Raw genomic sequence first — 144,179 nt, 5'->3', positions numbered from 1 at the left:
CGTCTGTTCAGAAGAGGATTGGTCTTTTTGACACTAATGTATGGGACTGAATGAGACTTTTCATTAATTTCATGTAATAACTTAAAGTCATAAAGAATAGAATCATTTATGTTGGCAAAGACCTCTCAAGGTCACCTCATCCAGACTCAGACTCAAAGCAAAGGTAACTTAAAAATTAGCCTGGGCTTCTCAAGGCCACATCCAGTTAGGCACAAGGCAAATGCTCCAGCCCAGGTCCATGGTGGGGACTCCCTGCTGAACTCACTCCTACAGGAACACTCTTCTCCCAAAGTGCCTTTCCAAGAGTTGTGTAGGGGAAAAAAAACATTTTCCATCTAGCTGCTGGTTGTTCTTTTGCCAATACAGCCCATCATACTGTTAGCCTCCCTGGCTGCAAGGACTCACCACTAATTCATGTCCAGGTGTTTATTTATGAGAGCTTCCAGGCCCTTTTGGCAGAGCTGCCAATTGGACAGTCATTTCCCAGCCTGGACTGCTGCATGGAGTTCTTCCATTCCAGGTTCAGGGCCTTCAGGTGCTCTTTGTGGGACTTGATGAATTTTCTAATTCTCCTCCTGGCTGATATCCCTTTTCTGTACTATCACCTCATCTCCCTATTTTGATGCCAGTTGAAAACTTTGTTTGAGTTATGCTTTGTCCCATTGTCCAGGTCATTGGTAAAAATGTTAAGCAGTGTTATGTGCTACAGGGAATACACCGCAATTTTCTTGTCCAGGCTCTGTCTCACCTCAACTCCTAACTGCCCTCACACAATCTGTCATGGAGGAAAAAAAAAAAAAAAATTGGCAGTAGAAACTACAAAATCTCCCCATTTCACACGAGAGCAGCACCACATGAACTATGCTATGGAAACAACACACATAAGTAAGATAACTCAGCCAAACAAGGACAGCCCAAAGTCAACATTAAATAGGTGAGAATATAGCTTTTCACAACTTGATTTTTAATTTCTTACTGTGTTTTTGTACAGTGTTCCCAATAGCAAAAGATGTAGGTGAAACTGTAAAGCCAGTAATAATAATAGAAGGAGAGGAGCTCAGCCAAAAAAGCAAGTTGTCCTTAAAAGGAGGTTAAATTCATAAATACAGACCATGTGTTAAGCGGTAAAACAAATTTAATACTTACTGAATAGTGTCACTGATATAAAAATAGAGCATGTTGCCTCATGCCTAATGGACCATATCAGATCCAGAAAAAAGATTTTAGATATTTTTATTAGTTCAAAATAGCCACGTGACAGAATGTTCACACTGCCCCATGTTGGTAAACAATCAGCAAAACCAGGCAGCTTTTGGAGAAAAGTTGAAAAGTGCAAAGTGCAATAAATGAGTTTTTAATATTGGGATGGTGATGAGCTCAGTCCATTTGATCTTCTCTCAAACCATGTGATATATTCTGATATGTTCTATGTGGCACAAAAGAAAGTGGTACTTTCCTAGAAAGAACACAGAATCATAGAAAAGTTTGGATTGGAAGGGACTTTAAAGATCCTCTGTTTTCAAACCCCCTTCCATGTGCAGGAACACCTTTCACTGTACCAGGTTACTCAGATCCCTATCCAACCTGACTCTGAACACTTTCAGGAATAGGATATGCACACCATCTCCGGGCAACTTGTGCCTACCACCCTCACAGTAAAGAATTTCTTCCATATATCTAACCTAAACCTACTCTCTATATTTTGAAGGGATTGCCCCCTTGTCCAGTCACAAAATGCCCTTGTAGTATCTTTAGGTACTGGAAGATGCTATAAGGTCTTCCTGGAGCCTTCTCCAGGCTGAACAACCCCAACTGTCTCAGCCTGTCTTCACAGGAGAGGTGCTCCAATCCTCTGATCATTTTTGTGGTCTCCTCTGGACCTGCCCTAGCACATCAAAGGCTTTCTTATGTTGGGAGCACCAGAACTGTAAATAGCACTGCAGATGGGAGCTCACCAGAGCAGGACAGAGGGGAAGTGCCTTCCTCAACCAGTTGGCCACAGAGTGATGCCAAACTCAGAATATCTAAACCCCTCTCATAGTATCTAACTCCCTCTCCTCCAGGAGTGTTTAGTGAAAACCCTATGACTTCCAGAAAATGCTGACATTACAAACCCTCATGTAGGGCAATATAGGAAGGATTATTTAGGTGATGGGCAGCATAATAACCCACTGATAGACTTCAGAGGCTACAGTAATTTACATGAATACTGATGTTGTCTAAAATGTGGCCACTGATTATTTTTACTCAGGATTTCTATAAGAAGTGCTGGGTAGCTTGAACCTGGAAACCTTGCAGATTGTGAGTGATCATTCTCTATTTTCTAAGGAAAAGCAAGGTCCAGAAGAAAATCATAGAATATCCTGAGCTGAAAGGGACCAACAAGGATCATCACAGCACAATCTGCCCCTGCTCCTACCCCTGCGTGGGACAACCCCAAGAATCACCATGTGCCTGAGAGCATTGTTCAAATGCTTCTTGAACTCTTTAGGCTTGGTGCCGTGACCACTTCCCTGCGGAGCCTGTTTCAGTGCCCAAACACCCTCTGCGTGAATAAATAAATAAATATTCAGAACCACAGAGTGTTCAGCATTGGAAGGGACCCACAAGGATGATCAAGTCCAAATGTGAATGCTGTCAGGTGTGAGAGGCATTGGAGACTCAGATTTCTCTAACACTGCCCTGTGGCTGCTAACACTAGAGCCAACAGGAGGCAAAGAAAACTTTTCCTTTGTCTTAGGCTTTGGAAGGGATGGCAGAGGAGCATCTACTTGAGCAGTCACAACATCTTGTGAAGGAAGAAGGACTTGATAAACTCAAGAGTATCCCAGATTTGCTGTCTTAATTCTGTTCTTCATTATCAGCTAAATCTCCTTCATTTCCCTTTTGAAATAGATTGTAAATCTCGATAGATATTCTCGAGGTTCAAAGCACCTCTGAATTTTCAGCTGAGATATTTTTTTCAAGAAACACTAATACAAGTTGTAACCATTCATGCTGGTTTTGTGCCAGGTTACTTGGCAAATGCATAGAATTAGGCGGTTCCTTTAATCTAATTTGATGCTTTGCCAAGGTGGGTTATTTTTATTATTAACCTTCTGTCATGCCTGCTGTACAACAATCCAGAAACCTCTCGAGTCTTTGGCAGAGCAACAAGGGAGACTCTCTGGCAAAGGAATAAGAAGGACTCAAAACCAATGGAATTTAAATGATTATGAAGAACAGTAAAAAACTAGAGTGCCTAGATTGCTTAAAAATATCTTGAGGACCCTGCTGCATCCAACAGTGGGAGTTAGAGCTTGCTAACAAAGTATTTTTATTATTGTCAGGGTGGCCACCCAGAGGTGAATTTGGTGATCAGTTCATACAAAACCAGGTATCTCTACTGAAACAACTGTGTTCACAGTTATATTATATCCTCTTTTTTGATGTTTCAGTAGATGTCAACAACTGACTGAACATAAAATAAATGTGCTTTCATTTAGATGAGAAATGTCCCAGTCCTCCAAATCAGGAATTTTCTGGGCTTCAAGAAATCATGATCTTGTTTTCAAATACTTGTGCTCTGTTTTCACAACAGGAGGGTTGGTATTATTCTCTACTCCAATTCCAATTTCTCTTTCTATTTTATTTATGTCTAGCCTCTTCTACAGTAAATCTGCTCATCTAAAGACACATAAACAGCTCATAGCTTTAGCCTAAAATGCTGTGATTCATTTGTGACCCACTGCTTTGTTTGGAATTACATAAAGAATACCCCTTTTTTTTTTACAAAAAATGTTGACAATATTTTGGATAAAATATGATTCCTTTGAGGAAATTGAGGCAATCAATCTTTTGTAGCAAAACTTCACGAGGATGCATGTTAGGAACTTTCTTCTCAAGCATAGCTCTGCAGAGGTAGGTGACTTCCAGTTCAGAATTTGCTTTATAGCTTCAAATATTCTTCGTGTTGGCTTCCTACCCTTTAAAACAGGCTGTTCTTTTTGGCCTTTGAAACTTGAAGTCAATAGAATGATATACATGAGAAGATCAGGCTGCATACAGTGTTTCTGAGGCACAGAAATATAATCTGACTAGCACTTCGCCTCTTAACAGTCGGATTTATGTTTTATTTAAATAGAAAAATCAGCACAGAAAGATCTCCAAACTGGAGAACTGCATTGGCCCTCAGGAATTCAAAGTCCAGATATTTTTATTCCACATGAACTCTCTGGTAAGCTGTATAAAGGGCGAGTATTTCAAGAGGTATTAGTCAACTAATGCCAAGTTAGGTGTCTCATTAATTTTTAAAGGATCTCCCCTGTTAACTTTTTATCAAAGTATCTGCTCTACCATATTAAGCTTTGTCTGTCTCAGGTTATATTTAAAATAAGGAAAATAAAATGGGAAATGGCTTACTAACAAAAACTGAAAGAGTCTCTCAAAGTTCACAGATTCAAAAAGTTAAAGGGAATTTACACAGGATCCCGCTGATATTTTTTGTGTGGTCTTCCTAATATTTCTGTCAAAAATCCCAGTCTTTATAGGAAGTGGTTCCCTCATACACATTTCTCACTCTCATAGTCCCTGCAAGATTCAGTCAGCCCTTGTAACACCACTTGGCAAATGCACTGACTGACACGACAGCAGATTAAGACCATTAATAAAATCCACTGCACAACCAACCTTCCAATGAGAATGTGCCCTGTGGTAATGGGGAAACTGTCAGTAGTAACTAAAAAGGAACAGCAAATCTACAAAAAGAAACTCATAACCATCTAACCTACGTAGCCTGCAGTAATGACCCAACTAAACTGATTTAACTAAATAATACAATGTTTAACTTTCCTCAATGAGAAGAGAAAAGAAGAAAGGCAGACATGCTAAAGAATTTAATTTTAGGAAGCTTGCTAAAGGGAACATGAATGTTATTGATATTTATTTCTTATTCTTAGAAATACCTATGGGATTGGTAATTTGCCCTTTAACACTTTTACCATTTCACACATCAAGATATTTGATCAGAGGGGGAAAGAAATAAATGTGGGATAGGAATATGGACCTCCTTATTTTTATATTTGTTTAGTAACAGCATGGTCCTCTCATGCTGTGTATGCAGCCAGAACAGATATTTCACTTTCTATCAGGCAAATAGGAATGGAAAGATGGAACCTTCGTGACATTAGTTTCTGTCAGGGTCATTTAATGGACATCAGGCTAAGAAAACTTTTAAGGAGAGATTTATAAGAAGGAGGTTGAACTAGAGAGGAGGAAGCAGAAAGGTTTATTTGCCATACAGCCCTTATTACATTAGCACTGGAAAGCCTGGACTACAAAAGCTTGAGCAACCAAAATAAAATCAATAGGGCCATTTGTATAAATTAAACTTACATTATGTGGCACAGCTACTGTACACAGCTGTACATTCTTCATGTAAACAATCTTCTTCCTTGGTTTAAATTAATGTTTGAGGAATAAGGGATACTCAGTTACTAGCAAGATGGAGATAGTCTCAGTGGCTACTATCATGGAAAACAGAGGATGTGGTGGTAGGAAGGAAAAAGAAGGAAAAGGAGCTGGGAAACAAACATTATTTTAGATCCCAATTTTCAGTCACACGACAACAGTCTTTTCCCATTGACCTTAGCATCAAATCAGGCTGAAGGATGACTGAAGGATGAGGAGGGACAGGGGAGGGGTAAATGGGCCTCCTTCTCAGAATAATGTTGATTTCTGCACATGGGGTTTTTGACCATCATTATTTTACCCGACTGGAGCAAAGTGAAAGGACACGGGTAAAACAAGAATTTATTCAGTATGATACTCTATCTTCCTTTTCCTGTGACAAAGGACAGCTCTGTGGCATGCAGAAAGCTCCCTGCACAGAAGGTGTTAACCTTTTGCAGTGACCCAAAATGGGGAAATCACTAAGAAAGGCAACAGATCTTCTCCAAAATTATAAATGTCACTCTTTATTACGTATAAAGAATCTCTTTTTCTTTACCTTATTTTGCCTTTCATGATCCATTTTAGCAGTGGGTGATACTGAATTTTCTGGAAAGCAAAGGACTCCAGGGAGAGAGATGTAACAGTAAGAGAAGCTGCAGATAAGCCTGTGAGTCACATTTTCTGTTGATCTAAATCACTGTCATTCCAGCTGTCTTCATTAGAGATACACTGATTTACACAGACTGAGGACCTTGCCCTGTATTTCCAGGAATTAACAAACAGTGTATGATCCAAAAATTTGTATTATAGTTCTTATGTTATAACTCCATTTTCTAAGAAGAAGGAGGAGGATGCTTTTATGTACAGTAACTATGTTGATCCATGGTTATCATTAATCGTCTTTTGGTACATGACACCTCTCTTATTAATAGATGAACTTCCCAGCAGTAAATGACAAGATAAATTGATTGACCAGCTGGTAGTTGGGAGATGCAGTATTTCTCCAAAGTATCCAAAGCTTGAAGTGGGGGAAGGGATTCATTTTGTTTTAACCAGAATTCAGCATTTCTTCATACAAACAGGACTAAAAGAACAAATCTGAGGAACACATCTAGGTTACGAAGAAAAAAAAAAGAGGCATTTTCCTTTAATTGTATATTCTGACTTGCAAAACATTTCCTCTCCTCCTCCCCCCAGCACACACAGAGTAGATGTACCTTTGGTTTACTTTCGCATATTTTATGAAAAATGCATGATGAGGAGCAGCAGCGGGCAGCTGCCATCTGCCGGCAATTCCTCAGCCTGGGAGAGGGGGCTGTGCGCTGACATTGATCCAGACATTTCAGAGATTACTATTGCAAATCAAAGTACATTTGGAAAAAACAGAACAATAAATCAAAATTATCAGAATCTAATCTGGTAACGGTCTTTAGGATACACCCCTATTGAAACTGCAATTCCCTGTCACACTGACAGTAATCACTGTGATCCTGATCAAAGAACTTTGTTTTCTGAGCAGAAAAACAGAGAACCGAACCTGACACCATGCGCCCCGAGCAGGAATCCTTCTAAAAACTGTTTGTTTTATTTTATTTAGAAGGTGGGAGGAGAACTTAAGGGGGAAGGAGAGAGGCTGCATTTCTGAAATTCTTTCTTTGTGAATCAGCAGATAGTGCTTCTGGAGCTGGGAATGTTTCCTCTTGGACCGACTCCATCTCCTTTTTTGGTCTGCAAACGCTTGAGGTTAATGGTTGGGGTTGAAGAAGTTGAAGCACATGGTAGTGCTTTGAATATGAAAAGAAGAATTTGCACAATATGGGTGCATTAGTCATTTGCAGTTCACTAATTATCTGTTTTATGCTAATGCTAATGCTCTATGTAAGTAAAGTAAATTAACACGATAACATAAAAGAAGCAATTAATGGGATATATAACATTTGTAGCTTTAATAAAACCGATTTCATTCCACACACAGAGAAAGCGGCTATTTAGGTCTCTGAAATAAATGAGGAGCTTGCTGAAACCTTGCTGCTCTAAGTAACACCAAGGACAGACTCACATGACATAATATTGTTGCCATGGTAACAGGGATGTGCACCAGTGGAATCATGCCCATATATCATTAATTTAGTGCTCTGCTAAACACAAAATAATACCTCTTCTAATTATATTGTGTCTTTGATTCTTAAGAATGTAACATCATTATTACCTAGAGTCAACAGTAGGACATTTGAGGCACAATGGCTACCAGTACATATAACTTAACCAGAACATATAGCTTGTTGTACACTCTCTTGGATACAAAAAAAAATTAAAAACCTAAAAAAAAAAGAAAAATAAAAAAAATTCCAAAGAATCCACATCCACAAGTCTCCCATATCCACAAGTCTCCCCTAATTCTCCTATATATGCCACAGAGGAAGCTAATTGGATGTGTGCCATTTGGCAACATCCTTCTTTACAGTCTTCCTGAGGCTCTGTGATATCAACCACTTCCCAAAGCCTGGAGGCTCAGCTTGATTTAGAACCGCATCTGGTGCTTTTGGGAAGCGCGCTTGATATCAGCAATCACACTGCACACACACAACTTCCCGAATATCACATCCATACCCAGAATACTCACAGCACCAGCCAAAAAAGGGGGAGGGAAAAAAAAAAAAAAACAACATAAAGAGCTGTGACTAAATTTACTGATGAGAAAATGCTGATGTTGGTGTAGCCACAGGATGACTTGAAATGTTAGTAATGTTATTAAGTCACCTTAGAGGAAATCACCCTGCAGACTAATGTAAAGAAAGGCTGTTTTCTGGCACAAAGTGTTTCATTCAGGTGAAGAATAGTTTCCAGAGGATCCATGAGTTTCAGGAGGTTGCAGGATCTCACACTCCTCTCAATCCTGTTACCTTACTTCTGTCACTCACTCTAATTCAGTCAGGTATTTCAGTGCATATAGTGGAAACACACCATGTGGTCTCGCTGAAAGCAAGAGCACAACTCATCTCCACAACTCGTCAGTGTGAAAATGCCTTCCGGATTTGGAGTCACAGTGCTTTATTTTCCTATACCTTGATCCTCCAGCACATCACACTGCTTCCTCCTAAGTGGGTTTGCATGATCAGCTTGCTCATTTTGAATCTCAGCTTCCCTCTGATTTGCAGAAGAAGGCCAGGGAACTCTGCTGAATGACAGGATAATTTCACATCTCATTTCTCTGGATGGAAGGGAAATCTCCAAGAACCTGCATCTCCTCAGTAACCCTTCTCACATTCCAGTCTGGCTGACCCATTTTGCAGGACAGCACTCGGGTGCATCTCTTCTGTAGACATCATCTGATAGTCCCCCCCTAAAGATAAACATATACTTTGATTCTCTGCTTCTTCCACCAGGAGAGATGGAAGGATTTTCCACATTTTCCTCACCACCCTTCCACATTAATCTCAAACATCTCCTACTTAAAAAAAAATAAATGAAATACAGCAGGGGGGGCTAGGGGGTGGTCTTTAATATTCTTTTACGCTAATTTAGTTTGTAACCTCAGTTAAATGCTTAGTTCTCTTGAGGTGAGACATAATAATCATCATGTTACTTGTATGTATTTGAGTTCCATTTTTAACACATTTTAAACTCATGGGGGATTTTTTTTTTTTCCTGAAAAGACAATGCAATTTGTATGCAGTTTTCCTAGCGATTATTCTGGGGGACATTTTTCTTCAAACGATGATTACAGTCCTAACAAGGTTCAATACATCCCATCACTTCACGGCGAGGATTCCGAGGACCACACTGTCACCTAGTGGAATGCTCCTGCAGCCAGCCCGGCACCCACTAAACCCCGGGGCTGCCCGGGAGCTCGAGTGCCTGCTGCCGTGCTGTGCTGGGTTATTCAAAAAAGCCTCCAATATAAATAAACAATTGTTTAAATAAACAAATAAAATCACAGACAAGCTGAAGAAAGCCAGTAGGCAAAGTCTGGGACTATCTGTTACTGTTGTTATCTCTAAGCAACAAAAAGCATCACTTGTATAGTTCTGTTTGGAAAAAAAATATGTTCTCTTACACAGGGACTTGTGTCATTCACAGCACTGTAAATAAGAGCTATATGCATGAATGGGTAGGAGTCTCTCTCTACATTGCTAAAAGAAAATCCACTCCAGGCAAATGCTAAATAAAATTTAATGCCATGTACTTCTACTTTCAGTGCCTGCTTCCATTGTACACAGTATAGAAACAGCATGTGACAGAGCTAAGTAACATGCTTTGCTTTCATCCTATTTTAAATTTGATTACTCCAGCTTTTATATTGCTGATGCATGGCAGGCACCTGATATATAATATGATATTAAAAGGGAAATTACTCCTACAAGTAGTCTTAAGTTGCACTTACTTCTAGCCTCTGCTTCTTCCAGACAGGAGCCTTCTGACAGACCCTGGATTACAAGATGGATTTGCCTAAAATAACCTCTGATTTAATAAATCAGCAACAAGAATAATCAGCAGCAAAATTAAGACATTAGGACACTGTACTTTGGACCAGACTGTCCAATACCTGGCTAGATCCAGTGCTGCCAATGGGTACATGAGGTTCCTTTGTCTAAGAATCTGGTTGAATATTTCTTGTTATTAATCTGTGCAATTTTTGGCAAGGGGAGAGCACAGGAACAGACTGCAGCTTTATTCTCATTACCTAAATGCAGGGGCTGTACAAGAACCCTCCCAGCTCTTAGTACAAGACAGATTTGCTTCCCTTGGTGCCCAAAGGGCACAGAAGAGTTGCATTATTCAGTGCTCAGAATGTTCCTGAAAAACCCTAAAATGTCCACTAGTGTTCAGCCAGGCTTTAAGACTGTTTGTGTCCAAGCTCTCATAAAGTACCCTCTGGAGACCACTTTTGCCTTCTTTAGAGCCCTTTTATACCTTAAGGAAGCACTATTATGATGGATTATCTGTCCTTTGTCAGTCTATGCTGAGGTCCTTTGGATGTGACCTGAACAGAAGAGCATTGGGTCACTGTGTTTTCTGGAGTCTGGTGGGTAAAATTTCTGTACAGCAAAGAATTTCAACCACTGAGGAAGAAAAATGTATTGCAAACAAAACAAAGTATACTTTTATAGACTCTTTTCCATGTTTTAGAAATGATTTATAATGTAGTAATTAATAATGGTGTTTATTGTGACTGTTTAGGCAAATGTGACAGAACTCTTAGCAGCAGCTTAGCCATAGCAAGGAGAAGCAGAACATATTCTTTTTCCAGAAGAATGAAACTAGGAAAAATGAGGGGATACAAAGGGACAAGTGCTGTAAATTTAAAAGCCTTCCAGTTACGCCATCTTGCAATAATTTCAGCTTGGTGTGTGCCACAGCCAAACTTTTCCTCTCATTCTTCCAGTATGCAACAAGAGCCTAATGGGGGGTCAGGAGGCAAAGATGGCTTTTATTCTGTCATTTAAAATTGCTTTCTGTGAAGTGCCTGGAAGAGAGATTCACCAAGTGAACCTCAGAGCAGACACTGGAGGACACCATCATCCACTTGCAAATATTTCTGTCAGCAGAAAGAAAAGCTCTATTTTTCAAATTGCATACTCTTTACAAATTACTCCCACAACTGTAATTAGGAACATGCCCCCAAGTACAAATAAAACACACTGTAAAAAGCAGAATTTCTCTCTGAGATTTGACAGGGGCACTTTGTGAGAGACTTACTAGGCTTCTTTGTACTTAAACTAAAAAATTGGATCCACACTATATGGACTTGCTGTAACAAATTAGTCACTGAGACCTGAAGGTTTCCTATCATAACCAGCTGAATTACACTATCATATGCATTATTTCATATGAAAATTAACAGTCCACCTCAGACAATATAGTGTAGGTAATTTTACTTCACTCTACCTTTAGCCCACCTACATCAAAACCTTTTAATTGCCATCAGAAACTGAGTATCACCATCCCAGGACTGGTTGTGCATCTCTGCTCTTTTGTGTAACATGGTGGTGCTGCATGAATTTCTCTTAATGGCTGTGGTTCTCAAATATTCCTTTTAGGCCAGTTCCAGCATCCTGCAAAATCAGTGGAAGTCCTTCCTTTGATTTCAGTGGGAGCTGGATGAGATCTGTAATTTATAAATTACTAAAGCAGCTGGAATTTGAGACAAGCCCTCGGATTGAAATCTACAGACATCTGAGAAAACTTACAATTACTGTATCTGAGGAAGGCTAACATGGGATTTTATTGCATAGCATTTTCCCTAGGCACTTACAGTGAATTATTGAAATAAGACATATGGTTTTGAACAGCATTACATTCAGCATTGCATATTCTGAACATTTCTGGGCTTCAAGTAAAACAGTGTGACATTAAACAGACATGATGTCTTTTACCAAAGGGTCTTACAATGCTTTAGAAGCAGCAATTAAGCTGGCAAGGTATTTAAGTGGTGCTACAGATGGTCACTACAGCACAAAGACATTTCCAAGGTCACTCAATAAATCAGTGACAGCAACAGAGCTAAACCCCAGGCATCCCCGTCTCCCCACTGCAGCCACATGTAGGGCCAGCCTGTACCTCTGTTCTGTGGTTTCACTGTCCCCCACAGTTTGTTTTTTTAAATTTCTTGGAGGTTTTTGTGAGTGCTGGATGTTTGGTTATACGAATTGAGCAAGCTAATCTGATGATGTAAATTGGCTGGATCTGACTGACTCCTGAGCAATGTATCATGTGCAATGCAGCATTTGCATTTAGCTTTGATACAGAATGATGTGAAATATGACTGTTTGATGCAGTTGGCCACCATCATGCTTGGGTCCTGCAGGTCTGACTTAAATACACTGTCACTGACTTCATTGGAGCTATGGCAGTTGAAACCAGCTGAGGATCTGACCCAGTAATCTCCTAAAACCTTTGAAAAATACAGAAGCAGCTAGAATTTCATACAACAAGAAAGACTGATATATCACAAATCATAGTTGGGCACTTTACACATTCAACAGACTCTTTAACTATTTACCTGCAGTTAAAGATTTCAAATGCAAATACACACACACAAAGAAAAAAAAAGATTGATGCCTTTAGTTTGGTGTAAATACATAAATAAACAGAGATTGAGACTCCTTGAACTCAAAGAAGCCAGGAGTAAATGAATACTTGATACTAAATGCTACATTTTGAATAAGAAAAGAACATTGAAACAATTCTCACAATGCCCTGCAATGAGACAATTTTAATTATACATAATAAATGCTTAGTTTAGATGACCAGAGAACATTTGCAAGGGGGAAATTGAGACTGAGAGTTGATGACTTTGCCTCTGGACACAGAACAGGTCAGTAGTGGAGGAGAGTTTAGATTTTACCATTTCTCAAACCCCCATCCTGTATCCATTCCTCCAGAGCCCAGGCTCCTAATTTAGGAGGCATGTATTTAGCGACACACTGTCAAAACAAGTCATCATTTTTCAGGAAGAGATAATGTGCCTGGAATTTACAAGCACCAGAACCTTTGCCATGTTTGATCGTCAGCATAAAACTCTGTGTGCATCCTACTGCCAGATTTCCTCAAACTTGGAACTTTTCCAGAAGCACAATTGCACAGCCCAGTTAAGTCACCATTCCCTAGGTCAGCTCTTCTGAGGTTAAACCCTCACCCACCTTCCACTTACAAGGAATAAAGGGAATCCCTTTGTAGGTTTTTTTTACAATTATTATTCAAACATACATGTTTATCTTTAAAATCAAACCAAATAATATATAAAGATTGCTTTAAAAAGAGAAGTACTGTGTAAAGATTATGGCCTTTCACATTAGCTATAAAAATACCTTTGGTTTCTGACTCATGACCAGTATACAATATGTGGCCATATTCTGAAGGGCAAGAGAGTGTCTGGATGATAACCAAATGTTATCTCATTGTCTGACTATTTTAAAATATTCATTAACATGAACCCAAGCTTGTAAAATGGAATAATTATTTTAGTACTTTTATCATCATTCATAACATAGCAATTGCATGCTAATGAGCAAGAAATAGTGTTATTGCAAGAAATAACTCAATTGCTGTAACATACCTGAGGAAAACTACAGGAAGTTGGAACTAACTCATTTCAATGGAACTGTACAAGACAGACTAGAGTAAATGAGAAGGCATGTGATGGTTATATTAAGAACCTTCCCTTATTGAAGATTTGTATTCTATTAAAGTCATAGTTATGTTCTTAGCTCCTTAGTCAGAGAAAAAAAGGTGAGTTCTTCCACTCCAAAGCCCCTCAGCCTCATTATGATAGGAAACTTTTTCATGTTAGAAAAATCATAAATATAATTTAACTAATCTGCTTCTAAGTACATATGAACTTAGGGCATCTATAGCTGTAAGGAAGTAGATTGCAACTAAATTTAGGAGTACATGCAGGGTTAAAAATGAAGAGGTCATCTGTCGCAGACATTTCTTTTATGAAAAATCCTTTCTTAGGATTTTTCCTGCTGAAGCTGAGAAGTTTGAGCAACGAGATGTAAACAATAATTATCTGCTGCTGTGGAATGCAACAGGTGGATCCATGATTGGTCTGGTGTGGATGTTTTGGTTCAGCGACCAGTCACGGCAGAACTGGCTCTCTCACTCTGTCCGAGAGCTGCCTTTGTTATCATTCTTTCATTTCTATTCTTAGCTTAGCTAGCTTCTGAAAAACCTTTCCTTCTATTTCTTTTTAGTATAGTTATAATGTAATATATATATATCATAAAATAATAAATCAAACCTTCTGAACATGGACTCAACGTTCTCGTCTCTTCCCCAAATCAAGAACCCTTGTGACCACTGTCACAGTCATCCACCAGAACAGGATTATTCTTATGCTTATTAACATTTTACTTGAAATGCATGTGTGGACATGGTAAATTTTCCCAGACATATCTTCTGAAACCAAATGCCCCTTTTAAATTCTTCTCTTAATTCAGGTTGTTGATTCTAGATGCTGTGGGAAAAGAATTCTAACAGTGATTTAAGCAAGCACCCAGCACCCATGTAAACATCTATCCTTCTACTAAGTGTGATGCTATTTTTTTGCAAACATTTCCGTCTCTTTTATGTTCCTTGGTGCTAGGCTGTTCAGTCCCATATGATTTTCCCCATTTTCTCAAAGGCTGCAGTCACTTTTTATTGCAGTCAGCAGTTTCATTTGATTTGTAGGACAAACGTTCTTAGCACTTGGGGTATCATTCTTGAATTTAAATTCCACAAAATATACACTGAAATAGGCTTATTTTATTGTCTCTGGTACAGAATTCCCCAGAGTCTTAAAGGACATAATTTATTAGAGCATCAAAACTCCACCCATGGAATTCTATCTGGAGACTTGATCTCCAAGAATTGATTAAACAAGGAGTTAATTTGTTTGAATAATTAAGGGAAATTCTCCACTTAAATACCAAAAACTGAACTGAGAGGCTCAGCAAGGGTTCTGCATATGCTTAGCATTCCACATATTAGTGTGGGAGAAATGAAATGTTTGAAGACTAATTTTGTTATTTGTGAGATATATGCCCTTCTGTAGGATGACTGTCATGCTAAAAGTGAAGAAGGCTTTTGCTAGGTTCTTAAGCTGAATGTTTGATCTGTGTCTCTTTGGTAGACAGCAACAGCTTTTGAAAATCAAGAAAAGTTGACAAAAATCATGAACACAGAGAACTGATGAAAGTTTTTAAATAATAATTATTCTATGTATAATGTCAGACCTGAACTCATTTGCTAGCAGGGTAGTCAAACAAAGGAGTAATAAATGACAACTAATCCATACTTATAAAGTGAACTGTGACCAATTGTGAGTTTGAAGAACCTCCCTATGTACAACTTGATACTGGGAATTTTTCACTATGCCATGATAAATGTGATGCTTGTTTACCATCACTGCTTCCTTTCACTCTATATTGACTTCACTCCACTGGAAGTAAATTTGCATCTGGCACATGGATTATAATGAATGGTCATTAAACCTTAATTATCATATGAATCTTAATTATCATCTGTTTATAATAAACGCTTTGGGACAAGGCAGTGCTTAAAGACCGGGATGTGCCAATATTTCAAGTCTGAAGACTTGGCTAAGATGAACAACTGGTAGTAAGAGCTGCTCTAGGAATTCACTGGAACAAAGTGAGTGAAACATTGTGGAATGGAAGTTTGCAGTTCAGTTTTTAGTAAAGAGGAAGGGACGAAGAAAGGGAGACAAAATTTTATCCTTTATAAGAAGAGGCATATTTTCAAGTAATTCCTGAGTTCCTGAAGCTCCCTATCTACTGTTAAAAAGCTTAAAGAAAATTCAGAGTAACAAGGCAAGAAAATTATTTGAAGTGTTTCTTTGCTCTGAGCAAAAGTTATGAATGAATGGTTTGGGAATGGTGCTTCTTCCTAGTGGAGAACTAGAAGACAATGAGCACTTGCCAAAACTGTCCATCAAAAAGGCCAGTGAGTATAGGAGCAGACTCTGAGGAGTTATGCCTCATGTCCTCTGCTTGTCAGCATCCAGACTGCTCATGTCCAAGGTAGATGCTTACAGCTACTCAGATGAATCCCATCCAAGGCACTTGCTGCATGTGAGCCAAGCATGTGAGACCCAAGCACAGCAGTCAGTCAAGTGCCCAGAGACAAAGGGAACATGGCCAGGGCTGGAATAACATAGACTGGGATTAAAGTTTCATCTAAGACATTTTAACTATAGACTGTCCATTTAAAATGTCATCTAAGTTTTAGTGCTCTTGCGAGAGTGAAATAATTCACCTGTTAATTAAAATAAAGAGGACCTGACTAATCCCTCTGTACTTTGTAAATACAACCCTCCAATTCCTCCCACTTTCAAATGTTCACAATTTTATAAATCTATAAATTTTGTTCCTTGAATATATGTTTTTTTTTATTTTAAACCCACAGAGGCTGGATTTCAAAAATTTGCTCTTATCCTTGAAAATGCATGATTCATAATCTGTGTGTTTCAGAATATTTCTATGTCTTACCCCAATTTACTCTACATTCTGTCTTTCTCCCTCAGAGATGCCCAAGTAAATCTATGCTGCAGCCCACAAGCCCCCATGATCTCAGCTGCACCACAAGACTCATGAGTCAGGTGTTATAAACTACAATCACCCCCTGGTAAGAGGGATGAGTGAAGGTGAAGGCTCAGCCCTTAGAAGCTCTGGTTCATCACCCCCCCAGCTCCTCAGTGGTGAGGAACAAACACTGGGCACAGATGTACCTCAGACTCTGAACCTGCCTGTATCCTCAGCCAGTGAGCTCTTTATATAACTCTGTATAAAACACAACATTTTTATAATAAGAGCCTCTAAGGAATACAAGGAAGCTCCTTGAATATCAGTATTGTCCAAAAAGACCATATTTTCTCATAGGAACATCAGTCTCACTTGCAGCCCTTTCCCAGGGAGTCACCAGAAGCAGGTGACCACATAACCCAAGAAACACAATGCCTGCCAGACAGAGCCCAGAGCTATCACAGATAAAGATTGCAACAAACCTGCGAGCATGAAGCTTATTACATCTTTCAGAATTTATATTATCATTCACTATTGTTGATGGGAACTACATAAACATCCAGCTACCTTTTAATCTTACTAAGTCTTCAGCCTTAAAAGCATTCTTTCTAAGAAGCTTTAATATTTACCAGCTCTGTGCAACAATATATTTCTTTTTATCTGTTTTGAATTTGCCACCTTTTAATTTCATAAAAGCCCCCATATTCTTGTGTTATGAGACAGGGAGAACAGATGCTCCTGATCTATTTCTTCTATACTTTTTATCATTTTGCATTTTTTATCACATTCCCTTATTCGTCTTTTTTATCCCAGTGCTTTCAATTTCTGTTATGAGTTTCTCCACTGCTCTATTCATTGTATAAAATAAGATTAAAAATGAAATAATTTTAAAATACTTACATCAGATAAAATGGCTGAAGAATACAAAATAATAAAGTTATAAACATTTGTGTTCTTGTGGTTTTTTTAAAAAAAAAGTCTCCAATGATACCAAAGGTGGAAAATATTAGCAAGAAAGTACTTTCAGACAATGGCCTCAATAAGGAAAATTAATCTTGTTGTTATTATGTATAACAATACAGATAAATGTACAAACCTACTTATTCATATACAGACATTTAAATATATAAATGTACACACATCCATACAATATGTTTGATTTACCTCCAGGTATTGTGAGTCCTATGGCCACAGGCAATTAAATGGTTGAATGAGAATTGTGGGTACAAAGATTTGACAGTTCATGAGACACCTCATCACGTTCCAGACACTGAAATTTATTTGCCAGACTGTTTTAATAGAACAGACATTAATATGACAGAATTCTAGTTAAAATACAAGATTCATGGAGTTATAGAGCAAGTAACAAGGTGCCTATAAACCTGTTTTGTTAGCAGGAAAATTAAGGATGGGTCTTACACCAGCTGCAGAACCCAATCTTGCAATCATCACAAATAAGTAACTTTACTCAAATGCATTTATCTTGGCCATGTTAGCTTTCTCATCTTTAATCTAGGCCCCTGCTTCATTTGATTTATTGCAATCATTACCCTCTTAAATCACAGCCTGGGACACCTTTTCAAGCTCAAATAGATAAATACTCTGCTTTCCTACAAGTAACCCCATATATTTATTTATTTTCTAACTCTGCAGTTGTCCTTTTATGTTACAAATGACAGTGGATGCACTGTATTTGAACAGTAAAACCGTTATTCAGTCTAGAATTTCAGCTTCCATATGAAACATGGATTATAATATGGTTTACAGCACAATCTGTGGCCACATTAATGTCTTAAATCACCACCAGATTCCATCTGTCTCTATTTGATCAACACACACAGAAAATAAGAGCCAAGATATAACAAGCATTTGCTGCAAGTTTTTATGAACATGTCCAGTTTATTTTGCACTTCAAATAGATAGAAGCAAAACCAGGAGTGAGGAACATAATCTCATGTGATTTAATCTCTCTTCCCATCACCATTCAGCAGCGTGCCCTGTGTCAGACTGTGCACCAGGTTCTTATTTGCTGAAGCAGAAATGAGCTCGGGAACCACGGTGAGCACACAGCCTGGCATCAATTCTGGCTCTTCCAACAACCCTGGGAGAGCTCAGGAGGAGCAAAGCTCCCTTAAAGAAGACAAGTGAAGACCATATTTGCATTTATTCACCATCCTGTCTCAACCAAAGGACAGATCAGTGGCTTCTGCTGTCCCTGCTCACTTATGAGTCATTGGGCATCCCCACCTTCACCTGGGCATCAACACTTGTGGAATCTGCTGAAGTCAGGGCATGATTTCCCAGAGAAGGAAAAATCTTTTTTGTCCTGCCCTGTTCACCTGCACCACAGCCAGCACAGTTGGATTAGTCAGCAGTGTCTATCCAGCATCAGCAGTACAATATCTTTGTGTCTTTGAGAAAAGACAAACACAATCTTTTCATGCAGTGCAGATAGGACCAATTCTTTAAAAGTGCAAACAAAGAACAGTGGAAAACTGAACCTTTTCTGTATTGCAGGAGCATCTCCTTGACACAGATTTTCCTGGTTTCAGCTGGTGCAATGTAATGCATGCTGAGTTTCACTCCATGATTATAGAATATCTAAGAAGTGAGAATGCTGAAAGGAAAATAATAAGTCAATACTATATGAATTCTAAAAATTTCCAAATGAGACCTGAAATTTTTTCTTTCTATTACAGAACAGAAAGCAAAATGCAGGCAATTTTTAAGAGTCAAGAAGATGCACAATTTTCATTCTCCACTGAAATATCTGAAATTTTTTTGCCAGATTGTTTTAATAGAACAGACATTAATATGACAGAGTTCTAGTTAAAATACATTTTAGTTCTATTTAGTTCTATCTAGTTCTACATTCTAGTTAAAATACAATTTTCATTTTGGTTTATAAATATTCACAGCAGGATGCTTTTATTTTTGAAAGTTCTTCAAAATGACATATACCCTAACAATGAGTCAGTTTTAATTCTTTTTTAAATACTGAAAAATTCAAACCCAGTTCTGGAGGTATGCAGACTGATTTATTCCTTACAGACAACAATGGCCATGCTATTGAAATCAATTTCAGTGTTTCAAATACACCTTTGTACCACATCAACTTTTATGGGTATGAATTCTTGAAATTACAGATCTAGTGTGTATTTACCTCACCCACATTTCTTATAAGAACAACTATTTCTGCTTGTGTGAGGGAGGCAGGTTTGTGTGCAAGGAAGCAGCATATGTTTCTACAAAGATCAGTTTTCTCTCAAAGCCACATTCTATCAATGTACTTCAGGACAGGAAAAGTTGAAGACAGGCAGATGTGTCCCTTGCTCGCAGATTTGGGGATGGCAAATGCAAATTCAAGTCCTGTTTGGATGCACTGGCAAGGGGCTTGCCAGCAGCAGCAGCAAGCAGAAAGCCTTTCCTTGCATATATGACATAAGGAAGAAATCTTGACTCTGAAGAGCCATTACTGGTGTAGCCATTGCAGATAATTTTTCCTTTCATGTGAACAACCTGCAGTAAAATTCCCCCATAGCAAGGAGTTAACTCTAATTCAAGTCACCCACTGCCTTCTCCAGATGCTCAGCAGAAGGGATATCTGAAAATCTGCTGGGAGCTCAGAGTCTGAGCCAAAGCCTAACAATGCCAGGAGGTGGCTGCCCCAAACCAGAATGAATCATCCACCCTGCAGCATTTTCACACTTATGGGTTAGCCCAGTTGGTATCAGCTGATCAAGTCAGGTGGCCAAATATTTATCACACCCCACTCCAGCCTGACTGCCTGGTTGCACAATGTGTCTGTGCCGCACAAAGGAAATGCTAAAGCCTGAGAAGTTATTCCCATTCAGGTTTCCGCTAACTCGGAACGAAAACTGCTGGCAACTGTTGTAATAAAACCTGACAAGCTGTCACTCTGCCTACAGCAAAGAGAGAAAAGCTGTGGTTTTACACAAGGACCTGTCCAATTGAAAGAAAACAAACATTGAAACTACACATTTAAGAGGTTGCAATGAAAACTGACTCGATAATTAAAAGAAACTTTTCAATTGAACAAATGATACCATTTAAAGCTTAGTTGCCAGCTATTAAAATTCCTCAGAGGGACATTTTTAACCATGAATTTTAGTGCTTCTCTAAGTGGCAGCTGGGTACACCAAGGCACGAGGCCAGCACAGGGGATATGGGAGATGGCTGCCTCTCGTGCCCTGCTCCCTCTTGACCAGGCACACAGCTGACCATTAGAAATGAGTGCCTCCAAGGCTGTCCCATCCTGGTCCCTCTGTCTGCTGACATTGCCAGAGGGTTGTTTTCAGATAGAGACAAGAGTGCATCACAAATGCATAAACATGTCAAAATGAGACTGTTTAAAACTCTGTTTTATTACACTGGAGCTTGCAGCAGAGATCAGGAATGACTGATGAGTCTGGGTTTCGGGTTTGAGGATGGCCAAGTTTTCATTAAGTTACATCATTTTTGGCCTTGACCATTTGCTTTTATGTTTTTAAACTTTTTTGCTGGCACAGGCCTTTTTGATCCCCATCCAATTACCCATCTCAAAATAGGTTTACCTCATGCTTTTCAAGAGAGGTTTTATTAGCATTGTCTAGTGGTGAGAGGAAAGCTCAAGGAGCCCAGTTTAGCATTTAGTCAGAAAATGCCGTGCCACAGATGTATCAAAAAATACTGCAGTAAGTCAGAAGAAGAAAAAACAGAGAAAAATAAGAAATAATAGTGATAAAAATGAGAAACGAAAGAGTATATTCTTCCTTAATTAATAGATCACAGAGCTCTTCACTATTAATATAAATTCAATTCAGCTACCTTTGTGTCCTGGACCTTCTTATTCTGTGTATGTAACTGTTTTTCATTATTAGCTGTCCCATCAAGTCTTTATATAAATGCTTTCTGTCACGAACCCATCTTACTCTGTCCTCTAGGAAACATTTGCTCATTCTAGGTGCAGAATGGATAATGAAGCCATCCATTACAGGCTCTGGTCTACTCTGTCATACCCAGTTTATTCAGCAGAGAGGTGTCTCATGGATACAGGCATGCTCTTGCAGTCCTTCCAGTAGGAGATACAGCTCTGGCTGACAGTATTTTTGTTGATAAACTCCACGAGCCACATTCCTGTCAGTGCCTTTGCATGCTGCCTGCAGGCCTGCTACCTGCCAGCTCAGGCAGAGGCACTCCAGGAATCAGCTCCCAGAACAGAATCCTCTGTATTTGCCCAGGCTGGATGGATGGCTCCTGGCTCCCCAGAGAGCTCAGGGTTAAGGGCTCTACCCTGCCAATCTCTTTGCAAGGTGTTTTTCCAGAGTGCTATGCCCCAAAAGCTTTCCCCTGTTCCTTGCCTCAATCCTGCTAAAGCTGATAGCTGGACATTTGTTTTGTAACAGAGGAAAGACAGTTACTCTCCAGAGCCCTTAAAAATTACACAATCTATGTTACAAGTCCAGACAGAAAGTCCAGCTGTGTGGGGAAATTGGAAAAAAGATTCCTGAAACCCTATAAATACTCTTCCTTCATTGGAAGATGAAGTTTAATGCTTAACATCAAGACAAAACTGAATGGACTTATTTTCACTTGGGAATGTCAATAATATTTATTTAGAAAATTTTTATTCTGTGGATCATTTTAATTCTAATAATGGCCAAAAAATCAGATTTTGAAAAAAGGACTGAAATGAAGGGGCTTCCCAGAATATGGAAGATCCAATTTTCATTTTGTTCTAATTCTAAAATTCACAATTAAATCCCAAGAGATTCCTATCTGACATAAAAGTCCCCACCAAGACTTAGTGCAAGATGATATATCATTGTTTTTAACTTGTTACAAGCATTCAAAATAGCTGACAAATTCAAAAAGCTTCATAACAGAAACAGTTTCTATCTCTGTATGTTGAGAAGACAATTGAAGAGAGCAATAAAATGCATTTGGAATTTCAATTCATGTTGAGAAAAACACTTAAGTATATGCTTAGCTTTCAGCAGGGCCAAGCTAAATAAAGTTAAGTTAAACGTGGTTAATATGCTTTCCTGAACAGAGATAATTTTCTGCATCAGGTTGTTAATGAACAAATGGTTAGTGAGGCTTTTTTTTCTGCTACACATACAAATGAATCACAGCAATTTCCAACCAGCAAGTAATAAAACTATATTGTGAGGAATACCTTGGTAAGAAAATCTACTATGAAATGTTATATAAAAATAACAGATTGTTCTGCATTTGATTTCTCCAAATGATCTCATTTAAATGTAAATTTTAACTAAGTTATGCTTCCCTTGGTGGTATTACTGTTTAAACTAATTGCTGGCTGTTAGAACTCAAAATCGTGTGTATGCAGCTGTGAATAATAAATTTCTATCATCTCACTAAACAGCTCAGGTTTGTCTCTTGATATCTCTTTGTCTTCATGGTATTATTAGAACTAGTTTTTACACCAAATAAAGTTCAAGAAAGGTAACATAGGAAATCTTAAAAATAGATTTTGTAAGAGATTAGGTCGGTCTCTTCCAAGAGAAACATCTGCAAGTTTGCACAATTTTACCTAGAAGTCACTCTAAGATCATTTACTCCTCTCAGCACAAAACAACCTCTTGTAAATCTGTGATGCTTTGCTTTTAGTTCCCATGCACCTCATCTTTTTGTTTTCTCTCATCAGAGCAGTTTGATTTTTGCCAAAATTTACAACATGAGGAGAAGAATCAACTGGACAGCTAATGGATAAATTGGTATTACTATGATATATCTCCTTTTTTCCTAACAGATTCCCTCCAGTTTGTTGCAGGGAATGCTGCACATTCACGGTGTGGTTCAGATCCCCAGGTCTGTTTGTGCCTTACAGAGGTGACCATGTGCAGAGACCAAGACATGTCCCAGCCAAATACACATCCAAAACCACTCCCTTTGCAGAACTGTGCATGTTCCCCCTGTCCCCAGTGCTTAGCTTGCTCTCCAAGAGAGCTACAGAGCAGCTCAGTGACTGCCATTTGTGCAGAAAAAAATAACCACAATATAGAAATGATTTGGCATAGGAACGATGCATGCAGGAAGTGGCAGATGATATAATCTTTTCTGAATTTATAGCTCTTGAAGGGGGATCTTGGAGAATTTCCATTTTGTATTGTGATAATTTATTTGCAAAATTACTCAAAAAAATCCTAACAGGAATGCTCCAAGTGTAAAAAACAAATCTTGTCAGGTGCATAGATAGTACAGCCACAAAAAAACCCCAAAGAAGCAATGTAAAATAAAAAAACCTTACAATGCACAAATTTTTAAAAAATCCACAAAAGGTGCATACAGATAAAACTTCAATGAGAGCACAGAGAGAAAACAAAGTGTGAATTCCAGCTACTTCTGAGAAAGCGGAGACCTTAAAAAAAAACCGTGTTACTTGAAAAACCAGGTGATCTGACTGGAACCCCAGTGTAGAGTTTACATGCATTATTTAAAAGCCAAACTACAGGTCTGGTCTTCCTTTATGCATCACTTGCCAGCAAAGCTGAAATATTTTACTTTGCGCATTTCTTTTTTCCCTGCCAATGCTACAAAATACATTAATTCATTCATCCTGCTGTCACTTTGCTTTAAATGAGGTTTCCAAATACTCATTTAACTTAAAATATGAGCTGAAGATGATAAGTTTTGACCAGAGGTGAGAGTTTTAATGATTTCAGAAACCAGCAACTGGACAGAATCTTTCTACTTTGATTACTAATTAAAACCTAATCAAAGTGTAACCTCTCAGGGGCTGCTTATGAAATTCATTGACACCTTGCACCTCATTCTTTGAACAGGAAACCATTTTGTAACTGGCACTTACTGGGTGACTTGTTGGCCATCCAAGAAGAACAAGATTTAAGAGATTTCTAAATTGAATCTTTTCCCAAGAGTTGAGGAATGTGCAGGTCCTTCTGCTGCTGTAGGTGATGGGGTGTGCTCCCAAGCTGGAATTGCTGGGATTCCTTCCACTTCTCACATGGACTTAAGTTCACAGCTTAAAGCCCAACTTTAACTTTTCTCGGCACTTTCTCTAGGCCTGTTAGCAATGACAGTGTCATTATTTTGTAACTCCAGCTCATTTGCTGGTGGTGGGTGCGTTTTTAGGCTCCTGCCCACAGTGCTAGGAAAACACTAACATAATGTGAAGAAATGGATCCTCCCACAAATGTCATAAACTTTATGGTTGCCAAACCTAACACCTATACTTTACACACCCATAGAAAAATTGCACCCCAATAGTTACCAAGTCACCATAGAGCTACAATAAAGTGCTGCACCCCTTTTTATGTAAGTTCATGATCACCCACATTTAGAGAAAAAAGGATAGTGTTTTACAGCAGCATCCAGAAAAGGTTGATTTTTCATGGCTGCTGCTGGAATATAAACTGTGATTATTGCAGTCAATCAAGTTACATTTTATTTCTACAGCGATTTTTTTTCTCAAAATAAATAAGAACACTTCTATAACCATAAATTTTGCTCTGCTTTCTAGTCACCTAAAACAAATGGAAATTACATGAAAGTGTATCCCAAACATACAATGATAGTTTGGAAATTAATCAGGGAATACAAAACTATGGTTCTGACAACAACCATTATATTTTCCACATTGTATAGTGTAGTTGCTGCAGAACTTGTTTTCCTCCCTTTAAATCAGAGTTAAGGCAGTTTAGATTGAAGTTTTATTAATGTTAACTTAAAAGATGCCCACTGAATCTTCAGTAGCCTCGGACAAACCTAAAAAAAGATTTTTATTTTATTTGTTCTTGTTCTTGGGAAGTGAAATTACATAATTCTGACAAAAAATATGTGTTTTCTCTTTGTCAAAGGAGACAGCATTTTTCACTTTGTAATACTGTCTTCATTGAATCAGATTTATCAGTAGAGTCAGCAAGTATTATATTACAAAATCAGAAAAACAGTGTAGAAAATCCCTTGGACAGCATAAAGCAGGATCTGTAGAGTGGAAACAGTAAACCTCAGCCCTCCTTTTGGAGAGCTGCTTGAACACTCTCCACAAATTCTACCTGAATATATTTTTATTTGCTTTTGTGGACTGCCTTTGCAGCTATGGAACAGTAGTTAAATTGAACCACTATAGATATATCATTTTGTACTATTGAGGGCAATTTTCTTTAATTAGCATAATAAGAGGGAAATTACACATCTTAGCAAGGGCCACTTGTGCCATTTCCCTGTGTAGGCAGGTCTTTCCAGCTGATTGTTTTCAATCAACCTGGAAAGCACCAGTGAACAGAGAAGAAGCTGCCTCTTCCACTGATCTTAGAGGAAGACTACACCTTTCTACAGGATCCCTGCTCCAACCACAACTGACATGCCAGGAGGGCTGCAGCCACAATTCCAATTGGACTGCGACCGTATCCTGACCAACAGGGTGTCAGGTTGTGTTCTGACTCAGTCAGTAATGTTTTGTATTACTGCATTGTTTATTTTTGTTTGTTTTATCTTTTTATTTTCTTCCCTAGTAAATAACTGTTATTCCTGCTCCCATATTTTTGCCTGAGGGCCCCTTAATTTCAAATTGATAACAATTCGGAAGAAAGGGGTTTACATTTTTCTATTTCCTGCCTTCCTTAGCAGACACATGTCTTTCCAAACCAAGACAGATTTTGGTGAAGCCGCTGCAGGGGAGCAGCCTCACTTCCAACGTGATCCATTTCATACATGACATTTGCAGACAGGGTTTCTGAGATCCACCCCACATGAAAGGATTTCTCCTGACTGTTCCAGAAAGTTTGCGGTCTATTTGTTCACTTACATCACCCTAGAAAGACTGACTCAATGCCTGCATGTTTTTAGTGGCTTGGATTTTTTTTTCCCCTTTTCTGTCTTGTGAGAGAAGATGAAAGAACCTAATTACTCCAGGATTAAACTTCTTTATATGAAGGACAGTTTGCTGTGACTTTGAACATTAATACCGCTAGAAAACACAGAGACAATAATTGTCATTTACCATGCAGGTTCAGATGATGCAATGCACTGAATGAAAGGATGTAAAACTATAATTATATATGTATATATACACACACCTATATGTCTTGTCAGAAAGTGAAAGGAATGTTATAATAGCTGCTAATTAACTTTTACAGCATGAGTAAAGTTGGTAAAGTATTTTGAATTATGAGAAGGTGAAAAGCCTTGCTGCTTCTGAACTGTGAAAAAAAAAAGTGATATGAGCACTTTTGCCCCCAGAAAGATCACTCAAAAACCAGATAAACTCATATTTGAAACTTGGCATGTGAAAAATGGCTAGTGATCCTGTTCTTTGATGCACTGTAAAAGACCTGATTGTCAAGTAACACAGGGCAACTAGCAGCTACAGAGGCACAGCTCTGAACTTCTAAAAATATGTTGTCATATATGCACATTAAAAGTAAATCTAAGGATCTGTCACTGGGAATGTCTTGTAGCAATACTGCTTTTCATTTATTATGGAGGTTTTTTTCATTTTCAGGAGATGGCTTCATTTTTGTTAAACATAAGGAAGAGAGCAATTTAAAGGAAATAAAATTAATTTTAAGAGATTCTAGAAATTGAAAAAATATAATTTTTTGTTGATTTTTTCACTAGACTATATTAATTTGTTTCATTTTTCCTAGTTCCCTTATTTTTGAGTAGATGAAAATATTACTTTTCTCAAACAAATGCAGTAGAAATATAAAGAAACTTTTGACACATACATTTATATATTATCCATGTAGCCATGATTCACAATCTTATAACAGTAGAAAACTAGGACATGCACACCAGGACAAGGAACTAAATTCTGTTTTTGGCTAAAGGTTCTCATGTAGATCAGTCCTAAATACTCATTTAGAACTTGCTTGATAACTTTATCTGGACTGAGCAATGCCCAGCTTCACCAGGAATTTTCTGAAGACACTGGAGGAATGCTCACTGAAAAGAAAAATATTAAAATCTGCCTTGCAATATGGATTCAATCAAAATTTCTATGTACCACAGCCTGCATTCATTTTGAAGAATCTAAGTTAGACAAAAACTGAAAGTCTTATTTGTGTCATAAAGTATTGCCCAGTACCTCTGAGCAAAATGCTGCATTTTATTTTTAAATGGCCTTTCCAAAAAAAAACCAAACCAAACATCCCCCACAACCCAAAACACCAACAAAACAAAACAAGGCAAAATAAAAATCACCAATAAAAAAATCCATTTACAGAGGATTTTTGCAGTGGAAGTTTTGTTCTAGACAACCCAAATTTCCAATTTTTTTTTCTTTTTGGAGCCTTCTTCCTACCTTCACATGAAGGACATCACTAATTGACAGTGGGATCATCCAATTTTCCACATTTCAAGTAAATCAATTTTCCTGGCACAAAGCATGCAGGATTTTGACAGTTTTGCCCAGTCAAAGCAGTCTTGCCATAGAGCCTTGTGTCACTCACACTGCTCATTGCCCACAATCCTGAGGTATGCTGGTGTGCACTCCACAAGCCTTTGAGCCAAACCTTTCTGTTATTCATTACCTGGCTTTCCATTCTCCCCAGTACATGTGCAAGACTGTAACATGGGAGGAAACATGCTATTTTCTTTTTATAATAATCAATATCAACATCCCCTCCAGGCTGCATCCTTCTCAAGTAAGAGACTTCCAAGGAACAAATAAATATCACTTTCTCCTCCATTAATTAGCATTCATTTTGCAATGGCCAAAGACAAGGTCATAGGGACTTGGAAAGGAGCTGCTTTTATAAAGTTCAACAAATTTAGTGCCCATGCTTCTCTGAGCAAATCAAAACCAAGCTGCTTTTTGCCTAGAATTTCAAAATGTGAATTACTCACAAAAAGCTCCTCTAGCTTTGATTCTCCATTTGGATTACCTGCAATTGCTTGCAAGCACTTAGATGCAAATAAGCACCATTTCCTTTCAAGATCAAAGACTTATTGGATGTCAGATTTTATCTCTGACAATCACAGCTCTACATGCATAAGCCTATTGCTGTATGTTCGTGCAGTCAGAGTTCTGCGTTTGCTGTGTTAAACAGAAAGTAGGTCATTGCCACACAGTAAGTGAATGAGCATAACAGTATAAGAAATCAATAATTCTCTCTTGAGGCTTCAACAAGAGAAGTAGGGAGAGAGATTGGATTAATTCTACTGAAACAGTGTGGTTGGTCATTATTCTTTATGTGGATCAATATGAATTGAGTCTGAGCTATTCTAAAACGTACTGTTACTTTCCAGAAGGCAGGGAGCTATTTTGGTGATGTGCTCAAACCATAATAGTTACATTTGTCAGATTATCCATTACACCTCACATCTCCATAGAAATTCTCAGTGCTCTGATGTGCTGATGGAATCATCTTGGGTACTTTTACTTGGAGGTGAGACAATATAGCTGGGGCTATTTTGGGCAATTTTTAAATGATCTTTATTATCTTAATGATTCTTTAAACAGTACTGAGGACAATTTGGTTGCAATTATCTCTAGCCATTTTGGCTATTTTAAAAATTCATTTACTGTCTAATCTGATTGTATCATAACATAACAGGATTAGACCTTCAAATATCAGATGCCACCTCAATATTAGCAACAAAGTACTTACTGCTCAGGTTTTTCTGCCTCTCTGAATTGTGCTTACTTTCTTAGCACCAGAATTCTGACAGACACCCAAGATGTATGAAATCCCAGCTGTCTCTTGGGAATATGCTTCATGGCGCTGTTGATGCCTGCTGATCTGATCCTGTAACAAATGAACAGCTTCTGGAACTGTTAAATTCCCTTTTCTAAGGACTGGGATTTTTGCTGGGGTAAACTATCACTGAAAGAAGGAGAGAGACTTGGATCAATGGATCTACAAGTATTTAAATCAGCTAACGTTTTGCCACCACTTTCATGATTTCAGAAGGAGTTGCAGCCTTTCAACACCACATTGAAGAATGAAGCCCTGAGGAATAAAAGTTAAAAATCCCCTTACAACCTCTATCATAGAGACTATGTGCTCAGAATGTACATTCAAGGAAGTGTTTAGTGCTGCATAATATATGCCATGAAAATGTCCTTCCTCCTTTTGACATTGATACAGATTGCCTCAACTCATGGCAGAATTCTTCCCTCTTACAGCTACCTTCTTTTCCATTTATTATCTTCCCTGTATCTAATGATAGTGGGTGCAATGTGCAGTCACTTGGACCAAAGCAGTGTTCTTGCATTCATATCCAGTAAATGGGACTGAAACAAGGATGTCCAGAAGCAAAGAAGGACTGCATGAAAGATATGGAGGGCACTGAACAGTCAGCTTTTTGAAGGGAATGAGTAAGGAGATTATTGTAATCATCTTTATATGAAGATAAAGCACTTGACCTTTATCTTCACTGCAGCATTTAAAGGATGGGTGAAGTGTTTTGGTTTTTAATTCAAAAGACAAGAAATCAAATCTGAAAAAAGCACCTATTTTCAATGTTAGCTATACAAAAAAGCAAAACCTATTTTCTCATATAATGCTTAGTAGACAGAGCTTCTCAGTAGATATCACTCAAAATGAATGAAAAGAGTTATGAACAGCGGCTAAAAATCCTTTCTTCTCTCATTTGCACAGATTTTAGTCTCTTTTCTCCTGAGATGTCATAATTTCATTGTATCTCCAGTTACTATAGTGTTTTTCACAATGGACCAGAGCTGAAAGCACATAAAAGAATAATAAATAACTAAGCAAATGGAAGAAAACCAATTTTTTTTTCTTTTTAAAACTTACTAATAAATGAGATTTTTGTTCCTGAGACAATAAATACAATGGATTAAATTAAAGCAATGCTGACATTGTGGCTGGAAAAGGCAAGGGCATTACACATTTATTACTTCCCACTGAGTCACAGAATTTAGAGAATGATCACTACCTCACAGTGTACTTGAAGTCCTTGATTCTGCTAACATGCACTTAAAACATGGGAGTCATTTCATGTGATTGCAATGGCAGAACTAGTATGCTTAAAGTTAAGAAGCTGAATATGTTTTTGTGGGCTGGAAACACAGATGGACAAGGCAGTCGTTATGAGTACAAAAATTAACCCAAATTTCTGCATCCCAGACATGGAGAAATAAATCTTAAGTTTAGTTCTGCTGAAAGTTACAAGTTAATTTTGCCTTTTAGATATCATTACACAACAGGAATATGAGGAGATTAAAACAATATATTAAATTTTCAAACTGAACCCTTTAAAGGACAGAAATTCCAGGAATAGCACTGCCTAAAGGTAACATCACACACTTTCTCTTCATATTTGCATTCAGACAACAGGGAGTGCAAACATGCAAAACTCCTAGGAATCAGGTCAGTGAGGCAAGTGACTAAATGTGGATTTGGGATTAGAATTTTCAAACAAGTTAGAACCCTCCTCTGCAACACTGTCCTCAAACCTAAGTGATTTAAATGACTTAAATGTCTGAGTCTTTCTGCCCTTTCCTTTGATCTGCTGAAACTCCCAGTCTAGCATTAAAATCCAGGTCCCATTAAAGTCCATAAAAACCCACTCATTTGATTTCAACAATGTTCCAGGATTTCACCTGGAATGTCTAACTTTGCCCACCCTAGGAGCTTGTTTCTTTACCCAGTAATGACTTAATTTAGCACTAGAATGAGCTGGAGTAATTACCTTGACTTCAATCAAACTTGAGGTGAACAATGCTTTAAGGACAACTATCACACAGTGACAATAAACCATGAACAAAATAGCCCCAATAAGAAACACAAATTTCTGCAAGGACACGGGGATTTATTATGCTTTCTATGGGCAGAAGGCAGTATTGTTGATCTGTGCTGCCACCCTGTGTCATTCAGCACTCTGCCTGCTGATTTCAGAATCTAACATATGGAGTACTCTCTGTGCAGCTTGAAATGCCTTTTGATATTGGCCTCTTTTCCATTTCCTTTCTGGTGATCTTCGCCCACGGAAAACACTCCTCACTAGATTCCATCAGTGAGTGGGATGTATATTCCAGCTGGACATATCTGATATCAGCCTACTTCCAAACACGTGAGTGCATCAACCCTTGAAAAGTAAAAGCTTTCATCATAGCAAACTCAAACTGATAATTTTTTTTACCAGTAGGGACAGACAGCATTGCCTGGTAATTGTCAAATAGGTTATGCTCTGATTTAATTGGAAAACTGCAATTGAAAATGATGAAAAATGTTTTTATTACATTTTTTTCAAGGTATTGCTTAATCATAGTTCATAATGGGGAAATATTCCAACTGGATTTCCCTCAGCCAGTCTGGGGACAAAAACTGTCCTTTCATTTTCATGTGAAGTCCTTTAGGCGAGAAGATTGCGATCTTTAATCATGGCCTTTAAACACAACCACAACTAATAAATGCACAGTTTACATATGTATGCATATTTAGTTGGACATTATAACTTTTAATGCTGTGCAGATGTGCAACAGCTTGAGTGGCCATGGGAAAACCGAGCTGGCTGTTTCCTCATGGACAATTAGTGTTTCCCTCTGTTCAAGGGTGCAAAGGGCAGAAACATTCATTCCTTTCAACCACAACCTTCCGGTTCTTTAAGAAAATATTGTATATAGAGAATGCTACAATCTATTGGCTAAAGTTAGCTGCCAGCAAAACTGCATGGTGTCCTCTGCCTTGGCAGACAGGAAGAGTTTTAATTAAAGAATGATGTTTTGCACAGGGCAGTATTCACTGATCAGTGAGTGCTCTAACTTTGTTTTCTTACATCTGAAGCTGAGAAGTCTTCACTCTTTTCTTGTTTGTGGTTCCCTTTGGAGCTGTAACAGCCATGAAGTTTTACAGAGACTCTGCAGTCTTGGCTTCAACTCTTCAGGCTGTTTCTTCATAATTCAGTTATTTTCCTTCTAGATTACTCCTGCCCTGACTGCTGAGTAGGACTTTTCTCATATGTCCTGTCTCCATTAGAGAAATACTCATGAGATACCAATCTTTGCATTTTATTTCACAAAACTGGGTTTATAAACTTTAACTGGCATAAAAAACCCAGCACACAGAAAACATAAGGCTGAAGATAGTTAACTAATTGTTAATTAATGAATACTGTCTTTGATCACGCACTGTTTTTTCCCACAATGTTATTTAGTGGTGATAATAGCTAGTACACCACAAACTGATATTCCTGGTAACTCTCAGGACACTCAACATTGGGGTCTTATTTACTGTGTGCTGTTTAGAGCCAAATGTGCACATAGGATGTTCCATCTCTTCATGGCCTTTTCATGCTATACCATAGCTCCATTCTTCATATAAATTCCAGGTATGTGTGCACCAAGCAGTGCAGGGATGGACAGGCCAGCCACGAAACTAAAAGCATTACAAACATACCAGTGTCACATTGCACCTTGTCTTAAGGAGATGTTTTTGCCATGGAATGAGAACCACACTGTTTCTGTAACTCAGATGAGTATGGGCATGGGCCCTTCAGCCACACCAAACAACTTGAAGCTGGCAGAGGGATCTGGAACATGGTGTTGTTTTGTATCACACAACCATGGCCTTATCTTCACTATGCTGTATAAAAGGAGATATTGTTCTTCTTCGTTTAGGAAAAACACTTTCTGCCTTTGCTCCTATTACAGAATACTTTCAGCTTGGTTTTTCAGTGATGGCAGCAGCTTTATGGCCTTTTAAAATACACTTCTTTTTTGCTCCATTTGCAAACCCAGATTTTGCGTTCAGTTTAAGCTTAAAATAATCACATTGCAAATTTCTGTCATGGCATGGACAGTTTTCTAGAAAGATAAACAACAGAAATTCAGCCTAGACCACATATCAAAAAATCTGTATAATTTCAGTGGAAAACCACATCTCCACTGAGATCTTTTAAGACAGCAAATCATAAATTGCACATGCAATAATTGCCTTCAATTTTCAGAGAAGGTTGTGAATAACATTGGAGGAGTTTTATCACTTTGCTGCAGTGTCAGATTTTAGCTTTAGAGTCTAATCCCACCCACCTAATGAGCTCTAAGTGCTCGGCTTGTCTCACTGCCAACTGTGTCAAACAAAAGCTCCTCCTGGAGGCAGCCCAATCGATAATGCAATTGGAGCAGCAAAAGCAGGGAAGCTAAAACCAGCAGGGTGACTGACAAGAAAGTGGAGGTTAAGCCAAGGCTTTGCCATAAAAAAGGGTGATGCCATCAGCTTTAAATAAGATTGGAGTAGAAGTAATGCTGCAAAACAGGACTCAATCCTATATCCAGGAGGTTTTAAGATATGAGGGGGAGCCTCATTCTCCAGAGGCTTGGTGACCAACAATAAACCCGGGCTCACAAATCTCTTGGGCTCACAAATCCTTCACTGCAGCTCCGGTGTGAAAAGGCTTAGATTGTGGAAATTCCTGGTCTGCAGGGGCGCTGGCAAGGCAGGGCTGTGTGCAGGCCTGGGAGCTGTCCATGCTGGCTCTGGCTAGGACAGTTAATTTTCTTCCCAATAGCTAGTATGGGTCTGTGCTCTGTATTTGAGCTGGAAACTGTTGCTAACACATGGATGTTCCAGCTATGGCTGAGCAGTGCTGACAGTCAAAGCCTTTTCTCCTTCTCACCCTGCCCCACCAGCAAGGAGGCTGGGGGGCAAGAGAAGGGGGACAGCTGGAGGGGACAGCTGACCCCAGCTGACCCAAGGGATGTCCCACACCATGAGACACCATGCTCAGGGCACAAAGCTGTGGGACGGAGGTGGTGGAGGGGACATTCAGAGTGGTGGTGTTTGTCATGCCAAGTCACCATGACACATGATGAAGCCCTGCTTTCCTGGGCATGGCTGAACAGCTGCCTGCACATGGGAAGCAGGGAACAAACTCCTTGTTTTCCTCTGCTTGCACTTGCAGGTTTTTTTCCCCCCTATTAAACTGTCTTTATCTTAACTCATGGGTTTCCTCACTTTTACTCTCCCAATTCTCTCTTCTATCCCACTGGGGAGGGTGTATGAGCAGCTGTGTGGGGCTTAGCAGTCTGAGGTTAAACCATGAAACCCACTGCAAAAATTGAACACTAAAGCTATCAGTCTGAACATAAAACGATCTGTAAGATGATTCAGGAGCTTCTGGAGCTACAAACTTGCAAATTGTGACCCTCCTGGAACAAATCAGAGCAGACGTATTCCAATACCATTTCTGGAGCATTAAGTCTGCCATGATCCTCGATTTCACCTAAAACTGATATCACCCCTTCCCAGGGCACAGCCTCAGTTTAGCTTTCCTCTCCTGCCCTGTTCTCTGGCCAGCTTTAATTACCCTATGTGCAGCACCAGCTTTGTCTTCCATTCTATTAGTTTTCCTTCTACCTTCTCCAATGTCTCCAAAGGTGTGGAAGATGGGAGAGTTTTATAACTTTTCACTAATCCAACACGTACTATCACACCAACCTAAAATTCTCCACTGTCAGTACTGGTTCCTTAAAAAAATGAACCATTAATATGTGTGAAAAAAGCAAAATTGTCATCCAAGGAACGGACTGCATGTAACAAAACCTGTTCGGTTGTGGAGGACAAAATTTTTTGACAGTTCCAAAGTCACCAAACTAAAAGAGTATTCTCAAGATAATTTAAGCAATGCTAAACGGATCATTTAGCAGAAAACTCTTAAATATGCATGGCATGTAATAGCATTTCGGAAGCAGTTTGTACTTTTATTTTTGAAAGATGTGTAAATTTGACCAGCGTTCCCTAAGGTGTAAATTTTAAGGCTCTGTTGAATTTTAATTGCTTACTAACAACATTATGTAATTCTCCAATTAATCTTCTCTCAAAACAAGCTTACCCATGAGATATTATTTCAAAGCCTATTTGTGCAAAATTGTTATTTTTGAAAATGAATATGTATTTGAATTCCTAGTTCGACTTTATATCTTCTATTTTTGAACAATGTGTTAAGCAGAAAATTTAACTGTTCAGTTTTGCAAATAAATGAAGCCCTTCTTGTAATTTAATTACATCAAACCTTTCTCTGGAAATTGTTGATGTACCAGAAGAAGGTTTGGGGCCAACATTAAGACAGCAGAATCTATAATCTATATTTGATATTCTATAATCTATAGTCTGTAATCTATAATCTCAAACTGGATGTATTCTTGGCATGTTTACTAATTTATTTAAATAGTTTGCATGTGTACCACATATATGGGTGCTTGATACATCACACAGCACACAGTTAAATAGTTTATTTTAGCCAAACACAGTTATCTGAAGGCAAAATGTGAGTTTGGTGAGCTCTACTTTTAATAGATAAATTACTGAAAGAAGTGTATCTGTAAGCAGGCCTGGGGCATGTATATTCAATGATTTTTCCACATATGGTGGGTGATTTTTCTAATGGTTGATGTTGTATCTGACATTCAGGATGTACATTATTGCATTTATTGAAAGTTCTGTTCATTCTGTTTTGAATGGCAAACTGTATGTGCTTGAGTTAAGCACAATAGAAGAGCTTATCATAATAATGGCACACAAACTGCAAGAGGGCAAAAGCTTTGGCCCAGAGCAGTGCTGTATGAGACATTGCCTCATCTGGATGCAATTGCACCCTAAGTTATGTTTAGGAGTTGAAAAAGTCAAAGTTATTATCATGTTCACTTTTGTGCCCAGTTGTCACTCTGGAGACATAGTGTACTGACACATGCTGCCTGGCCTTGATGTTTTTATTGGGTATTCATCTTATAGGGAAAATTAAAAAACAATATTTGATGCTCCAGAAACAGAGTGCCTTTTTCTGACTTGCTAAGTACAGAAATGTGACATATATAGAAGGGGTAAAGTGAAAAATATTATATATATTTTATTGTCAGTAAGATTTGGAGGCTCCAAGGATTCCATATTTCCAGCTGCACATTTTTTAATTAGAGTCTTCCAATCTCTTTTTAGTTCCCTTTTGTCATAGCCTCACAACTTCAGGCTGGAATTTTTCTGTTTGTGACTTCATACCCCATTAGTTCAGTCCAGTTTCTCCTGATAAAATGAAAGCACAAACCCATAACTGAAACCTTGCTGTGCTGACCCTATTTGCAGAGTGGTCCTTGATTTGATCAGCATTTTTTGACATCCACTTCATTCTCCATTTGTTTGTGAAAGACACGGGAGGTGACATTGCAAAGGGATAGAAAGCTGTGTGACATGTACATTCCCCATACATATGGATGAAATCCACACTGAAATGCTCCTCGTTTGTTTATTTGAACAATGCAGGAGGCTGTAGCTACAAGCTAACATCATGAGTTCTTTTAACACTGCTTTTGCTATGATTTTGGTCCAAATGAGCAAAAAGTAAGCTTTACAGAATTTGCTGCTCTTGAGAAAGATTCACTACTGAATTACTTTTCATGTTGCCAAGAAAACTATCACAAAAAACCCCGGAAGTTTTCAAAACTTATAAAATCACCACAGAGGTGACTTAGTCTGTGTTTAAACTAGATCCATTTGTGTAGGAAATCCATTTATGCAAAATAAATATTTCAGAAAACTGCCTCGTTTTGAAAGTCATAATGAAGGATTAAGAGCAACATATATTTGAATTTCAAATGTATACAAATAAATTTGCATTTCTGTAAAAAGTGCCAACTTTCCTGGAACTCCAGAAGTTTCACCTATATATGCCAACATATAGGTTTCTGACAAAGAAATTAATATTGTTCCTAAGTTCTACTGATCAATTAATGCAATCCTATTATATATAAAACAGATAAGAATAGCAAACTTAACTCATGAATCCTTTGAGAAATAATGAGACTGAGAGACTTGGTGACTGAGGTAGAGATTATAGTGATGCAGAAGTCACCATTAACCTTAGCAAGGTCAGGGCTTCTTTTTGTAAGTCAGTGGCAAAGTTAAGATTCCTGGAGTCATGACATACAGTCTTCAGTTTTAATAACTATTAAAGCCATCAAAAATACTAACTCAATTTTCATGTTATTGTTGCAGGCAGTCATCCAACACGAAGCTTCTGTAGTTGGTTGCCTTCAATTATTCAGCAGTAAAAGGTGGCAGGTCTTTATCAGGAACAGAGATGAAAGAGAATACTTTGCTTTAATACACGAAGGGAGAGACATGTTGCTGAACATAACGAACTATATACTGTGTGGAGTACATCATAATGGGCTCTTTATTTGGGTTACATGTGGAAGATGAAACAAATACGTTCATACATTTCAGAGACATCTTTTCAAAACTTCAAATCATCTCATTTCATTCACTTTGGATAATATTTTACATCTGACAAAGCATGAGATCATTCAGCAGATTAGGTCATGTTGCCTATTTGAAGACTTTATGGATTATTCAAAGGAGAGAGACTAACATGTCCTGAAAATTCTAAGTAGAAGTGAAATGTGCATGATAAAAACCATGCCTCAGTTCTGCAACCTTACCTAGGTGTAGCTCCCCAGGAGATTTACAGAAATGTCTGTATCCTGCCTGAAACTCAAGGATTGCAGAAGCTGCAGCTGTGTAAGAGGGATGCTTTTCTGGCGGTAGCAGTACTTGTGCAGCTCTCCTTCCAGTCAGCTGCCACTGTAACTGCAGCTGTGGAGAAAGCACCAGAAAGAACAAAAGCCATGGGACAATATTGCACTGGTTTGTACTTCATGAAATGCTGTTTATTTCAGTATATGACTTACTATGGCATATGTAAGTTAGCAGAAATAGTTTGACCCATGAGACTTGAGAATTAACTGAAAACAAGGGTTTTGAGCAAGTTAAAAAAATTAATGTGCAATCTTCAACATTTCTGAAGTGTTTTGACTCCAAATCTTCAGAAAAATGACCCGCATTTTAAAGTTTAATTGCAATGGTACAAAATGATGACACAAAAAAGACATTTAACAAGACTTGAAATTGTGTCTCATGTCTACAATGTGTTTATAAGAGCTGGCCAACTGCAGCACCATGTAGACACTAACAGTAGAAGATACAGATGGTTTCTGCTTAGCATTTGTTTACAATAATAAAGTGTAAGTCAAGTTGCATTTTGTGCTGCATTTTAAACAGCTGTTTAAGACCCAGTACAAAATCTAAAACCAAGTACTACTTAGAATATAACATGCCTTGTTTTTCAGAAAGAGGCAGTGAACTGGAGAATGTTTTGATTACTTTAACTGAATATCCTTTGTACATCTTGGTTTGCTAAGAAAATTAGACATGCAGCTCGTGCTTTTCCTGCCTATCACTGAGTTCCCCTCTCCTCTGCCAACTAATTGCAATGGAATCTGATGAGAGCAGAAGTCCCAGGGATATTAGAGTCCATGTTTTGTTTAAAGAGACAAGATGAGCAACAGAAGAGCTGAGTGCTCAGATGAGGGAAAAGCAGGAAGGGCCTATCCCTTACATGCTCAGTTTGCTGAGCAAGCAGCCCATGCATCACCCCAAATCAGCTGCAGCATGTGATTGCCCAGGCAGCCTACATGGTGCTCAGGTAGCCAAGATGGCCATGGCATCAAGGTTTGTGTTGTGGTTTTACCCCAGCCAATAACCAAGCCCCACACAGCCGCTCCCTCACTGTCCCACCAGTGGGATGGGGAAGCAAATCAAAAGGGTAAAACTTGAGAGTTGAGATAAAGACCCAGTGAAAGCAAAAACAAAGGAAAGAAAAACAAGGAATTAATTTGGTGGTTCCTATGGCAGGCTGGTGTTCAGCCATCTCCAGGAGAGCAGGGCCCCATCACACATAAAGGTGACTTGCAAAGACCCCATCACTCCAAACATGCCCCGTTTCTCCTTTTTCTCCCACTTTATATACTGAGCACAGTATATGTCACACAGTCTGGAATGTCCCTTTGGTCAGCTGGGGTCACCTGTCCTGGCTATGTTTCCTCCCACCCTCCCAGTCCCCCCCCAGCCTCCTGGCCACTGTGGGGGAATGAAAAGCAGAAAAGGCCTTGGCTCAGTGTAAGCCCTGCTCAACATCACTAAATTATCAACCCTGTGTTCAGCAAAATCCAAAATACAACCCCATACCCGCCCCTGTGAGGAAAATTAATTCTACCTCAGTCCAACCCAGCAGAACTTGTGTGGCCAGCAAGACTGAGGAAGGTATGGTTCCCCTGCACTGCACACGGGTGAGGCCGCACCTCGAACCCTGCGCTCAGCTTGGGCCTCTTCTGACAGGAGGAGCTGAGGTGCTGGATTGTGTCCAGAGAAGGGAACGGAGCTGGGGAAGGGTCTACAGCACAAGTTCCATAAGGAGAAGCTGAGGAACCTGGGGGCCTCAGCCTGGAGAAAAGGAGGCTCAGAGGAGACCTCATTGCTCTCTACAGCTCCATGAAAGGAGGGTGCAGCCAGGTGGGGATCAATCAACCTCTTCTCCCAGTGACAGGAGATGAGAGGAAATTGCCCTAAGCTGCATCAGGGGAAGTTTAGATTGGGTATTAGGAAAAAATATCTTAATGGAAACAGCTGCCAATCACTGGAACAGAGAAGTGGTTGAGTCACCAGTCCTGGAGGAATATAGAAGACATGTAGATGTCAGCTTTGGGACATGGTTTAGTGGTGGACTTGGCAATGTGACAGTAATGGTTGGACTTGATAATCTTAAAAGGCTTTTCCAAACTCAATGATTCTATGATTTTACACTGCTAGCACAGGAAATGAAAAATCAGAGTAGGGATGAGAGGCTTTGACAACGCTGCAATATGGGGACAGATAATGGGGAATGCCTTTACTTCAATGTAATGTACACAACTTATGTAAGCACCTGTCTCTTCACATAACAAACTTCTGTCACCTTAGGTAGTCACAGTTGAAAATATGGCATTTTTACTGTCACTGCTACTTCAGCATGTCTGAATTCACCAGTTGAGTACACTATGTGTTTAAACATAATAAGAAAAGCTGAATATCAGCAAGGAATTGCTCCTCTGGCTGTTGGAGTACAGACTCTGGCAATACCATCCCCTGGTGGTTCAGATCATATAAACATTAATTCACTCTCAGGCTTTTGAAGTGAATAACCTAGTCTTGAAATGAAACCTGGTAAAATTATGTAGATAAGTTGCTCAAAAACCTTTTCTAAAAGGCAACTAGAACAGGACTTTACAGGGTTAGGCTGCCATCACCCTATACAACTATTAACTTAATGCCAGGGCTTTGCACTTCAGATTCCTTCAAGGTCCTTTTTATACACACAGAAGGATGAAGCACAGTTTCATATTATAAAAGCACTCCCCCAGTAAGCTGTAGATTAACAGCTCTCACTATTTCATGTAATTTGAACTAAAATTCCCTCTCCTCAGTTATATGGTAGGGCCACATAGTGACCTGAGGAGACCATGGCCCAAGTGACTTAATTTATACAATCGTCTCTCTCTGGCTTTGCAGTTGAAGATGCTTTTCATCATGGGGACACCCTGTAACTTTGATACATAAGTGCAGGTACACAGCTTGTGGTGACTGGGAGCAGGGCTGTGGCTCAGCCCCATCCCCAATGGGCACAGCTGTGAGAAGCAGCAGGTGAGCAGCACTGACAGCAATGAGCCAGGGAGTGCCCAGGGGCACTGACCAACCACCAAAGGAACAGAGGGCACACGGGTGCAATGCATCAACATGAAGGTATAAAAGATTGGGATAAAGAACAAGAAGAGCCCATGCTTGCAGCCTTCTGATGTGATGTTACTCTATATGGGCAGACACCTGAAGTGGCAAGGTGTTACCGTGTATGGGTTGAAACTTTTTGGAAATTGTATGGTGTGTATTACGGCTGTGACACTTAAGTATGCAAAAATTGCTAGAAATGGAGGGTTAAATACTTTTTCTCTCTTTTCAGTCCTCCTCCCAAAATGCTGAAGTTTTGTCATTGAAGAAAATACACTTAAAGATAGACATAAGCATTCTTAAGGGGAGTCTACAAGAAATCTAGAAAGGGGCTCTTTGTAAGAGCATGTAGGGGTAGGACAAGGGGTAATGGCCATAAACTGAAAGATGGAAGTTTAGATTAGATTTTAGGAAAAAGGTCCTTGCTGTGAGGGTGGTGAGGCACCAGTGCAGCTGTGGAAGCCCCAGCCCTGGAAGTGTTTAAGGCTAGGTTGGATGGGGCTTTGGGAATAGTGCAAGGTGTCCCTGCCCTTGGCAGGGGGTGTTGGAATTAGATGATCATTAAAGTCCCTTCCAATACAAACTGTTGTATGCTTCTATAATAAATTCCAGAAACAAAATTGGTACAAAAGCAAAGGGTACTAGCAGGGTTCTGTGATGCTCAAGGTATAGCTGAAGCTGGGATCATGCTCCTATCCTCTCAAAGACTTATTATTAGCAGAACCTCTCTCAGGAAGGTGATGGGTGGTGATTGCAGGGAACTGGGGTAGAGAAGGGCTGGCATCTGGGATGCTAAAGGTCATTCTCAACCTACCAGCTAACACCATTGACCCCCATTAACTCATAAAGAAAACCTTTACTCATGGCCTTCAGGAAAGGGCTGGTAGACAGAGTATCTCTTTTTTTCAGATATTTTAACTTGGCAAACTTTGGGCCTCATTGTCTATGAATATAAGATGCATTTGTCAAGTGGGAGGGACAAACCTCTGTTGCAGACGATAAAGAATGGAACTTCTCGGTTAAACACGAAATAGCATTTCCATTCCTGAACAGATTATGTTGAATTTTTTTGAAGGAAACAGCTTCTGTAGGCATGGGACTTTTTAGACCAAATATCTAACTTAGATAAACATGTGATTGAAAACAAAATCTTTTGAAGGAAAATAATACTAAGCAAAAGTATCTCTTTACACAAACACTGAGAATTAAATTATCATCTCATTCTCACCATTGGAAAAGCTAATTTGATGCAATTCCAGTTACATAGAATTTGTCACTAAATAACTGAAAGCAAAATCTGGTCATGGTAATCAAGATGGTTTTATGTCATTTATCAAGACAAGTCAACAAAACTAATGTTAAATATGTTATGTTTTCCTGAATTACTCTTTTCTTAAGATGCAAAAGTCATGTTGCATATATGTGTGAATATAATATACTACTATAATATATATAAGAATATAATGTACTACTCCTACATTATCAACAGAGATCTTACACAGCAAGAAAATGGAAAAAAATACTGTAACACGCCAGTTTGTTTTGTTTAACAGAAGAAAAGCTTTGATGTACAAAGCATATCAGAGACAATAGCAGAAGAAAGAAAAAAATATTTTCAAGTTCTCTAAAGGATCATATAAAAGACTTCCATCTTGTGATTAAGTTTAGGAATGATGTTTGATGTATTTTGAAACTCTGCTTGCTCAGACTGGTGAAGTTTGTGAAAGGTTGCCTGTCAAACGCTATGTCAGTGATATGAAAACAGACAGCCAGAAAATCATCCTTCCAATATACACATCAACTAAAAGTAAATAAATGTCTGCAGCAGAATGCCAGCCTGATGTTCCATTAAGATGAATGTTATAAGCCATGAAGAAAACTAAATATTGATGACAAGAAATCTGTAAAGAGAGACAGCAGCTTATGGTCAGATTTGCAAACTGTTAGTAAAATGAAGGAACTGAACAGTCAACAGAAACAACAGTATATCCTTGAATACAAAAATTGCTACAAATTGACCTTGTTGCAACCAATAATAAACCATAAGCATATGAAAACATTTTAGAACTATTTGAAAACTGAACCATGCAGTGTAATCTCATAGTTCTACACAAGGCTCAAAAATACTTTTTAAAATATGTTCATTATTTTGAGAACATTGATCATTATATGTTTACATCATTGTCTGGTTTTAATTTGAAAAAATGTTGAAGTTGCTATCATAACTGGTTCTTCACAGTGTTAGACATAACTTCTGGAAACATAAGCATATACTGAAAAGAAACATATACTGGAGGCAGGTCCTATGAAAAGGGGTGTTATTTGAACTTAATCAGAAACAAATAAAATAAAAATAGGACAAAGAGAGGAGGTGAATTGGCAGAAGTTAATGAAGAAATCCAGTATAATAAAAACAGGTAGCAAACAAATTCAATTTGCTAGTATCCAGGATCTAAGCTTTACATGAGCTATTAGACCTTTTCACTAACCTTAAAAGAGAATGAGGAAGGTAAGAATTAAGATAGATGACAGGTTATATAGGTTAATGCACAACACCCAGACTTTAACTATGGCAAGCTATTGGCTTGTTAATTTCATTTAAAAATTGATGAAATGGGAAAATTACATGGAAAACACAAATGAGGTAACCAGAGAAAATGAAGGGTCTGGGAGCAATCAGGAGCCATGTGGCCACCAGGGAGGGCAGCGTGCAGGCAGGAGGGCTAATGTGCATCCAGAGTCACGAGAGGGTGAGAAAATCTCTACAGTGACTGACCGCAGGAATAGCTGGAGGCAGGCAACTCTGGTCAGAGAAGAGATCAGAGACAGTGGACACAAGAATTCCCACCATACTTTAAATTCTTTTTTTTTTTTTTTTTTTTTGTTGGTTGGTTTTTTGTTTGTTTGCTCGGGTTTTTTGGGTTTTTTTTGTTAACATCATAGCCAAATAATTGAGGAAAAGAGGCGTTAGACCTGCTGAGCACCTGCCCTTTACTCCATATATAAGATCCCACGTACTCTCAATTTGGCACCAGGCAGGCATCTTACGTCTAAATGAGGTAACGAGGCTCGTACATCCCGGAGCAAGGCATTGGCAATTTGGTGGCCATACTTCACAGGTGCTTTCCTTCTGGGCATGAACATGCAGTATGAAATCAAATTTCAAGTTACTATCTCAAAATCCCATTTATTCACAAAACAGCAGGAATAAAAGCCCAGGCACATACAAACGCTTTCCTGGTGGACACGACGCCCTGGGCAGCCGCAGTGAGGTCCCACCACGACAGTGACATGGATGTATCCAAGCTTATCTGGGCCGTGCAGAGGCTTTGTGTGGCTGCAGGGGCTCTGCACTCCCAGGCACAGCCGCAGGTCATTTCTCGGCGTTTAGTTGTTAATTGCAGCCCCGAGATACGTGCAAAGTCTCTGTTTCAGCCCGTGCGTCCAAAGAATGAGTCAAAGCTCTTCAGTTTTTCGGTCTTGAAGTTGTTTATTAAATCCTATCTATAAAATTTTCTTTCTGCCCAGCCGAGGTCTGCTCAGCAGAGCAGCCAGTGGCACTCTGACCACCCTTGGGGCGGCGTTGTCTTTTTATACTACAAACTACATATAACATATTTACAATTATTTTCCAATACCTATCACCTATGTTAGACAGTGAACTTCTATTCTAAACCAATCCCTAAGTGCCAGCATCACAGCAGAAGACGGAGACCAAGAAGAAGAAGATGAAAGGCTAGACATGCCCAAGTCCCTCCATCTTGTCCCCAAAACCCCCATTCCAAAAATCCAAAAAATCTACCTTTTCACCCTGTGATAATTTTATTATTATACTATTTAAACTTCTGTGACTTTCAGGTCCTCATACAAAGCTGGTAATTTGCTCCACGGGTCATAATCAAATCCACAGGTATTCTGGGCTGCATGACAGGGTGCCCAGCAACTCTGGACACCCAGAGGGATGTACTGAGTTCCGACAGTCATTAAAGCGGCTTTAACCCCACCTACTGCTGCTGACCTTGCCCATTTTCCTCACGAAGTGTTTGCAATAACATATCGATCCACCGGCAAGGCATGGGCGAGCAGCGAGGCAGCCCTCGGAACACAATGATCTCGGGTGTTTTCTTTTGCTCTTTTTTTTAATCTGGAAAAGCAAGCAATAAACTCTGCTCAAAGGTCGCTCCTTTCACAACCAACGGAGCTTTCGATTTTCCTGAGAACTTCGTGAACAACGCAAAGGCACTCCCAAGAGATTCCCCTGCCATCCCAGGCCCGCCTCCCGGGAATGGCAAGCGGAGCACGGACAACACGACCCCACAGCCAGCCGGGCAGGCCCCGCCGCTCGGGCTGGGCGCGGGGCGGAGCTGCGGGGCCGCCGCCAATGCGGGCGGGGCGGCGGCGCCTGCGCCGGTTCCCGCTGCGCTGTGCTCTCCGCCGTGCGGCCCGGCCCGCTGGCCCCGCGCAGCCATGTGGAGCCGCTACCGGGGGCTGCTGGGCCGCGGCCGGTGAGCAAGCATGGAGCGGGCGGGGACCCTCGCCCTGCGCGGCCCCGGCCCCTGGCGCCCGGCCGAGGGGCGCGGAGCTCCGAGCCCCTGCCCAGGCACAGGGCCCTGCTCGCCGGGGCCGGTGTCGGTCGCGGCTGACGGCACCGCCGGCCGGAGCGCGTTTGTTCAGAGGGAATTTTGTGTCGTTTCAGGTCGCTGAGCCGGAGGGCGTGGAGGTGGAAGAGCATTGCCGCGAACGAGAGAGCGCTGCAGTACCGGGTGGGAGAGCAGATCCACGGCTTCACCGTGAAGCAGGTGAGCGCCGCCGCCGCCGGCGTTTGCTCTGGTTGTGTGCATAAACTTCCCCGGGCTTACAAGGCACTGGGTGAGGCCCGGCGTCTGCGCATTAAATACTTGCTTTGAATGGTCAGTCGTAAAAATGATTCAGGAGTTCCTTGTAGTTACTTTTCTGCCAACAAATACTTTAGGTGCCATTAATAGATTTTCTGATAGGGAGCTAATTCTGGAGTAAATACTGCACCCCACGAGCTGCAGATGTGTCTGCTGCAGATATGACCAGTAGGTGTGGCTTTCTAAAAGTCCTGACAGATAACAGGATTTCACTGTGTGAATGTGTTTTGATAAACGTATTCAAGTAACAGTGTTATTTTCTACGATGCTTTTAATACCTGTGTTGGAAAGCTACCATGGAAATATGTTGAATTTCTTTCTACTTTTTCAAAGGAAAAAAGCAGGAGTGGAGAGTAAAGGTTATTTGTGGGAAGTGATTGCTAGTGACAGAGCTAGTGGTATAACAGTGTCCTTGCTTTTTCTGTATCTTTTCTAGCCATTGACATTTGAATATATGCCTTTTCTTTTTGTATTACAGATTGAGTTTTTATAAGAGTATGGTTCCTTGGTGGTAGTATACTTTCATTGGGTTAAAAAATTAATTTAAATTTTATTTTTCATTTGCGTAATTATTTTTCCCTTCAAAGCACAGGAGCAAAAATTTTTTTCAGGCTGTCTAAGCCAGTGTAATGTATAAGGCTAACAACTGTAATTCCTATATCATGCATGATTTATTTGACCTAGTTGAAGTCACACTGCAATACAGATGTTTTCTTCCAATGCAGGTGACAGCTGTTCCTGAGCTGTTCCTGACTGCAGTGAAGCTTAGTCACGATGGTACAGGAGCCAGGTATTTACATGTGGCTCGGGAGGACTCCAATAATCTGTTCAGGTAAGACATTACTGTAAGTTTTGCACATTCAATCTCCACATCACCTTTTGTTTTTTCAGTTGTAATCTGGCATCATGGCTGGATTATTCTGTGATAACAGGGAGAACAGTACTTCCTTTGTGGGGCTTCTTAGAATTTTTCAGGTTGGAAGAGATATCATGAAGTCTGTTGTTCAATCTGCTGCTCAAAACAGGATCAGTGTTAAATTCAGGTCTAGTTCCTGCCTTGAAAGCTTTCAGAGACAGAGATTATGCAACCATAACCTTCCATGAAGTTGTTTTATTTGAGCCTTTTCGATAAAAATAAATGTGTTTACTCTTGTGCTGAAAACTTCTGTACTGACTCCAGAAATAGAAGTGCAGAGGCTGTACTCCCTCTGAAAAAGATGGCTGAGCACTCGGGAGTCTGAAGAAGTCAGACTCTGTATCTGGCGTGTGCCATGTTAGCTGTTAGGCCCTGATGATGCTGCCATAAATCTCAGGTGCAGGCAGGAGTGGGTGCACTCCTCCTCCTAGTGACTGCATCCCTCCCTGTGCTCTCTCTTGCAGTATCCAGTTCCGAACCACTCCGATGGACAGCACCGGCGTCCCGCATATTCTGGAGCACACGGTGCTCTGTGGTTCCCAAAAGTATCCCTGCAGAGACCCCTTCTTTAAAATGTTAAACAGGTCACTGTCCACTTTTATGAATGCATTCACAGGTAAGTCCAAAGGAAATAATGCCACTTAAAGTGCATGAGGTTTTATTGCAATAGAGCTGTCTGTTGGCTCTCCTTAATTTGGCTTTGGAGAGCCATTATTATTGGGTGTGAATGTTGTGGGGCATTAAAAAGTTAACAAGGCAAGACAGCAAAATAAGTATTGTTCATTTGTCAGTTACAAAATCCCAGTAGAGTTGGAGCTTTATACTATCCGAAAATACATTTAATTATTTATATGGATATATGGCTAAAGCAAAGTTTTCATGGTAAAATAGCTGCATGTTAAAAATGTGTATTCCTCAGCAAAAATACAGTTCATCTAGTACATTTCTTCTCTTCCAGATATTTATATGGATGAGAAATTAAAAATCAACAAGGGCAAAACATGTCTTAAACTTTCTAAAGTTCTGATTATTTTTATGTTTATTTGTATGCAGCTAGTGATTACACACTCTATCCATTTTCAACACAAAATCCCAAGGACTTTCAGAACCTCCTGTCAGTGTATTTGGATGCAGCTTTCTTTCCATGCCTACGTCAACTAGATTTCTGGTAAGACAGTTTGAGATGTATGCAAACTTTAAATTTAAAGATCCTGTTAAAGTCAAGATAAAAAGCTTCCCCCCCACCCCCAAATCAGCAAAACCTTCAAACTCTCAACATTCTCTGTTATTAATTTTTCAGGCAAGAAGGTTGGAGGTTAGAACATGAGAACCCAGCTGATCCTCAGACACCTCTAGTCTTCAAAGGAGTTGTTTTTAATGAAATGAAAGGGGCATTTGTAAGTTTTGTGGATGTTTCGTTTGAGTTCTTACAGTGAAGTAGTTTCAGCTGTAGGTTATCAATGGCATTATTGCACCAGAGATTGCCATTCCTCCCTTTGAAAATTTAAATCCTCAGTAAAGTCAACACCGTTGCCTAGATTTTAATTTTTTAAGGTAACCTGTCAAAAGTTTGTTTACATATAGCAAGGCACTTTGTTAATGCATTTTATTGTAAAATATTCTCTTACATTAGTATGGAACCATAGCTCGTTTTGTTAGAGTACATGGGACTGCATGTGGGAGGTTGTGTAAGTTAGAGCTCTGAGATCTTATTATTGAGCACCTTTTCTCTTTTAAATGTGTTTTGATGGCTTTCACTGAAATGTGGTGTTTTCCTATTAAGACAGATAATGAGAGGATATTTGCACAACACCTGCAGAACAAAATCCTTCCTGATCACACTTATGGTGTCATTTCTGGTGGAGATCCGTTATGTATTCCTGACCTCACATGGGAGCAGCTTAAGCAGTTCCATGCCACACATTATCATCCAAGCAATTCCAGGTATGTGAGATTGGTGACTAACTTCCTAGGTTACTGGGTTAGTGCTTTCTTTGTACTTTTGTGAGGAGAAAACCAGAAGCACAGTGTTCTTATCCACATGGCCAGCAACAAAGATAAGTGTGCCCTACAGCAGTTAGAACAGCATGGAAGCAAGGAATTTTTTCTAGAAAGAGCAGTGAAGAGTGAATTGAAAACAGGAGGGAAAGGTGTCTGATTTTCTCCAGTGTGTCTGTTTGCCTGATCATGCAGACCTGAACCTCCATATGAGCTGGGGGAAAAGGGAATGTACTAATAAGCATTTAGCAATAATATCAGGGGGTTGAGATGTAAGCAGCAGAGATTAATCTAAGGGTTCCCGTCCTCTTTGAAGTAACACAGATTGAGTTAGAAGTTAAAAAAGAATGATTTCATTTCCTCCTGCATCACCTATTACTGTAGTGAGTTCTAAATAATGGATAGTCATTTGATTCAGGTACTGATTTGGTTGATATTAACAAGGTATTTAAACTGGAAGTCGATTTGAAGGTTACATGCAGGGAAATAATTCTTTCTCCTGTACTGATTTGGTGGCCAATCTGTTATTTTGATTAATTCACTTGTGGAACATCCGCTTGTGTCTTGACAGTGACTTTACAATCTGTTGATTTTTCTCATTGTCCCAAGTATTCTGCTGTACTGGTTTTGAGATTTTAGTCAGGGGATGAGATTTACCTGAGGCACAGCTTGTGCTCATATTTGGTCCTGTGGAAGTCCTTTAGGTGTGGGAATGTGTTTGGTGGAGTGACCCATGGAACCCAGCCGTGTTTTGTAGACAGAAAAAACCTAGGGCATGGATCACTGTATTTTATACTTAAAGTGTGAGGACTATGAGAATTTTGTCTTCTGAAACTTATGAGCACTGGGTTTCTGGCTTCAATTACTAATAATTTTTTTCTGGAACATTGTATATACCTGCAACTGAACAAATTTGAACATAATAAAACTAAACATGATGAAAATAATAAGGTGTTTTGTGGCCCACAAGCTGAGAAATGTGGATTTTTATCAAGAGATTGTGAAATTTATATATGTTGCATAGGTTGAAGACCCACCAAACTATTTTCCACTCCAGATGTAACAGAATTACTGGAAAGCACATGAAATTCAGAGTATAATACAGATAGCTACTGTAAATTTCATATTAAATCAAGTGTTTAATCCCAATATTTTATTTGAAATGCAGATTTTTCACTTATGGTAATTTTCCACTGGAGCAACATCTGAAGCAAATACATGAGGAAGCATTGGCAAAGTTTGAAAGAATTGAATCAAATACAGACATCCCAAAACAGAAACTCTGGGATAAGCCTGTAAGTAAAATCAACAAACAAACAAACAGCACTAAACCCGAAAACCTCCCACATTAATATTTTAACCTAACCTGCTGGAGTTACTCATTTGTTTAGAATTGTGTAAATGAGCCAAAGTATTTTTATTTTTGGTTACATGGGGGACAAACTACAGTTACTTTTGAGTTTCCATAGTGTGATGATTGCCTGCAGTTGTTTTTCTTATTTCCAATTTTCAAGTCCCTTGTCATTTGATACACCGAAGCACTTACTAATGGAAAGCATTTAGGACTAATGAAAGAAATACTGGTTCTTAGTGTCAGGAAATATGCTTTCTAATGATACCTAATCTTCCAAACGTTGGTGTCAAAAATAATTTTCATGTTCTCTTCCTCCCCCCTCCTCATTTTCCTCCCTGGCATGTCCAGAAGTGTAAACATTTCTTTCAAAAATAGCTCAGAATGTTATTTATGGCCAGACTTTCTTCAGTCTCTCCTGTGTTGTCCACTTTTAAACATTGAGATGCCACTCATTTTTCAAGTTAGTGTATGTTTGTGTATTTGTTCATGGATCTTGAATTTATTCATGAGCATCTGTGAAATTATTTTAAATAATTGGAAAAATGATGCTATGAAGATGCAAGTTATTTTTTGTTTGTAACTTCTGCTGTGAGTTTATTGTGTATCATTTATTGTACTTTATAGAGAGAACACAGGGTAACATGTGGCTTAGACTCCTTTGCTGCTGATCCTTCCAAGCAGACTACTGTCAGTGTCAGCTACTTGTTGACAGAGTAAGTACATCAAAATGAAATTCTGAATAAAAGGTTCATTTTAGATCTTAAAGCAAGGTGCAGACATGTTTCTTGTCCCCAGTCCCTCTTGATAAATGTCATCTCTAAAGAAAATAATTCCAGGGGAAAATAGATCAGTCCTGCTTTAGTAAACAAAAGTGTAATTGCTAAATAATTTGCTTTAGTGGATAGACACAAGAAAAATCAGATGTTACTTTACAGAACTGTTCAGTGGATGAGACATTTGAAAACATTGTCTTCCTTTCAGTTTCCTGCCATGTGCAGGCTCTTCTGTATGACCCTGCTGCTAACTTATCTCCCCTTGCAGCCCAATTTAAGTTGCTTTCCTGGTAGTTATAACAAGTGAAAGATGTGGAGCCCTCCTATTTCCCTAGGGTCTGATGTGGGCTTCACAGCTGACAATTATTTCTCCCTTGCTCCATTTACCTTTGTTTTCTAGTTCTTTTGACATGGACTCAGTGATACTGGGTGTTATATACGGTTTTATGGTTTTTAAGAACTAATTGTTTTTCTTCAGCATTACAGACACTTTTGAAACATTCACCCTAAGCCTTTTGTCTTCACTGTTGGTTGATGGGCCGAATTCTCCTTTTTACAAAGCCTTAATTGAGTCTGGTGTTGGTACAGATTTTTCTCCTGATGTTGGGTAAGTGTTGCAGTTCACATTTCATCACTATAAGCAATGTTAGAAAAACTAAAAAGAACTTCTAAGTTGGAGGAACTCATCTCTTATACTAGCCATTTACACCAGAGTAATCTTATTTTAATATTAAAGCATTGTAAGGGTTTCTCCTGGTGAACTGTAAAGTATGCTCAGATGTAACTTCTGTCTCATCAAAGTACTTGGATAGAAGCTGAGTTGGTTTAATCAGTTGTATTGTTTACAGCTTATGAACCAAAAAATTGGATAGATAGGATAAAATATGGAATACCTTCAGTGCCTAAATTTTTCATCCTGGACATTTAAGTATTACTCAGAAGTGTTTGTGAGGTTACAGAGCTCTTCTTTGTAACCATGTTGCTTAAATTGCTTTAATTCTGTGGTTTAGTAGTAGTTAAGCTTGTCACAAATGTGTCTTTCTGCTACCAGGTGCTGTTATCTTGCCAGCACCTCAGTACAGAATATTGCCCAGAATATTGTTAGTTGGAAGGATCATTGAGTCCATCTCTTAAGTAAATGGCCTATGCAGGGAAGGAGCCCACAACCTCAGTGATATTAGCACCATGCTCTAACCAACTGAGCTAATCTCAGGGTCATTACAAAAGGGTATTTCAGCTGACTCTTGCTCCAGCTGCAGCTCCCAGTCCTTGCTTCCAGCTGCAGCTCCCAGCCCATTTCCTGAGCACGCTGCAGGCTGAGAGTGGGTGCATTATCTGCCCTGAACTTGGGCTCAGCTGCTCATCACATTTTGCTTTTTTTGTCAGCACAGAGAAGGAAGTGCTTCCCAGGCGTGATTCATCTGCCTGATTTTTAGACTTGGGATGACAAAAATCATGCCTTTTTCTCCAGTGGCTCTCTCAGGTGTTTGAGTGGAAAACCTTATTATGCTCACCCATAATTTTAATGTCTTACTCTGCCTGGCTTGACCAGTTTCTACATGAAGTAGTTGGCTTTGTGCAAGTCCTTTGTCATACATGCCAGTGCCATGTAGACGTCTTAATATTCCAGAGCATGGCAGTAGAAATCCTTCTTTAGACACTGAAGTAGGGATTATGTTGTATTTTTTGTCAGCTGGTTCTTTTCCAGGTTGGCTGGATTGATATAAAGTTGAACAGTTCAGTGAACTGGCCTTTAATTTGTCTTAGTGGCTGTGCTGATGGATCTACAAGCATAAGTTTGAGCCCAGAGATGAGTGTTGCAGAATCCAGAGCCTGAGCCTGCCATTGAATTCCTTCTGTAGTTTTTAGACAGAAGTGGTTTTGTGTAATAGTGGTTTTTACTAGTGCACGAGCAGTAGTAAAAGTGTAATAGTGGTTTTTACTAGTGCATTGAGCACCTATTGCTTGTTTGTTGGCTTTGAACTGCTTTGTTCTGTATTTCTGCAAGTGCCATTTTGTCTCTGTAAAGATGAGCTTTGTGGTTAACCCTGCCTGACAACTTGGACAGAATTGTCTTTACTGTTATAAATTTTTTAGTACAGTTGATAACAATTGCAGTGAATGTGGAAAACTTAACCTTAACCACTTACTTTACAAATACTGCTTTAGAAGTACTGTTGCACTCACCTGCTTAAGTAAAATGTATGTGTTTGGTGTTACACACAGCTAAAATTTCCACCTTAAAAACACTTCTGTACCTAAAAGAAATTACAGATTGAATGGGAAGATGAACAGAAAATTCCGGCTTTACTTCTGTCACTGTTTTTCTTTCTCTAAAACCGTATGCTGTGGGTTTTCTTAAGTGGCTACTACTACTGAGATTGAACAAAAAATGTTTTTAAGTTCAATCTCTTGTTCCTTTGGTAATTACTTTACTTCCTATCGAGCTTTTAAATCTTGTGTGTTTATGTATGTGGAAACAATGGGTATTTTTTTCCTTCACTTGCCTTTGTTGACAGCTTTAATGCTTAAGTTCTAGTACTTGTCTCTGAGTTGGTTATGTTTTACTCTAGGTTTAATGGCTCAACAAGAGAAGCTTATTTCAGTGTGGGTCTACAGGGTATTGCTGAAAGAGACATTGATACTGTGAAGCAGATCATTGACAGAACAGTCGATGAAGTTATTGCGTGAGTAATGCTAAAGTTTTCAGAATAATCATAGTTAATATAATAATGTGTAGGCATGTAATAATACAGATTTGTATATAATAACATGCCTTAAAAATCTAGTTATATTACCATAAAGGCACCAAAGCAGAAATAATATTGTTCAATACTCTTACAACTTGTGTCTGCTGCTTCCTTTATTGTAGTTTGTTCTCATAAATGAAACCTTCAGGAGTTTATTGATGTTAGTTCAGTTTCTCTAAATGATACAACATGATTACATTATTTCCTATCAATTTTAATTCAGTGTGAAAGGCATTATGTTGTAATGCTGCCTTTATTGATCTAATAATTCATTTTCGTAACTTCACTTAGTGATCAATGTTAATGGATATGATTTCCTTCTCTCATCACCCCTTCCCAAAGGAAAGGATTTGAGGAAGATAGGATTGAAGCTCTACTTCACAAAATTGAAATACAGTTGAAGCATCAGTCTACGAGTTTTGGACTTGCCCTGACATCTGTAAGTCTGTGTGTGTGTATTTCTTTTAAGAATAGTTACAAAAAATCTACCACCTCTGTCTTTATAAAATACAGGGTCATTTTATTGGCCCCTGATATGTAAAACTTCCCGCTTAAGGGCTCTTCCTTTGTCATATTGTGTACATCTTTCTTTTCAATAGCTGTCAGACTGTCTGTGGACTTCCCACTGTATGAGTTAATCGGGCAGTGAGCCTGTTGTCTTTGCCTGAATAGCAGCTTTGATTGCAGTAGCACTGGTTATTCTGTGAGGGCCATATCATACTGGCTCTGGGAACTGTGTGTTTTGGCTAGATGCCTGTGTGTTTTCTAAAAGCCAAATAGAAGGACTGTATTTTTCTGTGGACTTCAGGATTGTACTGCTGCAAGTTAATTTCTAGATTCATGAGGGAAAATGTACGGTAATGCAATTCTTGGCCTCAAATTTTAATACCAAACTGTTACAGAAAATCCATTCCACAGCAGAATGTTGTGTCTTGAAGGAGTCTGCAAGTCATCTTTTATTTGGAATGAGGGAGGTGCAGCATTTGCAGTCACTGTGGAAATCAGGGTCTCCTGCAGCCACTCATTCTTTAATCTCCTCTGTTCCTTTCTGCTCTGCAGCAACTTCAGCTCCTCAGTGGCTCTTTTGCTTTCTGTCTTTCAGGTGATGTATATTCTTTGCATCAGCAGGGTTTCATTCCTAGATATATACAGTTAGGCAAAGAAGCAGAACCCTGGATTAACAGGAGATTTGTAAATGGGTGAGCACAAACAAAAGCTGTTTCAAAACAGATTGCCATACAGCCAAATAGGCAAATTGTGGATGTTTAAATGCCTGTCATGTTTCATGGTAAATCTGGCAAAATATGCCTGACTTTAACAGTCAGTAATCTGGCGTGTCTTCAGATGTTGTAATTCTGTCTGATGAAATATTTATGCAGATAACTTAATCCCTTTTAACTTAATCAACATTTTTAAGTCTTGAAATCGATTCACCTTCATTGTAGAAAAGAAACCTCTTGAATATTTCTTGCTTTGAAAGACCAGTCTTGCAGCATTTAGTGTTAATACTCCCTTAGAGGAGAGTTATGTTTCAGTTTGTTTCCCTAAAGTCATGTTTTAGAAGTTGGCTTTGAAGAGGGACTAGTTACAGGGACTTAGTTATAACTAAAGTGATCATAGATATCATAGAATGGTTTGTTTTGGAAGGGACCTTCGAAGATCACCCAGGTTCAACCTCCCTGCAATAACCAGGGCCATCATTCACTAAATCTAGTTACTCAGAGCACTTTTGACATGTCTTCAGACACTTCCAGGGAATGGAACACCCACAGCTTCTGTCAGCAACCTGTTCCATTGTCTCACCACCCTCATAGTAAAGAACTTCTTTATGTCCAATCTAAATCTGATGTCTTTCAGTTTTAAACCATTGCTGCTTGTCTTGTCTGTACATGATGTGTAAAAAGTCCTTTTATAAGCCCCCTTCATGTATTGAAAGGCCACAGTAAGATATCTTCAAAACCCTTTCCTTCTCCAGGCTGAACAGCCTCAAGTCTCTCAGCCTGTCTTTGTAGGAGAGGTGTTCCAGCACTTTGATCATTTCTGTGGTCCTTCTCTGGCCTCCTCTGACAGGTGAATGTCTGTCTTGCACTGCAGGCCCCAGAGCTGGATGTAGGACCTCAGATGGGCTCTAATGGCAGTGGGGTAGAGGGACAGCATCACCTCCCTCACCCTGCTGGCCCTGATTCTTTTGGTGCATCCCAGGATACAATTGGCTCTCTGGGCTGGGAGCACTCATTGTGGACTCATTTCCAATTTCTCATCTATCAATATCCCCAAGCCCTTCTCTACAGCTCTGCTTTCAAACCTTAAGTCACTAAACTTGTACTGATTATTGGTCATTGCCCCAGCCTCCGTGCAGGACCTTGCACTTGGCCTTGTCTGAACTTCATGAGGGTCATGTAGGTGCACTCCTCAAGCCTGTCCAACTCCCTCTGGATGGCATCCCTTCCCTCCAGAGTGTCCACCACACCTCTCAGCTTGGTGTCATCTGCAAACCTGCTGTGAGTGCCCTCAGTGCCACTGGCTGTGTAATAAATAAAGGTGTTCGATAGTGTTGTACCCAGTACAGAGCCCTGAGGGACAGGCAGTGCTTGATACTGATCTCCCTTTGGATGCTGGCCATTGGAGTGCAGCTGCTTGCATGTCACCATCCAGCCAATTCCTTATCCATCCCATAGTCCATCCATCAAATCCATATCTTTCCAGTCTAACAGTGAAGGATGTTGTGTGGAACTTTCAAAGGTCCTGTTAAAGTCAAGATAAGTGGCATCAGTTTTGATATTAGGAAAAAGCTGTTCACAAGAGGGTGGTCAGACATTGGATCAAGCTCTCCCAGGTGGCTGGGATAGAGTTAAATCTCCTCCCAGTGGCTGGAGGGGGCTGTGTTCTGGGTTTGTGCTGATATCACAGGGGTGTTTTCATTATTGCTCACTGTTGGCACAGTGTCAGGGCCTTCTCTGCTTGTCCCCCTCACCCCACCAGCCAGGAAGCTGGTGATGGGCAAGGAGCTGGGAGGGGACACCAGGGGACAGCCAACCCCAAATAACCCAAGGGTTGTCCCACACTTTGCTCAGCACTAAGAGCTGAGGGAAGAAGAAAGGAGGGCTTGTTTGGAGTGGTGGTGTTTGTCTTCCCAGGTCACCAGTAGATGTGATGGAGCCCTGCTGTCCTGGGCATGGTGATCGTCTGCCTGCCCCTGGAAAGCAGGGAGTTAATTCCTTGGCTTGCTCTGCTTGAGCTTTACCTGTTAAAGTGCATTTATTCCAACACATGAGTTCCTTCACTTTCACCCTTCTGATCCTCCCCACATCCTGCTCTGAGGGGCAGAGAGAATGGCTGTGTGGAGCTGAGCTACCAGGGATGAACCATGGCACTGAAGTGGTCATGGCCCCAAGCCTGTCAGTGCCCAAAAACTGCTTGGACAATCCTCTTAGATACATGGTTAAACTTTCAGGCTGCCTCCTGAGAACCAGGACTGAACTGTTGTAATGACAGCAATCTCAAGTAAGGAGTGACTGCTTCTATTCCAGGAGAATTAGCTCAAGCATGTTCTAAAATAATGCTCTGCTTTGTATCATATTAGGGAATTTCCACTGAATAGATAAAAATAGTTATTATTTTAAAATGGTAAAGGCTTATGAACCTGCATGTAAATAAAGAGGTGAGAAAAGAGAAGGTGGATTTGACAGGGATTTTATACTTTGGTTTTTGTTTTTCCCCATTCACACAGAGTAGAAATGGAGAAACTTTTGCTGTCTTGCACTTGAGTTGTTTTGTAGAAATTTCAATAGCAATTTGAGCATACTCAAATTAGAAAATAAAAGAAATATCCTGGGGATATTTCTGGCTATTTAGTATTTTCTTTCTGCAAAGTCCCATCTAATTTGCATACTTTGTGTTTGAATCACCTTCCTATAAGTCATTTCATCTAGCTGATACAAAACTGTAGTATATATGTACTACTTTGTCTCTACCACCTGTTTCTCTTTTCCTTCTTTCTTGAGCTGAAAAACTAATTTTAATGTGAGGGACCAAATAATATTACAGTATATTTCCAAATGTGCGCAGCTATGCAAAAAAAAGGGTAATAATTTAAAAAATGGTGGTTTGGTATGGTGAAATTAGAGGCAAGAATGGAGAGAACAGGGGATGGTTGATGATGGAATAGAACTTTTGTCTGAACAATATTTTTCCCCCCTACAGCTACGTTAGGATTACTCACTCTGTATCTGCTATTCAAGTATAAGTGTTAAGGTGATTTTGGAACACTGATGCTGTCAGTTAGAGAAATGCAGATAGATTGTCCTGCTTACCTAATTACTCTTTTCCATTCAGTACATAGCCTCATGCTGGAATCAAGATGGGGATCCAGTGGAGCTTCTGAAGATTGCAGATAAAGTCTCTCAGTTCAAGCAGTGTCTTAAAGAAAATCCCAGATTTCTTCAGGAAAAAGTTAAAACATACTTCAAGGTAGGCAAACTTACAGAAAGTTATCTTGTATTAATTTTTAAAACACAATTTTGTATTTGAAGTTAAACTGAAGGCTAATTTTTTATCACCATATTGCCTGTTTCTAGGTGTGGCTTGAACAGCGACATATTAAAATGAAACATGTTAGTTTGAATGGTTTACGTTTCCACTTTTCAAAGTGGAAAAAAATTATCTGGCTGGTCATTTGGATACACATTTAATAGAATGCTGTTAGAATGATAGAATAGATCTAATAGAATGATAGAATGCTAATGTTTTACCAAACTGTGATTCCTGTAGAAGGGCACATCTTCTTCCTGATGAGAAGTTCAGATGTGAACAGAGAATTTTGGACCTGGTGTGTTCCTTAGTATTGACATAGCAAGGTGTATCTCATTTTCCTTGCAAAGGATTTGGTTTTAAGTAAGATTGTCTTGGTGTTCCTCATGTTCATTGAACTGCTGTGTGAACCTTGCTGTCAGTGCCAATTAATTTGTGCTCTTTCTCTTCTTTTCCTCTCCATATGTTCTTCTGGAGTTTTTGCAGAAATAAAAAATATCCAGTAAAGGCAGTATAACACTGAATAGTTCTGAAACCCTGAATTAGTTAATTAGAAAAAAAAATCCACTGATAGCAATGCAAAAATGGTGTGGATTTTTTTGTTGGGTTTGTCTTGTTTGTTTTGAAAGGCAGATTTATTAAAAGTAACTGTCACCCTGATTGGAGTAAAGCTGGATTCTTATATACTCCAAAAAAAAATCCAAGAGTCAGTAGCATCAGTTGAAATCAGTTTTTCTAAGAACATTTACTAGTGTCTGGAGGTGGTAGGGAGCTCTTAAAGTTTTGGCTTCTGTAGGGAAGAAATACAGGTGCAGTGTTTTTGCGAATGTCCTTTACAGGGGACTGAGGCAAAGGCCCATCTCAGTAGGAAATGATGAGAATAATTGGATGTTCTTACATCATAAGGTTATGCACTGTTGTACCTTGTGCTGGGAAATTATTAAAGCAGGCAGGCAGGGAGCAAGGGGGAGAATGCTATTAATCCTGTCCATTTTACTATGGCTGGTTAATCTCACATTTCTCTGTTTGACTCTGTAGTCAGGTTTCTGTAGTCTTTCCACACAGGCACGGGGGAAATAAACTCATAAAACAGAATCTGATTACATTGTCCCAAATTATTGGTGTCTGTCAGTGCCAGATGTTGCTGTTTGACTCCTACATTGAATTTGACATTTTTTGAGGTCACTGTCTTTTGGCTGGCCTCCCTTTCCTATTATTGAAAATGGAAGCTGCTTGAGTAATTTTGATATTAAAATTCCACAGTCTGGTGTAAACAAAGAAGAATTCAGCAGCAGTTATGGCACTTGTGTAACGCCTGCAGTTCTGTGGCAGCGAGGCTGATGTGTAAAGCATTTCTGAGCAGGATAAGGCATGCACATTCTACATCACTTGGGATCTCTGTGCACTCAAGCTTGGGCAGGTTGAAAGAGGTGTTTATTCAAACCCTCCTGCATTTAACAGAATTTCCCCATCTTACACCCTCCAGATGAAACTTAGGGCATGTGGTGTTATGTACAGTTGTTTAACATGGATTTAATTAAACTAATGAGTACTGTGTGCTGTTGAGGGATTCTGACTCTAGAGTGAAACTTAGCAGAAGGCTGTCAGTGCTTGTTCTAGTGGTGAGCAGCCTGTTCCCCACAGCAGCTTGTTCTGTGTGAAACCAAGGGCTCAGTCTGTGTGGTTGTGATGCTTTTGATAACATGCAAGCCAAATGATGCACAGGCTGTTTATCTGCTGCTGATGGAGCAATAAGCTGAGGCAAGGAAGTTGCCCTCAGAATTAATGCTTTGTTTTGGGGTTTATTTCTGCAGGATAATCCACACAAATTGACTCTGTCAATGAGTCCAGAGGAAGACTACCATGATAAACAAGCTAAAATGGAAGCAGAAAAGCTGGAAAAAAAGGTCAATGCACTTTCTGAAGAAGAAAAAACACAAATCTTTGAAAAAGGTTAACTTGCTTTTTCACATTTTTACTTGTATAACAGTTTTTTAGCTGTTATTCTGTAGAATATTTTAAATTCTCAGGCAGTCTCCAGCATTTGCTCTGAAAGGGATGGAGTTTTTTCATTGCAAATTTGTGTGTATGTGTTACAGGGCTATGCAGGGCAGTGCTTACACTACAGTGTATGGTTGGTATATTTCATTAGTTTTAACAGTCAAAAATAGAATGATCAATGTCTTCATTAGGGCAGAAGGAAGGAAACTGTTTTAAAATACCAATCTGTTTATTCTTTCCCATGTTAACCTGCACTGAGTGGGAGATGAATTCCCAGAATCCCAGAATGGGTCAGGTTGGAAGGGAGCACAGTGGGTATTCTGGGCCAACCTCCCTGCTCAGGCAGGGACATCCTAGAGCACGTGGCACAGGATTGCATGCAGGGGGTTCTGGAATATCTCCAGTGAGGGAGACTCCACACCCTCTGTGGGCAATCTGTTCCATGCTTGGTCACTGTACAGTAAAGTTCTTCCTCGTGTTCAGTTGGAACTTTTTTGTGCATCAGTTTTTACCTGTTACCTCCTGTCCTTTTGCTCAGCACCACCAAGCTCCATCCTCTGGGCAGCCTCTCTTCAGATACTTACCTACCATGTACCTTGAAGCTGTTTATTTATGAGCATCAGGTCTGCTCCATGCTCCTGTAAAACTTACATTTTGTAATTATATTTCTTATATTTTCTGGTTGAAAAGCCAACTATAAAAATAATGCTGGGTTTAACTTACTCTGGAGAATAACTTATGCTTGAAAACTGTGGGCAGTCGTCTAATTTTGTTAAAGCAGTGTCTAGTCACAGAAATCCTCCAAAAATGTGGCATTAATCTTCTGAAGCTTTGGTGTGTGACAGTAGATAGGGGAGCACGAAATCAGAGGAGGCTTTCTACTTACAGAGAAAATTTGAGAGTACTCAGAGATGACCAGCTAGTGTCTGAAATGTGAAAGTAATCACAACAATTTAGCTGCATCAGTGTTCTGACAGGGCACTTGAGTAAGAACTGGAATGGATTGGGTTAGAAAGAAGCTCCTTATCTGCCGGGTCTGGGTCTGTGCTTGCTGAGTGACAGGACAGACTGGCAGGTGTCACTTAAAGATTAAATTGCATGTTACTGTGAGCAGGCTGTGAAGAGGAGATTGGAAAGAGAATCTAACAAGAGTGTTCTCTTTGCTGTTGTTACATGATAATCAACAGAATTTGCTTTAGGAAAATACTTGCAAAATTGCCATTAAAAGACTCCAAACTTGACTCTTGAGTTTTTCTGGTCTGCATCATATCAGTAGATTTTAGGTCTTGACAGCACCTTCACTACAAGCTGAAAATAACAATTTGAACAATTTGCTGTTCTCTTCTGACTAGGTTTGGAATTAATTGCCCTTCAAAGCAAACCTCAGGATACCTCTTGTCTCCCAGCTTTAAAAGTGTCTGACATCGAGCCCAAAATCCCCTTCACTGTGCTGGAGACAGCACTCACAGGTTGGTGTCCCCACTGTCTCATATCCCAAAGAGCAGCATTGTTGGGTTGTTCCCTGGCTGCTGGCCAGCTGTGGCCCCTTGCCCAGCACATGGACTGGCTTTGTGGCCCATAGTGTTGCTCTTTTTCCTCCACTCCAGCCCAGCACCTCTGGGCAGACATGGCAGTGGATCCACAGAGCCATCACCTGTGAGGGGCAGCATGGACATGGAGCAGCCTCCTGGCCTTCCCAGGGCTGGCAGGAGCTCCTGCTGGCAGCTCCCTGCTGCAGGCATGCTCCCACCTTGCCCTGCAGTCAGAGGAGTCTTTGGCTGGCACATTCAGTGCTCTTGAGCAATCTCCTCACTTTCCAAAGGCTTACCCAGGTTGCAGAACTCTTGGCAGCTGGGGCAGCAAGCCTTCCTTACTGTCCCTCCCTACCTGCTTTTTACAGAATACAACATAGAGGAGCCATAGGAAAAAAATGTTACTGTAATTCCTCATAACTTCAGCACTTGTTTGTCCCTGCTTTGCTAGTGGTTTCCCCAGGGACTGATAGGAGATGGTAGTTCTGAATTTGGTTACAGTTCTGTCAAAATTTTTCAGTTAAATACTGTTCTTTAGTATTCTTATTTCTGACAGACATTTTTCTTCAAAATTTTATCAGCAAGTGTCAAGACTGTTTAATTTTGTTGCAAAAAATGACCTGGTTTTGGGAAAATTCTAATGTCTGTATTCTGATGGCCTGGTTCAGGAAGAGTGTACAGTACAAGAAACTGCTTTCCTCAATTTTTGTACAGATGAAGGCAAAAATAAGGAGGAAAAACTTTCTTGTTACTTCTTCAGGAACAAGTTGCTACTTGGTTGTTATTTCTAAAATACGACCTCTGTTAGAAGAATTCTCTTTTCAAATTGTCCATGTGTCCATTACCTTACTATGGACAAAACAGAAAAACCCCTTTGGTCCAGTGCTCAGTATAATGTGCAAAATTTAAACAAGAAGTGGCTCTGAAACACCAACAGAAAATTATTCTTAATGGGGTGTTCTTGTAAGAAACCATTTTGCTTTTGTGTGTTTGTAGTAGGAAGCTGCTGGTTATTCTTTGCTTTTGTTTTTAATCCCTAGCTGATGACATCCCTGTCCAGTACTGTGCTCAGCCAACCAATGGGGTGGTTTATTTCCGAGCTGTTTCCAGCCTGAACACACTTCCTGAGGAGCTCAAGCCATATGTGCCACTCTTCTGCAACGTCATTACCAGGTGAGAGGTTTGCTTTCTTAGAAGCTGAAGCAACAGGCTGTAATACAGCTTGCCAAAATACTAGTACTGACTTTAATAATTCCAGCATCTGTTCTTACTATAAAAGGGAAAGGCTGATAAGTTGGTTTCCTGCAGAAGAAAATCTTCTTTATTCCCCAGTGTTGCTAAATTGCTTCCCCTTCTTCACCAGTCTCTGCATTGCCTTTTTGTCCAGTGTCAACACAAGTGTTCCCTCAACAGATTGGAAAATTTCTATGAATGAGAAATAGCCTAGCAGAGATTAAAGTTTTTCCTTGAAAAGACTTCTGGTGCAATTTTGCCATGAGGGGACAGAAAGAGTGACCCCATCACAAGGGAAAGAGGAGCACAGAGCAGAACAAGTGACCTGGGCTGGGAGGAATATGTTTTTATTGATGAGAGCAACTTATGTTATTAAATATAGTTCTTAAGGATGTTGATAGCAAGCCTGCACATAAAGCATGCTTTTTAATACAGCATTTTAAATTAGCAGGGTGCTTTAATTGAAAAGCTTGGTGGGAAGCTTTTATAAGACATGAAGTATTATGTTTGCTTGATAATGCCCCAAATTGTTTAGTTACTAAATTAGTATTGTCCTAAACAGACTAATTTACTAATTCTACATAGATTTTGGCTTTGGCATACACTGAAAAGGGAAACAAATCTCTCTTGTTTTTCACAGGATGGGATGTGGAGCCCTTGATTACAGGGAACAAGCCCAGAAAATAGAACTAAAAACAGGTGGTATGTCTGTCAGCCCACATATCATTCCAGATGATTCACACCTGGATGTCTATGAACAGGTAAATTAACCATAACCTTGCAGATGTTACACTTGCAGGAACAGTTCTGTAGTTAAGGGTCAGTCAGGGCTTCCATGAGGAGGGTCAAACTAATTTGCAGTGAAAGTCCTTGTAAGATATAAATTAGATAATTACAGTAACTTAGTGTTTTGTGTTAAGGGGAGTGCTTGATGTGGATGTTGTGTCTAAGGCAGTGCTTCACTTGCATCTGTCGCCGTATTCTTGAGTGCTCCAAAATATTTTGGAAGCGGAGGGAACAGAAAGGTGTGGTGCTGCACACAGTTTGCTGTTAATGTATGATGTCACTGTTGGCAGCATCATTAGATCTGTCTATTGGGCATAACAGTTCTGCAGTATTTCTTGAGATTTTTGCAAATTAGCTGGGGGTCTGCTCTGTATGGATCCTGGAGGATCCTGGAGTTAAAGAAAAGAAATTTCCTTGGAGAAATATGCACCCCAGAACAGAACTTGCACTTCATGGGAAAAAATACAAAATTTTGTGTCTGATCTGCTGCTTGGTGTTGAGAAGAAGAAATTGAGGAATAGCCAGGCTTGCTTTGTGAGAAGAGCAATCACATTTCATGTCTGCTCTCATTTCAGCGGCACAGCCTGCATTAAAGTGATTTTGTAATGTGTAGCATTAGTGTGGCATCATTGTATCATATCCGTGAAAAGTTACCGTGCATTTCTTGGGCCATTGCTGTGGTTGTCTTGTGTGAAGGGTTTTTTGTGTTTTGTTTATTTTTTTCCTTCAGGGTGTGCTCTTTTCGTCTCTGTGCTTGGATAGAAATCTGCCAGACATGATGAATTTATGGAGTGAAATATTTAACAAGTACAGTACATTGGATTTTGTTTGTTTGTGGGCTTGCATGTGTTTTGGGGTTCTCTTTTTCACTCTTTCCTCAACCATGCTTCTCTTCTTAGAGGTCCTACTTTGGGATTTATTTCCATAATTCTATCTCTATCTTTCTAAATTTGCATATTGCATCAAAAGCATGACTATATAGTGGATTAAATGGACAACCAACAGTTTAAATGCACTTTGTTGAACTTGGGATGATGAATGTTTCAGTAAAATAAGTTTCACTGGTGTCCTTTTGCATGAGACCTGTTTGTGTTCCTTTTCAGCCCAAGATTTGAGGAGGAAGAACATTTCAGAGTGCTGGTTAAGAAGACTGCCCAGGAGCTGTCAAATGGCATTCCAGATTGTGGGCATTTATATGCCTCTATTAGAGCCAGCAAAAACCTTACACCTTCTGGAGAGCTGCAGGAAATGTTCAGTGGGATGGATCAGGTGAGAAGTTAATAATGCCCTTCAGCAAGGCCCAAATCCTTGACTGTGGAGTTACAGGCTGGTTTTTGTTAATTCTTCCTGTTGGTTTAATCTGTGGTCTTTCTGCCTTCCCTTCCTGCACAGGTGAAGTTGATGAAGAGAATAGCAGAAATGCCTGATATTAAACCAGTACTACGCAAACTACCACGCATTAAAAAGTATTTATTAAACAGTGACAACATCAGGTGAGCTGAAAAGAAAGGGGAATTTTGGTTTAAGAGAGGCCATGGCCTGTGAATATGTTCTTCTCAGTGCACCTCATGGTGTACTCGGGTTTTATGAAATGGGACTTCTGTGGAAATACTACAGAAATGTTTAATTTAAATTCCCCTTGCTTACAGAGCATTAGCTATGGTGCTATGGTAGCTCATTTTGTTCGGTTTTTAAAGGGTTTGAGAAACTTACAGCAAATTTTGTAGGTAACAGTTGTACCCAAAGCTTGTTAGTGACCTGTGTGATTTTACAGAAGTAGCCAAAAATCTGCTTGTGTTTTTCCTTTCAAGGTGCCCATTGGACAAATACTGTTATATTGTTTTGTAACAGTTGAGTATAGTTTGGTTTCATTCCTAGAAGGAAAGCAGTGACATTCTGAAACTTGCTTTATGCATATATTGGAAAAAGTAAAGAGACCACATTAAGGAGTGTAATGTCAGATGCATTAGTTCCCAAAATGGGTCTGTTTGAAGTGACATAAGTTAAAGTTTTGTTTTTTAAAGCATGAAATGATAAATGAAATTATGTAAATATTGGTGGTGTTCGAAGCCATGTTAGGCCTACCTGTAAAGAGAGGTATTTTTTATATTTATAATTATTTTCCTTCAGATACTTTTTTATTTGAAAAACTGAGCTAGTCCTGTCTTGTGCACAGAAGTGGTTTGACAGCTACTGCTCAACTTTTGGTCTGAAAGTGTTCTAGGATGGGCAAAAGAACAATTGGATTGTAATTTTTTTTTTCACATCAGATGCTAGATTGAATATTTTGCCTTTCTCTCTGTTAATGATTACCTGAGATCACTGACATAACATTCTGATGATTTAATTGAAAATGTTTAGAAAGACAAAGTGGTACAAATTATAAAAGACTCCCTGAAAACACAAAACCATACTTAAAAACTTGGTATGTATTTTTGACAGATGTTCTGTGAATGCAGCACCTCAGCAGATACCAGCAGCATCTAAAGAAGTAGAGAAATTTCTAAAGGGCATAGCCAGAAGTAAAAAAGAGAGAAAACCTGTTCGTCCACATGTGATTGAGGTGAGAAAATGTCATTTGTGGTTAGGGCATCAAATACACTTGACTTGATCATGTCAGTACCATTGTGCAATCAGAAAAGTTTGAACTCGGATATTGTGTCCATGTCTGAAGAAATCTGGCAGACATCTCTGTGATCAGCTGCTCTGTGTTTTGCCATGGAGTGTCTTCACTGCAGCACAGTGGACAATAGACATGCAGGAGATCAGCTGTTAAGCCTTACCCTGGGGTTACTGCTTCGGTGTGGGATGTGGAAAAAGAATTTCTTCCTTTCTTTGCTGCATAAAACTTTTAGCTGAGCTTTACTTGAAATGATGGCCAAAAAGCAAATAGGGCATGGTGTGCAGTTCCTCAGTTGCATATGAATTTGTTTTTGTTATCAGGGTGTTCAGGACATTGACACAAAATACACTTGATTCAGTGGAATTAACAAAGGATCTGCTCTGTCACTATGCAGATCTGTCTTAATTTCTGATGAAACTGGAATAAACTCCTAGTTCCTTACCCATGAGTGAAATGATAGTTTGTAACTTTATGGGCCTCATTTAATCTGGGTCTTGATGTCTCTCAGTGCCAGATTACTCTTGGAAGAAAATAATTTGGCATTTCTTTAGGAAATATAAAGAATATAAAATTGAGTACCTTGCTTATGTTTGTGAAGGCATGGTTTGATGATTGCCTTAGAGAGGTTTGAGTGGAAGGGATTGCATTTGTATTAGTCTTGGTCTGAATTCTTAAATCATCTTTTAATATGAGAACTGGCTCTCTTCTAGAAATCTTCAGAAGTGAAACCTGTGGGAAGTGAAATGGGTACTGGTGTGCAGATCACAAGGAAATTAGTTAATGTAAGTACATTATTGGTGAGGGATATTGGTATTACAGGGCTGTTACTGATGGTCATGGTCCATCTTAAACTGTTACAAAAGCACTGAAACATAATTCGTGCCCTTCAGTTCTATAACTAACCATCAAACTCAGTCACTTCCAGTTAGTCCCTTCCTTTCCTTGGTCTCCTCCCTAAATGATTCTGTGTGTGAATGACACTTGAGAGAAGAGCATTAGTGAAAATTAGGTGAAAATGAAGATCTGTATTTGGCTACAGGGATGAAGAGCATACCCTGAGCTCTCCTTTTAGAAGAGAGGGGCAGGGAGAGCTCAGCCCAGTGCTGCAAATACACTACTCTACTTGGCCCATTCAGAGTTGTATGAGGGTCTGGGAATGGGGTTTCTGAATGTAAGAAAGGATTGAGAGTTCTGAAATAGTTGCACTGGAGGTGTGTAAGGATCTGCTTGTGCCTAAGTGTGCACACAAGCAGATGCATGTGTGAAAGAGGCAAAGCAGCAAGCTCTGGAGGCCCAGATACATGAAGGGGACTGGAAGTTTGGAAGTGAGGTTGTGAGAAGAATTGAGTCTGTTGTAGGGGATGTTTGAGCAGGAATTTATACTACAGCTGCTGTCATAAATAGCTTACTTTTTTTGTGGGTACACAGTTCCTGACTCTCTTTTCAATGTCTAGAATGGATGGGTTGGGATATGATGTGGTGACATGTACATATGTGACACAAGTGGAGAGTTATGAACACATTTCAATCAAAGTAAATCTGTGGCTAAATCCAAACTCCTGGGAAGTGATTCAAAATCTGCAGAACTGAGAAGGGGGAGTGCAAGGATGGGTAGCTGATGTATGGTGTCCCTCTCCTTTAGTTTTCCAAGGCAATTCTTTGTACTGGATTGCTGATACAGGCACAACGGAAATGTCACTGGTTGCAGGGTAGGATAAGTAGCAGCTTTAGCATTTATTTGTGTGTATGTTTGGCAGAATTTCCTAGTTCTCAAAAAGGTGAGGGTTCTCAGATGGGTAAATTGTCTCTGCTGCTGTGACAATAATGTGTTCTTCTCCTAGGATCCTACTTTCAAGCCATGCCAGATGAAGACCCATTTTGTACTTCCCTTCCCAGTGAACTATATCGGGGAATGCATTCGAACTGTTCCCTACACAGCTGCAGACTATGCCAGGTGGGAAGCAGAACATCAGGGAGCTCTCAGTGCACTGCACAGCACAAAGCAAAATGGAAAGGGTTGGGCTGACTGCAGAAAATGGAGTGTTGATAGTAAATAATTTTCAGTGCATTTGTCACAAAATCTTTACAAAGCAGCTGGGCCCAGAGCAGCCCTGTAAATGCTGGGATTAAGTAATGAGGGGCTGCTGTCCCCTACCTTGGAATAAACAGCCCTGCCTACTTGTACATGTCCTGAGTTGCCAGTCCTGTTGCATGTAACAAAGTTCAGAGCCCCTCTTACAGTGATGTGACATTATTCAGCTGTTATTAAATAGCGAGCATTGCTGTTGAAAATGTCGTAGATTACAAGCAGCAGTGCATTGCAAATGGGGATCTGGGGGAGCTTTAGAGGCAGTTGAGACTATTACTGTTGCCCAGTTCGCATCTTCACTGCTTCTATTTCTTTCATTTCAGCCTTCGAATTCTTGCACGGTTGATGACAGCTAAATTCCTACATACAGAAATCAGAGAGAAAGGAGGGGCTTATGGTGGAGGTGCTAAACTTAGTCAAAATGGCATATTCACATTCTACTCCTACAGGTAACAGTGCATTTCTTTCCTCTTGATGGCTGAGGGGACCACTGACTGCATTTCACTGTGCCTTATTTTTGACTTCCTTGTAGCAGTCTTTCAAGAAGAAGTGAAATAAAAAAGATGAAATTAAGTGAGTGATTCAATGCTGATGAAGTTAGATTGCCTAATAAAACCATCCTTGCTTTATCTTGTTTGTATCCTTGGGAAAGCTTAATTTATCTCTGCTGGTAGCAACCACTGCTGCACCTCTGCACTTTGGTGTTTACTGTCTCAGTCTCAGATTTATGTATAACTGGCTTGCACTTGTTTATTTATGCGTTAAGGAAGCCCTAAAAAAGGAAATTTAAGATTACTGTAAATTTGAGACCATGAAGTAGAATGATGATGTTCCCTAAGGTCCTGAGTTTGAAAATAAGTAGCTTCCTTAAAGCAACTGTCTGAAATCATCAGAGATTCAGCACAAAGCATTGCTGGGGATAAGCTAGAACTGCTTGCTCCTTCTTTTCTGTTTTTCTCTTTTGCCAGTCCAGAACAGTTACCCTGTATTCAGCTTACCAAGGCACTTTCTGATGAAATTTCAACTAGAGGTATTATAGTTGTAATCCCCGCTAGCAGTGTTGTGTGGCTGGAGTCCTGGCTTCAGTTGTTTTCCTAGCCCAGAGGCAGGCTGGCACAGTGCTTGGTCAGGGTTCCTGACGGAGGTTTGAGCAGTCTGGTCTTTCTGTGAAGTTTCAACTTGGTAGGACTTGTCCTGGCAGTAGTCCTCGACTTGCCAGTAGTAGTTAACCTGTGGCACCTGTTTTACAGAGAGTAAAAACAGGTGTGGCAAGAAAAGCAACTGAGAGAAGATAGGGCATATCATAAATATTCCTGGTGTGGGCAGTAATGTTTTTTGAGCCCACTGTGAACAGCACTGGCTTACCTGACCTGCTTTTATTACACCACTTCTCTCTACACCATCTTGAACTACTTTTAGGCAGCTGAAATTCTGTACCTGTGTATCTAAAATTGTGAATTTGCTTGGTTTGTAACAATACGTTCTTCTGGAAAAGAAATGCAAAACTAAACCCCAGAACCTCTTTTTGTACAAAAAAAAAATGAAGTTTATAATTTGTTTTTCCCCATGTGTGATGCATAGTAAATTATGAATGAAATGAGAATAAAGGAATTTTGGTTTTTCATTTTTTAAGACTGAAGTAATCAATTTATATGTTTTCTTTTTATTCTAAGAGACCCAAATTCATTAGCCACCTTGAAAACATTTGAAAAAGCAGTCGAATGGGCCAAATCTGGAGAATTCACCCAGCAAGATATTGATGAAGCTAAACTAGCAGTGTTTGCTGCTGTGGATGCACCAATAGCTCCTTCAGACAAAGGTACATTACTCATCATCCTCTCAGGGCTATCAGTGTTTATTTGCTTTTTAATTTCAGTTTAAAGGGAAGAAAATAGTTTGCTAAACTGTGTTAGGTGATAAAATTTGTGTTTGGAAGATGAGAGATAATGGCAGTTTCAGTGAATCTGTTGGCTCCTGTTGCTCCTTTTCAGAAAGACCCTCATCCACTCAGGTTCTGCTGAAGTTTTGTGTTACTGCTCCTGTGTGTCACATGGAGGTAGATTGAGGAAATTATTTTAGGTTTGGAGAGCATTATATGCAGATAAATGAATAGAAATACTGGTCCTCTGATTCAAAAAGAGCTGAGGGATTACTTTCCTGACTCAAGCAGGCATACTGACCGTGAATGTCTCTAGCCCTTTGTGCATATGTTCTCTGAAGTTAGAACACAGAAGTCTGTCTGCTGGGGTGGAGGGTGTTTTTAGCTTCTTTGCAGATGTGCACATTCATGGATTGGTAGTATCTTTTCAGTTTACTGACATGTAGCTTTGCTGTCCTCACTTCCCTCCCTTGTTCTCTAGCTGAATTTCAATCCAAAACTTGCCCAGTTAAAACACATTTCCTTCCCATGCACAAAAGAATGACAAGGTTAAGATCAGCATTATTTTAAAATGTGCTTGTATTAGCACTAACTTTTTAAACAAGAACACTTCAAATTAAGCTTTTACCTGTCAGGATCTGGTTTTGGTCTGGGCAGTTAAAAAGCAGCGGGTGCGAGGTGCACAGGAGTGCGGTGCCTGCACATTGGGTGTTGGTGTCAGTGAGGGATGATGAACATTCTTTGGCATTTGAACACAGATCTTAACAGAGCACTGAATAGGAGAGCTCTGTTCCAGAGGCCTGGGAACTGGTGCAAGGAACGCCTGTCCCTTGATGCATTTGAGTGACTGGGCGCTGCAGATGGATGTGAAAACCTTACCTGGCTGGGCAGTCAGCCCTGCCATGGGCAGGAGGTTGGACTAAGTTGACTCCCATTCCCCAGCTACCTTTATTTCCCTGTGGTTATTTGCCTGGCAAAAAGCTTTTCTGTGATTATTTTGGAGTTCTCTGGTTGTTCAAGGAGCAGTTAAAATGCTGCGGGCAAATGCTCCAACAAAACATTAAAGTATTTGTATGCAGATTTCTGCATGTAGTACAAAACTGTGAGCAAACCTTCACATTGCAGATACATCACAACTGACTGGAATTAAAATGTTCCAAAAAACAGAAGCTTCATGAAATGCAGTTTGTTTAAAAAAGTTGTTAGAACCGATACTCTTCAGAATTAATTATGTTTGTTTCCTGGACCACTGTTACATTCAGATTTTTGACAAACTAAATAATTTGCCAAAATAGAATTGCTTTTTTCTTAAATAGGAAACTGTTACTACCTCACCCTGGTTTTAACTTACTGTGCTTGAGTCAGTTGGATATTATCTCAGCATGATGGTTTAATGGAAGTCTCTATTCCTTTTGAGCACACATTCCTGTTGTAGTTTGCTCTCATTCCTTGCATGTGGCTGTGACAGATTCCAGTGCACCAGAGCAGTGTGTGGTTTTGTTTTCTTTTCCCTAGGAATGGGTCATTTCTTGTATGGCATTTCAGATGAAATGAAGCAGTCGCACAGAGAACAACTTTTTGCTGTCAACAGTGATAACTTGGTTGATGTATCAAACAAGTAAGCCTCTGCTCAGTTGTCATATTTAAGTTACTGGTTTTCTTCCCTTGGTCTTTCATACTATTTTCACTATTTTCTTCTGTAACCTAGAAAAGGATATGTTAATTATATCCTGTTTATTGCACATTTAGCAGATGTAATTCCCTCCTACACTCTGAGTTTGTGGGAGATTTGGTTTGATTTACTTTTGAAAGGCATAGGAACTGTCTGGGTAGACTATATGAGTAGGTATGAGTGCACTATATGAGCTGGTTCTACTCCACTTGTAGCATTTTGTGTCTGACTTCCACTGTAGATGTAAGAATTCCACCACAGCCAAGTACAGGGTTAAGGAGAGGTTGTTGTGATGAGTGGGCACAACACAAATTTTATACAGCAAAGGACACTCTTCCTGAGATGGGAGTATTTTTAACTTTCACAGCAGAGCTGTGGTTAGCCAAATGTAGCAGTTTGTCACTTGTTTATGGGGTTTTTTTATTTCCAGGTACCTTGCAGCTGGGAAGAGCACTCGTGGTCAAGCTGTACTTGGCCCAGAAAATGCAGATATCACCAAAGATCCCTCATGGGTCAAACGATGACTTTGGCTTTTCTCTGGGTGTGACTACAACATTAGGGGTTTTTAGTAACTTCTAGCAGTGCTATGGTCCAACTGAAATATTCATTGCTGGCTTTTAACAGTGTTCACCAAACCAGTTAGAAGCTCCCCTTCTCAGAATAATGATGTGAAAAATTTTCTAACCATTCAGTATTTGAGAGCAAGAATTACATGCTCTGCATGGCAAAGACAGACCTTAATCTTTTACTGAAGCCTCACTCCTCCAATCACATATGAACACTATATAAATGAAATATTTTTATATATGTAAAACTCTAGTTTTAAATGGTGTTTTGTTTGAAATCATGTTTGTGTTGGGTATATAAAGAGCTGTCTCTCATACTGACAGATTTCATTCTGTGGTGTGGTAATTCCAGCTGCCTTTGCATAAGCCACCTCCACCCTGAGCAGTCTGTGACAGTACATTCCACCCAGCTGAGTGTGCAGTGCAGTGGGAAAATCCCTAATCAATCAGGGGAGTCTATTTTGTATAAAGTTCGGTTTAGTTTGACAGTTTGGGCAAGATTTTGGTACACCATGATTTACCTTGTCAAGGTCCAGTTAACATAAACTAGCATGAGAAAACATTTTTGGCTGTTTTTCAGCCTTGTTACCCTTTCTGATCAGTATTGGGGGTGTCAATCTTAAAGAAGCTCTGAGAAAAAGGAAACATGAAGCAAGGGCCAGATTACACCCTTACGAATGTCACCTTGCTAAAGCTGTTCTTCCCCACTCCCAATCCCAAGAACTAGTTTTATCTTTCCTGTACAAGGGGAAATTATTCCAACTCCTAGCCTGATCCTGAAGCAGCAATGAAAAAACATTTGCTCTGGTGTGACTACTTCCTGCAGCACTGAGGAATGAAAAGGGGAGTTTCTTTTTCCTTCACTGGAGTCTATAGAGAATCCTTCAAGTGCTATTCCCCCCGCTGTTTAAAGCAAGTAAACACACATATGATGTTTGCAACAGTATTTTATTTCATTTCAGAAACAGTAAGCACATCCTGTAACTCAACACAAGAACTAGCCATCTACACTTATTTTTGGGTGTAAGTACTCTGAAACAAAGTGCAGTAGATGAGTAACTTACGGAGTGCATAGAACGGTGTTGCACTTGCTTGTTAAAGGGCAGTATCAGTACTGGTGTTTTCCATTAGATGCAAGGGTTTGTTTCAAATATAACACACAAACAGGACAAAATCTGTGTGACAGCTGAACATCTTGTTTCACATAAAGTGCTGGAACAATAATTTAAATGTTACAAAACAAAGCTTTAACGATTCTAAAGCATTGTTACTCACAATGTGCATCTATGACAACAATCTAAATGTGGTGTGTTTAGATGGCTCCGGTCTCAGCTTCCTTTGGGAGCATGGCCACGTGTTCCAGCTGGCCTGAGTCTGACACATCATAGCTGGTCTTGTACTTGGCCAGGATCTTCATCAGCGGTCGCAGCTTCAGCCACCACTGCTCCTTGGGAATCCTGTGTCTGGGGGGGAAACAGGGAGGTGAAATACATGGGGTAAGGCAAACACCTTCATTAGGAATGGCATCAGGCATTGACCATCATAGGGGGATGTAAAACACTGACACAAACTAGAAGAATCAAGAACAGAATCCCAAAGAAATGAACAGGTCTTACTGGAAGTGTTAAACATAATACCAAATTTGGCACAAAAATGCTGTCCCAGTGAACTGAAACCGAAGTAAAGTAATTCTAGGCATTAAGGCAATCACATGGAGGTTACTTAACAGGACAGCAGTTCAGACTTCACCATGAGACTTTCAGGTGTAAAGAGGATGAAGTAAAAGCACAAAAGCAAGAGAGAAGCAAACAATCCAAGTAGATCTGGCAGAATTCAGGCCTAAGGCAAAAGCAGTAAGGTGTTGGGAAGTGTTTGTTTGAAGTGGTGCAAGGCAGGCTGTGGTGAGGTGTTTACACCAGGCAGGGCATACGTACACAAAGTCTGTTTCACTCTTCAGCTCAGCCACGGGTTGGAAAACAAGGTTGCGTCTCCGCATTCCCAGCAAACAAACTGAGTCATCGGTATTGGCAAATACTTTTCCTAAAAAGAATGAAGTAATTCAGCATCCTTCTTACAAGTATAAGAGCAAATACCACTTTTCTTTAATTAAACTAAACAAAAACTTATAGTAGCCTAATTTCAGCTGCTGATTATTTAATAGACTGATATAACATCAAATTAGTACTTTAATAGGATTAGATCTTTTTAGCTTAACTTCAGTGATTAGCAATGAAAAAACAGTGCAGTTAAACAACAAAATGAATGAATTTTAGCATCCAGTTTTAGATCAGATTTTAGGAAGTAGTGCTTTACAATAATTCTCAAAGACTAAATATTACCTCCTGTCTCCCATGAAGGCAGCATGAAACAAAAAAGAACAAATGTAACTATACAAACATCAATTCCTGCATGCATGTAAACCTTCCATCACACTGGCTATTTTAAGAGGATGATGAAACAGCTATCTGAATTATTGACCTCACTCAAGTGGAAATGCTCATACAGCAAGAAGCACAGAAAGGCACTACTGAATAATAAAAAATACCAAGATGGGAAGAAGTATGTTGACTAACAAATTGTCATATGTTTGCAAAGTGGAGGAATCTTACATACTGACAGACAATCAAAGACAGTAACAAGAGACTGCACCAAACGTTTCTGCACCTTGCCGGTAAGGTTTCCTTCAGTTTTTTGGAGATCCACTGCATAGCTTTTGCTGAAATTTTTGTCCCGAAATTCCTATCAAATGGTGAAGGTGCTCCACCCTGTGTAAAAATTGAATTCTGGGTTAGCTTATCAAAGCAGGATTGATGTTTGTTTTAGCAGTTATCTCTGTTAATGGCCTCCTCTACCTCTTATTTCCATTTCCCCCACTTAGTAAAACAAACCAAAAGCCCCACCCCATTAGTCAGTCTAAGGTGTTTTAAAATTTGTGTTCAGCACCTGTGGTATTCCCACAGAATCAATACTATTTCTCATTTAGAAGAATGGAGGGGACTGTGCATTTTCCTCCAGGTCAGCCTCAGTGTTAAGTGTAGCCAAATCAGGAACTCCCTTTGCCCACCAACCAGCTGCACAGTGAGATAAAGCCGTGCAGACAACACAGGCCAAAGGAGTAGCTCACTTCTGTCTCTTCCACAAAAACACCCATCTGCATAGATTTTCTTAATGAAATCTCTGCTCTTCAAGAGGATTCAAGAGGCAGAGACATTATGGATGGGCAGATAATTGTATTATGGAGAAGGTATTACAATTAAATACAAGACAAAAAGTGGAAATATTTATTAATACAGAGAGAAGAAGAATAAAAATGAAATTCATAAAGAATCTAATGCATTTTCCCTAGATTTTTAAAAAGGGTTTGCAATAAAACTTGATGCTAAAAAATCCTTCTGAGTTGCCTACAAACAAAAATCCATATTTTTTTTCCTTTATCTTGAGTCAGACTTGTTTCAAATGCTTGAATAGTGTAGTGTATATACTCTGTGCACAAAAAGTCAGTGCTGTCTGTAACTGTAGGGTTGTATTTACCTGCTGCATATGGCCCAATACATTTTTTCGACAGTCAAACACTCCTTTTCCTTCTTCAGAATACAGCTGATAAATGAAATCAGTTGTGTAGTTTTCATTGCAATTCTCATTTCTGTAACAATTAAGGCCAGTTAGCAAATTTACTCTAAAGCACTGGATGTCTTTCAAGCTACTGAATGACAAGTCTTTTCCCTTTTCTTGATAGCAGTAATCCTGGCTGGGACATTTTCATCTGATCACATTCACTCATTTTTATGTAACAGATTCATGATTTTTAGGGTTTTTACAGTAAAGGTCACAGTGTGACACACTACCTTTAGTAAGAAGGAATCTGGAATAAAAGATAAACCCAATGAGAAAACAGACTGAAAATAGGATGAAGTATTAGATTACAGAGCAAATATATTTACATAAAAAGAAGTTTTGGACTTGCACTTCCAGACAGGTCACAGAATTGCCTTTTGGAGCACAGCTTTTCTAAAAATCTCAAGTTAAAGGAATAATCAAGGAATATAGACTTGGGAGTGTCATTCCAAGTGGCCAAGCAGCCTACCTTGCTGGGAATGCTCAGTATCACTGATGCCATCTATTACAACTACTTTTACTTACCTCAGCACTAGACCACGCTGAATACTGGTTTTCATTTTTTCAGTTAAGTGTTCCACATTAGCCTAGAAACAAAAGTATTTTTAAAGACTTGTACAGAACTCTGAAACAACTTTAATGAGTCTACATTTCCTGAGAACTTCTGTCAAATATTCCACATAAAGCATTATGTGCAAATTCAAATTATCAAGATTTTTGGAGATGCAAGATAACATGCTGTGTATGGCAATTCATCTTGGGTTAAAACTAACATCTTTATATCAGAAGTAACAGATTTTATTAAATCAAAGGAGGTTTTATATTCTGTACTGGTACAGCATCCAGCTTGGTATACATAAAAATACACAAATTGCCACTGAAGTTTACAGCCTGCCCTTACTTCCAGTCCTGGCAACAACTGCATGGGGATAAGTTCTGGTTCATTTCACATCTCTGTGCTTCTCAGGAAATTTCTATCCTTTTAGCTTTGTGTTTGCCCATGACTGCAGCTAGCACTAACCATCTCAGAAGTGTAAACTCCTCAGAGCAGACAAGTTCCCTTTCAGCTTGTGTGTGTACCACACCATAATCCATAATCCTTAAAGCCTGAGGGCTTTATTTTAGTAACACTTCCAGACATGCTCTGAATAGCTGTGGTAACAGAGTCAGTATCTAATAAACCTGACATACTGGTCAGTTCTTGTCCTGAACAGCTTTTAAATACAACTGTGCCATAATGAAAAGATACTGTTCTCTTTTTTTGGCTTAATTTTAAAACTACCCAGGTCTGTTAATTTAATTTGAATTTCAATCAGAAGACTAAATATGAAACAATCTAGTAGTGCTTAATGGCCAATACAATTATTTTTGTCATCTTACTGAACTTGGGTGTCAACAGTGATTGTGTCTACACTCCTTTATATTATATTATGGCACAGGAACTGGCATGACAAGCACAGATTTCAGGCCCACCCTCAGCTGTTTCTTTCTTCCATGAGCCATCTACTTGAAGTACACACGTTATGATACACACGTACAACAGCTTTAGACTTAGTTAAGAATGAGCAAAAGGTGCTGAATACCTGGAGCTCTCTGATATCAAACTGCTCCTCGAAGATGTAAGCAGCATCAGCTCCTGCTGCCAGGGCCCCCATGTTGGCCAGGTAGCCGCAGTAGCCGCCCATGGTCTCGATGATGAACACGCGGCGCTTGGTGCCGCTGGCCGACTGCTTGATGCGGTCACACGTCTGCTCAGAGACACCACAGCCTGAGTATGCACTACAACCCCTCACTGCTTACGCTTTTGTATGTCATGCAACTTTGTGTCACCTACTGGTAACAAAAAAGTTAAAAATAAAGCATTTCTAAAGAAGGAATCTTTTAAGAATTCTGAAACGGCATAGTGCATGTAACTATAATAATTATCCAATCCAGGATTTCTTATAGATCATATACTGAACACCAGGGTAGAAATGTTTTTCTACTAGCAATTCTTAGCATCTACTTGCTTCCTGCAAATACTGAAACAAGAGTTCATTTTGGTTTGCAGTGGCATTAACCAGTTGTGTATCTGCATTTTCTAACACAGATACAAGTAGATATAATGAAGCTTTTCAAGGAATTGTGGGACGAATAAACTTCTCTTCTGTAACTCTATTCATTACTTCTTCTTAGCATTGATATTAAAATTCACTGCATTCCCATCTATACTGAACTTCTTAAGTCCTGAGCATGAACTGCCCAATTACTTTCCAGTAATGATTTCCACATAATATAATTCTTTCAAGCACTACTGGTGCATGTTTTAAAATGCTTTCGCTTTTTTACTAACAGGTACATAGTTACTGTAACAAGACTGAAATCTCCACTTGCACCTTACTCTGACCAGCACAAGAAATGTTCTCTACACGGAGATCTGCTACTTACATGTAACCAGTTAACAGCAATATTTCTTAGAGCTGCCTAAGAGAAGAGGAAAGTAAAAAAGACAGAGGCAATCTCCAGTGTGGCAAGACCTAGGAATCTTAGGAAAACACTGTAACTCAGGAAGATGCAGAAACTTAGGAACTAGTTTACTATCCACCTTTAGGTTTTAGTAATACTCAAGAATCTATTTGACAAACTCACCTCCTGGAATGAATTTTTCTACCATTTGAAGTTATTTTAAAGTTGTTGATTAATGTATTTTCCTTTCAGAAAGCAAGTCAGAGGAATAAAGAGGCCCCATTTTCTTCTTTGTCTTAGAAACAAATAAATAAATAGGATGTACCACACTTTGTGACAGGAAGAATTTTGTGAAACTGATGTAGTGTCCCAACACCAGTTCTGTTTAATAAAAATGGAAATGAAAGTACCTGGAAAGTTTGTCATCTTGCATCCTGAATTATGGTAACATTAAAAAATTCCCTGACTTTCTGATTTTTTGAATGAGTAACTGTAGGTGCTGTAATATTTGAGGTATTTCTAGTTCACGGTTTTTTAAAACCAGAACTTCATTCAGCTAACTGAAAATACTACTTCTGAAATTCAGATTGTGAGCAATATGGCCCTTAAAACCATACCTAACATATCACAGAACAAATCATTACCTGATACATGAGAAAACTTAATATAGAAACTCTAGAACTTCTAACATACAAGAGTTTAATGCATTTAAAGACTAAGACCAGTATATGCAGGTATTTAGGTCAAGCTAGCAAAAGATACGTGTAATTTAATTTATACATATTTATTTATTTGCATATATGCATATTATGTGCTTACACACAGAAGTGCAGCATTCACATGAATTTATTCAGAATATGGATAATCTGTTATCCCAAGCAGAGAAGTATCTCCATAACAAACTATGTCACGAAAGTCTATGTTGACTTTCTGTCAGTTTTTCAAAATGACACTTTTACTTACGTGTCTTGGGTTTTACAGTGTCACCAAGCACTTTACTTTCTCCTTGCAGACATTACTTCATGAAAATTTTTGCAGAATACTGTAGCACTGGAGAAATTTAACTCATTTTTTTAAAGGGCTGTCTGAAACTGGATAGGTACTATATCTTTAACTTACGTTGTAAAACAATCTTGTCTTTAGACAATAAAGATACATGTGAAGATTTCCACCATTTTAAGAGACTTCTAGTATTTGTAAATCCCAAGATTTCTAAAAAGATTTCCCATCTGCTGGCAGGAGAGTGGAATTTTCTGCCTTTTGAGAATCTCCAAGTACTAAGCAAGGAGGTAAATCAGTCATTGCCAATGGGACTAATCAGTTGAAATCTACTTAGAAGGGTTTCTGTCCTTAACCATAAAAGAGATGGAGTGCAAACTTTCTACTACTCTTGCTTTCTCAGAATTACTGTGACAGAAATACCCAAATATGAAATTGGCACAGGTAGACTTAAAGGAATTATTAATTCATACACTATATTACAGGCTGGAAAAGCCAAACCTCAGATGCCTGGTGCAGGTTTCAGACATCATAAACAAGGCATGAGGTTTTTTTTTTTTTAATTCCATTGCTAGTTGAGCTTTCATATGAACTGACCCAGCTTAATGAGAAATCCTAATGTTTGAAACACCAAATCAAGTGTTCTGCTATTAACTAAACATCCTAATGACAATAAAATTCAAATGATACAACCATTTTTTTCTTTTACAGAAAGCATTACTGATATCTATACAAACTGTAAATTAGTATCAAAAACAATTATGTAAGAGGAAGCAGCACTGTATGCAATCTTTTGTTGCCCCATTGTGTTTTCAGAGTTACCACTTTTGAAGGTGCATCATCACAATTAGCAGACTTAGCTACTTCTATAAATCTATAAATGTCAGGCCAAGGGGGGAAAAAGGAAAGGAGTGGTGAAGCACTACCCATGTCCTGCCTATGAACATTTCATGATGGGCCCACATGATACCTGAGGACATCTCAGCCCAGGGATGCTGCACTGCAGCTCCCAAAGGCCAGGCCACCCTGTTTTCTGCCACAGCTCTTCCAGTTATCTACTGAGCTTTTTCACTCGCTGTGTAGGAACACTGTATAAAGCAGGAAAACAAATCTGCTTTTCCCAACCCCCTGGATCTGTAGTGTTGATTTTACTTCCTTGGCAAATTACTTCATGATTAGTTATATGGCCTGCTAAGGATGGGTTTGATAAAACTCAGAGCTGGTAAGATTTACTCATTTGTTTGCATTACACCTCAGATCAGTTCCCTTCGCTGTGTCTTAAGCAGAGTAAATACAACTCAAAGAGCTCATAAAGCAGTTGTACCCAAGGGAAAAACCATGGTAGACTAAAACTAGAACACTGATTGTTCTGACCCTGCATTGTTTAGCTGAACATCAGTGGCAGACTTAACTGCTTATACTATCCATGCATTTATATGCACTTAATGTATGTTAAGCCTAAGGGAGTTTACAGGATTATTCATGTGTTTAGTGTTAATCATGTACTTAAAATGCTCTACTGCACTGAGCTCAGTCAACAGTTCATCCAACAAATGAGGCATTTATTTATAAAATATGTGCTTTCTTCTTTTACCTAAGTAATCTTTTACCTAAGTTAAGATAAAAATGAAATTGAAGAAAGCAAAATATTTGATTCTCAGTAAAAGCAAATACCTTAAGCACTAATGCAGGAGTCTTGAAGAACTAAAGAGAATACCCAAAAATTAAGCATTTAACATATTTTTTCTAAGGTTAATCTTTAATCAGTCTTGGAAAACTGAACTAATAACCATTAAAAACACAAGTAACTGAGTTATTTAAGAAAAGCAGACATTTCAAAGTCTTTAAGTAACCTCATCTTATACATTTTATCATCTTAACTTTTAAAAGATATGCAGTCTTACCTCCACAATAGCATTCAAGGCAGTGTCAGTACCAAGGCTATAGTCTGTGCCTGGCACATTGTTGCTAATAGTAGCAGGCACAACACAGATAGGAACATTAAACTCCTCAAAGCTGGCACGCGCCTCGTAGAGCTGCAGACAACTTTCAAAGGCCTGAAGCAGTGGTACAAGTGTGAGTGAAACATTCCTTGTCTTTGAACTGCTCTGCTAATGACTCCTGGCGTGTGATGGTAAATGTGGCTGTCCATTGGCCCAAGTAAATACAATTGGTGAGATTATTGGGGGGGGGGGCATATCCTGTACATACCACAACAGTGCACTGGGGTTGCATTGGCACAATGCTCTTTGAAGAAATGCAGAGGATTAGTACAAGTTAGTACAGACTGAAGGTGAAGTGTGCACAGCAGAGAGGTTTGAAGCAGCTGGGCAGGAAAGCATAGCAAAAAGCTAGACTGGAAATCATTCCACAAGAAAGAACTTAAAGAACAGAGTTTGATACATGCTAAGGAGCTTAGAAAGTTAACTAGTAAAACCCTTGCAACTTGAAGAAAATGCTTAAAGAAAGACACTTTTAAAAAAAACTATGTTATCCTACAAAGTCAAGACACGCACCTATTTCCACCAAGAGAAAGGAAAAAAAAGTTCACCCATGCCTTCAAAGTTTCTATCAACATCACACATCTGCCTCTGTGAACACAGACTGGATGTAGGCCTAGAAAAATCCAGGAACATATGCACATGGATGAGTTAATAAAGTTTGCAAGTATAGTTCAAGGATTCTTTGAAAAGCAGTTTTAGGTCCTTGGAATGACTCCAAATTCTACAAAATATATTATCATGTCAAAAGGATTAGGTGCTCCTAGTGGATGTCAAAACAAATGTTGAGATTTTGCAGCTGTTTTAAGTAAACATACATTACATTATTCCAATTATTTCTAATCTAGACTCATCAGCATCTCTTATGAAGTGTGGCAATTTTTCAAACTGCCCATGTTGGCTCTCCACCAGAAAGCCTGATTACGTAGGACACAATGTTTTCATCTCTTTCTCCCAGCAACTGATGTTCACAGAAGTCTCATTTTCTTGATTTCTCAAATCGATTCAGAGAAGCCAATTATTGCAGATCAAAATTAGATACCTACTGAAGCATCTCCAGGCATATCTGCACAGTGACTGGTATAAGGAAAAACATGGAAGAAAATTATGGGTAAATCCCCTACCTGTGAGAGTTCTCCTTCTGAGCTTTTGTCCTAGACAGAGCAGATCCTGTTCAGTGAGAAGACAGGATATTTATGGCTGTAGGTGCAAAAATGCAAACCAACTTTCTAAAAAACCTCTCTCTTCTCACTGTTTTGTAAATGAAATGGCTCAGTGCTTTCAGTTTGAGGTTGAAACACAGTCTAAAAGACGGCACTTTCAGACCCAAAGAGCTCTGAAGAACTGCAGCCAGGAGCAACAAATAGGAGGTGTTTATTTGGGATTTGGTTTTTTGAGTAGCTGAGACTTCACTTAGGAAATTCCAGTAATTGCCTGGACCAGTCAGGCTGCTTGGAACTTTTATTTCTATTAAAAGAATAAAGACATACAAAGTAACAGCAGTTTGGTAAAAGCCACACAGCTTCCTGGAGATCTGCAGAACATGAGTTTCTCTAAAAGGTTTTATATTAAGACTTCTGGAAAAACAAGTCAAAGGGAGATGTAGAGCAATAACTAACATAACTGGTTAGTCTGCATTTATGATATGTTAAGATGCAGTTATGATATGTTGTACTTGCATTAAATACTGCCATTTTATTTGATGCAAGTGATTCAGCCAACATATCCAATGACTGTACCTTCACCAAGCTTGAGCATTAGATGATTATATGCAACATCTTTGCATCACTGTGGCAAAACATGAAAATGCTTTTAATATATGGTCACTTAATTATAAAGGGTAAATAAGTAATCAATGGTTTTAGCAACTGCTATGCTAGTACTTTTTTTAAGTACTACAGTAAGGCCATAGAGGGATACTGCACTGTGTTAATAAAATGTTTTAATAATATCATACCCTTTTATTGGATTTGTGTTACTAAAAAGGTTGTTGCCATAACCAACATAACCAAGGATGCTTTATAAAAATTCTGCAGTCAAGCAAAGACTACTGTTTGTTGACTTTAAGATGATCTAAATACAAATGGCCACTGAAGGGAATGGAGTTACTGCCCTTACTCCACATCAGCTGTTACTAGGACCAAAGGAGATGAAAAATTAACAGGTTAGCTAGTGGCCAAGGCTAATTTTCAGCTTCCTAGCTCAGAGTAATGTGGAGCCACACGTGCTACTGGGAGGGTACAGGTGTCAGTTTTCCATGGGAAATGTGTGGAGACTGCCTTAAGGCATCTGACTGTAGTTTTCTTTGTTCCTCAGGGAACGTTTAATTTTTTTTTTTTCCCACAAAACCAAATCATCAATCTGTACCCCCTTTTCCCTTGGTGAAAAGACAGGCAAGATTGTCAAAGAAACACAGTGGAAAGTTTTAGCCTCTCCCTTTTTCAGGTTCCATTATTCTCATCTAGCTGATACCTTTCATTTCATGGCTGTCACATTCCTGAGGTCTGACATCTAAAATAATATCCTATTAATTTCATTGAATTAGCAACATACTTGAAAATAGAGATATTTTTATTATGGTAGCTATTTTAGTGATGCTTCATTTAATAGAAAATTTGAAGTTCATGTTCTTATCCTGCAATCCTACAAGGATAACTTTTTATGCCTATATAGATCAGCCTTAAGCATATTCTCCTCAGGTAGAAACATCCAGCTTTTCCCAGGTACTTTAGGTTGTCATTAGCATTTTTCTAATATTCTGAAAAGTGAAGTGAAAAATACAGTTTATCATAAATTTAAAACACTATTCAGAAGATAAATCAAATTTGAAGCCAAGATTTTAAAACAGAAGTGGAAGAAATGGAACATTTCAGAAGGGTCCCCATGATCTGTTATAGAATCTAAAGCAGTTATTGAGCAATGTTTATGCCTTTGTGAGGAGCACACTCTTTACTAATCTCTCATTCAGAAGTTATGTATCTGTTAAGTCTGTTTTTTCTTTTGCTTTTTAAATGCAGAATTTTAACACATTTTATCAGCCAATGTTTCAGCATATTACTTACAACTGACAAGTTAAAACAACTGCCAAGTGTCTAATGATGCCAAAGAGCATCAATCCCTGATTACCAGCACAATTGTACTTACCTGACTAGAGGGAGGCAAGAGCACACAAGTAAGAACCATACCACAGAAAAACTGAGTGTGATGACACTTTGGTGTTCAGGCAGCACTGAAAAACTGAGCACTTTTGGTGCTCTGACAGCATTGTAAACTATGATGCATTTATTGACCTAACAGTGGTAACAGGAAAAAAACCTGTCTATAAACCTGATAAAATGGATATTCATGTCCACCTCCTACTTTTGTTTATGACAGTCTGGTCTGGGCTTATCTGGTCACATTTAACAGGGGCACAGTTGCTACTGCACCTGATCTGAGCATGGCACAAGAATGAAAGAATGCATTTTCCACTGGGAGTTTTTGTGAATCATGTTCAAACAGAGTAAAAAACTGAAAAGATGTCTTCCAAATGCAAAAGTCTGAAAAGTCTGCTCCCTCCAAAAAAAAAAAAAAAAAAAGAAAAAAAAAAAAAACCAAACCAAACCAAAAAAACCCACCAAATTTAATTTTCCACTCAACTGAACATAAATCTTGCAAAGCCATTACTTTTCATATTTAATCCAGAGAAAAATCTAGGCAAAATTAAATGCAAAACAACCAGAAGAAAGCCATTAGCAAAAAAAAATAAAAGCTTTTGAAAAGTTTTTAACTCTCACATTGAAAATACAAACACTTTATCTAATGAATGCAAATGACACCTAGAAACCCAAATAGATAAGCAAACCACAACAACACAGACTGACTGACTACTACATATCTCCTTTACATGAAATTACCTATAAAAAGAAGTCAGTACGGTTAACAAAGTTTATGAAGATAAGAAAAGAGGGAAAGCAGATGTTATGCACAATCATTTTACTCACCTTAGTTCATGATCAGTCATTTTGGACAGATATTTTTATTTACCAGAACTGGAAACAACATCAACTTTTTTGATATATAACCCAAGTTGTCAATAAACAATTAATTCAGTGAATTTTAATTAGCTTACAGTCTTACTTGAGGCAATACTTCAGGAAACTGATATTTCCTAACTGAAGGGTTTCCTTTGATGAAGTTAAAATTATTTATGTTAGAATGGTGGTGGGAAAAAAAGATATGGTAGTGCATTCAAAGTTGGTGGCACCTGAAGAATCCTTGACATTAAAAAGCTATTATGATTAAAATTTTCAAATATATTTAAGTGATAAAAGAACTGTCATTTAATTTTCAAAAGCAACTTGAAACTCTTTTTGTCCAACTGACTAAGCTTTCTGTTCAACTGAAATTAGTATTAGAGAACTGAGAATGGCTGGGGTTGGAAGGGACCTCGTGAGATCATGTGGTCCAAACCCCTGCCAAGGCAGGAACACCTGAGCCAGTGACACAGGAACAATCCAGGAGGGTTTGGATTATCTCCACAGGAGACTGCACTACCTCCCTGGGCAGCTTTCTCCACTGCTCTAGCACACTCAAAGTAGAGAAGCTTTTTCCTCATAAGAGATTAAACATTCAATTTTTTACTTTATGTTGTATTACTGGATTTGATTTTTTTAAAATTTACTTAATATATCTCAACTCTTTTTATTAAATCTGCTATTAGGAGAATAAATGTAATGCCTATTACTGAGAAATATGGATTTTACATATTCTCTTAGAGGAGGAAAGATGTTAAATAACTAAGAATCTCCCTCTCAACAGAGCAACTTTCCTCAGTGTTTGCTGCAGGTGGGTATACTACAACTCTATATATTATGAACAGGGGTTTTTTTCCCCTCCACAGTGTAAATGATCATCCAAGTCTCAGCTTTAGGTTTCTTTCTTTCTTACACAACATCTTATCTAGCACTTCAAAAATTTAGGGATCATTGTGGTTTTAGCAGAAACTAAATGGAAGCATTTGGGATCCTAGACTTTCTCTTTTCTACAGTGGTGCCATGACTGTGGTTATATCAAGTAATTATAATTTCCCAGATCACATTTCTGAAGTTCTGGTCTACAAAAATATCCAGTAGTAGCCAATTGATTAAGTTTAAACAACTGCTTTGTTAGTATATGCACACCAGAGCAGACTTACATCAGTTATAGTGTTCAGAGCAGTATCTGCACCAATGCTGAAATCTGAACCCGGTACATTGTTGGATACAGTTGCAGGAACCATAACCATTGGAACACAGAATTCATCATATTTCTCCCGAGCTGCTGACAATTCCAGAAGTCCAAGGTAAGCCTGTTGGGCACAGGCATCAGGTGAAAAATTAGGATGAATAAAGGAAGGGCAGAGTTTGGAGTGACAAAATGAGAAGGGCCACAGGGGGAGCCATTTCTACCACAGCACACTTCAGCAAGTCAGAGCACTAAGGAACCACTAAAATCTAACACAGACAAAAAAGAAAGCATTAGAAACAGGCATATATTTGAAAACAATAAACAGAGCATATGGTCTCTTGAAAATGAACAATTTAGGCACAGAAAGTTGGTTTTTAACAAAACAAACTAGTTCCCCAATCTTCAGGTACTGTTATTCCTGATTTAAAAATCTTGATATTCCTGAATTAGGGTCATAGCTAGCAGCTTGGACAAAAAAGGAAGACACATTCTTTATCAAAAAGCAATGAGCACATTATTCTCTGCAAGGAGTGGGCAAAATACTTTCCTGAATCAAAATTTCCAAAATTAATTGTTTTTTTAGAAAAAAGCAAACAGAAGATACAAGAAAAAAATACCTCTCTAGATCCATTACAGATTTTGGCATGCACTATGTGAGAGGAGTGGCTTAAATAAGGAACCATAGTGCAATTTCTACTAAGAGTCAAGAACTTCTGCAAGGATGTTCTAAGTGTTGACACAGTATAGACTGAAACTTGCACAACAGAAGTCGTTAATTTATTTTAATACAAAAAACTATCACACTACCTCATCTCATTTATCCATTTAACACATCTGTTAGCAGTTCCAGTCACTGTATTAAATGCCAATTTCCAGAGAACCACTGATTGACAACACTGATGATTCTAAACACTATCTATGTTGTGTATCAAATACACATAGAACCAAATGCATCTTACATGAAGATTGGGTAAAAGTCAAACCAAACTATTAATTTTGTTAGGAATTCTAGTCTACTTAGACATAATTAGATATTTCAGTGTACCTCAAATCCACCAATAACCATAAGGGCGTTAATGTTGTTAGTGCGCATCTGGTCAGCAATCTTCTCCAAATATTTTGCAGGAAGAGTACTAAAAATCATTAAACCAAAAGAAAAATAAAAACAGTTTACAGACTCTGAAGCACTAAGAATTCATTACTAAGCTGAAACCATAAAGTCAGCAAGCAACACAATGGTTTTTGTTTTACATATTTATCCATGCAAGTAGCTCCTCCAGACAAACAATAAGGACTCATGTCAAGTGCAAAGAAACTGCAGGTTTGAAATGCTTTAAAGTGTAAGGACCCCAGGAAATTTTTAAGTTGAGGTCCCAACTCCCACTTTTCAGAGCTGGTTCAATACTATAGGGATACCCAAGTTGGAACACAAGGATTTGAACAAAAAACAAACTCAAAAAACCCCAATGTACAAAAACTGAGGACTTAAAAACACTCTGTGGGAAGAAAAGAACATGGAATCATACAGTGGTTATATAAAACATTACAATTAATCATATCAATTGACAAAAATATTGATGTTACCGTTTTGTACCAAGAATTGATCCTCCTTGACCAGTCCAGCCTCCAACATCTCCCCAGGAAATTTCCTTAATCTTTGAATAAAAGTAAAAACAGAGATTTCGTTAAGTGATTATCCAATTCATTCTCTTGAGCTGCAGCAAACAACAGGTACTACTTCATGAAAAGCTGTGGGAAGAAGTTGTGGACACTGACATCACTAAAACTAAATGAGGCCAAGGAAGAAAACAGCAGCAAGAGTTTAACTCTATTTCTCTTGAATTTCTACAATCCCTTTTGGTGACACCCCTGGATACCCTAATTGCTTTGTTGCCTTGCATTAGGCTGCAAGTCCTTCCATTCCATTTGCTCTTTCTTCTTCCAGACCAAGATGAACCTTGTCTCTGTGTTTCATATCTCAATCCTATTTTCAGCTATCCTCTCCTACTGAATGTGAAGCAAAAAAAAATCTAAAATTAGGTTTTTGATGTAAGTTTTGGGATCTGTGCCTCCAGCCAAGCACAGAAATCAGTAATTTTGCATTCAGTTTCTCTTCAGTACACCAACCAATGCATAACATTTAAAAACAGGCAAATAGAAGAATCTAACTTACTTAAGGAAAGAAAAGCTTCCTCCCTCAATAAGCACCATTACAAAGTTTCGTACAGCAAAGGAATACATGTGCAATAGCTCATTGGTTAGAATCAGAGATTATTCTGCTACTCTGAAAAAACTTCAATATGCTCAACATTGACCAAAACTCAAAGGCAGGATTCATCTGAACTCATTTTGTAGCTCTGCAGCACGTGATTAGTAACACTCAGCATAAATTAATTTACAGACTTGAATAGTTGAGAAATAGTTACAATCTAGGTTTTATAGATCTTTATGAAATAAAAGCACTTAGAAAGCCAGTTCCCTCGGCAGTTATGACAGAACACACCTTCCAAGAACATGAACAAAGGTGGTGGTGTGGGATGGGGTACCTAGCACTTGGTAATGCACACACATGACACTGACCTTCCCTCTAGCGAACCCTTCAAAACCATCAATGACAGCAAATATTTTGTGACCTTCAGTCATGCCAACTCTCACTGCAGCCCTCACGGCGGCGTTCATTCCAGCTGCAGGGGCACCCACATTTAAAACTGCCACATTAAAATTACTCTGCAAGATAAAAAATTATAATTAGTAAGGACTTTGATTTCTACACCATAGTTAATTTGTACATCATATGCAGTTGCTAAATACTGGAATGCAGGAAACAAAATTTCAAAGACCCTAAACATGTTGAAAATTTGAAGTTAATTGCAAGGTGCAGACACATTTCCCCACTTGCAGAATATCAAAGAGACGAACAATTTAAAAAAAAAAAAAGAATGTTTGTTCTTAAATAAGACTTTATCATAATTCCATTTGGTTTACAAGTTAAATTATTCAGGTTTTTATATTCTAGCCCAGGTTCAAGAAACTTAAAATAGAATCACAGAATAGCTTGGGTTGGAAGGATCATAAAGATCATCTCATCCAACCCCCTGACATGGCCAGGGACACGATTCACTAGACCAGGCTGCTCAGAGCTCCCCTCAACCTGGCCACTGTTATTCAACCAGCTTCATGTTACCAAAGCAGGAAGATTTTTTTTGCAAACACACCAACAATAGCAAAAGAAAAAACAAGTAGGAACTGACTCTAGCACCACAGCATTTATGTGTGTATCATCAATACAATGCAGAGAGGAACAGACAAGTTTTAAAATTAAGCTATTGGCCAGGTTTTTCAAGCAGCTGACAATACATTAGTGAACACAAGCACTCAGCATCTTTCCCAACAGCACACATTTCAGATTATGGAAGTTTTTAGAACATTTTTGAATAACAACTATAACAATTTGGTCCTGAGGAAGAGGTAGAAAGTATTTAGTTTTATTCTGGAAGATGAGAACAAAAAAAAAACCAACAAAAAAATAGAATAGTTGTTAAGTAACTATCATGGAATCTCATCTGATCAAAAACCAAAACAAGCAAACAAAAACAAACAAAAAAAAACCCCAAACCAACAACAGCCCCCCCCCAAAACCACAATAAAAGAGACACAAACCAGAGTATACGTAGAGGGCTTTTTTGGGTGGTTTTTTTTTGTTTTGGTACAGTTGAAGGATTGTATAAAAATGCAATGCAATCACAAACAGCAAAATATAATGTGTGCAGAAGCACTGCTGAAGCAGAGCGTTCAGCTGGCTCTCCTGATCTGATCAGCTTAGCTCTTTCCTCAATTCCTGTGACATGCACATTTCATCTACTTTTTAATTCCTATTCAACCTCTTTTACTGAATGCACACGGATTTTGTTAGTATGGTCAAATCTGAGTAGTTAGTAATTATACGTGGCCTACATTTCCTTCTAACACCATTTATCACAGAAGGTATGACAGAAGTATTTTTAAAAAATTACAAAAGCCCAGTACTAAGAGTCCTTGATTTGCATTGCTGTATTAAAAAAAAAAAAAAAACCAACCACCACCCAAACACCTGATCTGCAAAAGAAAATGTTAAATATCCACCTAAAAAATCCTGAATTCCCTGATCTCTTTAAGGTCAGTCTTAGCAGTCTTAGGTCCTGAGTGTATTACCAATGCAATTTTGCTCCTTAGTAATATTGAGAAGCTACCACCAGTAATCATTACTCAAATATTTATTTGGGAGAAAGTATAACAGCAACAACATTATGCAAATAAGTTAACAAATGGTCACAAACCACAATTAAAAGAGGAATTAACAAGATGAGATGACACAGTCACCAACTATGATCAAACAGAATTATTCAGTAAACTTCTAATAAACCAAAAATAAATCCCTTCTAAGATTTGTTTGCAACAAAATTTAGTGTCTGATTCCTAAATAAATCCAAATTTCCTCTTATACAAATCTTAGGAACTACAAAGAAACTAAATGTCCGTTCATTTAATTTAAACTGTATTATGCAGAGTGACTTACTTCACATAAAGGTGATGGATCTATCCTCAGTATTGCTTCCCATGAATTCCTGTATTTGCCCTTATCCATGAATGGTTTTACCCTTCAAAAGGAAAGCTTAGAATTCTTTTAATATAGAAGCCTCCTTTATCTAAAGATTTTCAGTCTTAATCATGATCTTAAATATCATCCCTCCTTCTCTCCATGGTTAGAAACAGAGGGCAAAACAGTAACTATTACGACCAGACATTTTAACAATTGGGACCAGCTGCACATCCAAAACAGAAGGAAACTGTCTACAGGAATTTTCTAGTTACAATTGTATTTCACTTTAAAAATGTTACCTATTATTAGAATAAACAAGTGTGCTTCAAGCATCTTCATAATATTTAATTTGTAACCTATGCTATAATAGAGGTCTGAAGGGAGTTATTAATGGATTCCAAAAGCAGACATGCATTGCACATTCAACAAATCCCCTTACCTTTGGAAGCTCAGCATCTGGCTTTTTGTGCGACAGTAATTTGTACGTGTTAAGGTTGTTTTCAAAGCTCCTAAACAAAGGAGCAAATAAGATAAGCAAATAAAATAGTAACATTTTAAACTCATAGTTATTTTAAAGGAACATTTGAATTTTTCAGAAACATTAAAAAACTGGTATGAAATATTAACACCATTGTTATTGCAAATGCAAAATACAGCAAAAACTAGAAATGAGAGAACAATGAAAAATATTCCATTCTTTAAGATAAAAGTCGTAAAATATAAAACAACTATGCAGCTAACAAACTAGTTTTCTAGACTGGGGAGAAAGCATTTTATTATCAGATGACTTGAAACAGAAATCACTCTCCTGACAGGACTGAAGAATACCTCCTCCAACCTTACTGCTGGAAAACTACCAACTATTTACAAACAAGCTCACAGGACTGGCCTCAAATTCATGAATAAACAAACTTATGGTAGCTACCAGTCAGGTCATACAGCACAGCAGCTTTTTGCTTTGTGACCAGTTACCCTAGGAACAGCTTCCAGTCTGACACAGCAGAGAAACAGAATACAGTTTGTTTTGGTGCAAGTAAGAATTCCAATTATTCTATTTAGGCAATTCTTCTGTCTCCTCTCATTCTCAAACCCAAAAAACCATACAGTTAGTAAAATATTTAAAATAAAATGTCACGTGCCAGCATAACAGCAAAGCAACTATTCCTTTCTACAGCAAATAAACTGATATAAGCTATCGGCCATACCTTCCACGAAGCCTCACAGCCTCAAGAAATCTTCCCTCATCCATGGCTTTCTGGACTTCTTGAGTCTTGAAAAAACAAGTTGATTACTCAGTATGTTTAAAAAATACAGGAGTTCAAATATTTAATATATTCCATGTGTTAATATATTTCCAGAGTGAAAAAAGAAATACTGACAATTCCTCAATTTATGAGCAACCTCCTCTCATAGCATAAATTACAGGGTGGAGGAAAAGAAGAAAGTAGAAATAAATACCTAAAGCTTTAATGAGACAAAGAAATCAATGTATCTATTATGTATTTTCTTCTTTCAGTTTAAACTGTGCAGTTTTAGTGAAGAAACCTGACTTGTATACAACATGTAAATGGATGCAAGCATCTGAAGAATTTGTTGTAACAATAAAAACAGAAGATCTGAGATGAAATTTCAGAAAAAATTAAGAAGCTATGAATTTCTTATTCCTTGACAGTTTGCAAATGAATAGTGAATAGTAACACATAGAGAACATATATGAACTTCATTATTCATTCCCAAATTTGGGAAAGTGCTGTACACATTCCATCAATGTCCTAATGAGAACAGGCAATTATTGTACATAGTAGTGTGTTGTAGTAAATAAATAACATAAACTGGCTTTTTGCCAGAGCCTCACCATCTGCACACACTCCATCAGAGGCAGACGGACAGCCTGATTTCCAGACAGGGACACGACACAGGCAGGGGTATCTGGAGTAGCTTCTAAAAGGGCAAGCACGGCTTCCACACCCATACGACTCGCCTGCAAGGAGAGAACGTTGGAGTGTTCAAGCAAGCACTGAAATGCGCCTCCGACCACAGAAATGATCCTGATTTCTCTGTAAGTCAAGCTGACACAAACCACCCCTTGGTAAGGTGAAAAACTTGTGGGCTGTTTATATCCATAAGTATGGACGATTAAGCTTTGCATTTCGAGCCTAAGCATAGATTCCTTCACACAAAGTGCTTCACCACTCTGAATTTGAGCAATTCAGACAGTTAGTGTGAAATAACAGTTGGATTTGTGAACTTAATCAGGTAGAGAACCATCCCACCTCCAAATAAATAATAAAATGCAGTTGTCCTATGTGGTGCCATGAGCAGTTATTTTGGGAATACTCACAAGAATTCTGTCAAAAGCTGAAGGGGTTCCACCTCTTTGCACGTGGCCCAGGATGGTTACCCGGGTGTCAAAACCAAGCCGCTGAACCACAAGCTGCAAAGAATTTAAAAATACAGTGGGTTTAATATTATCATTATTTATATGGATGTTAGCATTTTGTACACTTAACACCACTTAGTGCTAAATGTTACTTCATATAACTGCAATTCTGAATGAAGTCAAAGGTTTCTCTAAAACTGACAGCTATGGAAAACAGAACTTCACAGTCACAGGACAGATGAACCCCAGGTAAAGCCAGTGTATCATAGCTCCTTTCCACCAATGACTATTTCCCAATTTATTTCTTAATGAGCCCTTAAAAAAAAAGGCAGAAAAATGCAGCTTAAAAGTTTTTTTAATCTTAAACACCCATGAAATTTTTATCAAAGCAACCATTTGGACAAGAGTTTGTCCAAAAAAACACAGTATTAGTTCACTGTGAGACAGACCAATATTAAAAATTTTACACGACATACAAAGTAAAATAGGCCTATAAATATAGGTTTGAGCTAATTTCAAACTATCAATTAAGGCACACATGAAGCAGATGCTTTTGCACTGCTGTGTTGCATTACAAGGAGAAAAGGTTCCAATTAATTGCCACTGAAAATACTGCCCTTTTATTTGACTATGGAATTTTAGATGATAAAGCACAAGGATAAAATACAATTGTGTGACAAGCTACCTAATGGGAACAGATTTACTCTACAAAAATGTTATTGTTAACAATAGGCCCCATCTTATGAACAGAAATCTTGTATCATAGGGAAGTTGACACTTACATCCTTAACCTTCTCTGATGTTATAGGTTTGTTGTGGCAATCAATAGCTCCTTCAGCTACAATAATAATATTCAACCTTTTCTTTCGTGCACGGTTCTGTAATAAAAATAAAAGCACATTCCTGTAGTTAAAAAAAACAAGAGTAATTTACAACATAATTTTATAATCATTTGCTCTACATTAAGCTGCTAGGATTTGAGGAAACATTCCTTGTATTTGATCACTCATACATGATGTGTTCTCATGCCTTTTATTACATACACATCTTTTCACTGATGAAGTAAAATGTCTAGCATCAAGTTGCTGAGGAAATGTACACATATGGCTTATATAGATATAATTTTATGCAATTCCCAGGGCAGGTCATATGATTCCTCAAAACAATCACAGAGTGCAATAAAAGCAATGTTCAAGATCACAGAGAACTTTATGTGACACCAAAACCAGACTTGCTTAAAGTCCTGATCACACTTTTTAATCACTGCTTTCAAATAAACATCCACAAAGAAATCAGAGAATCTCAAACACATTAACAAATTACCTCTGAAAGCTTAACACACATTGAATCTTCCCAGCCTTCTTCTGGTGGGTATTCAGGAATAAACACCCAATCTGCACCACAGGCTAAGGCACTAACCAGAGCTAGATAGCTAAAATATAGAACAAATGATTAGATTTTTATGGTTCAGATTTCTTTCACAATTGTACCTGTACAATTCACAAAATGCTGAAGACAATACATACCCACAGTGTCTCCCCATAACCTCCAGAACAAATGTCCTCTGATGGCTGTCAAAATAAGAAAACATATTAACTGAACCTAGTAACACGAAACAGCTTGTGTTTACTATGATTACTGAACTCAGAATCCCTTAGCAAAACAGAAAAACATTAGGAAAACAAAATCATTGTCATATTAAATAATATATTTAAAATTAAGTATCTCCCAATGCATAATTCATTTTCACAACTTTCTTGCAAAACATACTATGAGAGAAGATATGAACCTTTACTGGAAATGTAAATGATGCAGAGCCATAGTTAAGAACTGTAATGGTAGGCTGTATTCAAACAAAATAAATTAGTTGCTTCACTCTTACTGAAATAAAGGCTATATAACACAGATGCTATTTTTGTATTATTCATGGTGTGTCTGGATCTTCTGTAACAGGTTATGTCTGAAAAAGACTAAAAACATTGAAACCAAGTCTGCCCCTAAGGCTGATGCAGCCTCTACGATTGCATACTTGAAGTGCTGCCATGACAGGAATGATGAAAAAGCAGTTACTAAGAAAAAAAGAAACCAAGACATCTGAAACATGCAGCTAAAAGAAATTTTATTTCCCCACCTATCTAACCTCTATTTAAAATGAACTTAAACAACAGCATAACATGTGTATATTTGTTATCAGTCTCTATAACATGCTTAATTTACCTCTGAGCAGTGGTCATGATGGCATCCACAACTTCAATTATTCTGTGCAGAGCTGAGTCAGTACCTATGGTCATATCAGTGCCACAGAAGTCATTGTCTATGGATCCAACCATTCCCACAATGTTAAGGTAAGCATATTTCTTAACAGCCTCTGCATCAATCTTTCCTGTAAAGAAGTATTCAGAGAAAGAACTGTAAGACTACTAAAAAAAAAACATTAGATGTATTGCTTGGGTGCTCTACTTTTATAAACTAAACATATCCAAACATTAAATTATGTTTAGATATTTTAGGCAACAAGGTTAGTCAAAACTACAAACAAAAGCCAGTCAAACATCCAAACAAAAGAATCCTGCATGGAACTCCTTACAGTAAGGAAGGAAATAAGAGCTTTTCAGTCCATCTCAAAGTGTCAAATAATTTTCAAGTTTTGTAACCAACCTTAAAACTGATGGTTTCAAATTAAAACAGTAGTATTCAAACTGTAGTCTCAGTGTAAAACGCGCAATGAAGAAGCAAAAGGATGCAAACTGGATGTGATTATGTGCATATGTAAACAGTTAGAAACCAGCATCCAACTTTTGAAGACTTGTCTTTTGCAACACTGAAAGGCTCTGATTTCATGATTAATAAGCAAACAGAACAGAAAAGCTCCTATTCTATGTCTTAGCGATGTCTCCCAAGACAGCAATGAAAATGCTGCATCATCCAAGAGCTCTAAAGGATCTCAAGGATGAAACACCTTAGCTGCTTAAGCACTTAAAACTACCTTAGTATCTGTGGGATGGGATGGTAGTAAATATAATGCCAAATTTTTAATATGAGATTAAAGAACTACGTATCAGTTTGTTTAATGTCTACATTACAGAAAAACAGCAGAAACCATAATGAAAAAATATAACTAATGTCCATGAAGATATATATAACACTGTGAAGAAGAATCAAAATGTTTTCTATGAATGTATACCATGCATTACAAACCTCTTCTAGAGTTCCAAATGTGACTTAACATCTGGTTGACATATTCTACTCAGATTTCTAAAAAGCCATTGACAAAGTCTTTTGCCAAAGGATTTTGAGGAAACTAAGCAGTCACTGTACAAGGCTGAAGGCTTTTCATAGAGTAAATAATGTGAAACAGAAGGTAAAAAATACAAGGCAGAGGGCAGTGGTAAACACAAATTCTTCTATCTTAGGAAGGTAACCAATGGAGCTCTACAAGGATCTGCGCTGTTCACTCAGCAATAACCTGGAAAAGGGAATGAGCAGCAAAGTGCCAAAGTTTACTGATCAAACTGAATTATTTGGGATCTAAACATATGGAGTGTTTGAGAAGAAATGAAGACTAGCAAGACACAGTGAGCACTAAAGTATCAAATGGAATTCATTGCAGATAAATGTAAACTAAGACACATGAAAAAAATGTACCCTAAGATCACAAACAAAATAACGCTATTTCCAGCATAATATAAAAATGCTGTTTTCATTAATAAATCAGCTTCAATGCTCAATAGCAGTAAAAAAAATCAAAATATTAGAAAATATTAAGAAAAGAATAGAGAACAAAACAAAGATCATTATACTACTGTGTAGATCCATGGTTTGCCCTCATCTTGAATACTGGGCGCAGTTGTGGTCCTCCCCACCTCAAAACAGGGTAGAACTGGAAAAGGTTCAGAGAAGGGCAACAAAGATGATCAAAGATATAGAACTTACACATAAGGAACAACTAAGCAAACTAGGATTCTTCCATCTAGAAAAAGAGATGATGAAGGGAAAATAAGACAGCTGTAAAATCTCAACTGGCATGCAGAGAGGAAGCAGGATTGTTCATGGTTTACTCTAACACAGAAACTATGGATATCAAATGATCTAGAAGCCAGCAGGATCAAAATAAACAGAAGAAGATTCTTCACAATCTTCATTATTCACTGAAGCTGCAGTACTCCTTGCTACACAATGTTTTCAGCAATATTCTGTATGCTTTCAAGTAGACTGTATACATTCATGAAAGAGAAATTCATTAAGGACTGCTGACAGCATCTGGCTCAGGAAGCTCTGAAGACAGAAATGGATGGAACCTATCAGAGTTTTTATGTACTATGAGTAACACATAGCATCAACACAGCATTATTTTAGTCTTTACTCTTCCCTATGCATTCTCCTGGATGCCATCAAAGGCAACTACTGGGCTGGTTGTACTTCTATCAACAACCTCTTAATGTTCTGATCTTAAATAACGACACACAGGAAGGAAAGCATCATAATTAAATAACATACAAATGTGTCACTTGTTGTAGGAAAGAAATTACCCCCTCAGATTGTATATGAGGGCATAGGGCTTTTCAAGCAAAAGGTAAGAAGTTCAGATCCTAAAAACGATTCATAATAGAGGACAAAAGCCACACAGACTGTTGCCCAGTAACTTATTTGGCCTTTTTTGGACCTTTATGATACACATGAGTGGATCTACACAAACCAAAAGCTATTCTTTTATGAAGAACCATGCGATTTCCTAGAATGAATGTATTTGATTTTTAAACTTTAGATCTATCCTCTGGATACAGTCTGCACACCTGCAGCTAGGGTTCATAACTCCCCTGCAGACTGGAGGGGAAGTCCAGGGGGCCTGAAGGCACACTGACCTTTCTGTGCCAGCTCTTCCAGCAGCCCGCTCCACTCCTCACGGAAGAGGTTGGCGCCGGTCAGGCTGCCGTCGCCGCCGATCACGCAGAGGTTGGTGATGCCCCTCTGCACCAGGTTGCAGGCAGCCTGCAGGCGGCCCTCGCGCGTGCGGAACGACTTGCAGCGCGCGCTGCCGATCACGGTGCCCCCCTAGGACAGGGAAGAACAGCACTATTAGCTAATGGTCCGGTGTATTACTGTGCATGTCTAAGATGGATTAGTGATGAGATTTGTAGCATAACCTCTGTCTTCTAATTTTACAGTGAGGTAAGGTAATGATATACAAATTATCAAACCTGTGGGAATTTATGTTCAAGAACAGATACATACACATACAGATATATACACACACAAAAACAAAAAAACTACTCAAAAATGACTGATAAAGAGCTACTCTGGAAGGAAAATGTTAAATTACATCAGATTAATTTTAGCAGTATTAAAATAAATACGTTGCTACTTACATTTAAAAGTGATATATGAACTAGTTAAGTATTTACATTAATTTGCCTCAGTGTGGTGTTTTTCCCCTGAATATCACAAGATACATAGACAATAAGAGAAAAAATGTATCCCTGAAATTCAAAATTAGCATCCATTGTCATTCCACAGAATTATGGAAATAAATGCCTTTAATTCCTTACAGATCAGACTAATGCTACATTTTCTTTTTTATTGATTATCTGTTGCATTTATTAATATGAATTAAAAAGCTTCTTTTGGAAATGGTGGTGTTTTTAAAAATAACTGAACTGCCCTGTCACATCTTCTGTGTTTATGCTGTTCAGTCACTCAAGAAGTTTAATTTTTGCCTTGTTTATTGTCACAGTAAAAAGTAGTATCAATTAAGACTGAAAAAACTAATTTTTTTCCTGCAAGCAAATCTGGAGATGATTACATCACTTTTGCATAAACATTCCCTTCACTTTAACTTGTAGTAAATCTGTAACATCCATCTAGATTTGAACTTCAAATCTGCAGTGGCTGTACTGACACAATTTACCCTATCAATAGATGTTTCATTTCTCAGACCAGGTTGACATCTGTGTTGCATAGCTGCTAGTGGAAAGAAAAAATAAAGTGGAACAGAATTCAGCTATCTCCAGAAAGAAAGGTAGATGTGTACCCATGGAGATGCTGAAAAAAAAATCAGAACTAAAAAATGTCTCTAAAACTAGGTATTTTCACACTTAGAAGAAAACAGCTGCAAGAGGAAAAGAAACTGTATTTGAAACAAAGTGCTACTTGTTCTGAATAAACAAATACACAATGGGCTGTAAAATCTTTCTCATCAAAACAACTAAACACATTCTATTCTGTAAGATACATGCTGAGGTTCATTGTTGGTCTGTTGAATTTCCAGCAATAAAGCTCAGAAAGATGTTTTTCTTTTACCCTACACATGTACAGGAACCTACATCCTGTTCCTGCCTATGCCCTGTGTGGTTTGGCCAAGAAAACTCAATTTTCCTGTCATTATAAGATTCATCTGGATGATGCTTTTAGTCATATTGTTTAGCTTTAGGACTCAATGTCCTTATGAGTCCCTGTCAACTTGATATATTCCATGATTCTAGTTAAAAATTCTGCAAGATAGACATGGGGGAAAAAAAGAAGAAAAGAAAAACAACCAAACACAGGGGACAAAATACCTCACAGTACTCCAGGGCATTGGTTTAAAAAAAAAAAATTGTCTCTGCTAACTCTTTTATATTCATTAACTTTACAAAAAACTCCAAAGAAACCCATGCTTCACCTGGAGGTAGTTTTCAGAAAGCTTGGCAAGCAGTAAGGCCTCTTTGCCAAACATAGCACCTGCTCTGGAAGAGGCAACAACATTACCATGCTGAGCAAAAGCTGAGGAGATCCAAATGGCCACACTGCAGAATGTTGTAACAAAAATGTACAAAGTCACTGGCAGTATCTGAGCTCTGCAGAACTGCACAGTAATTACATCCGTTACTATAATTCTAAATCCACTTACACAGAAAGACAACAGGGTTTCGTAAGAAATTAATTGCCTTACAAAACACAGCTGTTTCATGTTTTGGCCCTATAATGTCTTTTCTATTAAATATAGACTTGCCAATGTGGCTTTAGGGGGGTAATGACAGGTGGCATTGCAAATCTAGAACAAAGGTTTTCAAGATTATTTCTGGGCTCCAAATTCAAGACCACGCCAAGATCTCCAGCAAGTGTCACTGCAGAAACCAGGCTCTGCTGGAAGTGGCACGTCTTCCTGCTGGTCACTCATCACACACAGTCCAAATACATAACTCCAGCAGGTGCCTGAATCGAGAATTTTGGCTCTTCTGTTTGAATAAAGAAGTTTTGTGTCCCACTCTCACCCCTTAGCACTTACCACTTGCAGGATACTCGAAACACTTTCCCATGAAACTTCTACAATATTATCACCTCCATCAACCATTCCCTGGTAACCCTGTAAAAGGGAAAGTATTTCATAAGTCTGATTTTAAAAACTACATCAAATTTCCACTACAGTAATACTCACTTTGTGCACTTTAATAAAACTTTAATTAAAAACACTGAATTAAAAAATACTCAATTTAAATGAAACAGTATTCAAGAAGGTATCAGTGCTTCTTTTATGGGGGGAAAAAGCAAAACAAACTCTCTTCCTAAAGGATCAGTTCCAAAAACAACATCAAGATATGGTAATACTTTACAGAGATTACACAGCTATAAAACTAGAATGTAATGTGCTTCTTCTTTAAGAATAAATATTCAGATATATTTTCAAAAATTTACAAAGAACTTTGAAATGCATTATAAAATATGTTCCTTAAAAACATAATCTCAGCCTGGGGCCATGAACTTAGGAAATCTTTGTAACACATTGTACATGTTTCCCCCCAGTGCTGGTAATAACCAAAACATGATGAAGATGAATAACCCAAATTTTTTCATGAAAGAACAAGACACAACCTTTTTTCTTTTTTTTTGAGGCAGTCACACAATAAATAAAATATTGGAAAGAAATAGGAATAATAGGAAAGAAATACAATTTTTAGCAATGCATTTAAGAAATTCCTAACACCTTAACTTAAATGGTCTTCTGAAACCACTGCATGCTGCAACACGAGAAGAACTACACTTATCTGGAAGAAGGAAAATTATCCAGCAAGCAGCTAAAGGGTTTTGTCTGAATTTGCTTTATTTCCTCTCTACAAAAATACTAGCAGGATGGCAATTACAGATTATTTTCCATTAGGTGATATTGTGAACATTGATTTAAAATAAAAACAAATAAAAGAAAAAAGAAAAAAAAAAGAAAAGAGAAAGAAATAGAAAAAAAGAAAAAGCAGGCAAGTCCTAAGTTTAGAAAACCCTAACTGGCAGACACCAGAATAAAACTGGAATTACCATTCAACTTTTTGACATTTATTTAAATCCACAGGGAAAATCATAACATGTTAAAGAAAATAAACCAAGAACTACTAAAAAAAAAAACCATGGCAATGTTTATGTCTCCATTTTTAGATTATGTGTATATATTCCCCATAGCAAGGAACAATCAGTTAACAGTTTTTCACTGTGCAGTTTTTTTTTTCAATAAGTCAGGAACTAGAAAAAGAAGAAGTTCAGAAAACAGCAAAACTGACATCATAAACTGGAAAAATTTAATTTCGCACAATTCAGGGTATATGCAGAATTTACTCAATAAGCAGTAACTTGGAAACATACTAAGCCTAAAGCGGTTTAGTATTCATATAATATTTATGATTTTTTTCATCAAACTTTTCCTCAGCAGCACGAGAAAATAAGAATATAAAGATAACCTGGACACAGCAAAAGTACCAGTTACTCAATTAGGCATTTCAGGATTCCAGCACAGATTCCAAGGGGAAAGCATGAAAGCATTTCTGCTCAATGAGACTTGACTGAATAATTTAGAGACAATATGATCAAGCAATAGCAAAAAATATCCAGATGGAAAACTACTTATATCTCTATTTTCTGCCATCCAACAGACCTTTCCAATATCTTGTACATTCTCCAGATAACTTTGACATGCATCTAATGTATACACACAGAATGGAGTGGGCTGAATGAGACCTTAAAAGACCATCAACTTCCAGTTCCCCAGCCATCAGCAGGGACATCTCCCACTAGACCAGGCTGCTCAATGCCCCATTCAACCTGGCCTGGAGCACTGCCAGGCTTGGGGCATCCACATCTCCTCTGGGAAACCTGCTCAGTGACTCACCACTCTCACAGTAAAGAATTCCCTCCATATAGCTAACCTACATTTCACTCTTTCACTTCGCCCCCAGTACTCCTTGTCCCATCATTACAGTTCCTGGTGAACTATCTTCCCAGTTCCCTTGTAGGCCCCTACACACAGGACACACTATTTCTATGTTAATGTACACACATACAATGACTTGAAGAGCTAAGCCATTATTTAATTTGTTCAAAATTAGAGCACAGTGGAAAAAGAATAATGCTTAATCTACACAGCAACTTAAAAAAAATTCTCCCTCAGATAAAGTGCAAAGATCCTCAGAAAGAAACACTGCAGTGGATACAATTAAGCTTGATTATGGCTAATAAGTTACTAAGTTCATTCATCACCAGCTTTGCTTGTTTGCTTTTTTAAAAAACATAGAATTTTATACTCCTTGTATCATTCAGTAATGGAATGAAAGCTTTTCCTCTAAGTATTTCTATTGACAACTACAATAACTCAGATCCACTGGCAGTAAATAGTGTAATGTTGCATCTTAATTCAGTTGGTAACACTGACAACAGTAAGCTGCACTGAGAGCTAACAAAAATATGTACAGTACATGTGTGCTCAAGTCATTCACCTTCCATTTTAACCTGAGAGGAAAAACAAAAGTGCATCCAAAGAAGTATTACATATAAGAAATATATACATAAATAGACTGATGGAATAAAATTCCCAATTTTCAGATTAACTAATCTAAAACACAGAACAAAGCAAAGAGATAAAATAGTAGATTAAGTTGTCTGTAAGACATGAAACACCTCACAGCTAGGCTAAGGATGAGCTATGACCCATTCCTGCACAATGTTTCTTTGAAATAGAAGGAATTTGTGCATTTTGGTCAGGAGTTCAAATCTGCGCAGACAAGTGAGAACGGGGGATGTATTAACAATTCCTCCCAATACAAGGTAAGGCCAGGGAACCTTTGGAATCATGATCTGTTTGAACTGTTATATGAACTTTTCCTAATTCAGTTGTCTGCCAAGTATGTGCATGCTACCTCTGAATAAGGTAGATAGAACTGTCCCATTGTTTTCCACACCATTAAAAGATACAAGCTATAGAGTTAGAACAGCTTTCCAAAAAAGTTACTGGGGAAAAAAATGAATTACTAATTACAATTGAATACAAATGATGATGATTTCCACTTATTGTTTTTGTTAGATAAACACTGATGAGGATTGGACAATGTATGTTTGAATGTTTACCACTGCTCCAATTGTATGGTTACCGAAAATCACTGGCAGATGTGACTACAGACCTTAATATGTGGGTGGGAATCTGTCAATTTCTATAAAAAAAGTAAATTCTTACTTAGATCCTAAAAAATATAGGTGCTTGGCTACTGAGATACTAAAACTGTGGGGCAAGAATGGAAAAAATGAACTGTCAAAAATACTGCACACAGTGTGTGAAGATCAGCTCCATTTTATGTTTAATCCTTCATGTACCCAAAGGTATCTTAATATTCAAAGAAGAAGAAGAAATCTCTGTGGGTTCAATGCTCACAGGGTACATTTACACACATTGCAACTCCAGGAGAGTGTGGCAGGAGCAAACATGGCTTCCAGCCTGAACTCTGAAGACAAAACCTTTTGAAAAAGAACAATCATCTTCTGTTGTGTTACAGGTGAGACATTTGGGGCTTTAAGAGTTATGTGAATTTACTTACTGAGAATTCTTAGCCATTGCTCAACAATAAAAAATAATATTGCCACTGAGAGCACAAACCCCCAGAGAAAAGACATGAAGTTTGCCTCACAGAAATCCATGACTGCCATACCACTGCACTCCCAATGCTGGCCTCTTGAGAAAAAGACTCTTAATCAAGATGCAAAATCTAAAAGCTCCATAGCTTAGTAGCAAGAGCCCACATCCACTGGGAACTATGTGCTTCAATCCTGGAAAAAGGGCAGGTTATTGAGAGGCATCACTTTTTTTACCCATTCTCAATTAAAAAGGAAAAACAAGACAAAACAAAAATTAACTTGACTTTAATAGTTTCTGATTAGTGAAAAAAAAAATTAAACTAGCTCCCTAGAACAGCCTGATACTCTACACATACTTCCAGCTCCTAGATTTCCATACCATAAGTGAAATTAATCCATGGGTATTCAAATTTTAATTCAGACTAGAGTAGATTTGAGGAATAATGAGATGACAGTCAAGAAGGATAACTACAGACTAAAATAAAATATTAAAAAATAAACTGTGAAGCTAGCAGAACTGTATAGATTTGCAATTAATAGCAAAACTTTGAAATGTGCTAACTTCAGTGAATTAAGAAACACAAGGGGTTTTTAAATTTATAGTCAAAAATACATAGGTTTTATATATACTATAAAAAAGATATATAACAAATAATAGCTTTTATATAAATTATCTTCTAGTTTTCATTTTCACACGAGTTTATTCTTTTTTTCCTTTTGGGACTTGAAGTCCAAACAGTCCATGAAGTCCACTATGTAACTCTTTCTTTCTTTAGGCTTTCATAAAACCAATTAAAAAAGGATAGAAAATTACTTAGATCTTATTCATTACCAATTTCAATTCATTTACCTTAGTAATCTCTCATAACAAGATGAAGAAAAATGGATTTAGGAAAACAGAGTTACTTTTTTACTTAGAATATGGAACGAGTGCTGCCTACAGCTGTAGAAGACAGATGGTTTTGCAGTGCAAAAAAAGTTCATTCGACAGACACAGCTACAGGAGAAATAAAGCGTGATGACTACAGCAAAGTAAGCTTGAAAAGGCTGAGACCTGTAACTCAATTTTTGGATCCAAATAAAAATACTTTTTTTCTTCTTTTAGATATGGTCACTTCAGGTTTTTCCCTCATTATTTCAGAGCAGCTTCAATACAAATATCATTTTATCCTGACCTGTGGTGTTAAAATGCTCAAAATGTGGGCTTAAGATACACTATCCTCTTTGCTTAACACACTCAAGTCACATTCAATAAACTGTAAATCAGAGGGAACACCTTATTTAAAGCATTAAATAACTCAAACTATACCCAAAAGTACATCCCCTCTTTATACATCATGGAAAGGCTTAGAACAGGGAATATTAGTGACAAGTATCACAAGATTTTTACCTTCTGTTACACTTGTCACCTTCATCTGTTTCCCATTTCAAAGGGGTAAAATAAACAGTTGTTTCATTTCAATGTTTGCAACTCTGTTTCTCTGAAGCACTTGCAGGCATTGTGAAGGAAAACTGACTTCATATTTCAATTATCACCAGTCAGAGAAGAACAAAGCTTAGTGTTCAGTACTTTATGAAACACAGAACTGAATGGACTAACCTAGATGCAAGATCTTTTTCAGAGCCCATACTTGCAATGAAATGTGCATTGCCTCACAGACCCTGCTGTCACATTGAAGACAGTAGGATAATATACATGGGAAACTGAAAATTCCCAACATTTCTTTTACAATCACTTTTCCTTCTGAATTATCTGTAACTTCACACTGGCCAACTCTACCAAACACAGGAGCATCCTGACTTAAATAGTGCTATTTTCGTAAGTCCAGTTCAGAAAAAACAAATATTCAAAGTTCTCTTGAAATTTATCACTCTGTGATACCAAATATGTTTAAAAGGTGAAAAAATATGGCAATCCTTGACTTAAGCTTAATTAAAAAATAAATTCAAATTCAAGTTCTAGCCTTAAAGATGCTCAAAACACCCTCCTTACTTCCAGAGAAGTATCTGACCCATTTCAGTGAGCCTGCAAAACAGCTGAACACTGAAGGAATTCCAGAGATTGGCCATGTAATTAGCACACACTAAGTATTCAGAGCAACTTGCCCTAGCACAGTAGTAGGAAAGAATTTTGGAGCACAATCCTCTGCTTATTTGCATTTCAATATACTTTGCATCTCAATAGTAAATGAGCTATAGGAATAAGCAGACAGGGAAAAAATGGATAAACAGCTATTTTTTAAAGATAAATTCTGTATTTACCATGCACAAAACTAAAATGAAAGCATTTTCTAAGCACTTCTATAAATTCTAGTACTTTATATTTTTATATTAAAGTTAGACTTTACTGGGGACTTACCAAGCTTTCTCTCATATAAATTTTTTCTTATGATTTGTAATAACCTCAGACTACTAATAAGCGGTACAGGAATTCCAGTATTGTATTTATTGTTTATGACTGTATCTATTTACCGTATTGTTTAATCTACAAAAATTGTATAAAAACTTAAAATGTCTTTTACAAGGAAGTCTAACTGCAAAAGCCTACCAGGAAGACAAATACATGGAGCATCACCTTGGTACTGACATTAAATTTGCCCCATCTTTTTTCTTATTGTATAATTGCTACAGAAATTTGTAATATTTCTGCACATACAGTTACAAATTTCAGCCACAAAATTCTGATGTCAGGACAGACCAATGAGGGTCAAGTTTCTGATGTGGCTTTTTTTTTTGTTTGTTGGTTGAGTTTCTGCAGTTGCAGCCTATAAGTCAGGCAAGATGGCACCAGTGCCACAGTACTCTTGATCAAAACCAAGCTGTGCAATCTGTGAAGTGAATGTGAGGATACATCCTTCTCATACTCGAGGTTTAATGGAGTCAAAGGATTAACAATCAGCAGTTTAAACAGGTTTAGGAAAATATTTACAAAGCACAATAAGTGGGGCCAAACATCCAACAAGTGCACGGATATGGAGCTCACTGCAGAGTGACAACTGCTTCCAAGTCTTTAGTGGCACACAAAGAATTCCATATATTTAAGAAATTACTTCTAAATTACATTGTTTAAGAATATACTTTGTGAGATGTAAATTTCCATAAAAATAAAAAGTGCTAAATAAAACACACAGTGAAAAGGAATGGCACCTACACCATTTTTTAATTTATGCTATTTAGTCTCCATGGTGTTTTTACAAAAACTCAAGTTTAGTGAGAAGACAAAATACAGAATGAATGAAACAAAACTAACCTCATAAATAAAATAGACTTTGGCATTTACATAGATTCCCATGCGCACTACTGCCCGCACAGCAGCATTCATACCTGGGAAGAAAAAGCAAAATCACATTGTTATAGTCATCCAGCACTTTCTGTATAGCAAAAGTATTGTGTCTTGAAAAGAAAGGGAACATTAATTCATTCCTAAAGAAAGACAATGACCAGCATCCATTAAAACAGAAATTTGCTTAATGACAGTGCAAGCAGCCCATGAGTATGAAGGGTTCAGAATTATTCTTTGTTACAATAATTATGTGAATGCCAGTGTGTGTGTTAATCGGAGATTAAATTGCTGCTGACTGCAAAATAGCATTGTAGAAGTTACAGCTACTGAACAACGAAGTAAATTAATTTTGCAATAATGGTTAGTTTCCAGTCTGAAATGCAAAACATTCAGCAAGCTAAAATTTAGCTTCTTCAGATGAGAAATTATATTTGAACAGTTTTAGTTTTTCTGAGATTTCCAAAACAACACAGGTGTATATACAGCATTTTGTGGGAAGCAGAGCCAAAGTTGACCTGGACTGATGGTCATTTAAAAAGACAAATGTAAATTAACATAAATAATACCAGATAGGCTCATTTGACAGAAAAGCGTCTGAACACCACTTTGGTCCCAAAAATGCAAGCTCTGATTGGAATTCCCTGCTCACAAGACATCTGACAAATGATAATCCTGGAAAATCTTCCATTTAAGTCCCCTGGTCAAACACTTAACCTCCTGAGCAACAGTGGAAGTTCCACTGGTTCCTCTACCAGGCGAAATGAATTTCTCTTATAATTCATTCCTCCAGATACTGCATTACCTCACCCATTATTCAGGAACTTTCCAGAACTAATCAACTAATTGTTTCCATACCACTGAAACAGACATAAGAGATCACACAAAGCATGAAGAGAGAAATAGTTAGGCTACACTGATGGTCTTGGCACATCAGTAAAAAATGTATGCAAGAAGGATGACAATCCAAAGTGCTAGGCACCAATTCCCCAAATCTGCTGCATTTAATATCAAAGTAGCAGGTAAGCTCTGGTGTTAAGTGTTCACCTCTCTGCAGATATAAAAAGCTTGCAACTAGAATATATAAACAACACAGCAAGTCACGAAGATCTAATCTTACAGTATCTACCTTTACTGCAAAAAATATTGAGCTGTAAAAGTCAACCTGTCTAAAGAATCAGGCTGAGTTTTTCTCAAAGATTCATTACTTATGAGCACACCAGAAAGTCCCTGAAGTTGCTCAAAGTGAAACAAAAAAATTAAGTTTGCCACAACCAAAAAGTTGATTTTGCTGGTTGTGAAGATGTCACACTTAAGACAAAAATCAGAAGTAACAATGTTTTCACATAAGTTCTGTTTTAGGAAATTGTAGCAAGAATTCTTTCAGACAGTGTTGGCCTTGTGGCATAGCTGGAAAAAGCTTTCAGATGCCAAGACAGCTAAAAGCACAGCTTTAGACAAAGAACTGGATGATGCCAAAGAAAAACAGGGAATCTCATCTGACAGTCTGCAATGAAAGGAAAGTTAGCATGATAAATCTCAGATCAAACAGAGCAAAGTTATCTCCTCAGTGAAACAGTTTTCATAACAAAATTAACACCCCTGAGAGACAAAGACCTTTAATTTTAACAAACTGACAGCTCATCACAGCACTGCCATTTTCCACAAACAGGAACACTCAGCACAAGGTACTCCTTTCACCAAAGCCCACAGCTTGCTTCTATTAAAGCACACGTTGCGTAGGTGGCTTTTTTGTTGTTGCTGCTTGGTACCAAGGTTTTTTGGCAGTTCTGTTTTGGCTTTTGGGGTTTTTTTGGAGGGGGATTGTTGCTATTTGGCTTGTTTTATTTGTATATAAATCCTTAACACAGCCATATAATTTCTTAGTGAATACCTTTCAGTTTCCATGTTTCTTGCATGAAAAATAGGTAAAATTCACAATTTGCCTGCTCCGTGAAAAGGAAAAACCCAGGAAAAAAAAATCTGTAATCCCACAGATTATAGACAGACAGACAGCATCTTCCCAGTACTACCACTGCAGTTTCATAACTTTAGGTAACCTACATTTTATTGTTAATTTGTGTTGTATATTTTATCTCCTTATAGAGAAAAAGGACCACTGGTAAGCTCCTGGCTCACATTTGATACCTACAAAATACAGTTAACACATTGCAGCTTTAGACTTCTACAATTTGGTTGTCTTAACTATAGTAATTCAAGAAAAACAAAATCATGAAGCCTCTGTAGAACTAATAAAATTTCATTATTTGTGGAATCTTACAAAAGTATCTGTGAATTACTGTTAATAACCATGAAATGTTAATACTCACGCTTATTACTTTATAAGAGCTTTAGCAGGTTAACTGTGGATTTAGTCCTGAATAATAAATGCAGTTTGATAAATGTACAGGATTAGAATAGCAGCTTCAAAAGAAAGCCACAAGTAAACCCAGTATTTTTTAAAAATAATCTAAGAATTATTTTAAATGTTTCTGAATTACTACTGGCTTTTGCATTAAAGCCTTGGAAAAAGGGAAATATTTATTTTGCTCTTTTGGACTCAGCAAAGATTAAGTGAAATGCAGCTACTTTCAGGGCTGTACATAACATCTGAATTAATTTAAAAGTTGATAATTTATTGTCCTTGATCTTGTTTATTCAATTGTTGTTAAAAGGAGCACTTGGTTTTCAGAACAGTGCTACAAACAAGACTGCAGAAGTCTTTAAATTATTTCAGGGGCTCTCTCTGCCTCCTAAAGAGTACCCCTCTCTTGTGCCTACATCCTGGTCCATGCACAGATGCATCATTACAGAGAAGGTTCTACGTGAGTTTGTGTTTAAGCCAAGTTTGCCTTGCTTTAGTCAGCTAGACATGCCTTTAAATAAATAACTGTAACATAAACCATTCAAAAGCAAAATCAAAACTATGCATCTTGGACAAGCATCAAGGAATACTTAAGTATCACCAATTTTAAAGATAAACATTGGCTTTAATGCAAGCTTAATGACTTAGCACATATGTTTCAGTGCTACTCTGAATAAAGATTCAGACTTAAAAGACTATATAGAAAAAATCACTAAGGAAAATGTCTAAACATTACCAAACAGGAAGACTTTATTCAAATATGTAAATGGTTATGTCAGTAAGAGCCTATAATCATCAAAAGAGAAGGAGTCAAATACAAGAACTGAACAAGTCAATAAAAACACAACTTGAGTTTGTTTCATTTACTTTTAATTACATTACAGATTTTATTGCATATAATCACAGTAATTATTCTAGATACATGAAGAAAACATTAGTTTTCCTGAACGCCAATTGTATTAGATCAGAACATTCAACTGCACAAATATATAGAATTGCAGAACATCTAGATGGCAAACGTACCTCCTTCTTAAAAATTAAAATAAAAATATTAAGAGACCAGTTTCAACCATTGAATCCACTAATTATAGAAGTAGCCTCTCAAAAATACTAAATGCATTGAAATAGTTACACTCATCCATTAATAGCTACATTCCTTAATTTTACATACAAATAGTACTTGTAATATTATACCTATAGATATATATATATTTCATATACATGTCTATTTGCATGCACTATTCTTAGCTGGAAAAGGTGCCTTTTGTGGGGGGATAGAATTCAAAAATACCTTGTGACTATGTTCAAATCACATAAGTGTTCACAAATAAATTCTAATTTGGATGACATAAGAAGAGTATGGGTTGTTTTAGCTTGTGACTTTAAAAAAAAAATTATTTATTTTACTGCTTTAGTTGAGAAGCTTATGGTGGAAAAATAAATTTTTGCCACCCGGACAAGATCAATGCATTTACACTACTATATTAAACACATCCTCAGCCTGTAATGCTTCAAGGGCAGAAATATGTAAATCTTTGCTTCCACAGTCATGGTCAGTGGTATTCCAAAGCTCTGAAATCCAAAAGGTTTCTTCAGGGTTTTTTTTAAGTTGTTTTTGCTGAAGGAGCTGAGCTTTTTCATTTGTTCAGTGCCAAGATTTCTTCTTCCAATCTATGTCACCAGGACAAGACTTGTATATCTACATAACTAACAAAGCCTTGGAACTTTGGTTTGGTTTTTGAGAAGCCTGGAATGCTTTGAACATAGAGATACAATGCTCAGCAGGATGGGCTCTGATATTCCAGACCATTACATCCCTTACTGTCCTCCTCAACACTGAATCTTTGAGTTTGTCTGAAAAACAACATGGCCCTATTCAGACAATGACCTTGAGTCAGTTGGCTGGGCAGCAGCTCCAGAGCCACAAGCACATCCTTCCCCAGGAGTGCACAATCACCTTCTGTCAGCGGCTTCCCATGACACTTCCTGTACCCACCGCGGTCCCGGAATAGGCTCTTGGGAGGCTGTGTGAACGTCAGTCACCTACGGTGGGCAAAACTGTCTGTGGCAGCCACTGGCAACCCACAGAAAATTCAACCCACAGAAAATTTAACCAGTGAACTTCACGACCTGAAGCACAATGGCCAGAGAATCCCACAAAGTGAGAAGCGTGACTTATTAAACCCCATTTATTAAATCACCTTCCTGAGCTGCAACCAGCACAAGTTCGATCAACTCCTGAAACTGAACCAACCCATAAATATAGAGAATTGATTGTCAGAACTTCTTTTGCCTCTCAAGGTACTTGTGGATTACAGTGGAAAGTCCATTTTTAGTTCACAATTTAACAGCTGGTTGGCTGAAGTGATAGACTGTCAAGTTTAGTACTTATACATATTATAAGCGTACTAAAGAGAGATCTTTTTTTCCTTGTGGAGTTAGAGAATTTATCAGTGATCCGTTTCACAGGAAAAAAAGTCCAATATGACACGTATATATTCTCTATTCTTTAAAATTCTACAGGTAGAAAAACAAAAAAAGAAAAATGAAACTTTCAAGGAAGTAGCACCAATGCGGGGAACCAACTGAAAACTTAACATGCCCTATAAATAGAAAGCCTTGTGAAATTTACATAACTCTACTTCTAAATTATTAGAAGCACAAATAACAGCAAAGGGATTAATTTCACCTTAAAATAATTTCACATATATTTTAGTCTGTGCTTAGACTTACAGTCCAATCTAAATACTGGCACCAATTAAGATTTTGTGTTTAACAGGTGTTTTTTCTACTCAATTGTTTGTGAGTTTAGTTCGGATTACAAACATTTTGAAGACTTTTAGTGTCTGTCAAATCTAAAACAAAACAGAAGACTGGAACTTTATTCCTAATACTGGAACTTTTTTGCCTACTTCTGAGTCAGTAGCTTTGCCTCACCTACAATTTGCTTGAACAGATTATTTTCAAACAGCAGTAACAGTAGCATACTTCCTTCTTCATGTATTTCAGGACTTCACTTCTCTCACACATTCACACTCTGTCCTCCAAAGGGCAAATGACCTTGACAGGGCATGACTCATTCTGTCCCTTGTTTAACTCCTAACCTTCAAACTGACTTGAGGCTGCTTATTTTACACATCTCTGCTGCTACCAGGATAGCAAGGGGTTATGGTCACACACTGTATTGTTTGATTCAGGCAAAATGATCTAAAATGCTGGGAAGGTTATTTCCTTGTTCTTCAAAGTTAGCACAACAATGCTGCCAATGAAACAGCTTGGAAGACATCCAGTTTACTTTTTTTGGTCTTTGTGACAACCCCACTCCTTAGACAGTAACTTTCACAGGCTGTTACTTTGGAACTCTCGGTGCTTCTGTGGCAATCTGCCAGGTGTAAAGTCTAGATGTTACCCGTGGATTCTGCAAGTCCTTCAAATGCCTTAATTCACACAGTGACCAGTGAAGATTAGTACTTTATAAAAGGAGATGCATCTGCTGCTGCATTATATAATCTCCAGCCACGCGGAAGCAAGTTGCAGGGCTCAGCCTCTTGCTGAGCACGCTACTGCTGCTTCAGGCAGTGCCCTGCCACACTTTTAAATTAAAATGGCGATTTGGCCACCAGACCATTAAGAGAGAGATGCTCTGATTCTCGGTTCCTCCTGGAATCATTTAGCAGTGGAACTGATGCCACTGAGGGCAAACTGGTTAAAACTTGAACAAGTGTAGCCCCACCGAGGGGTAAGAGAAGCCGTTTAACCACATCGATTTGGTTTTTTCTCTAGAACTGCACCATTTTCCTCCTCGATGGCAACAAATCCCTTTCATCCCGATTAGAGTTTCGGCTAATCCTAGGTAAACCCGGGGGCTCCCCGTTATTCCTGCGGGCAGGGGGAGGGAGGATGCTTCTCCCAGCCCAGATGACGCAAAGAGGCGGAATCTGCAGCGACTCGCAGCGGATCACGTACACACCGGCGGAGGGAGGGAGGGAAGGAGGGAGGGAGACACTGGTCCATGCAAGCCACCACCGCATGGACGCGCCGGGAAACCGGGTAAGGGGAGAGGGGAGGCTGCCCCGGCCGCGGGCTCGTCCCGGCACCTCCCCGTGTAAAATCTGGGGAGAGACCGGTCCCTAAACCACCGAGCTCAAGCAGAACGAAAGGAGAGGCTCCCACCCCCCCTTCTCTTCACAAACGCGAATGAGTGCCGCTGCTTCTTTAAGTGAAAGTACTCTCGAGACAGTCCCGGAGAAAAAAAAAAGTAAAACAACCGTAAATTAAGAGAAGGTGCTAAAAGCAATTATCATTGATTGAACAACTCTCCTCGTATAAGCAGAGCAAGAGTCCTCTCGAACAGCACGGAGCATTGCGTGTTTGAAATTTTAATTAACTGAAACTTCAAACTATTACCATAGAATCACAGAATATGCCGAGTTGGAAAGAACCTATTCTGGTAGGAAAGGGGAAACTAAAATGTAAAATAACATGGATTCTTGACTAGGTATACTGTGATCGAGCCTCTTCTCTTTGCCATCCCTCTTAATGTCTGCAGGTCTTTTGTTCGCCCTGTCCTGTAGTAGCTACGACTTCCTCTACACCGAAGAGATTTAAGAAGGCGAGACACGTTTCTAACATACTCCTACGGGGTGGGAAAGTAAACCACCATCTGAGCGTTCTAAACCACGGGTAGGAACATAAACGTGTTGCTGGTGCCAAAACGAAGTGAAAAGCAGATGAGGCGAGGGCTGGCAGAGCCCCAGCAGCGCAGCCAAGCCTCCCACCCGCCGTGCAGGGCAGCACGACCTCCTCCTCCCCCGCTGGCATCAGCCATCCCTCCTCACCCCACCATCTCCCGAGGGAACGAGACATCTTGGTAGTAAAAGTTACTGCAGCAGCGCTTCTACCCTCTCCCTTGCCCAGCCTGGGGCAGAGGAAACGTGGAGAGGAAGGGAGAGGGGAAGAAGGGATGTTTGAACCTCAAGCACCCAGGCCGTGCAAAAATGATTTATCTTTTAAATGCGCTTAGTAGGAAAGCCGGGTCGAAGGCCAGCACGGAAAGAGGAACCCGAGCACCACTGCAATCCCGTGTGAGCCGCTCCCAGAGCCCTCTCTCCACTCCCTCCATGTGCCGCACCGTGGCTTGCCGACACCAGCCCTGAAGCAGCCCACGCTGTCTCCCCGGCCTCCCGCATGGGCGCCCTGCCAGCCGGGGAGGCCCTTCCTTCCTGCCCCTCACACCGCTCTCGAGGGGCTCCTCGCCCTCTCCTGCTGCTGCCCCACTCCCCACCGTGCCCGCAGCTCCCCCGCGCTCTCCTTCCCCCTCGGCTCCTTGCCCTCGTCCTCCCCGTGCTCCCGGAGTAAACGGCGTGAGCCGCTACCTTGGGCATCGCCGCCGCTGGTCAGCACCGCGATGGCCTTCCCGGCGCCCGAGAGGTTCTCGAAGAACTTGGGCTGGTGATCCATGGCGCTGCGGGAGCGGCACCGGCGGGCGAGGCGGAGCGCGGTCGCTGAGGGAGCCCCTGGCCGCCGGGGTCTGCCCCCGCTCCGCTGGACCGAGCGTTCGGCCTCTGCGGGAAAAGAGCCCGAGCAGCCCGCTGTGGGTGTGTGGTTACCGACAGGTAAATCTCTGTAGAAAACCTGAGAGAAGGGGCAAGACTGTGCGCAAAAGCCCGGGAAAAAAAGCGAGCCGAGCAGCAGCTCTTAAGCTCCTCTCACCCGCCGCCCCCCGCTCTGCCCCGCCGCCGCGCCCTCCCCGCGCGCCGCTGACAGCGCGGCGCGGCCCCGCCCCCTCAGCCCTGCGGGAGCGCCGCTGACGGGCGGGCGGCGCGGCCAATCAGCGGCCGAGCTGGCGCGGCGAGCGCGGCGGGAGGGGCGGGGGCGCTGGCGGGGCGCGGGCAGGTGGGCGGGGGCGGCCCCAGCGGGGCGGGAGTCCCGGCGCCGCCTCCCCGCCCTCCTTCCCCTTCCCCCTCTCCTTCCCGGCGCCTGGGGTGGGGGCGATGCGGGAACATGGCTGGCGCCTTGGCACGGCGGCAGCGCGGGGGAGGGAGTTGTGTTGGCTAGAGCTGGCTCATCCTCCCCGCAGTAGCGGCTGAGGAACGCCGCGTGTCTCCGTCGCGCCTGCGGCTGCCCTGGGCAGCCCCTTCAGCGGAGGCTCTCCGGCGGCTTCCCGCCGCCCTCACGGCTCTGCCGGAGGCTCGAGGGGGGAATCCGCCTCCAACGTGTCGGTTCCTCGCAGCCCGATGCCTCGGGGCGGCTCGGGCTCGCTGGCCCGCCCGGCTGCTGCTCGGAAGGCTCCGGCAGGGAGCGAAGAGCGCGGCTCATTCCCGCTGGGAATGCGGGACAGACGGACAGACAGACGGCTCCCGGCCACGTCTGGCAGGGTCCGTGTCGCGGGGGCGGGCAGGGACACCCTGAGGCCCCGAGCTCTGCTCTTCTGGCCTCATGCTCAGGTGTGTCTTCCCGCTGAGGCTCCTCAGACCCGCAGTGGGCGTTCGGGCGCCGGTAGGAGCAGGAATTCTGTGAGCATTGGCGGCTGAGACAGAGTTTGAGTCAAAGATAGCAACAGAGGCCAAGCAATTGGGAGGAATTGCTCTGGGTGGGAATCGCAATCTTCCTGCCTTTCTTTTCGTTCTCCTCTTATGCCCTGATGCTTTTGCCTGGGGAGTGGTTAGTGCTAAATCCTACTACTTAAGTGCGCTCTTAAATTCCCTGTATTGTAACCCCACGCTGGCAGAATAATTCTCTTGATCATAGCAGCGTGTGTAGTCACAGACACATTAAAAGCGCCGAGTTTTGGTAATTTAAGCAAATAAAGCTGTATTACCCTCTATACAGTTGTTTGTGGTGCTTTGCATAAGTAAAAGTATTTGCGAAATCGGGCCGGCTTACTTGCACGAAATAATAAAGCAAGGCAGGGAGAGAGTCAGGTACAGCATCAAAATGCTGACTCGAGTTTTATATTTTAATTGCTGTGTTAATTACTGGTTTTATTCAATGTCTTCATCACATCACAGACAACTCACATCGTAAAAAAACACGTGCTCATCCTGTCAGCTTTCACAAAGACACAAGTGGAAGTACAGTCATTTGAGTAGTTCAGTCAAAGTTACTCATAGATAAGTGTTTGAAGCCATACCTGAAAATGGATATTTATACCTAGCATGTGCGCAGCTCACATTTGCAAATCTACACTGAGACTAAAATGAGTGTGATTTGACAAGAGAAACAATCCATTGACAAATAGATTGCATACCATGAACATTAATATCTCTGTAGGGAATTTACTATATTCTTTCCTGAATCTGAAGTCTTGAGTCACAGATTATAATAAAGGTGAGCTTCTGTTATAGAAATATGTAAACATCCACAAAGTCACACTGCGTTCAAAAGATTTTGGTTTGATTTGAAATCATTATTTTATTTGCAAATAGCTCTGCAAAAGCTGAATTAAGGTCTTTGAGTGATTCAGGGCTTGATCCAAAACCTGTAAAATCAAGAGGATCTTTTGCTGGTAGAAACTATGATGACTATTTTAGCACTGTGGACCAAGGACCATTGTCATCTCAGGACCACTTTGACAAAGACAACTTCATGTTGCTTGTGTTTGTTTGGTGCAGCTATTTCTAAAAAAATGTCTATTCACTGTAGCTAAAGCATTCACACTTTGTCTGGAAGTAGACATGTCCGTCTTGCTTCCCAATACAACCTCGATGCTAAGGCGCTCCTCCTATTTTCTGAAAGTATTTTTTTCTTCAATTGTTCTATTGTACACATAAACTTGTAAGTGATTAATTTTTTCTCCCTTGTGTAACAAGGAATCTGCCAATGTTTGCATCATGTATTATAGCTACTTCTTGTTCTTCAGCAGAGCTGTCGGGGAAGAATTGTGTTTTGGCTGTGTTGGGTTTTTAGAGGTGGGAGAAGAGGAAAGGATTTGGAACTGTTTGTTCCTGAGACTGTCTTGATATACTTAAATATCTTCTAGCAATACAATTGTCTATAGTCTTAAAAGGAGTGAGTGACTGCCTGGCTTAAGTGTTGAAAATTTTTGGGGAAAACAGTGTTAGCCTTGTGGGATATTGTTAATGAGCTAGGTACACATGTATAAATCATACTGACACTAAGAGAATAGGCTCTTTTCAGATATGCAAACTGATAAACAGAAACTATGTATCTGAATAAAGCCTCAGCAGGTCATTTGCACACTACATTAGGTGCTATAATTGTCCTGTTACTGTAATGCTAAATGGAACCAGTTTACCTGGAACAGGGAGGGGACAGGTGAGTTTGACTGTTCTCTGATACCATTGCAGGTGGTCTGGTGCATCCTTTTCACATTGCCTGTTTGTCCCCTGTGCCATGTTGGTCAGGCATATCTGCCCATCTTTGAATCTTACCATGACCTAAAAAATCCTGATTGACCCTTTAACATACTTTGGGTTGCTACCCACCTCCCCTTGCTACACCAGCATCGTTACAGATGCTGCTTTAAACTGTACAGCAGTTCATCTTCTGGGTGTGATATCACAGGTGCACCCAGTACCACATCTAGCACAGCATTTTCCACTGAAATCAGGCTCACCTGGGAAGAACAAGTTATGCACAAAGAGAATGAGATTACAGAATGGATACCAGAACTGAATGAATGCATTTTCAGCCAACTGAAACAGTTTTCTACAGCTAGACCTTTCTTAGTGTGGATTCTCTGGCATCTGTGGTACATGAGCCCACACTTCCAAGTTTGTCTGAGGTGCTTGGAGGAGTTGTTTCTTCTGCTCAGCTGTCTTTCTTTCATGACACTTTGACATGAAAAAGACAAATAAATTCTGCATATTCAAGCTTTTAGTATTATTAAAAACCAGGCAGAGAACAGAAAATGAGATGGAAAAATTTACAGAAATTCTGGCATTTTAAAATTATGCAGGCTAGTCATGGAATGCACAGATAAGCATGAAAAGAAGGAACTAATAAGTCATTAAGGTATAATTTCTGAGCAGATGGTGACAGTGATTTCTTTAAGAGAACTGACTGTTTTTTTTTCGTAATACTCCCCTACTTCCCATCGACAATACTTCCTGGTCCTACATGTCAACTATAGAGGATTTTCTATTGTTTTCAGTGAGGAATGACAAAACATCACCATATATTCATCGTGAAGGAAAATAATGTATTGAACATGAGCTACAACCTTTTCTTGAATGTCAAATTGCTTTGAATGTTGCTTTGAATTTTCTGTAACTGATTCTTCAGTTGAAAGATTAGGTACAAATTTAAGGCATTGAGTAAATTCCCACTGAAATAAAAGTACAAGAGTTTTTTATGTTACTTTAATCTGGCTTTCTGTAAATTAAAAGCACAAATTTAATTCCTATGTTTACTTAATTATAACTGTTCTTAATTAAAATAAAAAAGACAATGATTGAACAGTACTTTGTAGAAGTAACTTCTTCCACTCTGTTTTTTTCTTGGAATCTAAATGTAAAACATGATAAATCAGTAGCAAATTAATTCCTAGCCAAAACATTTTGAATGTGAATGTTGTTACATAGCTTTAAAACCAAGAAGCTATTGTTCAGCTTATAGTAGTTTTGAAGCCTCCAGGGTTTTATGGAAAATGTTCTATAAGTAGTTATATGGAAAATATTTCAGTGTGGTCTTTAGGCTTGATATTATTTGTTCTCTGGTAAATTCATGTATGATTTCTTAAATGAGACAGACACATTTTTAATTTGTGCCCAACAGGTTCATTATGTGTCACTGTTTTTCCTTCCTCCTGCTGCTGGCTCCTAAATTTACTGCTTAATGCTACCATCGAACAACATGCTATACATGTCTAGGTTTTCTAACTTTCAAACTTTGATTTTTTAAAAAAACCCAACCAAATTCTAAATCCCTAAAACCTCATTTTCTGTGGTTTGATGTGGCCGGGAGTCCACTTCTTAATTGAAAAGCGCATTCTTCTTTTTGTTTTATAGAGTAGGAAAATTCACAACTGAGCTAAATATCACACAAAATTATTGCAGACCAAAGAGGATCTGTGTTACTGTAAAAGATACATGGTATAAGATATACTCTTTTTGGAAAAATTGAGCCATGCTAGTCATATATGTATCATAATTGCTCAGAGATTTAAAAAATCCTCAGAAACAGGAAAGAACCTGCCTAACACTTCAATAAGAGGAAACATTTTGCTAATTAGTCAATTAATCAATCATACAATTGACTAAGCTATTTCTCCAGGTTTGGGGGCAAAGAAAATGAAAGCCTTTCTCACCTAGAAAACTTCCACAGTGAGCCATCCTTTGGCACCACGGGATAATTTGCAAACTGGCTGTACTATGAGCCACAAAAGGTGAATGTCTCATTGGGAAATGGGTAGGGCCGTGTATACCTGTTCGTAATCTGCATTAAAAGGATACGGACTACTCATGTGTTCTCAGAATGTGGCAGTTCTTTCTGCAGCGTTCTCTTAAGTAGTGCAAAAGGATTTGAGATACCAAGGAGAATTCTTACTATTCATGGCATAATTCTCAAATTATGTGTGTTTCGTTTGATGCTCAGTGTAAAAATGTGAACAGTAACCTTAGAACATTGTCTAAAATGCAGAACTGTCTTTTAGATGAATGCCCTAATTGATTATCCGTGGTATTATCCTTTTGTACGGTAATTCTGAATTAGTGAATTGGAGCAGCTTCACCAGGAGTGTTGGAGTGTCCCCATCCAGAAAATGTCCTCTTGATTGGTGGGCAGATTGTGGAGGAGGGCTTCAATGTACTTGGACAAGACTCATCTCATTGAACATTGCTTCCTAGTCATGTGCTGACTAGGCTATATATATGTATATATATATAAAGGTGTGCACTGTGGAATTTTACATGGAGGTCACTACTGTTAAAGAGTGAATGATGCTAAGGAGTTCTCTGAAGATTTGTTATACCCTATTCCTTGGCAGAGTTTGGTTAGAATAATGTTTAGCCACTTGTTTCTGAAAAGACACGAATACAGAACACATCAACTAAGTGCTTATGTGGATTGGGGCCAAACGGATAATTTGGCTTGAAGCGTTCTCTGTTCCTTCCCTTAGCAGAATTTATGGAAATACCTGCAAGGGAAAAAGTCTGAAAGAACTAGGAGAGATAAAGAATGTAGATGATTTGTGCAACTTAGGGCTGCTCAAGGAGACAGTAGACCCTTCTCCTTTTTTATGACATTGGGAATCATTTTTATGTCTAAAGGAAAAACAACCAAACATCACAGGAATGTTTTTCTACTTAAGATTATGTGCTCATAACTATATTTCAAAAAATGCTACCATTAGTAATGATCTGATCTCTTTAATTTGATTGGGTAGTGTAACTTCATTCCTAAATGTAAGCTCTGATGTTTTACAAGCATCACAATGGTTGTTCCCTTCCATAAAGAATAGAATTTTACAGTTATCATGGCAGTATAGTTGAAGTATTATAAATGAATTTACATGGTTACTGACATGATGAATTAAGAATGCAGTCCTCCCAAATACTTGTTTGTGCAGCAGTTCCCCCAAATATTCAACAATTCTTGTAATACTGGAGAATTTTAGTTTATTTAAAAATAAACTGATTGTGGTTTATAGTTTGCAATCTTTATGTTTTGTAATACATGAGAGTTAAATAGATGACCTTGTTGTCCATTGTAGTGTAAATACTCAACTTCCTACTTACCAAATGCTTTTACTGAAGTGTAAGAATTTATATTGCTTTTATTTGTACTGCTAAATGATGGATTTGATATATATTTCTTGTTGGTTTACTTTACCTTTGAGGATAGATTTCACTCTTTGCAATAGAGATTGTGCATGTTTTCTTTGCAGTTTTGTGCCTTGCCTGAAAATGGCAGCTCCAGCAATGCTTAAAATAACTTAGGTGGCTGTGGAGACCTCAGGCAGGCATTAGTGATAGACTGCTCAGATGGACAGAGTGATACATGACTGCAGATTTTATTGGACGTGCTGTGACCCTAGTCCTCCAAAGGCTCTTGTTCAACGTGGTGTCTTTGGATTGAAAGAGGAGTAAAAATTGCCTAAGCCTAATGGAGACATTGACTTGGGGGGCAGTGAGGTGGAGGGAGAGCATGACTGCTCTAGATGGAATGTGTTCCAGAGTGTACAGGGCATTTTTGTCTCTTTCAAAAACTCTCTGGGGAGCACCATGCCACAGAGTTGTGTTTGCAGGACTGAGGAGACTAGAAAAACAATTTTCTGGTATTGTACCAGAGCTGAGAGTGGGATCATCATGACGCGTGTGTTAGCAGCCAGTAGGTTCTGAGAGAGATTACGAGTACCTAGAGATCGCAATGAAGTAAGGTATTCCATCCAAATAATTAGCATTTCAAGAGCAATCTTTGTCTTAATTTCCTTCCTTTTATGTATTTTCTTATCATCCATTTTCTTTTTCTCCTTGCTTTCACTACTTTACACTTTCTTCCCACCTCTTTCCTCCTTTCTTCTTAAATTGAAGAGTAACAGGAGTTTTTTTCACTCCCATTGTTAGTTTTAATATAGTAGTTAACTGCTACAATTTCCATACTCTTGCTTCTAAATATTTTTATGGCATTGATTCAGTATCATAACAGAGGATGAAAAAAGTGTAATGTTTCCCTTACAGAATTAAAAATATAGCCTGTAATAACTGGCAGAGCCACTTTCATTTGCAAGAAGCCAGTCTTGATGCCTTATGCAATGTGATCTGTTTTCTTCCTGTGAGGGGAATTAATAACATCTCATTTCTCCTTGTTTCTGAAATTCAATAAGTTAGCAAAGATGTATTTAATATTGAATTCCTTGGAAAACGCATTTGTATGCATCCCTCACACAGAACAACACTGGAAAAACTCTAATCTCAGATTCTGTAGCACAAGCCCCACCCTCTCCCCAAAAAAAAGTCAAGCACAAACACCCACCCCCCACAAAAAAAGCCCAAATATATTGCTTATGCCAGAACCTACAGTTTGGGAATACTTTGACAGGCATAACTGAGAATTTAAGTGACATATTTAAACCATGGAACAGAGCTGAGTAAAAAGCCCAAACCAGATTGGTTTTGCTTTTATTTACAGAATTAATAATGTTGTAAACTTCTGTGTAGCATAGAATTGAAGAATTTAAGAGTTTGAGACAATGTTCAAATATATTAAATATCCATATTCAAGCATATTAAATATCTGGTTTCTTACCTTTTTGTTTTTCTTCTTTCTTTACTCGTATAATAGTTCCTTGAATCCCCTTAGAATTTAAATGAAGAAAAATTGATTTATTTGATTGTTTTTGCAAGTGACCAAAGTCCTTTTAAAATACATTTGAGTAATACCATTAGGATCATTATGTGAAAATAGACAGCATATTGTGAGTAAATTGGATGGTGATTGTTTGGATCAGGCACAGATGGAGCACGTTTAATGTTTAATGTTTACAGTCAATTTTCTTAGGCTGCTCATTTCCCTTCCAGGAAGGCAGTGTTTCTGTGACCTTGAGTGTCTCCATTTGCTGCTGAGGCCCAATGCCTCACACAGCATCTTGTCTTTAGAATCTCGGTGTGGGAGGAAGGTTGGCACAGGTCTCCTATTGCATTCACAAGTGTTTTGGTGTAGTTCTCTTCAACCTTTTTCATCCAGGGAATCAGAGGGTCCATGTGACTTATCTCCTCCCCAGTGTCCCAGTGTAGGATGTACTTTGGAGTATGGAATAGCGTCTTCCATGGAAGGGAAGAATGTCAGTTGCAAGCAAAAATCATCAGGTGGGGCTTACACATGTGGTTCCACTGCCAAGCAAGTTGAAGCTGGGCTGAAAATAATTTTGTTTAAGAAAGAACCAGTATAGTTTTAGAAACTTGGGCTCCTGTGAGGAAATTCTTACTGTGCAGTTGTGTGGGTGAACAGCATGAGTCAGTGCAGGATTGTGATTAATGAGAAAAGAGGAAACATTTCATAGCTGACCGATTCAGACCCAAGGGGAACCTCCTTGTCCAGGGAAAAGAATTGTTATAAGCATGAAGAGGCCAAAATTATTGAAATTACAGGCATTTTCTTTGCAGGTGTTAGGGCCACAATTTCCCAAAAGCCATGCACCTTGGCAAGAGGCCACAGCGCCTGCTGCTGTAGATGATGTCATTAGAGGAGGGGATTTTGCTACAGAGTTAAGCCAGTGCTGAAAATGAAAGTGAATATAACTTGTGGAGTAGGTCTGGCAGCACGCAGCCAAGTCTGGAGCAGCAATCCCTTCCATGGCACCTTCGAGCAATGTCAGTCAGCAAACACTTAGAAAAAGAGCAATAACCATCCTTAGGAGGAAAGGTGTAGTGTGGGTGCTGGAGGGAGAGGCTGCTGAGCACGAATCCAGCACATGGATCACATGGGGAGGGCAAATGGGAGATTTGTACTCTGTTCCTTTATCATGGAGCTAATTCAGTTTTACAACCTTTTCAGCCTTGTAATGAGTTCACATCATCAGGTTTGCAGCACACTTTCCCCTCTGCTCTGGGTTAGGCCTTCATAGTTAAAACTTATAACAATTTGAAGTAGTTTCCAATTTAAATAATTTTGCCATCGAGATATTGTACTTAAAAACGACATTGCATCTAGTTATATCTTTCAGGACATAAGAGTTTAATAAGAAAATTTCTTTGACCAGAAATAAAGAATTCAGATGTAAGAGAGTACCATATGGCAATAGTATTTTCATTATTTTATCTGTAATTTTTAACATTTGCTGGGAATTTTACCTCTATTATCTATATTTCTTAAGAGGCAGAAGTTATCCACAAAACAAAAAGACGGACAGTGTTTAAATAGCAGGAGAAGAATGTTCATTCTCATCACCAGGAGCAATAGTTCACTCCAGCCAGCAACATTAACAGTTCTGTGACAAGAGAGGAAAGTTACAGATCACTGAATGGCTAAGGCTGGAAGGTTATCTGGGCCAACCTCTCTGTTCAAGCAGAGTCATCCTAGAAAATATTGCACGGGATTTTGTATCTAGATGGTTTCTGAAGTGACCCCTATGCAAGTTTAGCAGTAGAGACATTGAAGCCATGTGTCCATTGAAGTTTCAAGGCTGAGTCTAGAAAGAATTGTGAATCTGCTGAGCTGGGCAAAGGCTAGGCATGTTCCTCTGTGCTAGACCTGCCCTTCTAAAGGAGAAGCTGGGGTTCCAGGTAAATTCTGTATTTCTGGTGAGACTGTCTTATGAACTCAGATTGTTGATGATGGAATTATTTTCAGGACTACATGCTGCAAGAAAAGTCTTAATTGGAAAAAAACTTTGTAACTCAGCTAGACTTTGCTAGGTTTTTCTGATGTGCAGTTGTGATATATTCAGGGAAAATGCAAGTGAAGAAGGAAAAAGGATGGGGTGAGAATATAAAAACATGGAAAGGAAAGAGCTTTAGCTATAAAGCTTCTTTATTGCAGAACTGCTGTTCTGTTTGTCAGAAAGAGTGTTGTCTGTGAACAGTTTCCATTAGAAAAAACATTTTGGCATTCCAAGCAAGCTAGACACAATGGGACTATTAACTTGTACTGGACTTGAGTGGTTTCAAGAAGTGGAATTTAATAATGTTGTAGTATCACAGTGGATCAAGTATTAAAAGTAAGTTGTAAAGAGCAACATGGTTGTTATAAAATCCTTACCATTTTTCTCTAAGCATTTCAAAATTATCTAAAGCACATTAGACTTAGGATGATTACAGCAATAAGATTTCCACGTGAAGAGTGTGTTGTTAACAAAGTCCAACAAAACAATATAAATTATCCTTTCATCAAAGCACCATAAGCTATTAGTGTTTTGATATGCAGTGTGGACTGACTCATACAAGCTTAAGCTAAATGGAAGCTTTCTGTTATGATCAAGAACAAAGTAGGGTTCTCTGGAGTATAATTCAGAGCAGCTATTTTCTTCTTATTAGCTACAAATAGCTCCCCCAGCTTGTAAGAGGCCGTGCTGTAGCAAGGTTTTTTATCTCTGGTATGTCTGAGTGCAGATCACATAAAAAGGCAGTGTGGGGCTGCTTTCTTCCAATGCTGTGGTTAGCTCAGATTAAACTGAAAGCCATGTATTCTCATTAAGGTCTAGAAGCTGGTTTGTGGCACTCATTTCTTCTTGTTTTCAGCTGTGAGTTCTTGTTAAAAACTGAACAACAACTGTTGTCACCTTAACAGCTCAGTTGCTATAGCTGAATAAAATCAGCAGTAAGCAGAATTTTCCCATTTGTGCCTTTGCCTCGTGCTGCTCTTCCCTGTCCTTCTTGAGATGCCTCTGTGCAAATGGATTAAAACTCCAAACATCAAATAACTAGTGTATATTTTGGTTGTCATATGCTAATAGCATAAATATGTCCATTTAAACTTGGTCCTGCTATTCTTGCCATTCCTGTATGCCACCAGGTGCATTTCTCCTGAGAGATAGCTGGGTCAAGGGCAGCTACAAGCTCATACTATATCAGGTACACTAAAATGTTCACGCTGAATCTGAGTGACAAACCAAGCTGTGCTATGTGCTTCATTAAATTTATCAGTTCAGACTATAACAAGGGTACTTTTAGACTTTCAATGATGCTGGTTATCCAATACAGACTAGGGAAAAGTTTAAAATCAAATTACATTGCATGATACTGGGAAAAGCCTATGGAAATAAGAATGCAGGGTGAAAACCTTCAAAGTTATCATGGATCTACACGTGTGTTGGAAAGAGTGACCACTCTCATCTCTTTCACAGGCTGGTATTAGAGATTAGTTAATCTGGTCTCAGTAAAAATGATGTTTAATATAATACAGTATTGCTGGTCAATTTCCAGTATTACACTTTAAAATATGTTCTTTACTTAAAAGATTGTGCTTGCTACATCTGAAGATTTACACACTTCTTGTAATTATCTAGTCTGCTCCTGAGGAATAAGGTTTTACAAAGATGCTTTTAAGATGAAATTTTGAGCGTGAATACTCAACAGGTAAAATAAGCTATGCTTAAATTTTGATATTACAAATTCCTCTAGGCAGATAAAATTATATTTGCTGGACATTAGTTGAAAAGAGTACTAGAAAAGAGTAGTTTTAAATTTGTGCATGCTAGTGACTTCAAATGGAAGAAAAAAGAATAAATTTAGTCTATTCCAAATGTTTCATAGTCTATTCTATGATGTTTCATAGAAATTTAGTCTATTCTATGATGTTTCATAGTGTGTACAGTCTGCTTGCTTTATTTATATTCTGAAATACTTTCATGTTGAAATACTTCATAAACATATGCTAAATAAGATAACATATATTTAATCCTCTATCTACAGCTTTCCAAGAAAAAGTGTAGGCTGTTTAACATGATAATTCTTTCATATTTTTATTTCTCTTCCTTTTAAAAATCTTTTTCCTCCAGCCTTTTCTTTTCTCTCTCACTGCAAAATTAGTGTTTTAGAAGACGCTAAATAGCTTCTGTCTTTTTTTCCCCAAAGCATAAAAACCTTTAGCAATTCTAATGCTGTTTGTCAGGAAAAATAAAAATTTGGATAAACCACTCATGAATAGTTAGTTATGCATTGGTATTTTTTGAGTCATGTTAAATTTTTGTTGTGTAAGACCAAGATTGCTCTTGGTTATTCTGCTCTTCAGAGCCTAAGTGAAGATCTCTAGCCTGTATTTTGATCATGCTACGGCCAAGTGTTTTAAATTTTGCTCAGGTATTTGTGGACTACCCTGTGCTGTAGAGAGTTTTCCTGAGAATGGAGGAAAAATATATATACTATATATATTTTTTTTTAAATATTTTTATACCTGCTGGTCCAAACTTTCTGTCACTGCCTGGCACACAGAGTGGATTGTGGCCATGACTTGTGATTGATGTCCCCACACAGAAGATAACAGATGTCTTAGTTTCATATATTGCTCTAACTTGCCTGCAAATCTGTGAATACACAGAAAAATGTGTGTGCTCTTATGAAGAGAGTACAGATTGGTTTATTCATTTAAGACCAAACAAAGTCAGAAATTGCCAACTTTTCCATCAGAAACTATAGTGTCTGTCCTTGGCTATTTGAAATGCACAGTGTCATTGCTAGATGCCTAAAAGTTTCCTAATACTAGTCAATCTTCCTCTATGGTAGAAGATTGGGATATATATTGTAAAAATGATGCATTCATCAAATGCTTCATTATCTGAAACTTGAAAGCCCAGTGCATCTCTTCACTCCTTTATTTTTCCAAAGTTGTTTTTGTCTCCTTATAATAAATAATTTAAATGCTTTTTGTACTTTCCAATCTGATTAAAACAGGTTATGACCACTATTAAAACAAATATTCAGACATATGTATTAGAATAATAATTTTACCCAAACTCAGTTTGCAAACGTCTACATGTTACAGAATAAATATGTGTATGTTTTAAATTGAACTATAATCAAGGGAACACATTAGAAAGTAACAGTAAGAATTATTATTATTATTATTATTATTATTATTATTATTATTATTATTATTATTATTATTGTTATTATATTTTTCTTTTTAAGTATTTAATGCCATAAGTATGTATAAAATGCTTACACTGGCACTTTACCATTTATGATGGAAAGGCCAGATTTGAATAAAAATAACACTAATATGTAATAATGTCTGCCTTAGAAAGTAATGAATACAAAACACTCCCTCAGTTCAAAGATGCGAAAAGTCTGTTCATTATTTTAATGTATTATTTTGCTTAGTGGAATTTATTCATTGAAGGATTTTGATTCTTGTACTGATTTCTGTATGACTTCAGGGGGTTATTTTTTGCTGCTGGAACAGTGTCTGCACACTGATCAAGTCTCAGCCGAGTGAACACTTTCTAATTCAGATGATGCATGAACAGGCAGTATAATGAGTATGTCATGAAAGAACACAACTGTGTTTTGTGTTAAACTTGGTGACAAAGTGATGGTTCAAAAGGGTTAATATTGATTAACTGGTTACTCTTATATTTCTTTGTAAAAGATAAAAGTTTGGGGTTTCTTTTCTGAAGCCATTTTTGAAAGGAGAGATGAAGGGATCTTGTGACTTTGGGAAAGTCACACTGAAGTGAGGTGCTAGGCTGCCTGTAAAGACTCAAACCAAAATTAAAACCAACCAACCAATGTCCAAAAATGGTAAGAAAATGACACACATAGGGTATTACAAATATTTTTACTCTTTTCATCTTTGTGCAGTCTAAGTTAAGAGCAAATATTAGAATCTTTTGCAGTCTCCTGATTTCTTTTAATGTCTTTGTCTGAAGAGACAACTTGAAAACCAGTGCCTAGAAATTGGCAACCACAGGAATAAGGCGTATCGCACTGCTAAAAGATGTTGTGAAACACTGTTCATTCACTGTACCCCTCCCTTCTCTCCTTCAAAACTGTCAGTTTCATAGATGTTATCTTCTTCTACAGGCTCTGAAATAACCAGTGAGCAGTTTGGAAAAATGTGCCAGTATGCAGTGCTGCCAGTGCCTATTAGATACATGTGAGCATTTAAAGGTGTTTTGCTGTTGAGGGGCCTGTCTTTACAAAAGAACATGGAGATGTTTTGTTTGTTTGTTTTGTTGTGTTTGTTTTTTAAACTATCTGTCAATATATAAAATTTGCATCTGGATGACCAAACTGCAATCTCAGGATTCCTGAACGGCTGTGGAAGCCTGGCAGCACAGTGTTGTGGAAAGAGGCTGATCTTTTCACACATGGATGGTTAGGGAGCCTTGTGACTGCAGTGGTGAAAGTGCAAGAGTGCAAATGTGCAATGTGCATTGGAAAAGCATTAGGCTGCCAGAGGTTTGTACTTCCATAGCTTGATGGGTGTGAAATCAAATAGTGTAACTGATATACTGACTTTTTAGCTTGAAACAGTTTTGGAGGGCCTTATCTATGATACATATTTAATGAAAAATATCAACTTTGTTTTTGTAAAACAAATAAATACAAGTATATTCACCTAGGGGTTTTTGCATCCTTTTTATTAAGGCTTAAGTTTTTATAGTAGTGTAGAAAAATATCTTGACAAAAATAAGTTAATCTGTTTATAGTCTTAAAGGCACACAGTGTATGCTTCTTCCTTTAATTTTTACATCTTGGCTTGATAGGAGATCCTTGAAGTATGTGATAGAAACTGACTTTGTTAATGTTTTGCTCTTCTCTTGAAAGAGTAGTTTTCAATTCTTTGGAGTATCTCTCTGGAATGTGCATGGATCTCTTGCCAAACACAGTGGTCATTTGACTGTGAAAAAAAAGGTTATTAAGAAGTGTCTATAAACTGGTTTGTAAAAAAATTACATCCAATATTATGGCAAGCAAAATGTGAGTTGAGAAGAAGCACATAATTATTTAAAAGAAATTTAAGAAAAAAAAATTAATTTTAGGAAATCTATCTAAAGTATAAGTGTTCTTTAGTATATATTATGTCCATTTCTTTTCCACCAACAGACACGTGGCTAATCCTGACCAATGTGATGTAAAATTTTTCTAAATAGGCACAGACTGCCATGGGTTTTGGTGGTGAATTAAAATGAAATGTTTTTTAAAAGCCCATGATGATACATTGGCCTTGACATGAGTGTGGACTAGAAGATTTTCAGTGAGTGAAAATCTATAGTGCATGGAAGTGGGGCACAATTTCACAGGTATGTGCAGCTTTGATCAGCAGTGGGACTTCTGGCATAAGCTGCTTTTTATCTTTAGACTTCCTTAAATTAAAACAGGCCAGGAAGAAACAGCCAAAGAAACTTACCTTGGCCACAAATTCCTCCATTTTCTTGAAGCAGTCTTTCACTAGAGATTCATGGCTAATGTTACGTCTGGGCTTCAGCTGTAGGGGGGGGAAGGGAAGGGAAGGGAAGGGAAGGAAGGGAAGGGAAGGGAAGGGAAGGGAAGGGAAGGGAAGGAAGGAAGGGAAGGAAGGGAGGGAAGGGGAAGGGAAGGAAGGAGGGGAAGGAAAGGGAAGGGAAGGAAGGAAGGGAAGGGAAGGGAAGGAAGGAAGGGAAGGGAAGGGAAGGGAAAGGAAGGAAGGGAAGGGAAGGGAAGGGAAGGGAAGGGAAGGGAAGGGAAGGGAAGGGAAGGGAAGGGAAGGAAGGAAGGAAGGGAAGGGAAGGGAAGGGAGGGAAGGAAGGGAAGGGAGGGGGAAGGGAAGGGAAGGGAAGGGAAGGGAAGGGAAGGGAAGGGAAGGGGGAAGGGAAGAGGGGAGAGAAGAGAAAAGAGAAGAGAAGAGAGAAGAGAGAAGAGAGAAGAGAGAAGAGAGAAGAGAGAAGAGAGAAGAGAGAAGAGAGAAGAGAGAAGAGAGAAGAGAGAAGAGAGAAGAGAGAAGAGAGAAGAGAGAAGAGAGAAGAGAGAAGAGAAGAGAAGAGAAGAGAAGAGAAGAGAAGAGAAGAGAAGAGAAGAGAAGAGAAGAGAAGAGAAGAGAAGAGAAGAGAAGAGAAGAGAAGAGAAGAGAAGAGAAGAGAAGAGAAGAGAAGAGAAGAGAGATGTTATTTTGAACAATGACTAGTATATAAAAGTTCAAAGAGTGCCCTCTGATGGACACGGTTATCAACTGAGAGCACAGTAATTCTGCTGCCATATGCAAGCCCGCTGAACGGGTTAATGCTAGACGTAGTGCAGCACACTGTCTGCAGAGAGATCAGGAAATGAATATACCAGTGTTCAGGGCAAGGCAAGGGTCTATGGATCTTTTTGTTCTGTGGCAATACTAGCCTTGTCAGTGTGTGCTGTCTGAAGGAAACAGATTTCAGAGTAAGTGGTAGTCACTGACATTCAGTGTTACAGATGTACAGAGGTGATTATGTTCAATCAGTAACACAAAATAATTATTGATGTGTATGTGTGTGTGTATATATATTAATCAGTAGTCCATGGCTGTACACACTTAGTCCTGGGGCCTGGCGTGGCAGGAGCAGCAGGGTGGGTTTGGAGGTCAGTGCTCCTGTGCTCTTGCTCAGGCCAGTGTCCTGCCATGGAAATCTCCCTGCCCTGTAGAGCTGAGCAGGGCTTCCCTTCCTTGCACCACTCTTTGTATTTGGAGTTTTGCTCTCCTGCAGGTTTGTTGGCAAATCTGGTGCCTGGCACAGGCATTAGTTGCAAGGAAAGCTACAGTAAATCTGAGGCTTTGTCCTCTGTAAATAGTTCTTAAGCTGACCCCAACTGAGCCAACTATTTGCACATATGTTTAAGTAGTTCACTCAGCTGAAAGAGGCTGAATGCAGACCTTAGATTTTTTGCCTACAATTTGCATGTACTTCTTTTTGTTAGCTTGTCTTGTCAGAAGTCATACCTACTTGAAGAAAAACACATGAAATTGATATTTAGTTAAAATAGTTAGTACTTCTGTTTAGAACTAGTGCACTCTTTAAGGAGAAGAAAGTGAAATACTGGTTTTTAGCATCACATCTTCAAATAAGCCCATAAATAAAATGTGTGACTTTAAAATTCCCTGTATCTTACAGGCCAGTAAAAGAATTGAAAGATGCCTGTCTTGACTTTCAGACATAAGATTTAGGTATCATTATTTTAAAATGTAGTATTTTAAGTTTTCTATTGCATTTTCAACATACATATTGTCAGTTTTCTCACCATGAATACCTGACTTGAATATCATGCCATATAAATGAATAAATTGTACTTACACATGTCTTGAGCTGAGCATGAGTCTCATACATTTCTCTTAGAAAAATGTCCTTATTTTGAAAAGGAGTGTCTTCTCTCTTGAAAAACTCAGCAATTTCATGCAATATATGAACAATGGCTGCATTATCGTATTTAACCTGTGATGACAAAAAAAAAAAGTATGAACAAATTCAGCTTCTAAAGTCTTCACTTAAACATCAGCTAATTTTGCAACTACCTGAGTCCGATTATCATAACTTGTTAAACAATTTTCACCACTTTCCTGTGCTTTTCTAAATTTTTCAGTACAAAAATTCTAGCTAGTAACATGCATTGCAAAGATGGCCTTTATTTGAAAATCAGAAATTGTATGTTCAACTTGCAGTTGCAATTCATGAGTTGCTTCAATTCAAGTTGCTTTCATAAGGAGGATCCCTATTTTGTAAAATTAATCTATCTTGCTATTTTGGGCTGCATTTATATACCTTGATATTTACAATGCATAAGCAATAGTCAATAAAAGGCCAAGAGGAAGAATCAGATCTTTTGAATTCAGGCCCAAGACATCAGATTGTGCAGGGCTTTCCTTCCAAGCACAGTCCCTGTCTGATGAAGGCCAGCTCCCTCTACCTCGGAGAAGATGAAATACAGGAGGGGCCAATATTGCCATCCTTTGTTCTTTTGTTCCCTGGGTGCATTTTAGAAGATCCATTGAAGAGATGAACTGGAAACATGCAGAATGAATTGCTGGGGTGCAGTACCACATTCTCAACCAGTACCTTATTTTGTAGCATTGCAGATCTGGATGCAAAGTGAGCTGGGCACACAAAGTGATGTATGTGCTGAGTAGTACATGAAATTACCCCTGCACTGCCTTTATGGGATCTGCTTCTGACTGAAACTGATGCCAGCATGCTGTTCTGGTGGTTTCCATGCTACCAGACTGATTCCAACTAATTTTTCCCCTTTAAACAGCAGGACTAACAAGAAAAATCTAAGCCTTTCCTTGTAAAGGTGGCATTGTGACTTAAATAGTAGGAGAAGGAAGAAAACAGTGATTTCCATATGTAGCCTCTTCAGTAAATAATTTAGACTGAAAAGTCAACGGTCAGAGTTCTCATTTAAGCCTGTAATACAACATGGCACAATTCTAGTGTAGAAGTCTCCTGACAAGATGAATAGGCTATGTGAGGTAGAGTTACTACAGTGAGATAATGTCAAGTGCATGTGTTTCTCTACTTACTGCCTTCAGCATCTGCTCAGGGAAACACAAATCTTCATTGCTCACTTCCTCACACTCCAAGGAAAAGCCTCTTTTGTTCTTAAAGAAAACATCATGAAGAAAATATAAGCATGTGCTAAACTAGGTTTATTATGTAAAAAATCCATAGAAGTCAATTCTCAGTTGGTTTCTTAACAATGAAGTGTAATACTGACAACACTGACATTACATCTCATGAGTTTGAAGAAGATTCATTTGCTTCCCAAGGATGTCTGAAATGGGAAGAATAGCTGCTTGTTCCAACTTTTTTCAAATTTTCCAGGGATGTCAATAAGTATAGAATTCAGGAAAGGGCAGGCTACAAAAGAAGCCAAAATGTGAAAGGAAACTTTCCATATTGATGATTTCAAAATCAGCTGCATAGAGTATTTGTACCAAAAACTTTGTGGCTGTGGATGTCTTTTTCTTTCAGTGAGATTATGTTCTGGTAAAGTACATTATGGAGTTACAGTTTCAGCTGAGGCCAATTAGAAGGACTGCCAGATGACTCTGCACTCTTCTTGGGAAGGTACACAAATGTCATATATTCAACAGGATGAGTGTGAATTAAAATCTAAATTTAAGATTTTTGGTTTTGGAGAGAAGGAACATCTGACTCATAACTTCCTAATTTTGTGGGGAAAAAAATCGTAACCTGGCAGTTACACATCTGAGAATTCCTTACACCTAAACTGAAGAAAGATGGCAAATGACATCTATAGATTGTGGCAGTGTTTTATTCTTTGACTTACCAGTTGCTCAATCTCCTGTAAAACCTCACTCCACGGCACACTTTGGAAGCACTGGTGGCTGCTGCGTTGGGGGTTACCAAGGGATGTAGCAATAAGGCAGGCAGCTAAGAGGAAGAAGCAGCTCCCAGGGCAATACATTGTCAAGTTCTGGAACTAGGAGAAGAAGACAGGAGGCTTAATAAAATCAGGTAGGTTTTATAGTTTTGAGAAACAGAAGTGCAGGTGACTGTTAGCTCTTGCTTGGTCGCTGTGCTCTGTATTTACAGATGTTCTGTGATAGACCTGACAAGTTCAGATCTTATGGTGGGATATTTGAAAGGTAAATACATTTATCCAATGAATAAATAGAAAAAATAGTATGAGGAAACCCTTTTTTAAAGGGTTTTTTAAAGGGTTTAAATTTTTTAAAAATTATATATATTTATTTATAATTATATATATTATATATAATTATATTTATATAATATGTTAAGTGTTGCATATGTGAATTTTTTTAAATTCATTTCTGTTTTTTTGAAATACTTATTTTTATAAATACATACTGTATCTAGAAAACTGGCATTATCTACTGTAGTAAATTTGACTAAATATAAGGTATTTTGTACTAATTAATGAATTAAAAATGAGGTTTTCCAGTTTTCCAGCGGTTTGCTATAATTCATATTAACCTGTAACTTTGCTGCCTCTAATTCATAACATGATTTAGAGCAGTTTCTTCTAAATATTAGGTTGTATTTTAATTGGCCTTTTTTTCATAAACTCATTTTGCTTTACAATAGTAAAGTAAAAAAGAAGAAATTAAATGAATTAATAAATCTCATCTAGAAAAAGCAGTAATAGAATCAAAGAAGCCTACCTTGTGGATAATACTCAGCTCCTGGCTGTGCACTTCTGTAGGGCTCCTGGGGTACCATTCTGTCAGCTGAGTCCCTTTTAAATAGTCTTCCACCTCTATTAATTTCTGACCACCTACTCTCAGTAGATGATGCAGAGTGAAACTATCTTCTTTCAGTATTCCATCCTTTCAGGTGTGTTGATTTCCAGGCAACAGAGAACCTGTATGTGGGTGGCATGTCTTGAAGGTTTTATTTAAACAGAAAAAAACCCTGAAGTCTGTAGAACAAAATGTTCATTTTTATCTTACTTGATTTTAAAATAACTTTATTACTAACAGTTTGTAAATATTCACATGCAGGTGTTAAAATACTGTTCTTTTATATGAATAGTATTGTCTTCTGTATTTACAGTATTAATGTAGAATTTCATATAACTTACTCCATGTGGTTTGTGTGTACTTGTAGTAATTGAACATTAAAAAAGCTTAACTGTACTCTTCCTGTGTGAACTTCTATGTTTATAGTTCTATAACTATTATATTTATTTCAGAATATAAAACACAAACTCATATACACACACATATTACATGTCACATATATGTATATATAGACATGTTAATTCCAGAAGCTGCATCAAGTACTATGAAGTAATCTGCAGAAATTTTTACTTTACTGAAGGTTTGAGTCATTGAAGAGAATTAACTTCCAAGAGAACTAACCCCTACAAAATCAGAAAATGTAGTGGTAGTGGTGGTAGTAGTAGTAGTAATAAGAATAATAGTAAGAACAATAAAATTTCATTACATTTTCTCCCTAGGAGTTTTAAATCCCATTAAAACTCAAAGCAGGCCTGCTGTACATCCAACTGTATTGTTCTTGTTATTTCATACCTATCTGAGCTCCTTCATCTTACTGCCTGAAGTTTCTCTGTGATAGTTTGGCCAAATGTTAAGCACTGCATCACTTGCTGACAGAAAGGGTTTTTGAAGCACCAGGTTTTTTTGAAGCACCAGGTTTTTGAAGCTCTTTCTGGGTGGATTTGCTTGTAATTTTAGAAGTCCTTAGGTACCTAATATCCAGCTTCTGGAAATTACATAAAGATTATATTTGTAACTTTCATCTGTAGTATTTCGTCAGTTTGCCCCTTTACAGAATATCTGCCCATCTTCAATAATTTTACTTAAATAATTCTAGCTGATGTGAATTCTCTATGTGCCATTCATAAATCATCAGGAACTGTAATGAACCCAACAGCTGGAACTAAGGGCAACTTCTGCCACCTGTCTGAGAATAACTATATGTGTGTGGTAAAACAGGCCTCACTTTATCTTGTCTTGGAGCTGTCTCATGAACATCTTTTCAGGAGTAGACTCTGGATACAGGACTTGAATATTTACCATAAGATACCTGCAGCCACTAGGGAAAGGTAAAATTGAGGATTGTCCTATTTTAGTGTAGTGCCATGTCAGGATTGAATAGAGAGCAGGGCAAAGTGGGCATCAGTGCTGGAGCCTGGGGCATTTTCAGACTTGATTGCCATTTCAATGTGATCACACCTTTCAGTGTGAGCCCCCTGACTACCTAACATGATGCTGCAGATGTGAGCCTAAATCTTCATTTATAGCCAGGATTATTTTGTAGTATCCTGTGACAAAATCATAGCTGTTCCTTTTAGAATTTTATTGTACCTTCAATAAAATTGGCTTTGACTGCTTTGGTGAGTGTGTTCAGGGAAGGAGTGTGGTGGGGCTGCAGCTAAAGCACATCAGCTTTCAAAAGGTTTATCTTTACGTTGTGTGCGCTAGTAGAGGCCCTTTTTCAGCTGACTGATGAAATAACCATATTGTGAGCCTCCAGTTCATCTCTGTGAGGGTCTGTAATCATCTGTTAATGTCAGGATTCAAATATGTTCTCTTGAAGAAAAAAACAGAAAAAATGAAAAAAGGAAACAATAAAATTCGTAGTGATGCAAATAACCTTATTTGAAGCTACAAATCCTTCAGCAACAGATTTTTTAAAAAAATGTATTTACCTTTTAAATTAGACTATCTTAACAGCATAAATGCTACTTGTGTGTTGTTAAAATGATAGACTTCTTTTCTTGGCCTGAAAGATGACTGACAAATGTCTGTGTTTGAAAATTTGCCACTTCATTTTTTCCACCCAGCTTGGCTTTCAACATTAGGCTTCACATTTCAGGATAATATGATTTTCTTTTGTGCACTGCAACACCATTAGTGGCTGGGGCTGGCACTTGAAATACTTTTAGCTTTTTTACTTTAATATTTTGTTGCTGTATTGTGGGTTTCCTCTTATAAGGTTCTCAGCAATGATGTGGTAAAATTTTGCTCTGCTATGTTTCTCTTTAAAGCATTTGCAAAGAAACAAAAGACTTTTAAAATAATTAAATAATGAAAAATAATTCACAGTAAATTTATTGATCATAAGAACCAAAATCTTTATTGTGTTTTGGCCTTTTTCTGCTGGTTTGACAGAGGAAACAATGGCTCATTTTCTAAAAATGAGATAATGGAATGGTGTCAGTTTCACTACAGAACTATAGAAATTCCTTCTGCTGGCAGATCCCATTCTGTTTGGGATTAAGGTGTGTGGGAGGACTGTTCCTACTCTGCCCCACCTCTTTTTTTTTTTAGCTTTTTTTTGAACAGGCACACCTTGCTGTGTGAAACGTGACTGCAGAAAATGAAAGTGACATCTGAAAGAAGGCAATTTCCTGCTCTTCAGGAAAAGGAACCCAAGTTTGGGAATTAAGCATCTGACTTTACCACTTGGAATTTCAAAGTAAAGATGTGAACTGAAATGATAGCATCATAGCTCTCAAGAAAAAAATTTGCTTCCGCTAGTTCAAGAACATTGATAGTGAGGAAATTATTAAATTTTGTTAGGCCTCATAAAGATACAGGTTATAAACTGTCTTTAAGGCTCCAAGATGGAATTTGGAAGGTCTGGACGTTAAGACTTTGTATTTTGGTGACCTTTGTGCCATCACTTTTTCTTTATTACTTTAATTCTTCTAGAAGAGTGTCCATTGGGAAATTTAACAGAAGGCTTTCTGTCTGCAGAAAGCAACCTAAATATTATTAGAGAGTAAAACAGAAAAGCCTAAGTGAGAGCTTGTGTTAGTAGCAGAGCAAGGAACAGCAAAGTCTCTGGAGACTCAACAATGTGAGCATGGACAGACTCTTTCCTCTGATAATCATATCTTTCCTACCATAATCATATCTCTCCTGTCATATCAACCTGTAATCATTCCTACCATTCCTACTGGAGAAGGCTGCATCATGATCTAAACCATGTTCACACAACACTCATTTCCATTTTTAGTCTTCACAAGGAAGTTGTCTTGCAAATTCATCATAACTTAGAATGACAAATCCTGAAACTAAAATATTTACCAGGAAGAGGAGAGAATACTAGTATTTTGTCACTGCTATAGATACCTGAGCTTCGTGGATAAGAAATTCAGGTTGCTTTTAAAAAAACCAAATAACTCTATTAAATTGTGTCACTTTTTAACTTCAGTAAAAGTGAAGTTATCAGTCATGACTATTGATTATATTATATTATATTATTGATTATTATGAAGTTATCAATTATGACTATTAGGACATGAGGCATACAAGAATCCAAAGGGTGAATGTAGAAGACCATTGGTGATTTAATAACCTGAATTTATGATCATGATGTTTTAGGAATATTTTACTGTCAGTATTGTCTTGTTTCAGCGCATTTCACTGCACTTTAGAAGAAAAGGCAAATGTGATTAAATTGTGATTGCATACCAATGTTTAATTTGCTTCTAAAGGAAGGTATTGTTTGAATACTGAAGCTCTGAGTATATGGCATAACTGAGTGGCAGGAGCAGGTTGTAGAGGGTGACAGCCATGACAACACATCATTCCAGAGATCTTGTGCCTTTGTTTTTGGTGGCTTCCTGATTTCACTAGGGCCAGGCCCTCCAGAGTATTTAGCACAGCTGTTTTGAGAGACACTCTACTCTGCAGGGGCCATTTTAAACATACCAATATTTAACTGGAATTTTACAACCTCTTGAATTCTGGAACAATTTTCTAATTGGAGTACTGATAAATTGTATTTTGCATTCACATATGACCTTTATAAATTGATGAAAATATAATGAAATCCAGTGTGTGCCAGAGCTGGAAGCTGGATTTGGAGATTTTAGATGTTCCTGCATATATTTTCTCACACTTTTGTGAGCTTGTGTAAACATTCTTCAGAAAGTTTTAACTCAGCCAGATTGAATTATGATTTGAAAGCCAGAAAATTACAGTAAAATGGAGCTGCCTCTTTTTCAGAAGTTCTCACAACCACTTCACTGCCTAATTAAAATAATTGTACAAATGATCAGATTGCTTAAACATTGTGGTGAGGCCTGAACTCATTTGAAAACTATTAATCCTTACTACTTTTGGTATCATTTCCTTCCATAGGATTTAATAATCCCTGCTTTCTATTCCTGAGGTTTATGCATCTGTTGTAAAATTCTCATTCATTTCTTTCTGTGTACAATTTTTCATGCAACGACTGAGCTCTGTGTCAGATAGTCCTGAGCTCAAGTTTGGAAGTGTTTTGTGGTTTATATAATCTCTTTCACCAATACTGTAATATGAAGCATTATAGATGTCATCTTTTTGGCATCCAGACCAAGGCACTGTCAAAAGTCCTGGCTTCCTGGAAGTACTAATCATCCAGTCCCTGAAAATCATACTTTAAATAATTATGACACAAAAAATCATCAATTATTTTCAAAATCATTGCCACGCATCTTTTAACTTTGTGTTACCCTTTTAAAGGTTATCCTTTGTTTGGATAATTTTCTCTGAATTTACCCTGTTTCTGTGTGAATGAATATAGGCCTTGCTAGCATTTAATTTTTAATAATTAACTCAATTCTATCAGAAAATAATACAAAAATGTTTATGGAAGGTCTGTTAATTAGCTATATAGTCCAACTGTTCCCTAAAATGTGACAGTTTATGATTCAAAATTTAAAATGGAAAACCTCAAAACTCACTGTTTAATTCCAATTAAATTCCGTAGGATTTGTCACTTATTTAAAGGTCAATGCAATTAAAAAAATGTACTTCTGTATTAAAAGCATAAATTAAAAGCAGTCATTTATGCTTTTAGCACAGAAGTATATTTATGAAAAGATGCACAAAAACCTGTAGTGATGTAATAAGTATAAAAAGGATGGAAACTCATTAAATTCTTATCAGAAAAATGTATGCTTTTTGATTGGCAGATGAAATTCCTGTTTTGAGAAAGAATTAATGAAGAAGTAGAAAAGCCAATAACAGAAACAAGAGTACAACAAAAAGGAAACCTAATTATGGCAAAACTCTACCAATTTTCAACTTTCTAGAATCTTCTTAAGCCTCATCATATTCTTTATCTTTACATATTTCCTAATGTGGACTCTGGGCTCCTGAGCTAGGCACAAAGGTTCTGGAAAGTGTACTTGGAAAAGTCAGCTGCTATAAAACAGATCTGGAACAGCAGATACAGTGAGAGACTGAGCTAAAAAGGGAATTTGTTCCTTGTCCTTGCCATGGGTAGTGTCTGCTGCCATGTGTGGTGTTCCTGGCCATGGGCAGTGGACCAGGTGATGTCCAGAGGTTCTCTTCCAATATCAACTGTTCTATCAGTCTGTGATCGAATACAAGGGCAATATTTTTGGGGAAAAAAACCCAATTATTTTGCTTTACAGTGTAGGATAAAACCAGTCAGAAAAGTAGGAGTGATCCTTCAGCTTAGGATAAATTATAACCTGGAGATTTAAGGAAGGCTGCACCAACTTGAGATGAATATAATAGTTCATCCTACTGGTGTTAACATTTTAGTTAAATCTTGTGCCTGCCCAGACTTCCTGCTGAGGCAGTACAGGCAGTGTGAGAGCTGCACAGCCTTCCAGTGCAATATGTGTTTCATTTGTTACACAAAGAGGAAGAGGCACTGCTGTTCTTCCCCAGATATGCCTTAAAACTAAACTTCATTGACTTTTCTTTCAAGCTGATCCATTTTGTCTTCCCACTAAAGTAGAGCTGTGACATTTTGTGTTAAACTAGCAGACTGTCTCCCTTGAGAGTTTCAGACACAGGATCTGTGATGTGCTTAAATGTGAGATAGATGTTGGTCAGGCTCAGTAGTGTACAAGGGAAGAATGTTAGATGGCTTGAATAAACGAATTCAAAGAGCTGAAGTTCTGGTAAATTCAAGCATCTTAAAGGCTTCCAGAACTGAAGTCTTGAACAAAAGTGTATGATGTACTCCAGTATTAATTCAGTCCCTTTTGGAATTGTTCCAAAGAAATCCTTTTTATAGAGCAGACATTACTGCCTAATGTTATAGCTAATTCTCTTTTCCCTTCCAAATATATATGTAATGTGCCCTGTAATAGCTGGCCAGTATGCATTAACCTATATCTTGAATAAACTCCTTTATTCACCAGATTCCACCAACTACCTGCAAGAAAATGTCATTAAAAACTTCTGACATTTAAAAAGTTGATGAAATTAGAAATATACAGGGCATTTTTAGCCTTTCAACATCTGATTTTTTATTATTAATTACTGCGTGGAAAATCTTCAGGATTAAAAAAGAAAAGGGGAAAACAATGAAGAATAGATAATACAGTCCAAAATGAAAATATTTTTTCCAGTGACAATTTAATGTCCTTTTTTATGAAGTACTACTCCAGAAATGAGGATTTTTAGATCTATAAAAACATAACAGATGACTATGGAAACATCTGAGATGGTTTCTGCTACAGTGACTTTGGCTTCAATTTTCCATTCGTATCTGTAGCTTTGATAAAGTAGCTGAGTGGGTGGTAAAAAACAGATGCTGCTATACAGTGTAATTGGAAGTCTCCAGAGATTAAGCACCTTCATTTTGGTTTTTGGGAAAACTTAGGATTACTCATTTCTTTAAAAATTCATAGCAAGTCACCCACATTTATGTGAAGCCTGGCAAATAAACTTGAATCCTGATGTAGGAAACCTAATGTCAAAACTCTTCTCTGCTTAATAAAGGGCAACCTCATAAACGAGGTGGCGCCAGCCTCATTTGTAATAAAATATTTTAGGCTTGTGGCACTTGTGCAGGTATGCTTAAATTAAGGAGTGATGTACACAAGGCAGATACATTTCTATAATAAAACAGATTTTTCACACTTTGCTAAGAGGATCACAGTAGTTTTGGAATTGTTGATAACAGGGTTTTGGACTACCTCCACCTACTGATAACATAAAAAGACTGAATTAAATTAATGAGAATTTTCATAAATGTTAATGTTTTTAATAATTTTTAGGCAGCAAAATTATAGAAGATAGTTTTTTAATTGCTACATGTGGTAAGCAGTTTGGAATTTGCTTTAGGAAAGCTTAACTTCAGTGCAAAATGAATGGGAAGAGGAGGTAATACATGGGAGAGAAGGAAGCCAGTTTATTTTCAGTTCCCAGAAATGGACATTTAGAAGATTTGTACAAGCCACTCAATCTTCTAGATTTGTCAGTCATAAGAAGCTCTGTCCTGACTTGCAGTAACAATTACAGTATTTTTTTTAAGCAGGATATTATATGAAAGTGCATCATCATGGCATAGGTATTTTATAAAGTCTGGCCTTATAAAGCTATATCTGGATTTTCATGCAACCTGAAAACTGGAAAGTATGAAACTTGTATTTCTGAATAGTACTTTCAATGAATTTAAATTTCTAGCACTTTTTTCATGTTTTTAGAAGAGTTATTTGAAATAACATTTAATTATTAAGTAATTTTAAAGCTTTGTGATTCATAGTTACCAAAAGATACAATTTTCCTGAAACCCTACAATATTTCACAGCATAAAGTTACAGATTTACCCATTTCATAATCCAAAATAAAATGTGATATGTTTATTTTCATTCTTGCTCTTATCAGAACTCAAGACATTTTAAATGGTGAACATATAATTGCAAGATATTCTAAACCAATATGTATATATATGGATATTAATCCATACATAAAAATATTATTTTCAATGTTTATTTACTATTCTATATAGAAAAAATAAGTAATTTGCCACAAGATCTGAAAACAGTTGTTGAAATTTTTTAAACCTAACTTTTATAGTGACTGGTTTTTTTTAACTGCAGAGGTAAATGAGACCTTAAAGATTGTTAAGTTGATTGTTGATAAAAGAAAACCGGTAAATTAACTTGAAAGGTTTTTATTTTTTAAACATTTATTTCTGACTAGAAAAACTTATGTCTGTAATAAATACTTGGTTCTCTTTACCAGGGCTTTGAAAGCAATGTCTGTAGTGCGACATGGATACTTATATACAATATA

General features: G+C 38.4%; 2 protein-coding genes across 2 annotated transcripts; one reads left to right on the top strand and one right to left on the bottom strand.

Moving 5' to 3' along the window:
* Positions 1-45,400: 45,400 nt before the first annotated feature.
* Positions 45,401-72,916, top strand: PITRM1 (pitrilysin metallopeptidase 1). The gene is made up of 27 exons (XM_030943845.1): positions 45,401-45,507; positions 45,699-45,801; positions 46,623-46,729; positions 47,278-47,429; positions 47,867-47,981; positions 48,114-48,210; positions 48,597-48,757; positions 49,980-50,106; positions 50,790-50,878; positions 51,417-51,545; positions 53,512-53,625; positions 54,031-54,127; positions 58,024-58,158; positions 60,033-60,171; positions 61,572-61,688; positions 62,792-62,924; positions 63,625-63,745; positions 64,501-64,577; positions 64,874-65,039; positions 65,163-65,263; positions 66,213-66,333; positions 67,104-67,175; positions 68,235-68,347; positions 68,806-68,931; positions 70,156-70,301; positions 71,877-71,979; positions 72,464-72,916. The coding sequence occupies exons 1-27, from the start codon at positions 45,470-45,472 to the stop codon at positions 72,555-72,557; spliced, it is 3,093 nt and encodes a 1,030-aa protein (XP_030799705.1). The 5' UTR covers positions 45,401-45,469; the 3' UTR covers positions 72,558-72,916.
* Positions 72,917-73,528: 612 nt separating this feature from the next.
* On the bottom strand, positions 73,529-116,078 carry PFKP (phosphofructokinase, platelet). The gene is given in 23 exon segments (XM_030943846.1): positions 73,529-74,062; positions 74,534-74,639; positions 75,264-75,273; positions 75,275-75,364; positions 76,131-76,242; positions 76,740-76,801; positions 77,798-77,962; positions 86,835-86,987; positions 87,912-87,999; positions 88,451-88,521; positions 89,447-89,593; positions 91,885-91,954; positions 92,651-92,715; positions 93,301-93,426; positions 93,787-93,879; positions 94,608-94,703; positions 95,149-95,257; positions 95,352-95,396; positions 96,043-96,208; positions 98,688-98,877; positions 101,090-101,167; positions 107,939-108,012; positions 115,709-116,078. Coding segments are annotated over 23 exon segments (2,352 nt in total). The 5' UTR covers positions 115,794-116,078; the 3' UTR covers positions 73,529-73,911.
* Between the last annotated feature and the right edge of the window lie 28,101 nt (positions 116,079-144,179).

Source organism: Camarhynchus parvulus, chromosome 2 (assembly GCF_901933205.1).
Source record: "Camarhynchus parvulus chromosome 2, STF_HiC, whole genome shotgun sequence".
Lineage (NCBI taxonomy): Eukaryota > Metazoa > Chordata > Aves > Passeriformes > Thraupidae > Camarhynchus > Camarhynchus parvulus.
The sequence above is the reverse complement of the archived record's forward strand: the minus strand, read 5'-3'. Positions and strand labels throughout refer to the sequence as shown.

What these genes read in the sequence shown, in the direction of transcription:
- PITRM1 (XM_030943845.1), top strand. Translation starts at nt 45,470, where the DNA reads ATGTGGAGCCGCTACCGGGGGCTGCTGGGCCGCGGCCG. An exon ending in TTTTATGAATGCATTCACAG is followed by an intron (nt 47,430 to 47,866) that starts GTAAGTCCAAAG and finishes ATTTGTATGCAG; the next exon opens with CTAGTGATTACACACTCTAT. An exon ending in TTCTGCAACGTCATTACCAG is followed by an intron (nt 62,925 to 63,624) that starts GTGAGAGGTTTG and finishes TGTTTTTCACAG; the next exon opens with GATGGGATGTGGAGCCCTTG.